The sequence below is a fragment of the Schistocerca gregaria genome, unplaced genomic scaffold, assembly GCF_023897955.1.
Source record: "Schistocerca gregaria isolate iqSchGreg1 unplaced genomic scaffold, iqSchGreg1.2 ptg000255l, whole genome shotgun sequence".
In the NCBI taxonomy this organism is placed as follows: domain Eukaryota; kingdom Metazoa; phylum Arthropoda; class Insecta; order Orthoptera; family Acrididae; genus Schistocerca; species Schistocerca gregaria.
In genome coordinates, this window is record NW_026061761.1 from 665,698 (window position 1) to 809,876 (window position 144,179).

Here is a 144,179-nt window from a genome sequence, read left to right on the forward strand (position 1 = left end):
ATTTCATGTCTGAAAGCTCTGTTGTTCTCCCTTGCCAACAGAAACTATACAAAAATCTGTTTTGTTTCTTATTAGTATTGATAACTATCGTGTGTTTTCCTTGTACAGATATATATAATTCATTAATGTTTCCAAATATATATGTCAAAAAGTAAGTACAAACAACGAAGACATCACTTAAACTGTCTTAATCTGAAAGAAATGACAAGTTATAAAATCTTGTAATTCAGCTCTCTGTATGAATAATCTCATTAAAGGCTTGCTCCAAGGTAACTATCTAATCCCTGTGTCAGCTTCCATAATCTTTACACAATAGTGAGGGCAACTGGAACTGAATAGGTCATTATTTAACACAATTTATTACTTTTACTGCTTCACCAAGTACCAATTTAGGATTTATCATCATCCATCATCATCATCATCGCTTGTCTATGCAGGATAGATTGGCTGGAACGGCAGTTTGGTGCTTTATTTTCTGTTCTTGATAAAACTCCTGCTATTTACCAATCATTGCCTTGGCCCCCAACTGCAGAAAAATTGATACAATCATTCAAATAGAGATGGTTTATTTCAAATAGTTGTTGGTCATGTTAAAAACTTCATCGTAGAGATAGAGTACACTGCTGTGTGGGTGCATAGTGATGAGTGTCAATCACAAAATACCTAATCATACAACCTAAATACTTTTGTTTGTAGTTTATTGTAGATGTATTGTACTGCTTGTCACCTCATTTTCAACTACTACACAGAGAAAGAGTAACTTTTGTAAACGGCTAGATTGACATTACATTATGGCACTCCAGCCAAAGATGCTACAGTGTGTTGTGTTCGCACAGGTCGTGTTTCCGCACGGTCTGCAACTTTACCTGTCTTCTTTATGGCACATAGCAATCTGTCTTTTCCTACATTGTTGATAGTCCTATCTTGAGCTTCCACTGTTTCATTACATTTATAAGAGTTGTTCTCACAGTGTGTGACATAACTATGTGCTCGACATGTTTTTGGCGAAGCCCTCGCAGTCTGAAAGCTCTGCCAAGAACACTTTGCATATTGTCAATTTACACTATCTGTCATTCAGCCTCAGAGCAGCAAAGAAAGGAGTAGATTGTACACATCTATATCGATAGATAATGTAAATCATAGTACCCTGCTGCAGTTTCTATTTGATTGAGACTAATCTCAGAAACTATTACACGGATTTTCATATGGCTTTCACTAATAAACAATCGTGAGGAATTCTTTGCTTATATTTTATCACCACTGATGACGAGCTTGTAGTACATGTGCTGTTATCTGATCCATATTTATTTTGTGTTTGGAATGACATCTCCTGGCAGCAGTAGCATGTAAAAGTTGCTCAGATACTGAGGAAGTGGTGTCTCTCAGCAAAAGCAACACACAGCTGATGTAACTGCAAATAGCAACCTAGCTCGACCACGCTTGGTGGGCTAACAGAGCATGGGCTCAGAAAGTGAAAAGTTGCGGGATTGACTGTGACTCTGAGCACAGACCTTTCAGTTTGCTTTGTAATCTCATATTCACACCTCAAATATTTTGATATTTGCCTGAAGCAGCAAACGGTTCAGATTCTGCTTTGAACTGTAGATCCCCTTTCCCAGTGGGATAGGTCAAGGACAAGGTCACAATGTGACACACAATAATTATTGCTAGAATCTATGCATTCATGTGTATCTTCTTCTTCTATATGTAATATAAATTAAAGTCCTGCATTGCACTTTTCTGTCTGTAAGTGAAGACAATACCTGTAACTATTGAATGAATTGTGATATGGTTTACACTAATAGATGGACACAACCATGTGGAAGGTTTGAGTATATAATTATTACTGCTATGTCAGACATGTCTTTAAGCTATAAATACATAGTGCAGTTGGGGTGGGTTTCTATTTCAGCTACAAAAATCTTTACTACATTTCTTAAATCACTATGCGGTCAGACATTGTAATTAATTTCAAACAGCAAATATTATTTCATATGCTTGACAACATTTATACCTTTGAAGAATTTCTGAATGATAATCAGATGAATTTTCTCTGGTGTTGTGACAGATATCAGCAGTTTCATTTTTTCAGTGTGAACATGGAGTCAACTGCAATAAATACTGCTGATCATGTCTTTCAAGAGACACACATGGTCTTCACGAAGCATACTTATGTTTACAATCAAAACGCTTTCTGAAACAGTATTTTAATTGCACGTGTCATTCTCATTTACTCTACAATGATACTCATTTTAGCAGTTCATATTGAGAAACACAGAATAACCAATACTCCTGCAGTGACTGCTACTGCAATGCACCAGTGCTGCTCAATCAGTACACTTGGGCAGTACTGTAACTGCTGAAGTAGTGGTTATTCTCTGTGTATCACTGTCCCCACTAATATATATATATCAATTAAAAGAATATCACACTAGACTAATTTGAGATGCTCTATAGAATAGGCTTCTAAATTTCCACTTCAAAAAAATTTTGTTTGACACTTTCCAACAACACTGAATGTTGCCCAAAAGATACAGTTTGTTTCCTTTTACAATCAGCATTATTTGTTTCAGCCACCTGCCGCTACACAGTGCAAAAAACAAACTGGAAACATGTGCTAAAACATGTATGACAACTCCTGGAATACAAAGTAGATGGAACAAATTCAAATTATTGCATGGGAGTAAAGATAGCTTAAGATAATTGACTAAAATTTCAAAATCATGCTGCCCATGGCAGTTACAGTTCACAGAAAATGCAAATAACTAGCAAACTCACGTAACCACATGCCAGCTGCACTGGATCTATGAATACAGAGCCAGGAAGATACAGTACGGAGCAGAGCAGAGCAGAGCAGAGAAGACCAGTGGAGTGCAGTATAGTATTGAACCCACCAAGGGGTGGTGCCGCACCAACATGTGAGCCCTGCGCAGTGCGCAAAGGCTCATGGCCCTCTGGCCTCTCACCTGGCACAATAGCAAAGGCCTCCCTGGGCGTGGACCCTTTGTCATAGAGTGCCTGGGGCCTATACAGCACTGCAGATGGAAAAGCTCGGTTAGTAATGGGACTCCACACTGTGTGACCAGTATTCTTAGGCTCATATTTATTTAGAAATAGGAGGATTTCTGGAGAAAAGAGGCAGTGCCATCAAGTAGCAGCTTCAAGCTATCTATCCATCTCTCATTCGCTCCAGCTGTCAGTTCTCCCATTATTTAAGAGATGGGGCTGACTGTCTCATTAATATGTTATTTGATTGAGAACAATTAACAATTCTGTGCTTTAAAAAATTTGTTTTGCCATGGTCTAATGCAACAGAGAGTTCGAGTGTAGAAATTGGCAACTACACCACAAGAGAGGAACTGGTGTGTCCTCCAGTTAGCAAAAAGGTAGTCAGTGACCACCATTCAGAATTTCACACACACATTCACTGAGAGCCACACTCCTGGTACCAATAGTTTTGAAGTCAGTCTTCCATGTCAGAGGAAAATGTCAATCACATTTGAGCCATATAGTGAAGTACACAGAAATTGACACATCTAGCAAGTTTTGATACATTTCATGAACAGCAGTGTCCAAAATACTGTGTAATGTGCACACTTTAAATCTTACAGATTGCAGCTGGTCTAGGTACTAATGCTGTGAGATTATGCTGCACGATATGACTCTTGCACTGAGATGTTAGCAAGCACAGACAACAATGACACTAAAGATATTTTTCTATTTTTTTGATGCAGTAATGTTTCACTCTAACAGTGGAGTCAATCTGCATAAGGTCTACTATTTGGGAACACCAAATCCCCATTTATCCGCCAAACAAGCAAGATTTGCAAAATTTCAAAGTTTCTGTAGTGTCAAGTGAAAAGATTTATGGCCCTTTCTTTTTCATGGAGAGAACTTCCATGGCCATACGTTACCACTATTTGATTCTTTTACTGATTCTGCCTCAATTGCAAGAAGAATCCAACTACTTCACCCCATAATTAGGTGGTGCAACTCCCCGCTTCCTCTCAGCTGCACATTTACGTGGGCAATCACTCTGCCACACTGGTGGTGGTGTTGGTTTGTGATGCACATGGCCATGATGGTTACCAGGCTGAATCACTTGTGTGGTTTTTTATGGTTTTATAGCGCAGTAAAGAGCTCTGAGAAAGGGTATTGGTTGCAAAATGTGGAATAGGTTTTTCACAAGAGGGGTAATACATAAAACATACCTGAAAAATAAGAGATATGTTTTGGAACTTCTTTCCTTGTGTGTTATCCACCATCTTGAAAACCCTACCAAGAAATGGCACTTAAATCAGTTTTTCCACAATAACTCTCTTCTAGTGTGTTTTAGGTAAAAGAATGCCATCATCAATTTTTAAGGTAATTAAATTTTCTACGAGTTTCATATACAACAAGTTGGAAAATTTCAGACAGCTACCAAGAGCTCTGAAAACTACTTCCAGGAATTCAAAATGTGAGATATGTCAGTAACTTAGTAACATTTTTTGGTGTTGTTTTGAGCTCCATGCTTAGTAACTGATGCTAAAGAAATGCAAATCCTCTATAATATTCATACACAATATTTGTCAGTACTCCCTACCTATCCAGAGAAATGTTGCATTAACAATTTTAGTGAAAATAAACTCTAAGCATCTTGAGTCAAAAAGATACCACTCATGGAATTAATGTTATTTCTGGAGAATACATATACTTACATTTCAACAAAATACAGTTAAAATACACATTAAGCTTTATTTTAATGATATACACTTTAAGTTAAAAATTCATCAACCTCTGTTTTCGCTCAGATCTAGTCCATTGTACTGGTTGAAGTAAAGATGTGTAAGAGTACAAAGTGAATTAGTGAACTCATCTTCTCCCATGTTGAATTCAACATCTGGTGCATATCCAGAATGAACACATACATTGCAGTTCTGCTTTTTGGCAATCGTATGTGTTGCCACAAGACTTATTGCATGGGCATGAAATTTCATGAATCTCATGAACTAGATGTATACACAGGGTGTTTCGAAAAGCGCTTTACAACTTTAAAAATTCATATAAATCTGTTGAAAGAAGCTATAGACATGGGTTTAGTGTTAGTTTGTAGGGGAATACATCAAGTTCTTTTACCTTAAACTGAAGATAATTTATGTGGCTTCCATTTGTTATGGCGCACACATCCCTTTGGAAGTCATTTTTTTCACAGACTCACTGTGGTAGTGCAGGTGTAACTTGCTCAGTGGTGGTGTAAATACTTGCTGTAAGTTCAGGTAGAAAAGCCAGCACTGGAGGTACAAACACAACTTTTTTATGAGGATTTATCAGGGAGATTGAGTGGCGTCAGGTCTGGGAAACGTGGGGCCCTGCAATTGGTACATCACAGCCAATCAATTGGTCTGAAAAGCAGTCACTGAGAAAATCCTAGACATCAGCCAGGTAGAAGCATGGTGCACCATCTTGCATGAAGTAAACATTTCATTCTTGGCCATCCTCATCGATTTGTGGTGTCAAAAATTGTTTTAACATATACAGGTACACTATTCCATTGATGGTTCTCTCATGGAAAAAAGGGGCTGTATGCTTTGATCTTACTCAATGCACAAAAAAACATTCTGTCTAGGACTATCACAAATATATTGCAATGTTTGATGTGGATTTTCACTTGCCCAAATCCCAATATCTAACTTTTTACCGTTTCTTGTAATTTTTTTGTAATTTTCACAGCCTCATATCTCAGTAGCTGTCCCAAATTTTCCGGAATGTTATGTATGACACTCTCAGGAAATTCAACACTCTCTGAAACTGATGTTTTTGCCAAAAATGCATGGGAAGCAAGTTTCTGAGGAAACACTGAAAATGTGCCATTTCTTAGTGACATCTGCAAGATGCAGATAAAATACAAGGGAGAATATTTAAAGGTTTTATTTATCAGAACATATAGCACATATAACAGACCTGAAAATCAAAACTACTCGACCTCTTGCAATCCCAAATGCTACATTTACTGGGTTATGTGAATAAAGGTATGTATCCCATCCCAGCCAAATTCTTCACAATTATGACACTGAACTGCAGCTGCAGTCGTGTGTCACCCCTGACATGTCACATTGGGAGAGAGACCCCAAAAGTCCTCAAGACATATGACCCGGTACATCATCCCAGATGGCGAGTGTTCATCTGAGATGAGGATACCTCTAGGATTGCCCCAGGTGAAGTGTAATATATGCATAGACAATCTGACGGAGGTTGCAGCAATCTGTGACCATTAGTTGTTCATGCTGTTGTATATTGGAAAGAATCATTTACTGCCTGCAGGAGGCACTGTTGTAAGTTCTATTTGATGTAATGCATAGCAGTTTGCTCTAAATGTGAAAAAAATGTAAGTTACTGCAGGTGAGCAGGAAAACAATTGTATAATATTTGAATTAATTATTAGTGGTATGCTGCTTGACTTGGTTATGTCAAACAAATATCTAGGCATAATGTTGCAAAGCAATACAAAATGGAACCAGCATGTAAGAAAGACTCCCCACCAGGGAAGAAGTTAAGTAATTCAGAAGTGCACTATTAGATTTGTTACCAGTAGGTCTAATCGACATTTGAGTATTGTATAAATGCTCCATGAACTCTAATGGGAATTCCTAGAGAGAAGACAGCATTCCTTTTGCTAAACACTGTGGAGACGTTTTAACAAACCAGCACTTGTAGCTGGCTGCAGGAAGATCCTGTCACCATCAATGTACATTTTGCATAGCGAGTGTGAAGACAACATAACAAATTGGGGCACATATGGAGGCATTTAGACAGTCTTACTCCTCTCACTCATTTTGTGAGTGGAACTGGAAAAGAAATGACTAGTAGTGGTACAAGGCACACACAGTCATGCATCATACAGTGGCTTGCAGAGTATGTAAGTAACTAAGTACAAATGTTTCCAAAGCAGAACAGAGAGGAGAGAGAATGGCTAACCATGTGTTTTCTCAATGTTATGTTCTATTTGTGTGTGCAATAAAAAGGACAAGTTTGTAAAAAGCACTTTGATCATTTCACAGCTTAAAACATTATGGCATAGAATTTCCATCTATTTTCACACATATCACAAATGAGAATTTTTCAGAGCCCCACAAATTAGTCATTAATAATTTGATGATAACGGTATTTGTACAACAAACAGATAATGTCCAGTGTCCACCACTGATGATGGGTTTTTGTTATTCATGCATAGTGGTCGTAGCTTCAATGTTGCAGTTAGTATTGGCTCATTCAAACAAAAGCATTGACAATTTTTGTCGCAACTTTCAAAACTTTGAAATATTATTTAGTTATATAGAATGCATTATTCAAGTCACAGTTACACAGGAGAGAGGCTACAGGTTTGGTAATACAGATCCAAAATTAAACACTTTTCTAAAATTACTTATTAATGTGATGTGACATGTCCATATCGATTCTGCTCTATTTGCCACTGTTACCTTGTAGACGTTCAGTGTGGCACCCCAGGCCTGCACAGGCTCCAACTCAAGCAGTTTTCAAATAGCATCACATGAGTTGTGAATGAGATGCTAGTGTCCAAGATATAATGGGGACAGGCAGATAGTGTGCAACAAGAGTTGTGGATCCTGGCATTGTGTGCCTGTATTGGGTGCTTGTGATGAGGAAGGCCCTGTGGTGTGACAAGTAAGATTCCTGCAATGTGTGAACAGGTATTTTGCCAATCTGTATCAGGATTGTGATAGCCACATCAAACACAACATTTGGCTGGCCTTCCCTACTGATAAACTTTTGATGAGCTTGCTCTTTGCTGTTTAATGTTAAAAGTGAGGAGTGCTTGTTTTTGATCCTGCCGGTCATTCCCAAGTAAAAGCTGGCACTAGTAGTACAAGTTTCAAGCTCCAGATTAGAGCTGTGTTTAATGACATAAACTTACGTATTAAAGACATGTCAAGGCACATGCAGGAGCTATATATAGAGCTTTGTAAAACTTAGCAATTAAAAAAAAATGAGACTGCTGTGCCACAGTCTGTGCTGCTAAGTGATTTGTTAAATAATACTGTATGCATTAATACCACACTTTTCTCCTGTTTTAGAACTGTCTCAGATATGATTTAAATTTGGTTTGTCAGGTATGCCTAAGACATCATCATTTTTTTGTGCACAGCAGTGAGTACTGTCAGCTCTGACAGACCAAAACAAGAGCCCAGGTCAGATACACATTAGTATTATTGTAATCGTGCTTTCCTGTTAAATTCACTTACTCTGATGCTCAGCAGTGTAAACCTTAAGATTATTTTCAGTTTGAATGTATATAACAGTCTTTTATATTGCTTTGTGAATAATTCAAATTAACTGTTTGTCCATGCTATGATAAAATTCAATATTTCGTGTACTTCTCTAATTTGCATTGGATCTGAATGCAGACAGTTGCCTCTGCTCTGTCTTTAAGGCTTAATATTAAAATCAGAATTTCTAAAATCATTAGGGGAAGTGGCAACAAAACGACTATTCACGTTGGTGTGTAGAATATATGAGTCTGACGACATACCATCTGACTTACGGAAAAGCATCATCCACACAATTCCGAAAACGGCAAGAGCTGACAAGTGCGAGAATTATCGCACAATCAGCTTAACAGTTCATGCATCGAAGCTGCTTACAAGAATAATATCCAGAAGAATGGAAAAGAAAATTGAGAATGCGCTAGGTGACGATCAGTTTGGCTTTAGGAAAAGTAAAGGCACAATAGAGGCAACTCTGACGTTACTGCTAATAATGGAAGCAAGGCTAAAGAAAAATCAAGACACGTTCATAGGATTTGTCGACCTGGAAAAAGCGCTCGACAATATAAAATAGTGCAAGCTGTTCAAGATTCTGAAAAAAGTTCGGGTAAGCTATAGGGAGAGACGGGTCATATACAATATGTACAACAACCAAGAGGGAATAATAAGAGTGGACGATCAAGAACGAAGTGCTCGTATTAAGAAGGGAGTAAGACAAGGCTGTAGCCTTTCGCCCCCTACTCTTCAATCTGTACATCGAGGAAGCAATGATGGAAATAAAAGAAAGGTTCAGGAGTGGAATTAAAATACAAGGTGAAAGGATATCAATGATTCGATTCGCTGATGACATTGCTATCCTGAGTGAAAGTAAAGAAGAATTAAATGATCTGCTGAACGGAATGAACAGTCTAATGAGTACACAGTATGGTTTGAGAGTAAATCGGAGAAAGACGAAGGTAATGAGAAGTAGTAGAAATGAGAACAGCGAGAAACTTAACATCAGGATTGATGGTCACGAAGTCTATGAAGTTAAGGAATTCTGCTACCTAGGCAGTAAAATAACCAATGACGGACGGAGCAAGGAGGACATCAAAAGCAGACTCGCTATGGCAAAAAAAGGCATTTCTGGCCAAGAGAAGTCTACTAATATCAAATACCGGCCTTAATTTGAGGAAGAAATTTCTGAGGATATACGTCTGGAGTACAGCATTGTATGGTAGTGAAAAATGGACTGTGGGAAAACCGGAACAGAAGAGAATAGAAGCATTTGAGATGTGGTGCTATAGACGAATGTTGAAAATTAGGTGGACTGATAAGGTAAGGAATGAGGAGGTTCAAAACACTAATAAGGAGAAGGGACAGGATGATAAGACATCTGCTAAGACATGAGGGTATGACTTCCATGGTACTAGAGGGAGCTGTAGAGGGCAAAAACTGTAGAGGAAGACAGAGATTGGAATATGTCAAGCAAATAATTGAGGATGTAGGTTGCAAGTGCTACTCTGAGATGAAGAGGTTAGCACAGGAAAGGAATTCGTGGCGGGCCACATCAAATCAGTCAGTAGACTGATGACCAAAAAAAAAAAAAAAAAAAATTAAAATCAACTAGTTGTTTTTAGTCTGCGAGTCAACATTTGTGTAAATGTCTTCCTTAAAATTGCAGCTCATTTCAGTTCACAGAATAGAACTGTGTTTATTTTTTAATATATTTGCTGTTTAATTACGTACAACTATATTTTCTGTACCTCTAATTTTTTCAACTAATAATTCTAATGTAGTTCTGAGTGTAAAAACTCAAGTTTATTTCTTTGTATGTAATAAAAATAACGATTTCTTAACATTTTTGTTTAGTTTAACTCCTGTTGTGAGGAGCAAATTTGTTTTAATAAGTAAATGGTATTTACTGAGGTAGTTATAAGATTGATTACTCCTGTCAGTGGGTGCCAGGTGGGAGTAATTCTGTATACAGGGCCTGCACATGTGGATAGTTTATGGTCTACTTACACAAAAAAAACATTTGTTTAACTGTGGTCTACCTTCTTGTATCTTGTAATATATTTTGTGCCAGCTTTCGTTAAACTATTGTTAAAGTACCAATGTTGAAATTGTCCTCATCATTTAATAGATCGTTTGACCTTTGTGTGGTAAGCTACTGAGTGAAGATTAAATACCCAAGTCCAATCCACTCAAATGTTTTCCCATTCTCTATCCTGAACTTCCACACCCCAATGCAGTGATTCTGGCAAATGTTTTGGAAGACAAATTCATACTTCAGTATATTTGTCAGTGGTATACAAATAAAACTCGTTTGTTGAAATTACCAACTATTATATCAATAAGACTGAATAGTGGGACTATATTAAATATAAGATTTTAGCATCCCACCCAAGATCCACACTGCATAATTTATTTAAAACTCAAATATGGGAAAATCTCTGCTGCTCAGAATAGGCAATGTTAGCTCTATATGTATAGCAGCGGAAGTAACAATCCTACTTGTATAGATATGCTTACATTACCAAACCAGTTTTTATGCCTTCCATGTTACCTTAGGCCAATAATAATAATAATAATAATAATATTGATGATGATGATGATGATATCCACAAAAACAATCACTGTCTCTAACAGTCATTTGTCATCCACTCCTGGATGTAGATCTCTTTCGAACTTGTAAGATGATTAGTACATAGCAACTCAAAGAAAAACTGAACAGGTGAGGAGGGTCTCTTACCATATAAACACACCTATGCCCTATATAGGGATGCCAACTTCTACAACAGCTCATTACAGGATACAACCTTCTGAGTCTCTCCTTAAAGTATGCCCAGCCAATTTGTTCATGGCAATCCAGCCCACTATTTATAGTTGTACCATTATTTTATCTAGCAGCAAATGGCCATATTCCAAATTTTGTGCTTTTTCCATTATGCTAAACTCACCCTCACTGAATGTCAGCTACACACTTCCGTTCACATTAATCCTACTAACAAAGAACAGCACTCACATTTTGATAGTTACTGTCCAATTTCTGTCAAATATTCCCTTCCATACAGCCTCATCATTTGAGACAAAGTTACTTGTATTGGTGTGAAGTATCTGCATCTGAAAACACCATTTTCAGCCCAGCCTTCACTGTACATAATCTCTCAGCAGTCTAGTTTACATGCAGATTTCCTGCATCATCATATCCAATCCTGTTACTGCTGGTTTCTCCTCGAAATAATTAGATACATTTCCTAAAATCATGCACTGAAATGAGATCCATTCTGTCTACTATTTTTCCCACCCCATCTAGACTAATTTTTTGTCAGGCACCATGCTCCTTCTGCACCAATGTCCCTAGCCTATGGCTCCTAACCCTGTGACAGTCCCACTACAACCTCCTACTAAACATGTGCCACCTTTAACTGGCAAAACACACACTAACAAAGAGAGATCCATCTATGGAACAACATGTCATGGGAAGATTGTTCAGCTTACTGCACTGGTACGATTACAACCTAATCATCTGTTAGGATGAATTGGCATAGACAGATGTGTATTGGCAACATGCACCATTCTGTTACAAATCTTACTCTGCAATGTGACAGTCGTGAGCTCAGTGCCTGTTTCACCACTTCTCTGCCATCTGGATTCTCACTCCAGAAACGAATTTCTCAAAATTCAGTAGGTGAGAACAACCTTCATAGCATGTACTCTAGTCTCCATCCACCTGACCTAAAATTTGCATTTACTTTCACTGTCTCAGCATTTTATTTTAGTAACCATCCCTTTTCTTCACTCCATTTTATTTTCTGACATGTCAGTTTCCTCCCTCCATCCCACACTCCCTTACCACATATAATGTACTTTTGATTCCAATCATTTTAATTTCATCATGATGTTCATCTCACTTATCACAATAAATTCCATCTTTTAAGTTATGAAGTTTTCTAATTTCATCCGGTGAAATTGCCAAAAGCAATTCTTTCCTTCTCATCCCACCCTGTCTCCCCCAACCCAGCATATTGGACTACATTTGCATAGCTCTTCGAATTTCCTGGACCTCACCTGCCCTTTCCCTTCATCCCTCTTTGTTTACCTTCATCCCTTCTGTAAGAAGAATGAGCCACCCACTCCCATAGTGCTCAGAGCCACTTGAGCCACCCACTCCTGAAGTTCACACATCTCCACCTTTATTGCATTTTCTCCTGCCGCTACCTGACGAGTAATTTTTTTAATTTTTTTATCCATATCAGACTATTTTACTTGGGTCTTTTTCATGTGCTGCACTAAATACATTGTATCCTTTTGTTATTTTATGTAAAATCTTTCCCTACCAAATGTAATCCTTAACATCATTAACTCCCAGTTGTGTAAGGGCTTTTAAAAAACCTCGCTATCCCTACCTTTTTAGCTTTCATCTGACAAACCTTCGTAATGACATCGAGTTGGAAAGACAAGTTGTAATTGTCTTCAACAATGTCACAGTTCCACATAACTGAACCACTCACTACTGATGTGTCAGCATTCCCATGCACTAATTATACATCGGTTTTGGATACCTGCTGACACCACTGTTGCTACACGAGTTGCATCCAGAATACTGCCAACACTGTGAAATTGTCGTTTCATTTGTGCAAATTTTATCTGAGTCTCCTACCAGTAAGGTTTAATGTATATGGAAAAAGCAGCAAGTGACAATTTGTACCAAGGCCAGGAATCTTACCGGGGTCTCCTACTCATGAGGGAGGTGCATTAGGCATTACGTCACCTTGTCACAGCAGTTAGCACAACTGCACAGATTTTCCTGACATGTCTCCCTCCTCCACCCAAATTCTCACAGCCGCCCTAGTCTACCTTACATTCCCCTTATGCACAAACAGTTGTGCCAGCCACTGTTCCAAGTTGGCATAGTGGCTAATGCACCTGCCTAGTAAGCATGAGACCCAGGTTTGATGGCTGGCCTTGGTAAAAATTGTCACTCGCTGCTTCAGTGTATATAAATAAAACTTTTGTAATTAATACCAGACTTTATTGGCAGATTTCCACCATTTACATTTCCTCATTATAATCAAGGTGTCGAAGTTGTCAGCCTTGGGCAGTTATACAGAGCCTCTGAATTTCATTTTCCATTTCATTTCTCTTTATTTATTTATGGGTATAGGTAAGTGTCCAGTTTTGTGGTTCATATCATCTCAATAATTAACATTTCGTTCTACTGACATCATTAACCATTAGAGTGCCAATGATGGAGAAGTCAACCTCCAGACTTCTCCAGCCATTCCAGCCTTCAGTTACACACTTCCCTGTCTCTGCAGCACATCTCTTGACATCGCCTACCCCATCCCCAACTCCAGTCTGTGTCTTTCCCTGTCCCACTTCTCTATGGGAATCAGCAGAGGACCTTCTTGGCCCATCTTCCACACATCGTCCAGGTCGCATTTCGTGCCCACCTAATTCCCTTTCAGACTCCCACTGCAGTCTCCTCCCCGACACATATGCATATTTCTCTACCACTCCTTGTAATTTCCAGTACACATTTATGCTACTAGCTAAGCAATCCTCAGCCTTTTTATTGCCTCATGCATTATAATCTAGTCTCCATCTGCTCTGAGACTAAACTCACATTATTGGAGAATATATATAAAGGTAGTTTGAAAAGTTCTTGGAATCACCATGAGAGGTCAGCCTTCGTGCAGCGAGTCGTTCATGTGATATTCATTGGGCTGTTGCCAGTAAACATATGCCACATCAGTGTTATTGGAAGGGAGCTGTGGCAGTGATGTGGCTCTGTTGTTCCTGTGTAGTGATTTGTGAAGATTGAAAAAAAGAATCACTGCTTGAATCTCTTAATCTCTCTCCCTTTTTTCTGTAAAGAAAGGTATTAAAGCAAAGGACATTCATGCTGATTTCCAGATTACACTGGGAGACGCTAATGCTTAACATTCAACTGTTGCCAAGTGGTCAAATGAATTTAAATTTGGTTTGGAGAGCTTAGATGATGGTCTGCGCAGTGGTTGGCCAAGATGTGTTACTACTCCAGAAATCATTGCAAAATTGCACAAAATGATGACAGAGGATCTCCAGTTGAAAGTGTGTGTAATTGACCAATCTAGCCGGATGTCACCTGAAAGGGTATATCACATTTTAACTGAAGAATTAGAAATAAAAACTTATCTGTGAGATGGGTGCCACGACTATTGATGCTGGATCAAAAATGCATGAGAATGGACATATTGGATCAATGTTTGGCCCATTTTAGGAGAAACAAATAAGATATTTGTACCAGTTTGTGATGACAGATTAAAAATTATGTGCACTACTATACCCCAGAGATGAAACAACCTTAAAGCAGTGGAAACATGTTGCTTATCCACCACCAAAGAAAGCAAAGACAATTCCTTCAGCAGTAAAGCCATGGCATCAGTCTTCTGGGATGGGGCAAACAATTGCTGGATAATGCTATGCTAACCTTCTGGGAAAAAAACAAAAACAAAACATGAATAAAGGCCAGGTTTAGCACGGAAGAAAGTCATCTTCTATCAAGACAATGTGCGCCCACATACATCTGCATCACCATGGCCAAATTACACAAACTAAGGTATGAATTGTTACGACACCCACCTTTTTCACCTGATATGGCTCCATCATACTTCCATCTCTGTCGAAAACTGATAATTTTTCTTGGTGGACAAAGATTCAATTCAAAGAAAGAATTGATAGCAGCAGTGGACAAGTATTTTGCAGACCTGGAGGAAACTCATTTTCGAAATGGGATCAAGGCACTGGGACATCGTTTTCTATTCCATTCTGAGAGTTTCTAAAACCACTCTCGTATGATAAAATACATCACAATTTGTGAAGTTTAATTCATTTTAATCTGGGAGAATGACTATGAGATCACAGTAATTGTGTAAGTTCCTGAGGGAAAAGATCTGAAGACCCTTAAGGAAGATGGAATTGACCACTATACCTCAAGAGAGGTGGGGTCCAGCAGCATAAAAGAAGGTGGGCCGTATTGTATTATAAGGAGAGAAGCAGCAACAGCAGAATGTATCGATCGGTGAGCTCTGTGACATCGGGCGTGGACTATTCACTCTATGTGACACAAGCAGCAAATACGTGGGGCACATTTCGACCTTTCTAAAGCTGTCAGTGTCAGCTGTCTGTGGTGTGGCAGTGAAGTGGAATTATGAAGGAATGATCACAGATATACGAAGAGTAGACAGATCAGAACAAAATATAAATTAAATATTTCCAGGGCTGCTCTCTTTCCAAAGGAAAACTGACTGCTGAGATAAACACAAATATTATAATCTACACAGAGAACATATAGAAGGATTTTTGTTAATGGTCCAGAAGCTGAGGTGTCTGAGGCTATACAAACATGTGCTGTTTAGAATCAAGTTTTCAGAATGAGCATACGGTGGTCCGTTTTGCACCCAACAGCAACCCCCACTCCACCCACCACCCACTCCCCCACTCCACCTGTTACATTCTGTACTTGCCCACTTCACTTTTCTACTCAGTAACCGATACTAAAATGTTAAAGAAAAAACACTGGGATGTGGTATTGAATTTAAGTACTCAGTACTAACCTCTATTAACCACACCATTAAAAAGTGTTAATTGTGTCCACTAGAATAATTTTTTTAGAAAGTAGACTCCGGAGACGGTTGTAAAAGAAACCTTAGAAGTCTAACAATGCACATTTAATATGCATAATGCGTAAAAAGGACAGTGTGTAATAGAAACATGTTGGTTTTGAGGAACTGCTAAGCTATTGCCATCACTCAGCCAAACACTAGCTTTTGGAAACAGTGGCACCAATGGACAGTGGGTGATTGGGAAGAAGTGTTCCACAGTGAGCAATTCTGCCATACATTTTGGCCATGCGACGGAAGTGTTTTGTGTTGGGCAAATGTCTGGGTTTTATTACCTATCATGCCAACAGTTAAATATCAAGGGGGCTGCGTGCAAGGTATGCAAATGTTATTCACTGTTAGGGAATGGTCCCCTCAGTGCACTTTAGATAACACTCAATGTGGAAGTATACAAATGTATCTGATAGCATCGTGTATTGCATACAGTAGTGAAATAGTTCAGACAAAAGAAGATTTTACCAGCATTACAAAGCATAAAGTAGCTTTAGTGAGGCAATCGTTTGCAGACAATAAAACACCTTAAGTGAATTTGTCTGCCCCGAGTTGTCCTAAAGGTGTTCCATTACATTCAAGTCATGAGCTACAAAGAGGACTTCACTCAAGATCTGATATCACCACCTTCTTCGGTTTCAGCTCTTGAGAAAGAACAGGCTTAGATTCCTCAGACAGACACCTCAAGTAAAGTGTCCCTAGAGTGGTTCAAGCCATCATAAAGTTGAGGGGTGAATATGCCCCCATATAATGTCCAAAAATAAGTGTCCAGGTACTTTAGATCCAATAGTGTATATAATAGAAGCACAAGGCTCATGCTTTAGGTTTCCATTGCTACTCACTTGACACCCCTGAAACATATCCATGCCCAGTGCATCATCATCCTTCTGCCCTGTGATCATATCTACTGGGCTGACAACGTTGTTACCGGCCATTATCCACAGGCACAGGTCGCAAACAGATTGGAAAAGTATTTAGAATTTTGTAACAAAATAGAGTGTAAAAATGTACAGGATGAAAGAATTACCAGCACAGCTCCATTAGGGTACTGAAATAATTTGAAGTTGACAAGTGAATGGGTTGGGTGTGAAGAGTGCGCGAAAAGGCAAAGCAAATTCCCAAATTGTTGCTCACTCCTTAAATAGTGACCTCCCATCCACCGTCTTCATCAATTGCAGAATTTGGCACGATTCCGTCGAGAGATCAAATCCACACAGAAGATACAGGGTGACATTTCTTTAACTATATAGAAATAAAATTAGTTACAAACTATGGTGTGCACACACTTTATTCAATATGTAAACATCACTACAGATATTCAGATGTATGTTATGACATGTTCGGTATGCCTGTCATCATTGGAAATAATGTCGCGCTGATGAATAGCAAAATTCAGCATTACCAGTTGAAGTGTCTGAATATTGATGCTGAATGAATGTTTTCAGCTCAGCAATGGTTTTGAGGTTATTGCTGTTTAGTTTGTCTTTAATGTAGCCCCACAGAAAGGAGTTGCATATGTTCACATCTGGAGAATATGGCAGCTAATTGAGGCTTGTGCCAGTGGCCTCTGGGTACCCAACTGGTAGAATGTTTCCCCCAAAGTGCTCCTACAGGACGTTAAACACTCTCCTGCTTCAATGGGTTCGAGCTCCATCTTCTGTGAACCACATGACATTGAAATCAGTGTCACTTTGGATCAAGAAGATCCTTTTCCAAAACCTTAATGTACCAATTGGTAGCCACCGTGCCATTCAGGCATTTGGTTGGTTGGTTGGAACCAAACTGAGGTCATTGTTCCCTTGTTCTCAATAAAACAGTGCCACAAGTTTGAGAAGAAAATGTACGAAACATATAACACAACGGAAAGAAAGGAAAAGCCACAAGAACGAAGGGAAGGCAACAAACACTAAAAGGAAGAAAAGAGGACAAGAAAACAGAGAGACACTAGAAACAGAAGAGTAAAACATGAAAGCAGATTACAGCAGCCACTGAGCAATGCATTAAAACCTCCACCCTAAATGCACAAGGGTGGAAGACACAGAGGGACAAAGGACATATACTAAAACCGGCTCTCACAGATAAAACGTAAAACAAAAGCTGCGGTGGAGGCATTGTCGCTTAACACCGAAGGCAGGGTGCCGGGAAAGTTAAAAGCAGAGTGGCTAAAAGTGGGCAGTCCAGCAAGAGATGGACGACTGTTGTTTGGGAGCCACAGCGACACTGTGGTGGGTCCTCACGACGGAGTAGGTAACCGTGCGCTAGCCACGTATAGCCAATGCGGAGTCGGCAGAGGACAACTGATGCCCTGCGAGAGGCCTGCACGGAAGACATCCACACATTCATAGCGTCCTTAACGACACACAGTTCGTTGTGCGTGCTGTTATGCCATTCCGTTTCCCAAAGCCGGAAAACCCTGTGGTGTAAGACAAAATGCAGGTCAGCTTCGGAGACTCCTATTTCCAGAAGCAGTTTCCGCGTCTCCTGTTTCGTCGGAATCCCTGGCAACGAGCTCGACTACAGGCTGTCCAGTCCTGGGGCCCACACGAGCACCACGGAGCGACGGGACTGTTCCAGGGCATAGATGGACTCCTGAATGGACGCTACCAGAGGGTGGCGAGGGTGGCACTGGTCGATAGTTTGCGTAGGCTGCTCAGTGAGTCAGTACACAGGAAAAATGACTCACCAGGGCACGAGCGGATGTACTCAAGAGCACGAGATATGGCTGCCAGCGCTGTAGTGACACTGCAGCCAACTCGCAAGGAGTGCTACTCAATATGTCCTCCATAATCATATGGAAGCCTACGTGACCATCAGCCATTGATCCGTTGGTGTAAACCACTTCAGAGCACCGGAACACGTCAAGAATCGAAAGGAAGTGACAGCGGAGAGCGGTGGGGTAACTGAGTCTTTAGAGCCATGCAAAAGGTCCAGGCGAAGCTGCGGCCAAGGCAAACACCGTGGAGGCGTATGTGAACGGGCCGCAAGCAAAGATGGTAAAGGGAAGGACTCCAGTTCGGAGAGAAGGGACAGTACGCGAACGGCAATTGTTATCCCCAATCTGGGCCGCCAATGCGGGGACATGGACTGCCATGGGTGGGAAAAGGAGACGGTTATTCGGATGCTCAGGGGAACTATGAATCTGTGCTGCATTAATGGCGAGCAGGTGCGCACGTCTGTTCTGGAGTGGAGGGACACCAGCCTCCACCAGTACGATCTATTGACACGTAATCAGCATGGCTTCAGAAAACATTGCTCTTGTGCAACGCAGCTAGCTCTTTATTCGCACGAAGTAATGGCCGCTATCGACAGGGGATCTCAAGTTGATTCCGTATTTCTAGATTTCCGGAAAGCTTTTGACACCGTTCCTCACAAGCGACTTCTAATCAAGCTGCGGAGCTATGGGGTATCGTCTCAGTTGTGCGACTGGATTCGTGATTTCCTGTCAGGAAGGTCGCAGTTCGTAGTAATAGACGGCAAATTATCGAGTAAAACTGAAGTGATATCAGGTATTCCCCAGGGAAGCGTCCTGGGACCTCTACTGTTCCTGATCTATATAAATGACCTGGGTGACAATCTGAGCAGTTCTCTTACGTTGTTCGCAGATGATGCTGTAATTTACCGTCTAGTAAGGTCATCCGAAGACCAGTATCAGCTGCAAAGCGATTTAGAAAAGATTGCTGTATGGTGTGTCAGGTGGCAGTTGACGCTAAATAACGAAAAGTGTGAGATGATCCACATGAGTTCCAAAAGAAATCCGTTGGAATTTGATTACTCGATAAATAGTACAATTCTCAAGGCTGTCAATTCAACTAAGTACCTGGGTGTTAAAATTACGAACAACTTCAGTTGGAAGGACTACATAGATAATATTGTCGGGAAGGCGAGCCAAAGGTTGCGTTTCATTGGCAGGACACTTAGAAGATGCAACAAGTCCACTAAAGAGACAGCTTACACTACACTCGTTCGTCATCTGTTAGAATATTGCTGCGCGGTGTGGGATCCTTACCAGGTGGGATTGACGGAGGACATCGAGACGGTGCAAAGAAGGGCAGCTCGTTTTGTATTATCGCGTTATAGGGGAGAGAGTGTGGCAGATATGATACACGAGTTGGGATGGAAGTCATTACAGCATAGACGTTTTTCGTCGCGGCGAGAGCTTTTTACGAAATTTCAGTCACCAACTTTCTCTTCCGAATGCGAAAATATTTTGTTGAGCCCAACCTACATAGGTAGGAATGATCATCAAAATAAAATAAGAGAAATCAGAGCTCGAACAGAAAGGTTTAGGTGTTCGTTTTTCCCGCTCGCTGTTCGGGAGTGGAATAGTAGAGAGATAGTATGATTGTGGTTCGATGAACCCTCTGCCAAGCACTTAAATGTGAATTGCAGAGTAGTCATGTAGATGTAGATGGTCACCAGACCCGTCCTAAAAGCTCCTATCGCTAATCGAACCCCACAGTGGTGCACACGGTCGAGTAAATTCAATGCTGATGGTGCTGCAGAACCACAAACCACACTCCCACAGTAAATTCGGAATTGGAGAAGGGCTCTGTAGAGCTGCTGCAGCGTGCAGCGATCCGCACCCCAATTGGTGTTGCTCAGGCAACAAAGGGCATTGAGGTGCCGCCAGCACTTCTGCTTAAGCTGATAAAGATGAGGGAGCCAAGTCAATCGAGTGTCGAAAACCAGTCCTAGGAATTTACATGTCTCCACTACAGAGAGTGGATCGTCATTAAGGTAAAGTGCGGGTTTCGGATGAACGGTACGACGCCGACAGAAGTGCATGACACATGACTTTGTGGCTGAAAACTGGAAGGAGTGGGCTAGAGCCCATGACTACGCCTTGTTGATGGCTCCCTGGAGGTGCCGCTCAGCAAAAACAGTACTGGAGCAGCAGTATGAAGTGCAAAAGCTATCTGCATACAGAGAAGGTGAGACAGAGGGCTCGACAACTGCTGCTAGACCGTTAATGTCCACTAAAAACACACACACAAACTCAATACAGAGCCCTGTGGGACTCCATTTTCCTGGATATGGATGGAACAAGCCACTTGGACACGGGAAGTACGGAGCGACAGGAAGTTTTGGATAAAAATCGAGAGTGGTCCCTGGAGACCCCACTCATACTAATGAAGCAAGGATATGATGTTGCCAAGTCGTGTCGTGTGCTTTATGTAAGTCAAAAAAGACGGCAATGAGGTGTTGCCTTCTGGAAAAAGGTGTTCGGATGGCAGACTTGATGGTCACAAGATTATCAGTGGTAGAGCGATCCTGGAGGAATCCGCCCTGACATGGAGCCAGCAAGCCACATAACTCCATGACCCAACGCAACTGTCGACATACCATACGTTCCAGCAGTTTACAAAGAACGTTGGTGAGGCTGATGGCTCGATAGCTATCCACATCAAGCGGGTTTTTACCTGGTATGAGCACCGGAATGATGGTGCTCTCCCGCCATTGCGATCAACACATGCCATCACACTAGATCCGGTTGAAGATGACGAGATGTTGCTTGTAGTCAGATGAGAGAGGTTTAATCATGTGGCTGTGGATGCGATCAGGCCCAGGAGCTGTGTCGAGGCAATGTGCAAGGGCACTGCGAAGCTGCCACTCTATAAATGGGGCGTTATAGGATTCACTGCAGCGTTTAGTGAATGAGAGAACGTTCAGTTCCAGCCGCGGTTTGAATGAGTGAAAGGCTGGGTGGTAATTCTCCGACGCAGAGGCTCGAGCAGAGTGCTCATTAAAGTGCTCGGCAATCGTGTTTGCGTCAGTACTCTCTATTTATGGTAACACCATGGGCAGCTGTGGCCTGGTACCCGAAAAGACGTTTGAATTTTGCCCAGACTTGGGAAAGGTACGTCTGCACCATTGGGTGCCACACGGCACCTTCCCAACACCCCTCCTTCCGTTGTTTGAGAAGGTAGCGAGCACAGGCACAGAGCCGTTTAAAGGCTGTGAGGTGCTCCAGGGGAGGGTGCCGCTTATGCCACTGTAGAGCTCGCCGACGCTCCTTAATTGCTTCAGGAACTTCCAGCGACCACCAAGGGACTGCCTTACACCTTGGGCACCCTAAAGAGAGAGGGATTGCATTATCTGCAGCAGAAACAATTGTGCTAGTCACCTGCTTAACCATCACATCAGTGTTACCATGTGGGGGAGGATTCAGCGGTGACAGCAGAGGTGAAAGTTCCCCAGTCCACCTTGTTCAAAGCCCATCTGCGCAGGCGTTCGTGTGCCTGACGCTGGGGCAGTGACAGGAAGATGGGGAAGTGGTCACTACCACACAGGTCGTCATGTGCTCTCCAGTGGATAAATGGGGGAAGTCCTGGGCTGCAAATTGATAAATTAATGGCCGAGTAACTACCATGAGCCGCACTGAAATGTGTGGCGGCTCCAGTATTTAAGAGTCAGAGGTCGAATTGCGTCAATAAAGTTTCGACATCTCTGCCTTGGCCAGTAAGCATGGTACCACCCCACAAGGGGTTTTGGGCATTAAAATCGCCCAGAAGTAGAAGAGGTTTAGGGAGTTGATCAATCAGTGCAGCTAATACATTCAGGTGTACTGCACCATCTGGAGGAAGATATACATTGCAGACAAACTACATTCTCTGTCTTGTAACAACTCTCGCATTCTATGTTGGAGGATCAATACGTCTTATCCTGGTAGCAACACACCAAGAAAGACAATAATGTCTTGGAAATTCTGGAAGAAAAAGTTCTGCATTGACTCAGTTTCTTCGTTAAGGATTTTTTGGGCTGATTTTAGCTTGCGAATGTACATCTCTTTATTTAATATGTTATCTGCACTTGAAAAGTTTTTTCTTGCAACGCAATGCATGTTTGGCTAAAGACTGTCATATCTATTGTATACATATTCTTTGTATCTACATCCTGTGTTTACATTCTGTGAGTAATAATTGTGACACCAAATGCAGCTAAATACTGTGTATATTTGTGTGTACACATAAATGCACATTACGGGAACGGATTTGCTATGGCTACCATGATGGGGTGCACTGCAAGTACCCAAAACATAACAACATTTCATTTGATACACATTTCGTTACCGATAACTAAATTTCCGTCATTTTCGCTAGCCCCATCACCACAGCGTTTAACTACACTTGGTCCCCGATATAATATTCCTGTAACACCTCCATCTCATGAAGATGCTGCAGTGGCTCGAAAACTAGTGAACAGTACAATATATCTTATGAAAAATTAAAAAAGCGACTGGTTGCATATCTATATCCAGATAACTCGTCAACTCATTACTTAAATTTCTTGAGTAAAAGGTGCCTTAACAAAAGGAGAGAAACAAGTAATAAGTATCAATGAAAGATCTGAAAGGATAGAACAAAGTGTAAAATCGATGGTACGGAATACATTACAGGATCTCTATTAGTTAATAAAGACCGAAATAACGGACGCAACGAAAGTTAATTTCATGTCACTCCAGAGATACTACCGCGAAAGTACAAACCGGTTTCACGCAAGTACAAAGTAGTGAAGGTGATGTGCCTACATAAATTCGTAATGAAATAGTCAATATGGACAAAACTGCAAAATAAAGCAAGTGCGGTTGCGCGAAAATCAGAGCTATTGAGCAAAGAGGAGAAATGCAATGTTCGCCGTCGCAAAAATGTCAGAGAATCATGAACAGACTACCATCAATGTCTACTGCGAGGGCTACTTCAAGAGAATAGAGTATTCAAAAGATAGCCGCGCAGAGTCGGAGGTAGTGTGGGAGCTACTGAAGAAACTGCCAGATGATTCGAAATCATACTACGTTGGTAGAAATCATAAAACGATCGATGGGTTCTTGGACAAGGTCGAAGAGTATGATCGGTGGCGTAAAACATTCAACCAAAGAAGTTTCGGGAACCAAAATGTACGTGAAAGAGGAGGTCGAAATGGGGACCAGATAAATATGATGAGAAAACTTGTGAGAGGAAAGTCTGCCAGCCGTGGTAGATGTAATTTCAATAATTGTAGAGGGCAGAGAGCCGAGGAAAACAAACGTCCATGCAGATTTCGGGGCTGTCGGACGCGCAAACTAGTAACTGCCACAAGAAAAGGCGACAGAAAATCCTATAATAGCGAGGATAAGGGCAGAAAGGTAGAGCATGGTCGAGCTGAATCAAGTTCCATATTAGAGGCAATAAAACGGTAACACTGGGTACAAACATATGGCATTAGATAAGAAAAGGTCGTTACCCTGATAGATGAAACTGAAAATGATCAAATTAAATGAAATGGAATGGGATATAACCACAGGAAGAGAAATATGTATCATAATCAGAACGAAGGCTTTCCAGAAGTGAAATAGATTTTGATGACATAGTCCTGTTCTCCGTACACAAACGACAGTTAGCGAACACTGTCAAAAAGAAGGTAATTGTCAAAGGTAAAAATGAAGATGATCCGAGAATAAAAATGATAGACACTCAACTGAATTTTGATGTGTACTTACTGGAAGCAGAAGTCCGCTCATAATGCAAGCTATTCCAAAAATAGTAGTGACGTCATAAGATGTTTGCCGATGCAATGATAGTACATGAGAACGACAGTGTTTTGGCTGAAGTCGTTTAAAACCTTGAAGATGCAACGTCAACGCAGGATGAAGAGGGAGAATACAAGTATGATCCAGGCTTCCTAAACGAGTATGAAAAACACAATGTGAAAAACAGAATATCTAAGTGCAGAAAATAAAACAGAGTTACACCTGGAGAATGATGCAGCTGAGACCAGTAGCGATGACTTTTTCATCTTTCCTCTGGGAGAAATAAGTAATGGAAAGAATTAGTGACCTTGGTGAAGCCAACAATAAAACAATAGAGTTGTTGAAAGAAACCAAAAATGAAGTTACTGGAATACAACGTGACTCAGAAACAACACTAAATGAAGAGAGTGAAGAGGATCAAGAAGATATGCAACATGTAGAAAGTAGTCAAGAATATAGAAGAGGAGGAAAAAGTCCTCCAGATAAACAATTGGCGGTAAGAATAGGACAACTTTTTTTGGCAAGATGTGGCTCTTGAAAAGGATTTGTTATGGAAGAACAAGGAACCCAAATACCAGTAGAGCGCGGAAAACAGTCAATAGGACACAAAAACCCAAATACCAGTAGATATTTACAGTCATGGTCTGCATGTTTCGTAAGATACAAGGCCGAAGATCAGTGTCATTTCCAATGCCGTCTTTGAGATGATCAACGAACAGCCAGGTGTGGAATATGCGCACGTGCAAGATGTAAAGGCAATATGAGCCACTGAGAAAGTGATAAAACCGATTAAATATCAAATATTGTTTGCTTTTAAAATACAAACGCAATCCTTTACAAACTTATTCTTAGTGGTGCACGACTTGGGTACGGAAATACTTTTAGGCATTGATTGGCTAATTAAGCAGCAAGTTTTAATTGACTGTGAACAGGAAAACTCTGCGGATTCCTTTTGAAACTGGCAACAGATTAGACCGATGTCACTCAACTCGACTGCAGGTAAATCACTTAGGAGTGAATGATGGGCTAGGAGATGGTGTCGAAACTATCATGTTCGAACTATGGTCGAGAATAACAACAAAGAATTTTAAGCTGCTATTAGTCTTAACTGATAGGATTTAATCAGAACAAAGAGATGCACACATTTAAAATGCTGATGCCGAATGGACAGTTATTTTCAAATACACGTGGAAGGGTAGTAGGTTATGGACGTCACGTGAACGTGGCAGAACATAAACTATTTTTCAGGCGACCTTATGTCAGTCATACATCCACGAAAGCTGAAATTCGAAAGGAAATAGATAAAGCCGCTTTCTACGTTTTGGACCCATTACTCTGGACCTCTGATAACTTTAGATACATATCAATAGTTGTAGAGCATTTTTCTAAATTTATAAAGCTATTAGCATTTAGGAAACCAATGTTGTTGTTGTTGTCTTCAGTCCTGAGACTGGTTTGATGTAGCTCTCCATGCTACTCTATCCTGTGCAAGCTTCTTCATTTCCCAGTACTTACTGCAACCTACATCCTTCTGAATCTGCTTAGTGTATTCATCTCTTGGTCTCCCTCTACGATTTTTACCCTCCACAATGCCCTCCAATGCTAAACTTGTGATCCCTTGAAGCCTCAGAAAATGTCCTACCAATCGTTCCCTTCTTCTTGTCAAGTTGTGCCACAAACTCCTCTTCTCCCCAGTTCTATTCAATACCTCCTCTTTAGTTATGTGATCTACCCATCTACTCTTCAGCATTCTTCTGTAGCACCACATTTCGAAAGCTTCTATTCTCTTCTTGTCCAAACTATTTATCGTCCATGTTTCACTTCCATACATGGCTACACTCCATACAAATACTTCCTGATACTTAAATCTATACTTGATGTTAACAAATTTCTCTTCTTCAGAACCGCTTTTCTTCCCATTGCCAGTCTACATTTTATATCTCTAATTCGACCATCATCAGTTATTTTACTCCCCAAATAGCAAAACTCCTTTACTACTAAGTGTCTCATTTCCTCAGCATCACCCGACTTAATTCGACTACATTCCATTGTCCTCGTTTTGCTTTTGTTGATGTTCATCTTATATCCTCCTTTCAAGACACTGTCCATTCCGTTCAACTACTCTTCCAAGTTCTTTGCTGTCTCTGACAGAATTACAATGTCATCGCCGAACCTCAAAGTTTTTATTTCTTCTCCATGGATATTAATACCTACTCCGAATTTTTCTTTTGTTTCCTTTACTGCTTGCTCAATATACAGATTGAATAACATCCGGGAGAGGCTACAACCCTGTCTCACTCCCTTCCCAACCGCTGCTTCTCTTTCATGCCCCTCGACTCTGATAACTCCCATCTGGTTTCTGTACAAATTGTAAATAGCCTTTCGCTCCCTGTATTTTACCCCTGCCACCTTTACAGTTTGAAAGAGAGTATTCCAGTCAACATTGTCGAAAGCTTTCTCTAAGTCTACAAATGCTAGAAACATAGATTTGCCTGTCCTTAATCTATTTTCCAAGATAAGTCGTAGGGGCAGTATTGCCCCACGTGTTCCAGCATTTCTATGGAATCCAGACTTATCTTCCCTGAGGTCGGCTTCTACCAGTTTTTACATTCGTCCTTAAAGAATTCGTGTTAGTATTTTGCAGTTGTGACTTATTAAACTGATAGTTCTGTAATTTTCACACCTGTCAACACCTGCTTTCTTTGGGATTGGAATTATTATATTCTTCTTGAAGTCTGAGGGAATTTCGCCCGTCTCATACATCTTGTTCACCAGATGGTAGAGTTTTGTCAGGACTGGCTCTCCCAAGGCTGTCAGTAGTTATAATAGAATGTTGTCTACTCCCGGAGCCTTGTTTCGACTTAGGTCTTTCAGTGCTCTGTCAAACTCTTCACGCAATATGATATCTCCGATTTCATCTTCATCTACATCCTCTTCAATTTCCATAATGTTGTCCTCAAGTACATCACCCTTGTATAGACCCTCTATATACTCCTTCCACCTTTCTGCTTTCCCTTCTTTGCTTAGAACTGGGTTTCCATTTGAGCTCTTGATATTCATACAAGTGTCTCTCTTTTCTCCAAAGGTCTCTTTAATTTTCCTGTAGGCAGTATCTATCTTACCCATAGTGAGATAAGCCTCTACATCCTTACATTAGCCTTCTAGCCATCCCTGCTTAGCCATTTTGCACTTCCTGTCACTCATTTTTGAGACGCGTGTATTCCTTTTCGCCTGCTTCATTTACCGCGTTTTTATATTTTCTCCTTTCATCAATTAAATCCAATATTTCTTCTGTTACCCAAGGATTTCTACTAGTCCTTGTCCTTTTACTTACTTGATCCTCTGCCACCTTCGCTACTTCATCTCTCAGAGCTACCCATTCTTCTACTACTGTATTTATTTCCCCCATTCCTGTCAATTGTTCCCTTATACTCTCCCTGAAACTCTATACAACCTCTGGTTTAGTCAGTTTATCCAGGTCCCATCTCCTTAAATTCCCACCTTTTTGCAGTTTCTTCAGTTTTATTCTACAGTTCATAACCAATAGATTGTGTTCAGAGTCCACAACTGCCCCGGAAATATCTTACAATTTAAAACCTGATCCCTAATCTGTTTTATCATTATATAATCTATCTGATATCTTCTAGTATCTCGAGGCTTCTTCCATGTATTCAACCTTCTTTTATGATTCCTGAACCAAGTGTTAGCTATGATTAGGTTATGCTCTGTACAAAATTCTATTTCATTTCTCTCCCCAATCCATATTCACCCACTATGTTTCCTTCTCTCCCTTTTTCTACTGCCGAATTCCAGTAGCCCATGACTATTAAACTTTCGTCTCCCTTCGCTACCTGAATAGTTTGTTTTATCTCATCATGGCGCTGATGACCTCGATGTTGAGCGCCCATAAGCCCCAACACACACTTATCTCATCATACATTACAGCAATTTCTTCATCATCTGCAGAGCTAGTTGGCATATAAACTTGGACTACTGTAGTGTGCATGGGCTTCGTGTCGATCTTGGTCACAATAATGCGTTCACTATGCTGTTCGTAGTAGCTTACCTGCACTCCTATTTTTTTATTCATTATTATGTAAGTTGGATGTTTAGGTTTTTTTTATTGGTAACGCCGCAGCCACGTAGCGCTCTGTATGAAAATCACTGGTTGTGCTGTGTGCAGTCTGTGGCTTGTTTACATTGTTGTCTGCCATTGTAGTGTTGGGCAGCGACAGCTGGCTGTTAGCGGCGCGTAGCGTTGCGCAGTTGGAGGTGAGCCGCCAGCAGTGGTGGACATGGGGAGAGGGAAGGCGGAGTTTTGAAATTTGTAAGACTGGATGTCATGAATTGCTATATATATTGTGACTTTTGATGACTATTAAGGTAAATACATTGTTTGTTCTCTATTAAAATCTTTCATTTGCTAACTATGCCTATCAGTACTTAGTGCCTTCAGTAGTTTGAATCTTTTATTTAGCTGGCAGTAGTGGCGCTCGCTGTATTGCAGTAGTTTGAGTAACGAAGATTTTCGTGAGGTAAGTGATTTGTGAAACGTATAGGTTAGTTTAGTCAGGGCCATTCTCTTGTAGCGATTATTGAAAGTCAGATTGCGTTGTGCAAAAAATATTGTGTGTCAGTTTAAGCACAGTCGTGAATAATTTTTCTAAGGGGACGTTTCAATTAAACCTACTCCTGCATTACCCCTATTTAATTTTGTATTTATAACCTTGTATTTGCCTGACCAAAAGTCTTGTTCCTCCTGCCACCGAACTTCACTAATTCCCACTATATCTAACTTTAACCTATCCATTTCCCTTTTTAAATTTTCTAACCTACCTGCCCGATTAAGGGATTTGACATTCCATGCTCCAATCCATAGAACGCCAGTTTCCTTTCTCCTGATAACGACATCCTCTTGGGTTGTCCCCGCCCGAAGATCCAAATGGGGGACTATTTTACCTCCGGAATATTTTACCCAAGAGGACGCCATCATCATTTAATCATACAGTAAAGCTGCATGCCCTCAGGAAAAATTACGGCTGTAGTTTCCCCTTGCTTTCAGCCATTCGCAGTACCAGCACAGCAAGGCCGTTTTGGTTAATGTTACAAGGCCAGATCAGTCAATCATCCAGACTGTTGCCCCTGAAACTACTGAAAAGGCTGCTGCCCCTCTTCAGGAATCACACGTTTGTCTGGCCTCTCAACAGATACCCCTCCGTTGTGGTTGCACCTAGGGTACAGCCATCTGTATCACTGAGGCACGCAAGCCTCCCCACCAACGACAAGGTCCATGGTTCATGGGGGTAGGAGGAAAACAATATATAACAAAATTTCCCTGGATCATTTTGTGACCATAGGTAAACCACAGTGTTATCTGATCAAGGCACTCAGTTTTGCTCAAAGCTATGGAGAGACTATAAGGAAGATAACTAAAAAGAGTTTGTGCATGTATCTACCTGCCCCCATCATGTTTGTGAGAGAGATTGGGCCATTATTGCCTCAAAATCAACAGATCTTGGTATAAGTATGTGACAGCATTGAAACAACAAAGTATGGGTTTTACACCTGAAGAAATATTAAAGATGGAGAAATCAGAAAGTCTAGTGGAAGATTTACTAGATTTTCTCCTTCTACGAAAATTACTATAGATGAGAAGGTACAACTACTTCAGATCAAGATATCAAAACAAGATAAGTTATGATTTGTCAGTATGATGAGAATAAGAAATCTCCAGAGTTCAAAATAGTTAATTTAGTCCTCATAAGGTCCATGAAAAATTAAGTGCTGTTAATCATGAGATTAGCAAATTCAGATTAATTTGCAACAGTTTTTACAAAATTGTAAATAGACCTCACGCTAATGCTTACTTTTTGGAATATCCAGAATCAAGGAAGTGTCAAGGTACTGCTAACGAGGAGTGAAGATTAGTAATGCAAAGACCTATAAGATAATCTGAAATATATGCGTTTTCAAACTGTGCTACATGAACCAGTTAAACGAGGAATCATGGACTTGTAACCAAACAAACTAAGTTCCAATGTAATTTCAAACAACCACAAAGATCCCTGCGGCTCACTTTGACTATTTGCAGCATATCTTGCTATTTTTAAGTTTTTTTAATTTTTAAGGTATTCTCTGACTTCAAATAAAATTAAGTTATCCGTTGGCTCAGTGTGGATATTATTGATGCAAAACTGGTGTATCAAGTACGACCTCATAGTACTAGTTGATGAGTTTCGCACTGCAGGCAGCAGAAAACATTGATTCAATTATCAATGAAACAAATGAATAGTTAAGTATAGCCCACATTGTTTTTGGCATATTAGGTAGAGTTTTAAAGAGTTTATTAGGATGAGTATGAAAAGTAAATGCTGGTGGTTACTGTGTTTTACCAGTTTTGAATCATGCTATTAAAGTACAGAGCTAAGCTCAGTGAGAAGAGGACAGAGACAAGCTCGTAACTATAAAACGACAAGACAGTAACAAGAAAGATAAGATTTCAAACAATAATAGAGGAGGTATTTACACAGTGATGAAAATAGAGTTGGATGTTATGTGTAGCATTGCAAATGGATGGTGAAGCTAGGAAGTTCTTTGCTGAATTCAAAGAGTTAAGAAACCACTGAGATGTCGATCTAATTGAAACTGCATATATTTTTCATTAGGAAACAAGAAGAATCTATGTTGACACTACCATAATTTAATATGAAATATGTTGAATTTTCATTCATATCTTCTACTTCACTCACAGGTTTTATAATGCTCTCAAAACATTCTATCAAGGTCTCACTTTTCTGCATGGACACGTTTCACATTTTTTGCATCTACCTTAAAACAGGTACTATATTCTTCAGAATACCTGAAGTATGAGGTACCACAAAGAGATACCACCACCACCTCATTCAGTAAATGATGTGATATTTAATTGCTGGGACTTTTATTAACACAGGTCTTAGAAGTGACCATCATTTTCACATTTGCAGGTCAGTGGAGGGCATAATATTTTTTTTTCTTCAGTAGGGATTCATAAGTGTGATCCAAATTCTGTAGGAATTCTTATCTGTATTGAAACTCTTTCCAGTTACCTTATATAAAATCAGCTTTACTCTCAAAGCAGTTAATATTCTAAAGAGGAATAATGAATTTTATCAAATTATTTCAGTTAATATAGAAAACGTAAATTGACTATTATGATTAATGAGTTATTCTGAATATGAATTTCTGTAGCTAATGACCAAAAAATCACACTATCTCTTTGTTACGTATTCAGCAATTTATTAATGTGCTGGTGATGATTCGTATGATATACAACTGTAAGTTATATGTAAAGTGTGAATTATTTCTTGGGATCTGTAAGTGAATTTTTCACAGTGTTATCATACTGGATAACACAGAGAAAAGAAAGTTGACACAGATCAGTTCCACTGGATTGGTCCTCCAAAGCCAACAAAAAATCCACAAACCAAATCTTCCTGTGAGGCCAATACTGGATTTCAGAAAATCCCCCACTTACAAACTTGCAGGATACATGTTAAAATTACTGTCTGACAATTCAAAGTACAAGAAGACAGAACCATTAAAATACTACACAGCTAATACAACAAAGAAAATATATAAAAATCCTAGAAACAGCAATACTCCTCTCATTTGATACAGAAAACATGTATTCCAACATACCAGTACCAGAAACAATAGAAATTATAGATAAATCGTAGTTTAACTATATCTTTTACACTAATTACATTAATAAAATACGTACTGATATGCAGCGATAGCATTTTTATTTAATGTCTATGAAAATAAAAAAGGATCGTAAGAGACGCGATTGTACGGCCGAGGAGGAAGGATGTATTTTGTGATAGACACGCCGTTTTGTTTCGCTATACGGAAGGGAGCCATTGAGCGGCTACCAATATTTTACGTAAGTTATTCGTATTTGTTGCTAAAATAAACTTCTTATTATTATTAAAAAATGAATCTCTTTGTAATGATTGTCACCTCAAATGCTCTCAGTGACTAATTATTTTTAACAAGCATTTTTTCAGTAATTTGCGTTGCGAGAAGCTCACCTTCCGATGCAGGCTTTGGGCGGCCATTACGCGCCGAAGTATTAATTTATTTTCCAGTGTAAACAGTAACTGCAGATGCGAGAGATTTCGTTATAAGAACCTTTAAAAATTGCAACAGATAATTAATTTAGGTTAAAGTTCATGTTTTTAAATTATACAGATACCATGAGTTCAGTAAGTTTTATCTTGGCCGCTCGACGGCAACAATCGAAATTCTCTCAAGCCTTGCTTTGCAATCAATAAACAGAAATTAACAAAATTACATTCAATTCAGTTAACGGCAACTATATCTTCGTCATCATGTTCAAAATCTAAAGTTGGTATATGAATAACTGAGGCCCTTCAAGAAACCGTTTCATATTCACTTATGCACGTAAGTAAAAGCGATAAAAAAGACAATATCCCTCAGAGAAAGAAGCATGCTGATAAATTAAAATGTATAAAATATATATATGTAATAATTTTTTGTATACGAAGTCACGAATTACAACGGACGTCACATGTGAGGGCCCGAAATTTTATGTACCAATATTAAGTACACAGAAATGGTTGTCCGTCTAGAAAACTATATTTAAAAGAAAATTTTATGTATGTAATTATATGTATGTGAAATTAGTGCCATATATGTAACCTATTTCCATGTACCAAAAATACAAAACTTGTACGAGATCCAACCCTTGAAGATAAATGGACATGAAGCTGACTAGATGCGTACCATTGTCTTGACTGAGATAAAGACAGCACCAAGCAACAATAGCTAATAAAGGTAAGGGTGTACATGCATGCGGTTCTGGGCTGGAAATTAAAGGAAGAAAGGATCCGGGGGCCATGCACTGTGTTTAACTTCTTGAGTTAAAACAAATTGCAGAAACACTTTTGAAAATTTTAACGTCAGTGGATAATGAAACAGATTCATTTACTGCTACTGAACAAAGTCAGTGTTAGAATTCTGAGACAGTGAGTAGTGTTCTGGATTTGAGGTCACACAGTCAGCTGTCTGAATCAAATAAATGCTAGTGCACTTGATTGCCAAAGTAATATTTTTTGCAGAAGTAAAATTTTTCACAGTGCAACGGAAATATAACGAGTACAAAAGTGTAACTGTTAGTTTCAGTAGTAGTAATAGGAGGTAGCTTCTTTGCTTTACTTGATTTCAGTGTTTTGTATGTGCTTTGTGTAGTTAGTATATTTTGTGTGTGTGTCATTTTGGGGGGAAAATAGATTTTGTGTACTCGTGTCTTACCAGTCAGGATTAATACTAGTCGAAATGGTGAAGACACGCAAGGACAAACGGTTAGAGGGGGGAAGATCTGTCAGGCTATGACACAGACAACAATGCACAAGAGTTTCCAGTGAGGAACCCACATCAAAGACAGGTTCTCAACTTCAAAAACCGGAAGCTGAGCAACCTGAAACGGACACAATATTTAGCACTGATCAGGATTGAGCAAAGAAATCCATTCGATTACTGGAACAAGGAAGGAGGATGCTACTGCGTCGACAGCGAATGTTGTGCAAGTACCTGTACCAACGACGGATTTTCTAACGGTGCTGATGGCACAATTAGGCATGAGAGACAAACAACGGGAGCAGGCATTAATTAACCAAGGTAAGGACGTTTTAGCGGAAGAACGTCTCGAACGCGAGGAAAAGGAAAGTCAGGAACGCCTTGAACGCGAACGCAGGTAACAGGAGCTTGATGCTCAGTTCCTGGCTAAAATGAATGAAATCTTTGAACAACGTGACAGGGCGCAGGTGTCGTATTTGTCACAAGAGATCAACGTGGTAAAACGGCAAGTGGCTGAGTTGGCAGACCAGAACAAAGACATTCTACAAAAGGTCACGCAATTGGACAAACGCGTAGATCAGTTTGACAAGGCACAGTGCGTCTTACAAAATGAAGTGAAAGATATTGTAAAACCTGTTGGTGAAACTTCCAACTCGCTCGAGGACTGCGTATCACAGGCTGCAGCTCGCTTAGAGCGGGCCGAGGAGTCATCGACCCCCGCGCCATTTAACAACATACAGTACGGAAATGTGCCGATAAATGTATGCCGAGTGGAACTAACGATGAGCAGTGTCAACGGGCAGGGCCAGCAAATTGGCAGGCACATCAAAACACGCCGTCAGGTCACGTGCCTGTTAATCACATCAGTGTCATCCCGATGCCACCGCCTCCACCTCAGCCTCCGAACAATCAATCACACGTGTACGCACCGCAGTGCACGTCACAAATTGTGACTGATAATGTTCCAATAACCGATGTGTCTGATCACGAGTCGGCAGGGTGCGACAGGCCGTCAAACTCTGGCCGACCTCTGTAGGCGATTCCCAGACGGTCGGGAAGATGAAAGAGGGGGCCAGACAGAATGTGGGGGTGAATATGCTCCGCTACAATGACGGATGCGAGATGAAAGATGCACTGACAGTTGATCCGCGACCTGCGGACCAACATGAAATACAACATGTGCAGGCTGCCTTTGTGGCAAAGATAAATGGGGTCGAAGTAATAATACACTCCTGGAAATTGAAATAAGAACACCGTGAATTCATTGTCCCAGGAAGGGGAAACTTTATTGACGCATTCCTGGGGTCAGATACATCACATGATCACACTGACAGAACCACAGGCACATAGACACAGGCAACAGAGCATGCACAATGTCGGCACTAGTACAGTGTATATCCACCTTTCGCAGCAATGCAGGCTGCTATTCTCCCATGGAGACGATCGTAGAGATGCTGGATGTAGTCCTGTGGAACGGCTTGCCATGCCATTTCCACCTGGCGCCTCAGTTGGACCAGCGTTCGTGCTGGACGTGCAGACCGCGTGAGACGACGCTTCATCCAGTCCCAAACATGCTCAATGGGGGACAGATCCGGAGATCTTGCTGGCCAGGGTAGTTGACTTACACCTTCTAGAGCACGTTGGGTGGCACGGGATACATGCGGACGTGCATTGTCCTGTTGGAACAGCAAGTTCCCTTGCCGGTCTAGGAATGGTAGAACGATGGGTTCGATGACGATTTGGATGTACTGTGCACTATTCAGTGTCCCCTCGATCACCAGAGGTGTACGGCCAGTGTAGGAGATCGCTCCCCACACCATGATGCCGGGTGTTGGCCCTGTGTGCCTCGGTCGTATGCAGTCCTGATTGTGGCGCTCACCTGCACGGCGCCAAACACGCATACGACCATCATTGGCACCAAGGCAGAAGCGACTCTCATCGCTGAAGACGACACGTCTCCATTCGTCCCTCCATTCACGCCTGTCGCGATACCACTGGAGGCGGGCTGCACGATGTTGGGGCGTGAGCGGAAGACGGCCTAACGGTGTGCGGGACCGTAGCCCAGCTTCATGGAGACGGTTGCGAATGGTCCTCGCCGATACCCCAGGAGCAACAGTGTCCCTAATTTGCTGGGAAGTGGCGGTGCGGTCCCCTACGGCACTGCGTAGGATCCTACGGTCTTGGCGTGCATCCGTGCGTCGCTGCGGTCCGGTCCCAGGTCGACGGGCACGTGCACCTTCCGCCGACCACTGGCGACAACATCGATGTACTGTGGAGACCTCACGCCCCACGTGTTGAGCAATTCGGCGGTACGTCCACCCGGCCTCCCGCATGCCCACTATACGCCCTCGCTCAAAGTCCGTCAACTGCACATACGGTTCACGTCCACGCTGTCGCGGCATGCTACCAGTGTTAAAGACTGCGATGGAGCTCCGTATGCCACGGCAAACTGGCTGACATTGACGGCGGCGGTGCACAAATGCTGCGCAGCTAGCGCCATTCGACGGCCAACACCGCGGTCCCTGGTGTGTCCGCTGTGCCGTGCATGTGATTATTGCTTGTACAGCCCTCTCGCAGTGTCCGGAGCAAGTATGGTGGGTCTGACACACCGGTGTCAATGTGTTATTTTTTCCATTTCCAGGAGTGTAATATTGGATACAGGGGCGAGTGCTTCTTGTAATGATGAGCAGTTATTCAAGTGCGTGGATCGTGTGAAAAAGTTACCGAACCTGCCAGTAGAAAATTGTAGGATAGTAGGTGCCCTACGGGGCAGGGTGCAGTTAATAAAGAATCAGATGCAGGCAGAGATTGCCCTGGAAAACAAAGCCATACTGTGCTCATTCCTGGTGGTCAAAAGTCTCACAGTACCTTGCATCCTGGACCTTGATGCGCTTAGGGAATTGAAGGCAAAAATTGACCTCTCCAAAGCCAGATGCACCTTAACCTATCTAAACCGACAAACTGATCTGGCATTAATGAGGACTCCGGACGCGTATGTGAACTACTGCCGGAACGTCCATGTAACTTTACAGGATCCTGACGCGTTGAATCACAACTGTGTTGTGAACCAAGACAGCACCGAACCGGAACCCGGTTGCGAACGGCAAAATGCTATTATTAAGCAACATATTGCATCAAAAGTACCCGAATCTTCGTACCTCAGCCTGTCACAGCAATCTGATTTGAGTCAAGTGCAGAAGCAATTTGTACAAGTGTTTTCAGAAAAACCGGGGATAATAAGAGTATGAGTTCTACATGCAAGTAAAACCTCATCAAACTTTCTGCCGTGCCTCCTATTCAATACCGTGGTCGAAAAGACAAACCGTGGGGAGAGAAATTCAGAGAAATAATAGAACCGTCAACATCACCATATAGTAGCCCGCTGATAGCGGTTACAAAAACAGACGGCAGCGTTCGGCTGGTGCTGGACGCGCAGGATATTAATAATATAATAATATAATAATACCTGTTCGGACCCGGCCGGAAAATGTAGAGGAACAAATTCAGAAATTTCAAGATGTTAAGTACTTATCAAGCCTGGATTTAAAAAGTTCGTACTGGCAGGTGCCGTTAACGCCAAATTCAAGAAAATATAACGCGTTTATATTCGCCGGTAGAAGCTATCAATTTCGAGTTCTGCCGTTTGGACTGAATATAAGTGCGGGCGTGTTCATTGCAGCTCTGGACGCCGTGTTAGGACTTGACCTTCTTGAAAGGGTAACGGTGCATGTCGATGACATTCTCATCGCCACAGAAATCTGGTCTGACCACATCGAGATTTTGTACCTTGTGCTAAGATTTGCAGCCGTCGGGGTTACTGCCAACCTCGAAAGGTCAAAATTTGGCCGGCAAGAAATAAAGTTCTTAGGACATATTATCTCTCCGGTGGGGATTCTACCTAACCCAAATAGGCTGAAAGCGACAGAGGAGATGCCGTACCCCAAGACGAAAAAGCAATTGAAAGCATTCCTTGGTATGGCCTCCTTAGGCGGTTTTTACCGGCGCAGTTGCTAAACAGTGAGGACTTATTAGGTCTGCTTAGAAAGAATCGGCCATGAAATTTTACGGAAGAATGCAAGAGAGCCTACGACCAAATTAAAGCGGTATTAGTGAATGCTGAAATCCTACACCATCCTGTCATGTCACGAGATTTCTATCTAGGAACAGATGCATCCTTTTGCGAGCTGGGATGTTCTTTATTCCAAGTAGACAACAATGGCCAACAAACAGAAGTAATAGGATTTGCCAGTCGAGTGTTAAATTCATGTGAACGGTCCTATTCTGCAACTGAATTAGAGGCGCTTGCAGTAATTTGGGCCTTCAAGAAATTTCACTACTATGTATATGGCAAAAGAGTAATAATCTTTTGCGACCACCAGGCGCTCAGCTATGTGCTTACGTGCCGTTTGTTGCACAATCGACTCACAATGTGGATTTTAGCTCTACAGGAGTATGCTTTTCAAATTAGGCATGTGAAAGAGTCGGACAATGTTTTGGCAGACGCGTTGTCTAGATTACCCCGAGCATTACCAGAATTTGCAGGGCTTGTAGAACAATCAACATAATTCAAAATCTTGGTACTGGGAGATTCCATCCGGCGGAATATATATGTGCGTATGTGTCGAGAGATCGCACACGTGCAGCATGATGATCCGTTGTGGCGTAGAATAATGGATTCTCTAAGCAATGATCCGTATGGGGAACTTGCCGAATTATATATGACACATAATGATATTTTGTACCACCGAAGGGCTAAAACATATGAAAACTGGTGTGTGTGTGTGTGTGTGTGTGTGTGTGTGTGTGTGTATACCCAACATAGTCAGTAGATAATTTAATATGATACAAACACGATTCTTGGGGACACTTTGGCGGAAAGAAATGCGCAGACTTATTGTCAAGGTACTGCTACTTCCCAAACTTACATCTAAAGGTGAAGGCTCTAGTGAGAACTTGCCTTATTTTTCAAAAGACAAAACCGTGCACTCGTAGCGCGAGACACGAGCTACACCCAATAGTGCCGACAGCACCAGCACAGATTATTGCTGTGACAGGACCCTTGCCGATAGCAAGAGGCGGGTTGAAGTATGTTGTAGCAGCATTGGATATTTTTCCAAAACATTTGAAGTTGTATCCTACAAAAATGTCTATGACAAAAGCAATAGTCAGGAAAATGGTATCAGATTACATACCGAACGTCGGAAAGCCGATGACTTTTTTTAAAAATAAGTAGCATTGTCAGTTAATATTCACGACTGGAAAGTGTTTGTTTGGGAACATAACATGAAGCATGTTTGTGTGTCATTGTATAAGCCGAGCGCGAACCCTGGAACCCTGTCGAACGTTGGTTCCGCGACTTCAACAGGTTTGTCCGCACATATGCCGCAAATCATCAAACGAAGTGGATTGAGTTAGTACCTCAATTCGGGAAAATACATAATAATATGCTCCATGAATCCACTGGGTGCATACCCAATGAACTCATGACACAGGATTTACCCGACGAGGAGTGGTTAAAGCCTTTGCCACGAATTCCACGACTTCTAAACAGAGAGCAGAAGCTACAGGAAGCCCTGCTCGCAATGAAACATATTGCAACCATTAGGAAGAAGTAGTACGATCGCAATCTGCACGTACAACAAAGGAGATCTGGTGATGCTCAAGAGTCATCCCAAGTCAGCTAGTATGAAAAAAGTCAACAGAAAGTGGCAACTCTTGTGTACAGGACCACATAGGATTTTAGAGATACCACATGATGGGTGTTATCTGTTGGCACACCCGGACACAGGAAAGATAAGAGGGTTATTTCCACACAAGGACTTAAAACCGTTGATATCCAGGGATACTTAAACCCTTAAGTCTAAAATGTGTAGTGTGTAAAGGTAGATGTAACTTGTATGCCTAGTTAGTACAAATTATTTTATATTTATTTGATTTTGTACTTGTGCTTCTTAGATATAGAGTAGTTCCTAAGTGTATGTATGAGTGAGTTGTGGCAGAAGGAGAATACTGCACTTAAACAAGCGCCACGCCCACCGAGAGCAGCTGATCGCGCCTACGTCACCGCTTGGGCCAACGAACCGGCGCCGGCTGCTACAAGCGGTCACATACGCTATCGTTTACGCCAGCAGCGACACACCGCCAGACTAACAACAAACCGTCGTTGGTAACGTTTACTTCGATCAGATCCAAAAATGTTGTAGTCGACGACGAACTGATATACCATATAAATTTGTAACAGTCAAAAACACAAAGACTAATACAACTATCTGTACAGAAAAAAAGGACTGTTGCACGTTATGTAATTTCATGTTTTAGTGATGATTTTTTGTAATGTAAATGTATACGTATATATTTGTCTGTTAACTGGTGTGCAGGTGCTACACATTCAATGTAAATCAAAATTAACTGTAATAACAATCCGAAGGCTCTGGGTGGGGTTTTTTTGGCCCGTTTTTTTCCCTTACGCCTGTAACCCGAATGGGGGAGCGTAAGTCAAAGTGCCTCGGGTTTGCAAGATGCCGGATTGTACCTATTCATAATCAAACAGAAAGACAGATGGGACTGACAGACGTACTCACATGTAATTGTGAATTATGTATGACAACCATAATTGTGTAATTAACAGAGTATTGAACAATGAATTGAAATACGAGGGCCAAACATAAACTTTTGGCCGTCCACAAAACTGAATTAAATATAAAACCGTAGTGAGTCTGTAAATAAACAGTTTACTTTATTACGTACACCCTCACTAGGGGTCCCATGTGACGGTACGTCACATAAATATTGACATTTTTAGCGGTTGTAAATCGTAGTTTATGTATTTTATGAATATAATTAGTGTAAAAGATATAGTTGATGTTCTTGAAACAACTGATATGCAGCGGTAGCATCTTTATTTAATGTCTATGAAAATAAAAAAGGATCGAGAGAGACGCGATTGTACGGCCGAGGAGGATGGACGTATTTTGTGGTACACACAATGTTTTGTTTCGCTATACGGAAGACAGCCATTGAGCGGCTACCAATATTTTATGTAAGTTATTCGTATTTCTGCTAAAATAAAATTGTTATTATTATTCCAAAATGAATTTCTTTGTAACGTCACCTCAAATGCTCGCAGTGGCTAATTATTTTTAATAAGCATTTTTTCAGTAATTGCGCTGCTAGAAGCTCATCTTCCGATGCAGGCTCTGGGCGGCCATTACGCGCCGAAGTATTAATTTATTTTCCAGTGTAAACATTAACTGCAAATGCGACAGATTTCGTTATAAGAACCTTTTAAAATTGCAACAGACGATTAATTTATGTTAAAGTTCATGTTTTTAAATTATACAGATTCCATGAGTGCAGTAAGTTTTATCTTGGCCGCTCCACGGCAACAATCGATATTCTCTCAAGCCTTGCTTTGCAATCAATAAATAGAAATTAAGAAAATTACATTCAATTCAGTTAACGGCAACTATATTTTAGTCATCATGTTCAAAATCTAAAGTTGGTATATGAATAACTGAGGCCCTTCAAGAACCCGTTTCATATTTACTTGTGCACGTAAGTAAAAGTGATAAAAAAGAAAATATCCCTGAGAGGAAGAAGCATGCTGATAAATTAAAAATAAGAAATATATATGTAGTAATTTTTTGTATACGACGTCACGAATCCCAACGGACGTCACACTGGGTACCTATACACGTCCATCCACTAGATAGAGTTTGAAACGAGACTCCTCCGACCAGGCGACATGTTTCCTGTTATCAACAGTCCAGTGTCGGTGTTGATGGGCTTAGGCGAGGCGTAAAGCTTTGTATCGCCCAGTCATCGAGAGTACACAAGTAGGCCTTCGCCACCGAAAGCCCTAATCATCGACGTTTCGTTGAATGGTTCGCACGCTGACTCTGTGCTGCAGGCTTCAATGCTGGGCCGTCAACAATTTCCGGAAGCGTTGTAATTCTGTCACGTTGTACGATTCTCTTCAGTCCTCGTTGGTTCCGTTCTTGGAGCATTTTTTTTCTGGCCGCAGCGATGGCGGAGATTTTATATTTTACAGGATTCCTCATATTCACAGTACACTCGTGAAATTGTCGTTCGGGAAAGTCTCCACTTCATCGCTACCTCGCAGATGCTGTTCCATCGCTCGTGCACCGACTGTAAGCACTTTCAAACTTACTGAAATCATTATAACCTGCCGTTGTAGCAGCAGTTACCGATCTGATAACTGCGCCAGACACTTGTTGTCTTACATATCCGTTGCTGACCGCAGTGCTGTATTCTGACTGTTTACATATCTCTGTATTTGAATATGCATGCCTATACCAGTTTCTTTGGCGCTTCAGTGTAATTTCCTATCTCTGTTATACTTTAATAACTCCGTTAGTACTCACTAATTAAAACCTGTATTATGACTAAGAAACAACTATTAAAATAATTTGCTAAAAACATTTCAGCAGGAGTGGTGTCAAAGTCAGTGAAGCAGCCATTGCTCAGATTTCGAAGAATCTGTGTGAATGCTAACAGGACTAACGCTGGCCGCATTTGCAGACAGTGTTAGAAGCAGAGACAAAGTTGCAAGTGTTCGATGTGGAGAATGGACGTTAAGTGATGGAGCTGAAAGAGTTATTGGAGACTGTTCTGCAAACGGCGTTTTAAGCTCAGCAAGGTATTGTGATTAGGTAACTGAAAATATTTGTGTGCACAGCACAAAGTGTGTAAAAAAGATTGTAGCAGAACACTACTTGTGTCCAAAATTACAAGTTACAGGTTGGTAAAGAATAGCCTATTGCCAATAATGGTCGTTACAAAAGGCATTACGTCACATCGCCTGCAACTCGTCGCAAACTAAGATCAAGCCTGTCATCTTTTTAGTCATGTACACGGCTTGTTGGCCTAGTAGTTTCAGTATTTTGAACATTATAGTATTTTTTAGTTGAACTGTTAATATTGTGATTATCCCAATTAATTAATCATCGCTACAGTCCCATCCTTTCATAATTATTACTGAGAGAGTCGTAACTGAAAGAGATAAGGTTAATTATGTGAAGAGAAGTTAATTACATTTGCAGTTAACATAAATCAAGTAGTTAATGAAACTAGATGCCGTAGTAACCGAAGATCATTGTGCAGTTTTACTCACAACAACATCCAATGAAGCTTACATACGAACGGAGTACGGGGTAAAAGTAATTTCAAACAAGTGAAAAAGGAAAGTGCTTATGCCACTTTCACTAAAAAAAGTCTTTTATCATTTTACTCACGTATTTGTAAATATTTCACCTAACTTTAACTTTCGTAATTGTAATACCACAGCCACTTTTGCCAAGTCGGCACGAGTGGCCATGGAAGAGGAAGGGGCCGGAATCGCTGGGGCGAGCCTCCGAGAAGAGGGACACTGTGAACGACCTGTCTGACAACCACAACGAGAAGCGTGCGTGCCGAGAGCTGGCGGGCACCTGCAGCCATCAGGACGGAAAGCGTCTGAGTTCTGGCCTGGCGGCAGTCGTTTTACCTGCCTCGGGAAGCAGGATTGTGTCGTCTATTTCCAGCACCCCGACGGCAAAGTGAGGAGCGTACAAAAAGCGCGGGGAATTGGAGCAGGGAGGCGTGTGAAAGAAGACGTTTTTCTCCACAGTGAGGACATTCCTTGTAAATGACGGACGCCGGCAGATTTTGAGATGGAGCCGAGCGAGGTGGCGCAGTGGTTAGCACACTGGACTCGCATTCGGGAGGACGACGGTTCAATCCCGTCTCCAGCCATCCTGATTTAGGTTTTCCGTGATTTCCCTAAATCGCTCCAGGCAAATGCCGGGATGGTTCCTTTGAAAGGGCACGGCCGATTTCCTCCCCCATCCTTCCCTAACCCGAGCTTGCGCTCCGCCTCTAATGACCTCGTTGTCGACTGGACGTTAAACACTAAATCTCCTCCTCCTCCTCCCAAACATGAGTCTGTCCAGGGCTCACGCAGAGAGCTGTTATAAAGGTGTGGAGTAGCCAATCTCCCAACAGCCTCGAATACAGGAAAATATCTGAAGACTGTGAAATTGTGAGGAAGATGACGATTCACGAGCCACACGCCAGCCCACGCCAGACAGAAAATTTCCACCTCGCACGGAGAGGCGTGGCAATGAAACGGCGATCTGTCATCGGGCTACGTTGAAAATCACGTCTGCCAATGATAACGCCGAAAGGAAGAATATTTCGATAAGGAGCTGAGAGATGGAGAAAAAGGCGAGGAGGGAGTCGTGGAGACACCGTAGAAACGAGAGGACACGGGCGCTCCACCACCCATCGCCTACGTCCGCCTTCCGACGCCGTGAGAGCAGAGCTTCGGCCACGCCACCGACAACGGGCAGACAACACGGCGATCGTAGCCGCGGTAGCCGATGAGGGCAGCCAACCCGCGCAGCACAGCTCCGACGCGACTCGCCGCACTGACTCAGCGCCTGCCGCCGATAGCAGTACAGACGAACGGTAATGAAGAATGGTCAGACAATTCGTATCCTCTTCCTTCCCCTTACTAACTGAGTCGTGTCCACGCCCAGTCAAATCGACCCTGAGACTTATAATTTTGTTTTGTCTAAACAAAACGAAAATAAATACATTTCTTTCGTGTTTTGTTCATATAAGCAATCTTTTACATTTACAAATGAACTCCATAATTTTGTACCCTTTGTGTTTGATTTTATTTAATTATTGATATCAGTTACTTGTTGGTTCCTGACGTGGGGCAATCTCAGTCATCTGCTCATCATTTCACGTCCGACAGCAGAGACAAGAATTCACAGTTCACTACATTTCTGGCGCCCAACATCGGGCGCCCTTATTGATAATTTTCATGGTATCTGATGTTACTAAAGAATCTCTCGAGTTCACTGCATAGTATTAGCGTCTCAAATCGGTCTGCTATTAGTTCATGAAGTCATTGGGAGGTTTTCTGGAGTAACATCTATAACGAAACCGTGATGTGTCCTTTACTTCATAAAACCCGACAACGCATTACACTGACGGATGTCATTCAGTATATCTCGTGTGATGTATTGCTACTAATTAACAATTACCGGTTTTTCCTCAATTGAAGGTAATTTCTACGCATTTACAATTAATTTGAAATCATTTTGTCATATGTGGCTTTTACGTCCAAGCCCGTGCGTTAGCATTTTTGTACCGCTGCTGCCTTCCTATACACTTGTAATTAATACATAGTTTCAGCCCAGTCACCAACAATCGTTAACTTTTGTTCTGTGATACGCTGGCGACCGTAATTAACTAATCTGTAATCCAAATCTCATATTATTTCAATTGTTGTTGTTGTTGTTGTTGTTGTTGTTGTGGTATTCAGTCAAAAGACTGGTTTGATACAGGTCTCCATGCTACTCTATTCCGTGCAATCCTCTTCATCTCCGCGTAACTTCTATAACCTACATCCTTCTGAACCTGCTTAGTGTATTCATCTCTTGGTCTCCCTCTACGATTTTTGCCCTCCACTCTTCCTCCAGTACTAAAGTGGTGATCTCTTGATGCCTCAGAACGTGTCCTACCAACCGATCCTTTCAAGTTGTGCCACAAATTCCTCTTCATATAAATATTTTCCGAAAAGACTTCCAGACACTTAAATCTACACTCGATGTTACCACATGTCTCTTCTTCAGAAATACACTGTCCGTTCCGTTCAACTGTTCTTCCAAGTCTTTTTCTGTCTCTGACAGGATTACAATGTCATCGGCAAACCTCAAGGTTTTTATTTCTTTTCCATGGATTTCAATTCCTACTCTAAATTTTTCTTTGGTTTCCATTACTGCTTGTTCAATGTACAGATTGAATAACATCGGGGGTTAGACTACAATCCTGTCTCCCTCCCCCCCCCCCCCCCCACCCCTCTCTCAATCATTACTTCCCTTTCATGCCCCTCGACTCTTAAAACTGCTTTCTGGTTTCTGTACAAATTGTAAATAGCCTTTCGCTCCCTGTATTTTTGCCCTACCACCTTCAGAATTTGAAAGGGAAAGTCTTTGACAAAGTTCACTAGAATATTCCAATTCTACAAATACTAGAAACGTGGAATTGCCTTTCCTTAATCTAGCTTCTAAGATAAGTCGTAGGGTCAGTATTGCCTCGCGTGTTCCTGCATTTCTATGGAATCCAAACTGATATTCCCCAAGATCGGCTTCTACCGGTTTTTCCATCTGCCTGTATAAATTTCGTGTTAGTATTTTGCAGCCGTAACTTACTAAACTGATAGTTCAGTAATTCTCACAACTATTAGCACTTAGTTTCTTTGGAATTGGAATTATTATATTCTTCTTGGTCTGAGGTTATTTCGCCTGTCTCATACATCTTGCCCACCAGATGGGAGAGCTTTGTCATGGCTGGCTCTCCGGAGGCAAACAGCAGCTCTAACGGAATGTTGTCTACTCCCAGGGCCTTGTTTCTTCTTCATCTTCCAATGCCCTATTAAGTTCTTGACCGCAGTCTCCCATCTCATCTTCCATTTCCATAACAATGCCCTCAAATACATCACCCTCGTATAGATCCTCTATGTACTCCTTCCACCTTTCGGCATTCCATTCTTTGCTTAGCGCTGGTTTACCATCTGACCTCTTTATTTTCATACAAGTGGTCCTCTGTTCTTCAAAGCTCTGTTAAATTCTTTTGTAGGCGGCATCTATCTTATCCCTAGCGGTATATGCTTCTACATTCTTACGTTTGTCCTCTAGCCATTCCCGTTTAGTCGTTTTGCACTTCCTGTTAACCTCATTCTTGAGACGTTTGTATTCCTTTTCGCCTGCTTCATTTACTGCATTTTTATATTTTCTCCTTTCATCAATTAAATTCAATTGTGGTACCCAAGAGTTTCGTCATTTTATCTACTCGATGCTCTGCTGCCTTCACTATTTCATCTCTCAAAGCTACCCATTCTTCGTCTACTGTATTCTTTTCCTCTCTTCTTGTCAAACGTTTCCCAATGCACTCCCTGAAACTCTCTAGAATCTCTACTTCTTTCATTTTATCCAGGTCCCATTTCCTTAAACTCCTACCTTTCCGCAGGTTGTTCAGTTTTAACCTACATTTCATGACCAATAAACTGTGGTCAAAATCCACATCTGCCCTGGGAAATGTCGTACAATTTAAAACCTGGTTCCTAAACCTCTGTCTTACCATTTTATAATCAATCTGAAAATTCCAGATGTCTCCAGGAATCTTCCACATACACAATCTTCTTTCATGATTTTTAAACCAAGTCCATGTCTCTTCCTTTTTCTACTGCCGAATTCCAGGAAAGTAAGTTTAGCAGCCGGAAATAAGTGATGGCGACAGATGCCATCGATCCATTTCAAAAGATGTCGACTTACCCAGATGTCAACAAACAGTCACAAACATGGGAAGCACAAATGCGAATCACGAGAATGACATGTCATTAGTTTTCCCTGCTCATCTGAAACAACTTGCAGCAAGCAATCCATTCAGTAGACCTCCCACACAGGTGTAGCGATTTCGGCAGATATTTTAAGCACCAGCACGCAGCTTCGCATGGAAAGATGTTATTAGTGGTAGATGTGCCAAGAGACCTGTCGATCTCAGGCAGCATGCTTTGTCGTACACTACAGATAGGCCAGCAAATGCGGCAACCCACCAATGTCATACATTTATCATCATACACAGACAAATGTGTGCTTTCATTTTACCTGCACAACAGAAAGATTTATCACAAACCTCGACTCTGTGTGGCATCTGAACTGAGTACAGTATTGCATTCTTTCTGATCGGCAGCTGAAGTGAAAGAATCTAAGCTTTGAGGGTAGGTTGTGAGTTGGTCCCGGAGAGTCAATTCCAGTAAAGTATTTTCGTCAATAGCAAGTCTCTGCCTCTGAGTCTGGCACGCTCTTCTTGCTTTTCGCAAGCTTCTACAATAATCCCTACAGTATATACACTTCAACACGTTGTAAAGACACAACGTTTCATGAAAGGTTTCTTACATATATGACATTTGTGAGTTCTCCCTCGATGACAAGCAAGTGAATGCACCCTCCAACTGCAAAAGCTTTGAAACACACATCACATTTCTATGGCTTCTCGCCAGTCCGCACTTGGGTATGCCTCGTGAGACTGGTTGATTGCATGAAAGGCATACCGCAGGTGCGATGGGTATGTGTGTCCTCCCCAGTATGTAGCAGCGATTGCCACCTGAGATGGCAGACTTCACATATCTTCTCTCTCTAGTGTGTGCTACTACACCACTATGGTGAAAGTTTTGAAACACGCATTCTAACTGAATGGCCTCTGTCCTCCGTGTACCACCTCATGTCTTTTCAGACCGCCCAACGTAACGAATATTGGGCAGGTTTCAAGTAACGGACTATACTGTGACTACTGCTGTAGGCTGTCACACGTCTTTACTAAAGATCCTGCAGTAACTTCCTGTCTGAGCTGCATGTGGGAGCAAGAAGATAACTTTGGTTACCTCTGCTGTTTTAGGAATACAGGACAACATGAGTGTACAAATGAGAAATGGCAGCATTGGTGGGAAAACTAAGTATGTAAGGCAGTGCAAACTGTTCTTATATGGTGATACAGCGAAATCAGGCTTTCTAAATGAATGAACTTTTCATTTTCTGAACAAAGTTTAGAAAACAGTGTCTATGTTTACAAATAAAACACACGTTACTGAAACATACTGAAAGTGAACTTCAGCAGAATATAATAAACGAGAGAGAGAGATTCAACATCTGGTAATTCATTCTGCTCTTTTTTAGTTTTCAATTTTCTTTTTTTCATCAAATTAGAAATTTTTGAAAGCTTACGAAGCTATAATAATGAATGTACTTGAGAATCCAAAAAGAGTTTTATTTCATGAACAGTTTATCTGGTATTTCAATTGACCTCTACAGCTTTTTGTGTGGATGTTACTATTTGCAAAGAATGCTAAGATAATCTTTTTCGTAATTAATAACTATTAACGCAAATTTCTCATAATCTTCTGAGAAATGAATGTTTGCTAAACATAGTGTGTCAGAATACCTACTGTGTTAACTAAAATTTACAAATTCTTTGATACTTTCTGCATAAAATCGATCACTCCCTCATTTTTACTCAAAAATTCGTGGATATTCCAATATTTAAGGCTAACGCAATTTTGACACGATTTTCATAACTGACGCACTGAAAACCATAATGGCGTAAGGCACAGCACAAAATTTTGAGACAAATAGCTGTTTGTCAACATAAAACCAGTGTCATAGGTCTGATTCATTTTTCATAAAGTACCAACATCCTGTATTTCAGCCGGGCAGTGTGGCCGTGCGGATCTAGACGCTTCAGTCTGGAACCGCGTGACCGCTACGGTTGCAGGTTAGAATCCTGCCTCGGGCATGGATGTGTGTGATGTCCTTATGTTAGTTAGGTTTAATTAGTTCTAAGTTCTAGGCGACTAATGACCGCAGAAGTTAAGTCTTCAGTGCTCAGAGCCATTTGAACCTGTATTTCATAATAAAAAAATGTGCCCATTTAATGAAATATTAATTAACAATAAATACAAACCAATATGTTAATGTTAATTCGCAAATTATTTATTTACAGTCTAGCGGCGATAGTGTTTTTTGACAATTGTAAAGTTTGTAATTAATGTGAGACTAGAATCAGAATAAAAAGAAGATACTACACTGAAGAGCCAGAAAGCCTGGTACACCTGATTAATATCGTGCAGGGCGCTCGTGAGCCCGCAGGAGTGCTGCAACGCGACATGGCATGGACTCTACTAACATCTGAAGCAGTGCTGCGGGCAACTGACGCCATGAATCCGGCAGTGCTGTCCATAAATCCGTAAGAGTACGAGGCGGTGGAGATCTCTTCTGAACTTCCAAGGCATCAAAGATAAGCTCAATTATGTTCATATCTAGGGAGTTTGGAGGCCAGCGGAAGTGTTTAAACACAGGAGTGTTCATGGAGCCACTCTGTAGCAGTTACGGACTATGAAGTTATCTTGTTGGAATTCCCCAAGTACGTCGAAATGCACAATGGACCTGAATGGATGCAGGTGATCAGACAGGACACTTCCGCACGTGTCACCTGTCAGAGTCGTATCCAGACGTATCAGGGGTCCTATATCACTCCAGCTGCACACACCCCATACCATTACAGAACCTGCACCACCTTGAACAGTCCCCTGCTGACATGCAGGGTCCATGGATTCATGAGGCTGTCTCCATGCCCGTACACGCCCATCCTCACGATACAGTTTGAAACGAGACTCATCCGATCAGGTAAAATGTTTCCAATCATCATCAGCCTAGGCGAGGTGTAAAGCTTTGTATCATGCAGTCATCAAGGATACACGAGTGAGCCTTCAGCTCCAAAAGCTGATATCGACGATATTTCGTTGAATAGTTCCGACACTGACACTAGATGGCCCAGCACTGAAATCTGCAGCAATTTGCGGAAGGGTTGCACTTCTGTCACGTTGAACGCTTCTCTTCAGTATCCGTTGGTCCCGTTCTTGCAAGATTCCGGCCGCAGCGATGTCGAAAATTTAATGTTTTACGGGATACCTGATATTGATACACTCGTGAAATGGTGATAGGGGAAAATACCCATTTCATCGCTACCTCGGAGATGCTGTGTCCCATCGCTCGTGCGCCGATTATAACATCACGTTCAAACTGGGTTAAATCGTAATAACGTGCCGTTGTAGCAGTAGTAACCGATCTATTGACTGCGCCACAAACGTGTTGTCTTATATAGGCACAGCCGACCGCTGCGCCTTATTCTAAATGTTTACATTTCTCTGTATTTGAATGTGCATATCCGTAGGAGTTTCTTTGGCGCTTCGATGTAAATGTACGATACACAGAATTATGAGCTATTCCAATATTTCATGATCCTCCTTATAACTTTAATTTAGCGTATTTTGTGGCTTGAGGTTCGGATAATACCGCCGCTATACTTCTGACTGTGAAGAACTGCTATCACTTACATGATATACGCACTAAATTATGTTGGCAATCCTGGACATCAATTGAGCAATTCAGAGGAACATAATTATGCTTTGTGCTTTGAGCCCCTATGGAAATGAATGTCCGAGTAGTCGATGAGATAGCTTTCACGGATGTTCATATACACAATATGAGCCTACAGATAAAGATAAAGCTTGTTCACCATAAGATCAAGAAATCTCAGGAGTATGCATATACAATACGGTATCAAAATTGTTGATGGTGTGCTTTAGGCCCTTATGGTCTCAGCGCCTGAGCTGTTTTGTCAGTCTATTCTGTGTTAGTCCTCAATACTATGTACATAGCACTCTGCTGTAATGTTAGCTGCGATGATATAAGCATTTCAGTTTAGATGTAATGTCGTCTGAGCAGGTGGGAAAATTATATTTATACCGATGCTGTGATGACTTGTTTCATCAAACATGCGACTGCTTTCAGATAACTAAGGGTAGTTGATTTTTTCGTAATAGTAGGAAAGTGATAACCTAGTGGAAACATACTACTTTTTCTGCACAACTGTGTTTCCACATTCACACCTGTGTTTTCTCAAGGCTAAAATACACAGAGCGAAGGAATTATGAACAATTTGTACAAAAATCAATGTGCATTTATAAGCATTGTTGACAGGGCAGTGGTCCCCGTGTCGATTTGTCGGTACACTGAAGGTAACCGAGGAGACATCTGTAAGAGGAAATGATATTCGAGGAGAAGCAATAAAGCTGCTGAGGTTGACTAAAGATTGTAATTATGTCAGAGACAGGAAAGATCATCTTAACGTAACAGATAATGAGATGAAAAGAAGTTATAAGATAAAAATGCACAAAGATAAACGAAGGATAACGGACTGTATCCTAATTCAGGCGGTGGTGGGGGAATGAGACAGGGAAACGGTACACTAAACGAAGGAAGTGAGTTTTGTCGTCCGGGCAGCTGTTGCTGCCCGCTCGGAGGCGCCGCGGCCGCTGTCCAGCGTCAGGCTGGAGCCCCCTGCGGCCGTCGTACGAGACCGCCTGCCTGCCCAGAAGAATAAAACTCGGATGCCCCTCCGAGGGGGTAGCGTCAGCTCGAGGTACGAAACGCTGTGCTCACCTCGGTGTCTAGGATGAGACTGCTGCTAGATCAGCCGCGGGTGTGAACTGTGAACTGTGAAAAGGGACCGATGCGCCGCGGATGTGTACTGGAGGCTGTGCTCGACCTGGCACCGAGTCAGCGCAGGCGGCAACAGCTGTGAGTCAGGGAACTCGCTACTGTGGTGCTCGACGTGCACTGCTGACGCACGGACAGGAGTGGGTAAATGAGCAGCGGTCGGTGTTGAGAGTGCAAGTGAGTTTATTAGGAAAATCTGCGGTACAGAGAGGGCGGAGTGCGGCGCGCCGCCCTACTGCGACTTGCGGAAGTGCGCGGCGAGCGGCCCGTCGTCCGGGTAGCCGGCCACCTCCTGCGGGATGACGGCCGACTCCTCGACGCCGGTGCACGGCCGGCACATGCACTCCAGCGGCGCCTTCGTCGACACCTGCGGGCCAAGAAAGGGCGGGCGTCAGGCGCCGTCGTCACGGCTCACATCGTGAGGGGCGGGGGGCTCTGGGGCTGTACGACACGGGAGTGTTGCCACCGACACCAGGGCTGACACGGGTCTTGCTACCAATACCAATTGTACCCACAACTCGGATATAGGAACAAAGATATGGGTACATAATATTTGGTATCGAATCAATAGCTAAAATTGTGTCGATACCTTAGGAATGGAAAAAATGTAGGTTCTGATAAGTTATTCGTATCACCTCTCACAGTAGTGTAAATAATAGTATTTCAACAGAGGTATCAGTAATGATGCGGTATCACATATCGACATCTAAAGGTCTCGATAATATCAGTAAAAGAATAGTGATACCAGTGCAACATTTGGGATGAATGTCAACATCATAAATTGTAAAATACTTCAGTAATGTCATAAAAGTGCTCATATTTATCTTAGACATTGATGCCATTATTGTCTCAATGCAAGGATTTCAATGGAATAGAATATTTTGTACTGACACAAACATGTTCAATCATATGATTCCTTGATATCGTCTGAAAACACATCAATACTATCTAAAATTGTAGGACACATTGATGAAACGGAAACAGATATTGATACCGATGCAGTATGACACACAAACACCTGAAATTGTACAAAACGTCAACAGTCTCTCAAAAATTTCAACAGATACAATATTTGATATTAATGTTAACGTCTAAAATACTACTGCTACATCGATCGTAATGGAAAGAAACATTAATGACACTGATACAATATTACGTATAGAAACCAACCGCTAGAATTGTAATTCTTCAAGTTTTCCCGGTGAATACTGCTTTCCACCATCATTTGGAGATGCATCTGTGGCAGCAGTATAAAAGAAGGAGCCCTCAGTGCTGCAATTTTCAAACCGACAGTGATCCGAAGTTAAATCGATGACAATTCATATTTTGGTCGCACAGTACGGATAAATTATTGACGAACAACTTAGCTCTTCTCTCGAAAATATCACAGAGTAGGAAATGAATGATTGCCTATTGGTTTTGGACGTATTAATTTGACCTAAGGTGGGTGGATTTTTAAAGCAGTGCGTGAACCACAATCCGACACGCAGCAATTTACACTCGCAGGCGTCGAGCTACCACTGTGCTTCGCAGACTACAACTGTACGGGAAAGTTTAGAGCGTTCAGCCCGTGCAGTGTGGATGTAAAGTCTATGGCCTTTCTCCTGTGTGTAAGAAATTTTTCTTTTCAAATTGGCAGAATAATGAGGAGGCGCAGAGTGGATGTGATCTTCGTCCCAGCAACCGAGACGACAGTTGTTCTGGGGTCTGTGACAGGTGATATGCTTTTGCAAAAGCCAGGTGTTTGAGATTCCTCGCGCCCACACAGAGGCGGACGGCGGCTGGCGGCCGACACACGTGCAACAAGTCGAGAGCTCCGCCGTGGCAGGCGTCAGGCGTTCTCACACGAGTCAGCCTGCGCTCCGGCCGAGTTTTACGTACGCTGTTGTAAATTAAATTATACTTTTACCATACACCAGAGCAATAAAACTTTACAGTGTTTTTTGTGGTGTTAATTTCAGCCTCATGCCGATACCATTAAACACAGAATTCAGAGTTCGAATGTACACGGACGAGAAAAAAATAAATCGCGAAACCAAAAAGTAATTAGTGTAATGCGATTGTCGAAATACTTTTGACTAGGTAATATTTAGCTGATTAAGGATGCAAAATCAGAGGTTAGTGTAAGTTTGAGACAAGTCATTGCAAATGTGTATGCTGTCACATTACCAACCCGTGTAAACGCCAGAATGTTGAATGCAAGCATGCAGACGTGTATACACTGTGTCGTACAGGTGCCGGATCTCGGTTTGTGAGATGTATGTCTGTTGCACTCGGTCGGTCAATGCAGGCACGGTTAATGCCGGTTATGGCTGATGTTGGAGTTGTCGTCCGATGATTTCCCATTGTGCTCAATTGGAGACAGTTCTGGCGATGGAACGAGCCGTGGCAACATATGACACGCTGTAAAGCATGTCGGGTACAACAGCGTTGTGTGGGAGACATTGTCCGGTTGGAGAACAGCCTGGAATGCTGTTCACCAACGGCTGCACAACGGATTTGCAACCGTGGTGTGTGGCATAACAAGGAGAGCGCCCCTGCTGGCACCACGGAGCGCTGCCTGGCTGGCTGCTGGCCCTGCACCTGCCTCCACCGGCACCGGACGGAGCCGGCTACTTTTATCAGGAAATAAAGGCAGACCCAGCGCTGAAGTCGCAAACGGCGGCGGTTTGGGGTCAGTGGAGTGCACCCTACAGGGCGTGTGTCTCAGAGCTGTCCTAGAATTAACCGACTTGTGAGAGTTGGTCGTGTCAGTGTGGTGCCGGCTGCTGCTGCAGATGCAGTGCGACGCGCCACAGCCGCACGCCGCACACGGTGGTCTTCCCCCTGGGTAGCGACGAGTGGCCGTCCAGGGCGCCGCCTCCTCACGACAGCAGCCTGCGTCCCCGTGGCCACCGCTGCCTGCGGTCGTGTACACTGCCTGCATACCTGCCAATTCACTCTACACTGTGGCGCAAGGAACACCCGGCTCCCTGTAGCCCTATTACACGGCCACGTTCAAACTCAGCGAGATGCTGATAATGACCTCTTTGTCACATCTGAATGTGACTCGACTAACATCAAGTCACCGTGTTCAATCTCGACGACCGCTACAGTGTACATCTCAAACAAACCTGATTTGCGTCCTCGCAATAGTTCGTGCCACCGGCACGAAATTTGAACATACGTCACCCTGCGTATGACGCAACATGCACAGCAACTCCGGTCAATGTCGCACAACTGCTTCTCGGTGTTGCGTTCGTTTTTCCCTCATTGTATTCGGTAAACGTCAATGAGGAAGTTTAACGATGTGTCTAGCCCTTCGAATTGTTTTCTGTAGATCCATTTATTTTACGTAATAATTTTGAGATTTACAGAAATTATGATTAATATTAAATAATGAGTTTCATTTTTTTATTGTCTGAATGAGGGAAGGACTAAATGTGACATGCGTGTTGCCTGTCAGTCTTTCTGATTCCACGAGTAAGTAAGTCAGCACGCAAGAGCTTGATAATGTGCGTGGGTCTTGCATCTGACGGTCACAGGCATCGGGGAAATGGTGAATTATAAGAAGTCAATTTACGATAGTTTTAAATTATGAAATGTACTTCAGTAGTTCAGGCGATTAAGGATGGAACTAATTTACTTTCATTTCCTTATCTGAAACATATCATTTAATAATTGTGTCTATAGTGTTTTGGAAATGTGATCGGTTCGAGAGAGAGAACGTGAAACGGTGTTGATACAACCTTGGGATTCAGCCAATCGGGAGTGAACGATCTTTGCGCACAGTAGGCTTGTGAGTGCGTCAGAGATGTGGAGTCGGAAGGATAAGTGCCGAGCTCTAGTTATCGGACATCAACTGTGCAAAACTGTACTACTAATGAGTAATTGTAAGATTTTAGGAGATTAAAACAACAAATGACGATTCGGCAAATTCGAGATGTGACTTTGTTTCGAATAATTAAAATTCCGTGTGGCGTACTGTGGAAATTTAAACGAGAACTTATAGTTCGAAATGAACATTAGTAGACATTGTACTAGAGTTCTAACTATAGAAATCCGTGTGTCTGTTCAGTATCAAGTTAGGGTGAAAACCTTAAACTGGTTGCTAGAGACTGAAAGTGTTGGACGTGCGGAAGTCATAGGGCTCGACAGCGTATGTTTGTACATCGAAGTAATAACGTATCGGTCTTTTCGTTCAGTGACTGTTACTCTTTTGGTAGTTAGTCAGACTTGAAACGTGAAATCATTTTTGCTCCCTGTCGGCACGTATAGTGCAACTACGGTATTTTTTCTTAGAGTTGACACATAGAGTCAAGAATCCACCGACAGGTGGGTGAACTTTATTCCACAGCGCAACAAACTGCGCTGTCACAGGATGGAGCATCGGACATCTCAGACGTGCAGGGGCCGACGGAGAGGTCAAAGAGGTCGTTGGAGGGTGACTGGCAGAGGACGCGACCAGCCGGGACGAGCTTCCTCAGCTGCAGTTAACCCTTTCCAGCCCAGTGATGCCAAAATCAAACAAGGTTTTTCAATTATTGAACCTGAGGAATATCATTCAGTGGATGAATTAATCATTCCTTTCAAACGTCATTCATCCCTGAAACAGTATGTAAAAAGCAAACCACACAAGTGGGGTATAAAAGCTTTTGCCCATGCTGGTTCTAGTGGAATTGTGTACGATTCTGAAATATACCGACGGAAAGGAACTGTACATAATGATACTGGTCTTGGTATAAGTGATGATATTGTGATAAGGCTTGTGGAAGGACTGCCAAAATATAAAAATTTTAAAGTGTTTACAGACAAGTGGTTCACCTCTTACAATCTTATTTCTGCCCTGAAAAACTATGGCGTTTTGGATGTAGGAACTGTTAGACCCACAAGACTTCAAGGCTGCAATCTAAAAGCAGACAGTGAGCTGAAAAAGCAGGGACGAGGATCATACGAGTACCGAACTGAAACAGAAAGAAACATCAGAGCGCTGAAGTGATATGATAACAAGTCTGTCGTTCTTGCATCATCATTCAAAGAAGTAAGTCCAGTAGAACCAGTGAAACGTTGGTCAGTGGGGGAACGAAAATATATTGATGTTCCAAGGCCAGACATTGTTAGAGTATATAACCGTTCGATGGGAGGAGTTAATCTGCACGACATGCCGGTTGCCTTGTATAGGAGTAGTATTGGTGTGAAAAGATTTTATCTAAGGATCGTATTCCACCCCCTTGACATGTGTGTTGTGAATGCGTGGCTCCTAAACTGCCGATATTGCAGACAAAGAGGAATGTTGATTTTTCGGTCTGATGTAGCTCATGGACTACTAAAAGCAGGAGACATTTTGGTAAGAAGGCGAGGACGGCCATCACATGACAGTCCATCGCGTACAGTTGTGAAGAAACAAGCCCCATTGGTTCCCAGCCCGGTTGATGATGTAAGGTGTGACAACATTGAACACTGGCCACAGCATGTAGAAAACAAACAGACATGTAAATTGTGCATTACAGCATATTTTCGAACGAAATGCATCAAATGTAATAAACCTCTTTGCTTTACCAAAGACAGGAACAGTTTCTTAAATTTTCGTGTAAAGTAACAATCATGATGTCAAAACAAATTTTCATGTAAAGTAACAATCATGATGTAAAAAACATAAAATTGTCCTGAAATGCGAGTTGCATTATTGTATGTACTATTTTTTCTTCAATAAACTGCATCAAATTGTGTAATTAAAATACTCATTCAAGTTCCATTACCAAGCACTGTGACATCCCAACCACCTGACTGAAGGAAACAAATCCTGCCCAATGTTGGCATATGGAGTCATCCCAAATTTCCCTCCAAAAACAAAAAAATAGCAAAATTTCTTATAAATATATATTTTTCCAATCATTATGTAGGGAAATACGCGAAAAAATGTTTTTTTTCCCACAAGTAAATAAAAGTTAGGCTGGAAAGGTACCGGCAGAAGTAAGATTGTGAGTCGTGCTTCAGTAGCTCAGTTGGCAGAGCACTTGCCCGCGAAAGGCAAAGGTCCCGAGTTCGAGTCTCGGTCGGGCACAGCATTTTAATCTGCCAGGAAGTTTCATATCAGCGCCCACTCCGCTGCAGAGTGAAAATCTCATTAAGGACATTAGTCGTTTCACGTACATACTCTGTCTTATCTGCTTGGCGCTTCAACAGGTGAGTTATAATCATTGTGAATTTACTGGATCGGCATTTACTTCGATCCTGCTGTGCTGACTCTCTTGTCACCGAGTCGCCTTGTAGTCGGCTGTACGGCTAAGAACTGACAGATTGGAAGATTAAATATTTCTGTCCCAGGGGCACAGGAGAAAGGTATTATCATGGTGTCGATACCTCGATGGTAGTGGAACTCATATTGTTATTTGATATCGACATCTAGAGCTAGAGTCCGACAACATCTAGAGAGTATGATAAAATTGTGTCAGTATCATAATCTTTGTCATACGAGTAGTGACACCAAAAATTGTGTCATTAACTTGGGTAATAATGGAACAAGGGTGTTGATACCGATACGGTAGGCTGTTTGATATTAACTTCATCATGTTAACTTGTACGACACCTAAGTAATATCAGAAAAATAATACAATAATTCTAATTGATTGCAACACTTAAAATAGTACTGGTGTCTCACTCATATCAGAAAAGGATTAGCACTAACATAATATTTGGTGTAAAATCCCTTAAACTGACTAATCTTTTTGATATTAATAAAAGCTATCACTGGTGTCTTACGTATTGTGGGTGGATAACAGTGGAAAAAAGTATACATACTGAATGAGTGAATGTGGAATAATATTCAGAAAAAAAGAGTCGGTACAAATAAAATATTGGGTATTAGTGCAGCACCTAAAACTGAGTCAATATCTCGACAATATGAGAATAAAATTATCAGTACCTATAGCTCAGCAAGGTATTGATTACTGTGTGTGTGTTTTTTGCTCGACAAAAAAGGATTAATTGAAATACAAGGCAAAAGATAGAAATTGGTGTTTCTTGGTCATACCAAATTGAATATGAAATGAAACACCGCATAAACATCAAAGGACAAATATTCCAGAGACAAACTGAAATGGAGACTCAATATGTAGTGAAACTGAAAAACTGTACAAAAGCAGTGTTCTACAGAACCAAGGTTCTCTGCTTATTGCAGACAGCCACCTTAACCAACAACTTATCCGAGCATAGTTGCAGGCCCTACTGAGGCTTTCCACGGTGTCTGTTTCCACCTCTGATTTCGAAACAGAAGTGTCACAAGTTGTTCCAAGGTAGCCATTGTGAAAAGTTGTGGGGTGACGGGCGAGTAGTGGCGCCCTGAAAACACGGAGCTGGCGTGGCCGCACAGACCGCTTGGCAAGCCGCCGCTGGTCAGCAGCCGCGTGGAGCCGGACTGTCAGCTGGAGGAAGAGGGGCAGCAAACAGCGCGTGGGCGGGCCGACCGCGTGGCTGGGGATAGACGGCGGACTTTGTGAAACCATAATGGCAGGTATTTCACAGTTAATGTAGAAATTAATAATAGCCAGAGGAATCACCGTACCTTAAAAAGAAACAGCAACATTACCATCATTTACACGACGATTCTGTCGGTGTAATCAGATTTTCAATATATTTATTAGTTTAAAGTTTAGTACCTGACTGTAAACTATACAAGGAACACCCAGAAACGAATTTCCAAAATCTAAACGGTTGATCCGATTTTGTCGATCGACATGTCTTTAGAAAGCTATTAGTCTAACCCTAAATTGGTATGAATTACACGCCTATGTAACTTGAATAGTAGATTAGTAATTTTCCACTTTGACCTCCAATAACTCTTGATGGCGTCAGGAGATACGTACGCCACAGTTACACGAAGAAACGGTAGCAGCATGCTTATAAATATATTTTCTCGTCTATGTCTTTGTTTATATTCGATGTATACTATTCATGAAGAAATTGGTCAAATTTTTACTGTGTTTTAGAAAGCACAGAGACATTAGACTACTGGCCTACTTTTGTTTCTGTTCCTTTGATATACGTTAATTTGATTTGTTTATGTATTTAATAATGCGTGTTAGAGCGTGTTTATGGTGCAGCCGTAGGAATATTTATTTAATTTCTAGTTATTTAAATGTAAATCCAGTACTTCTTATGTGTTTCAAGAAGTTTGTGAGTGTGCGTTGACTTGGAGACGTGGAGGAAGCGCTCTGGTCAATCACAGCGCTCGTTACTACGGTAAGCGGTTGCCGAGGTCAACTGAGAGACTGTACGGAAGTGGGGGAGGAGCATCGTGTCGCACAGGACACGGGAAGGCGCGACGGACGGTCGCGGGAAACACTTGGAGAGAGTTGCGCGTGGTTGCGGGGATAGAGATATTTCGTAGTGACGACTTGTGTACTTGTGAGATTTCCGTGGCTTCTGCAGTGAAGATGTAGTATGCGTTTAAAAGTGAATATCCCACGAGCTACGTTGTTGCTCATAACTAATTACGTCAAGTAGGAATCTACTGTTTGCTTGTTATTCAACTTATAGTTTATTCAATTGGTGGACCATCGAGACCAATAAGTGCTTTACAGTAATAAATGGCATTCTTAAAGGTACGTCTGCTATCGTATTCATCATTTAAAGACGTTAAAATAGTACCTGCAGATTTTATTTAACTACTATCTTTCATTTATAAATTTCTATGTTACATTCAAAATTCGCAATTGTTGAGTGATGGGAACCGACGACCATTCGATTCATGTGTGTTTTCGTATTGCATACTGTAGAGTCAGCAGTATTTGACACGTAACGCGGCAACTGTGTATCCCAGCACCTAGACTACGAAATCAGCCAAAACTTTTAACGTTTCAACTCTGAGTCTGAGGGTACGTAGTTGAGGGCCACCTTTAATTTTTTTGAAAGCCCACAAGCTACGCTCGGCAGTGAAGACAGCTGAGGACGCCAGTTGTCTCGACTCTGGGACACGGCCCCCGGCAACTCGATGGTCCGGCATTCCTGCCGTGACGCCCGACCACCACAAGTTATGTATGTGTACCACCTGCAAAACACGTAAAAACACCTTCTCGTTCCCCAGGAGGATTACAGTTCTGCTGAATGTGGAAGATGGCCTTCCACCGCACTGTGCTCGCAATTGACCCCAGCACGAGAGATGAGACAAGTGGTGTCTACCTTGCACAACTTGGAAAGTAATGTCTTCCTCCTTTTCCACCTCGTCCTCAGCACCATCACCAGCCGGCTACGTACCTTGCGGAACTTGCGCTCGCCGGGCTTGGCCTTGGGGCAGAAGAGCGAGACGCTGGCCTCGCGCTCGCCGCTCTCCTGGCAGCACATGCACGACCGCTCCATCTGCCAGATCTTGGACCCCGACACCTGCGGGCACACGAGCCGGCTGTCAGCACCGCACTCAGTCGACACAGCTTATAAGAATCGTCGTGCTTTTATGCAATATTTCTCGATTTTAATCAGAACCACACCGAAGCCCATTGACAATGGTACCACTTAATCGAGCGGAATTCTCGATTGGACTGACAATTTCGTAGCGGAAGGACACACGACTTTTTCTCAGATGGAGTTATCGAATGAGGTGGGGGCAACCTCACACGATCACGTAGGCTCAGCTTCAGGTACGGCAGGTGGCGGGACACGGGGGAAAAGCAATCAATCTACAAATAAGAACGCTTGCAAAGGAGTCATACCGTCCTCGAATATTGTTCATTGCCCGTACTAAATAGAACAGCCAATACTGTTTACAATTTTTTATCGACCAAGGACACAAACTCGTAGCTGCTCGAAGACAGACACGAAATATACCTGAAAACCTACGCTGGCGTGTATAACTTAAGGAGGAAAGTAACTTTTGCGTAATGCGTCACTGCCGACTATCGTAGCTCCACGAATGTACCTGTGTGCAATGTGTGTTCGCACCTCTCGCCATATGAGGCTATGTGATGCACCCGGGAGCACTGTAATTGTGCCGTGGCGGCGGTATTTCCGATCGATTCTCGATCGTTGGGCCTCACAGTGGTGTTTCTTTCTCCGTTGCGGGGCGCCTCCTGGTGGCGGGTGCGCGGGTTTTGTGTGTTTGTCCGGGGTTTTTGCTGGCCTGTGCCCTATGACCTCCCGTTTCCTCGCCCGGGCTCGTACGTGAAGTTTAAGGTGAGTTAATTTTGGTAGTTCCCGTCCTGTGGCTCGGTGGGTCCCGGGACTAATTGTTTTTTTTTTTTTTTTACACCCTGCCTGCCCTATCTCCCTGTGTGCTCATCTGTGCCCGTGCGCGAGTGTGTATATGGGTGACGGTGATCGTTTCCTGACTTATTTACCGTTTCTTGCCGACTTCCAAATCTGTAATTTGGTCTATGCCATGTTACAGTTGCGTCAAGTTGGTTCGCACATTCACCTCGGTAATGACATCTGCGCACCTATGAGATTGAATTATGTTTCAACTATTGAAAGCTGGCGGTTGTCGCCGTGTGTGGTAAATTTTAACTTGTATTTGAGCTTTGGTGTAAATGTATTTCGTTGACTGAGTTAATTTTATCTTGCCTACTGCTGCGATGTCAGAAATGTTAAAATCTTGGGCTCCTTGTGAGTTTTTATGTTGATAACTGATACAGCATTTTAGTTTAATGATTTATCTTTTACGTTTTGGGGAAATTTTATCTTGACAAATCCTTGGGGTTAGACACAAGTTGCACAATTTATGATCTATGGAAATGTTAGGGTGGATTGGACTTTCTAGTTAGGCCTATCATTTATTGTTTTACTAAAGGCATTAAGGGATATTTGTTCAAAGCTTTTTAAAAACAATTAACTATCATAAATTTAATCTTGCTTGTGAAGCCATATTTGTGGAGAGTTGTTATTTAAATTTCATTGTCTACTGCTCACTCCAATAAAGCCACCCTGCTAAAGAAAAAATTTTGGTGCTACTATTTGTGTCCCCCTTGTTCCCCTACAACGGCTCAGGAATCGTTTCGGTGTTCGAGGTGTTACGGTGTGAGGAGCGTGATGTTGCACGGCCGTACTGGCCTCCGAGACTCTGCACACGCTGACTAGCAAGTGTACCGTCATTCCGAGACTGGACTCCTTCCCCGTGTGGCTTTCTTCGGGGATGCATTCTGCTCTGACTTCACTTTTACAGACGACAGTACGAGATCTCACTGAACAGCCCAGGAGTAAGAGTTCTCAGAACGCAGAGGTATTCGACTCACAATGAGCTCGCCCCCATCGAGCACTTACTACAGCGTGCAGCAGCTGTGAGCAGCGCCGCACCGCAGCCACTTGCGGCCAGCTTCGCGGTCAGCCCGTCGCAGGGCGTGCAGCGCCTCCCGCGGTGGTGACACTCTCTGGTGAGAACCGAGTCCTACCTTGCCAATGTTCAGCTAATCATCACAACTCGCCTTGACCTCAGTGTACGAACTGTCTTTGAATACCAATCGCCTTCCTGCTCGTTTCATTGCGCATTTCTTTCAGTTACCTGTCTGCTGTACTGCACTGTACTACAATGTAGTAGCGCTTTCTATGTACGATCCAAGTTTCGCGGAGCTGCGTGACTTAGCGGAGACACATTATGCAAAAGTGACTCTCGTCCGTAAGTTATGCACACCACTGTAGTGCCGAGAACTGGTATTACATGGGGAATGTAGAAGTACAGTACAACCCCCTGCATCCTGCTCCCAGAGTGAGCACACAGACTCTACCACACACGGAGACCTTTACACAATAATTCTTCCATCCCTCCAGACGTGAAGGGTTTCGGAAGGAGACCTACTATTTGGTACAATGGGCAGTACCCTTTGCCATGCACTTCACAGTTGTTTGCTCAGTATGGGTGTACGTTGATGTAACTGTAGACTTAACAGATCTGGATGATGTGTCTGTGCTAAAAACTATGGCCCTCGGATAGAGTATTAAGTGAAAAAAAGTTTAGCCTTCTTTGGCATTTGTTACATGTGATCAGTATTCTTTGGGTAGACTAACCCACCAAAGACCAACAATGGGCAGTATATTACGGAGATATGAAGCATAAAATACTGGAGGTATCATCTACTTGTTAAAGCAGTATTGTCTCTTAGGCATGAACCATCAGGCGTTGCAAATGTGATTAATTATTACAGATTTTAAATTATTTCTTTTTATCAGTCAATTAATAATTTTATATAGTAATAGTCATCTGATAATTTAAAAATAATAAATGGTTCAAATGGCTCCGAGCACTATCGGACTTAACATCTGTGGTCATCAGTTCTCTAGAACTTAGAACTACTTAAACCTAACTAACCTAAGGACATCACACACATCCATGCCCGAGGCAGGATTCGAACCTGCGACCGTAGCAGTTGCGCGGTTCCGGACTGAGCGCCTAGAACCGCGAGACCACCGCGGCCGGCTAAAAAGAATAAAAAGAAACCTTGGGTACAACTATCCGCTGGCACCGTCGCCACATTTGCACGTCAGCAGGATGTGTCCCATACGGCTACAGCCCACTTACCATTACTTTTCCTCGAAGAAACAAAAACAACGATAAGAAAATATTTTTTAGATGCTAACATTTGTAGTTCAGAAAAAAAGTGTCAAAGCTGAAATTTTATCATTTGTGTCCTATTAAAGAAGTAGATATTGTGAAGAATAAAGGAAGCTATGTGTAAAGTAAAAATCGGAATCTGTTTTCTTTTTAGTCTTTCATACCAGGAAGTGTTTGTAGAATTATGTGCTCACAGTAACTAGCTTCGTCCCTATCTTCTATTAGGTGTGGGTGTCCGCCGCCGTTAGCTGAGTGCTCAGCGCGACAGAATGTCAATCCCAACGGCACGGCTTCGATTCCCGCCTGGGTCGGAGATTTTTCTCCGGTCAGGGACTGGGTGTTGTGTTGTCCTAATAATCATTTCATCGCCATCGACGCGCAAGTCGCCCAAGTGCCGTCAAATCGAAACACTCGCACCCGGCGAACGGGTCACGCGAAGGAGGCCCGCCACACGCCATTTATTTCTTTATTAGGTGTCGGTCAGGAAAATGAAGGCAATCGAAGAAATATAGTTTCCATCGCGACACAGTTTTGAAATACACAAAGACTAAACAAACAGACCTCCCCACATTGCACAGGTTTAGCAAAGATTGCATTTAAGTCTAAGGTAACTGACTGAAACTACGAAGGATAAACACATGTAATGTACAGGATTACGCACAAGTACCTCCAGGGTTTCATAAGACGACTGTGGGAAACACCACGGTAAACAGAAAAACGACAAGTATCAGTGCACAGACCACCTCTCCAAATTTTTAAATCAAATTACAGGTGGTCGTTACGGGCATAGTTTGTGACGCGGTAAATGTCAGTACGGAGGTCAGAATCTTGCGGTACGTGTTCCGACGCGTCAGTTCGATATTAACTGTACCTCCTTGCAACTATTTCAAAGTAAATGGCAGTGTACGCACGAGCGCACGGTCTTTGACGGAGTCCCGGGGGTGGCTACGGAGGAGGAGCGCAGAGTCGCGTCCAGCATGACCCGCGCGCCCTGTGGTCTCTCGAACGGGACGCGGTGCGGACGGCGTCAGCTGTGTTCCACAGTCTCGTGCGGATTCTCTGTGTCCCAAACACGCGCTTTATGACGATTCGGACACACGAAACGTGGCTTCGTCACTGAAGCCCGCCTTCGCTTCTCGCTGCAACAGCCGTCGCAGGTCCCTTCCAGAGTGAGAACAGCTGAGCGTCGCGACAGAACGGGCCAAGTTGCCGAGGGGCGCGCCAAAGAGTCGACTGCGGCAGCTGCCTGCCGACTGGCTGCTCCGCACAGCGTTGGCAGCCGGTCGCGCGAAGTGTGTTACACCAGCTCGTCTGCTGGAGCTTTTACCTGATATTCGATGCGGAACTGTCGCTCGACACTAACGCATTTAGTGAATTCAAGAAACAAAACCCACGCACCACTCGGTCACGCGCCACGTTTTCACGCGCCTGACGACTACTGTTGCCGGCCGCGGTGGTCTCGCGCTTCTAGACGCTTCAGTCCGGAACCGCGCGACTGCTACGGTCGCAGGTTCGAATCCTGCCTCGGGCATGGATGTGTTTAGTGTCCTTAGGTTTAATTAGTTCTAAGTTCTAGGCGACTAATGACCACAGATGTTAAGTCGCATAGTGCTCAGAGCCAGCCATTTGAACGACTACTCTTGCACTCCGCAACTGCGCGACACTGAGTGTTACTTATCGAAACCTGCAGAGGGGCTCTGTCCACCTTTATGTCTCACTTTTCGATACGTTTTGAGCTTTTCCCAAAATGGCCTTCTGAACCCCACAGGTACTTTTCATTAACCGTGTATATATTTTTAAATAATATTTGTTCGAGAACAAATACTCTGATTTATTTTATACTACCGAGTGTTGTGTAGAGACAAATTTCAAATCAGTGTGGCCCAGTGCCACTAGTAACGTAAAGTCCGTACAGTTGTAAAAGAAATAAGAGCCCAGTTAAGTAATGGCTCATTTGTCAACTGGTAAACGAGACTTACTCGTTTACTAACACTATACACTGTCGAGTCGGTCACTACAACCGGCACGTGCAGACAGCTTTCGGTTATCCACGCTGTTCTGTAGCTCGTCACCGTGGCAACCAGTTAGCTAATACTAAATCGGCACAGCACTCTACAAGTTATTCGAACGGATTCCGGCCATTTATTATAACCCACCTCACTGTGTAAAATGTTAACTACCACACTCATGGGTATACTACGACCCGTGTCGAAACTTCTGTGCGGTGATCGACGAAAATTGTTAACAGATTTACCAAATCACAAAGCACGACCACGTATTAGAGGCTCGGAGCGATATCTGACTCGTACCGTTCACTGCGAATCGTCGGTAGGGGGACGAGGGCAGTGCTACCCCACATTCCGTTGTTGCCAGATGTATCCGAGATGGCGGCTATGACGTCATCGAAGATGGCGGCGTGTAGACTTGGCAACAGCAATGACGACATCCGAGATTGCGGCCATGACGTCGTTCCAGATGGTGGATTTTGGCGGGAAATTTGAATTTTGGTGGGAACAAGGTCAATTGGGCTACCTCCACTAACCTGACTCCCCACTTTTTCTGGGGCAGAGGAGGGGAGGAGAGGGAAGTTCGAATTCGAACAGCACAATGCATCACACCACCTTTATCTCCATTAACCTTAGAAAATAGAGTGAAAATATGTCACTTGCATTACACGTACTAACCAAATCATCCGGCCGCCACCTCTTCCTAGGAACTGGCACCAAGTTTGATTTTTGGTGGTAAAGAAAGATCAATTTGCATATCTCTACTAAGCTAAGAAAATGGTGTGAAAGAAAGGACACTCAGACTACCTCCACTTACCTAAGTCATCCGACCACTACCTCATCCTAGGAATTGGCACCAAGTTTGAATTTTGGCAGGAACATAGGTCAACTCGCCTACCTCTACTACCCTAAGAAAATGGCGTGAAACAAAGAACACTTTGACTACCTCCACTAATCTAAGTCACACCACCGCCACCTCCTCCTAGGGATTCGTAGGAGAAGCACTAAGCCTGTACTGGACTGGTGCAGAGAGGAAGGAGTGTACTTTATTTATTTTGGAACAATTTAATTAGGGATGGAGTATATTTATTACACTGATAACAAATCACATGCTCTGACATGCTTGTGGTCACGTCACACAGCCTACAGACATGTGAACCACTAAAAGACTCTGCAAACATGCTTGCTAATTGTCAACTGTCGAAATCATACACCAGTCTTTATTTAAACAATTTGAGCCATTACCACGATCCGGTGTGTTCGCCACGAGGTCCAGAGCCCAACTGACCTAGTGCACAGCACCACCACCAGAGTGTGCTATCATCCCTCTCATCTCTTTGACCGCTTTCTATCGCTGTTCTAATGGGACGCCTCTGACTCGCTGATACCGAAGTCACAGACCGTATTGTTCCACTGTTTGTGAAGTGTGTATGATGGCCATACTGATGTTACAGATCATGCTGTTCGACTGCTCGTGCCATGTGTGTGTACGTGATGTGAATACGGACATGACAGATTGTTCTATACAAAAATTGTTCCACCACTCCTAAATAATTCAGTACACTGATGTGCCGACACAAAATCAACTCTTTTTTTTTTGTCATCAGTCTACTGACTGGTTTGATGCAGCCCGCCACGAATCCCTTTCCTGTGCTAACCTCTTCATCTCAGAGTAGCACTTGCAACCTACATCCTCAATTATTTGCTTGACGTATTCCAATCTCTGTCTTCCTCTACCGTTTTTGCCCTCTACAGCTCCCTCTAGTACCATGGAAGTCATTCCCTCATGTCTTAGCAGATGTCCTATCATCCTGTCCCTTCTCCTTATCAGTGTTTTCCACATATTCCTTTCCTCTCCAATTCTGCGTAGAACCTCCTCATTCCTTATCTTTTCAGTCCACCTAATTTTCAACGTTCGTCTATAGCACCACATCTCAAATGCTTCTATTCTCTTCTGTTCTGGTTTTCCCACAGTCCACGTTTCGCTACCATACAATGCTGTACTCCAGACATACATCCTCAGAAATTTCTTCCTCAAATTAAAGCCGGTAGTTGATATTAGTAGACTTCTCTTGGCCAGAAATGCCTTTTTTTCCATAGCGAGTCTGCTTTTGATGTCCTCCCTGCTCCGTCCGTCATTGGTTATTTTACTGCCTAGGTAGCAGAATTCCTTAACTTCATTGACTTCGTGACCATCAATCCTGATGTTAAGTTTCTCGCTGTTCTCATTTCTATTCCTTCTCATTACCTTCGTCTTTTTCCGATTTACTCTCAAACCATACTGTGTACTCATTAGACTGTTCATTCCGTTCAGCAGATCATTTAATTATTCTTCATTTTCACTCAGGATAGCAACGTCGTCAGAGAATCGTATCATTGATATCCTTTCACCTTGTATTGTAATTCCACTCCTGAACCTTTCTTTTATTTCCACCATTGCTTCCTCGATGTACAGATTGAAGAGTAGGCGCGCAAGGCTACAGTCTTGTCCTACACTCTTCTTAATACGAGCACATCGTTCTTGATCGTCCACTCTTATTATTCCCTCTTGGTTGTTGTACATATTGTATATGACCCGTCTCCCCCTATAGCTTACCCCTACTTTTTTCAGAATCTCGAACAGCTTGCACCAATTTATATTGTCGAACGCTTTTTCCAGATCGACAAACCCTATGAACGTGTCTTGATTTTTCTTGAGCCTTGCTTCCATTATTAGCCGTAACGTCAGTGTTGCCTCTCTCGTGCCTTTACTTTTCCTAAAGCCAAACTGATCGTCACCTAGCGCATTCTCAATTTTCTTTTCCATTCTTCTGTATATTATTCTTGTAAGCAGCTTCGATGCATGAGCTGTTCAGCTGATTGTGCGGTAATTTTCGCACTTGTCAGCTCTTGCCGTCTTCGCAATTGTGTGGATGATGCTTTTCCGAAAGTCAGTTGGTATGTCGCCAGACTCATATATTTTACACACCAACGTGAATAGTCGTTTTGTTGCCACTTCCCCCAATGATTTTAGAAATTCTGATAGAATGTTATCTATCCCTTCTGCCTTATTTGACCGCAAGTCCTCCAAAGCTCTTTTAAATGCCGATTCTAATACTGGATCCCCTATCTCTTCTAAAACGACTCCTGTTTCTTCTTCTATCACATCAGACAAATCTTCACCCTCATAGAGGCTTTCAATGTATTCTTTCCACCTATCTGCTCTCTCCTCTGCATTTAACAGTGGAATTCCCGTTGCGCTCTTAATATTACCACGGTTGCTTTTAATGTCACCAAAGGTTGTTTTGACTTTCCTGTATGCTGAGTCTGTCCTTCCGACAATCATATCTTTTTCGATGTCTTCACATTTTTTCCTGCAGCCATTTCGTCTTACCTTCCCTGCACTTCCTATTTATTTCTTTCCTCAGCGACTTGTATTTCTGTATTCCTGATTTTCCTGGAACATGTTTGTACTTCCTCCTTTCTTCAATCAACTGAAGTATTTCTTCTGTTACCCACGGTTCCTTCACAGCTACCTTCTTTGTACCTAAATTTTCCTTCCCAACTTCTGTGATGACCCGTTTTAGAGATGTCCATTCCTCTTCAACTGTAATGCCTACTGCGCTATTCCTTACTGCTGTATCTATAGCGTTAGAGAATTTCAAGCGTATCTCGTCATTTCTAGTACTTCCGTATCCCACTTCTTTGCGTATTGATTCTTCCTGACTAATGTCTTGAACTTCAGCCTACTCTTCATCACTACTATATTGTGATCTGAGTCTATATCTGCTCCTGGGTACGCCTTACAATCCAGTATCTGATTTCGGAATCTCTGTCTGACCATGATGTAATCTAATTGAAATCTTCCCGTATCTCCCGGCCTTTTCCAAGTATACGTCCTCCTCTTGTGATTCTTGAACAGGGCATTCTCTATTACTAGCTGAAACTTGTTACAGAACTCAATTAGTCTTTCTCCTCTTTCATTCCCTGTCCCAAGCCCATATTCTCCTGTAACCTTTTCTTCTACTCCTTCCCCTACAACTGCATTTCAGTCGCCCATAACTACTAGATTTTCGTCCCCCTTTACATACTGCATTACCCTTTCAATATCCTCATACACTTTCTCTATCTGTTCATCTTCAGCTTGCGACGTCGGCATGTATACCTGAACTATCGTTGTCGGTGTTGGTCTGCTGTCGATTCTGATTAGAACAACCCGGTCACTGAACTGTTCACAGTAACACACCCTCTGCCCTACCTTCCTATTCATAACGAATCCTGCACTTGTTATACCATTTTCTGCTGCTGTTGATGTTACCCGATACTCATCTGACCAGAAATCCTTGTCTTCCTGCCACTTCACTTCACTGACCCCTACTATATCTAGATTGAGCCTTTGCATTTCCCTTTTCAGATTTTCTAGTTTCCCTGCCACGTTCAAGCTTCTGACATTCCACGCCCCGACTCGTAGAACGTTATCCTTTCGTTGATTATTCAATCTTTTTCTCATGGTAACCTCCCCCTTGGCAATCCCCTCCTGGAGATCCGAATGGGGGACTATTCCGGAATCTTTTGCCAATGGAGAGATCATCATGACACTTCTTCAATTACAGGCCACATGTCCTGTGGATACACGTTACGTGTCTTTAATGCAGTGGTTTCCATTGCCTTCTGCCTGCTCATGTCGTTGATCATTGCTGATTCTTCCGCCTTTAGGGGCAATTTCCCACCCCTAGGACAAGAGAGTGCCCTGAACCTCTATCCGCTCCTCAACTCGTAAACTGTCCAAATAACACACAGAACGGCATACAGACCTGTTTGCAAAATAATCCAACAGACACACGCAAGCACCGCCTGCAGACCCCTGCCCACTGCACCGCACTGGAGGCCACCAGTGAAGTGACACGGCCGTCAGCTGCAAAGTCATGCACAGCTGCCCGCGGCCATGAAGCAGCGACATCCCATTCGTACTCCGGACCTCAGAAATTCAAAATATGTGTTTAACTGGACACAGTTGTTGACGCGACCGGGTGAGAGTGAACATTTCTTTTTTCGGAGCGCACTGGACCGCGCTCTCATGTATTTTTTAACATTGATGGCGTGTTCACACTATACCTGCTGTATGGGTCCAGTGGGAACACCGTTCACGATTGTTTTCTGCAGAGGAGGCTTACAGCGCTAAAATTATTTTCCACAGACCGCTAAATTGCACTCAAAGTTAAACCCACAAAACCTGTCTACTGATCATCAAATACATACATACTAGACTCACAAGAATATCGGAAGCCAGGAACATATTTACCAATCTAACTACAATTAAATATTATTATGATTACAGTCTGACACCGATCTATGTGCACGTAATTTCTGCTCTTGACATTTGTGATTCGGGAACGAATATTCATATCTATAACACATAATTTTCCTCGTAAAAAATCTCTCTAATACGCTCGTGGTTATCTATGTGCTGAATCAATACATCCCACACTCATCTTCTCTAGTCTGGCTATAACATAAGCCACAGCAACTTAACAATATAATATATAGACATTTTACATAAACAGTGTAGTTATCTTTTATACCTGTACAGCACCCAAAAAAATTAGGGTGTGCCTACACTCACACCGGCTATATGTCATGATGCTACTGAGCCCTGGGGAAGCATCGTCAACGTTTTCTTTCTTTCTATAAACGTGACATTCAGTGGCAATAAACTGTTTTACACTTATCACCATATTGCACCTCCAACTAAACCTCACAACGTGCCATACATATCGTCAAATGCGTAAAGACTCTTACTCAATTACACTGCTTGGCAACTGAGGACAGAAGCATGAATATTAGAGCATGAAACCGATCTCCATCCCACCAGTCTATCACCGCGTACCATGCCGGTCTAGTAAACATACAATTCATATTCTCCACTATACAAAATAATCCCTTTTACATCAGGGCACCCTCAGCGGACCGAAGTCACACTCAGAACTGATCTACAAATTCGGGATTGTCATCCCTCAGCACAAATGCGTTACTGTTTCTGATCCGAACCTGCTTCCTTGGTTGCTCGTTTTTCTACGCACATCTCCAGACTGGGAGATTACAAGAACACATGTATTGTCACATCGTTTGCCATACTATTATACCATTTTTGGGGTACTTCCCGATATCAAGCTCTAGGCACCATCCTACCGACCGCTAGCGCAAAATAATTCCCAAGATATAGACTGGAAATATACTTCTCTACAAACCCCAAACTTTATTGAGGTGAAGCACGCTGTAAACCACTGACTAAGTAGAAAAAAAATAGAGGAAACTAATATTTCCGCTCTCCAATACCGATGTTGGTGATGTAGTGGATTCCAAATCATCCCTATAATTTACAAACCAACTAAGATGTTTCCCATGTCTAGAGTACAGACAAACATGTCTTCCACATGCTATATGCACAAACCACAATCGATCGCCTCTCAACTAAATAAAGGCGCGAAATGTGCAGAAGCAGTCTACAGAACAATTTACATGGGAGTCAATAACGCTCCGGCGCAATCGCACCTCCATACACAATCTTCCCAAATTTCCACCTGACCACAAAAGCCGCCCAACACACAGTATTAGTTCACTATTCGCTTGTCTAAATGGCGGAAAAGTTAGATGCATTCCTACACTCCAACAGACCTCTGCATTCAGATGGCTGCTGCCATTGACGGGAAACGTGAATCATTAGCACCACAGGCCATGCATGCATGGAATCATTGTAGAAAACCGGTCATATACATGTTTTATCATTATACTTACAATTAAATGTTATGATCGTGGTCTCAACTGAACGTCATTGGACAATGAGCGATGTACTGGAAATACACCCTGCTGAAAACTGTGTCCAGTTGTAAGGAAGATACAGATATTTCCATTTCCAGAGCCAGTCTTCAGCAGGGTGTATTTCCGATACTTCACTCATTGGCAAATGCTGTTCAGTCTAGACCACGATTGTAACATTTAATTGTCAGTATAATGATAAACATATATTTGACTAGTTATCTAGAATGATTCTGTGTATGCATGGCCTGTGGTGGGAATGATTCACATTTCCCGACAATGGCAGCAGCCGTTCGAATGCAGAGGCCTGTTGGAGTGTAGGAATGTATCTGAGTTAACTTTGCCGTCGTCTAGACAACCGAATGGTGAACTAATACTCGGTATGTGTTGAGCGGCTTTCGTGATCATGTGGAAGTTTGAGAAGACTGTGTATGGAAGTGCGATTGCGCTGGAGCGTTATTGACTCCCATGTAAATTGTTTGGATTACTGCTTCTGCACATTTCACGCCTTTATTTAGTTGAGAGAAGATCGATTGTGGTTTGTGCATGTAGCACGTGGAAGACATGTTTGCCTGTTCTCTAGACAAGAGAAAACCTTAGTTGGCTTGTAAATTATAGGGATTATTTGGAATCTGCTACATCACCGACATCAGTATTCGAGAGTAGAAACAAATAGAGGAAACCTCATATTTCCAGTTACTCAGTGGTTTACAGCACGCTGTGTTCACTCTCGTCCGGTCACATCAGCAACTGTGTCCAGGTGAACACGTATTTTGAGAGGAATTCTGAGGTGCGGAGTATGAATAGGATGTCACTGCCTCACGATTGCGGGCAGCTGTGCGTGACTTTGCAGTTGACAGTTGCGTCACTTGGCTGGTAGCCTCCAGTGCGGTGTAGTGGACAGGGTGTCTTTTGGATTATTTTGCGAACAGGTCTGTAGGCCATGCTATGTGTTATTTGGACAGTTTACAAGTTGATTTCGTGCCTGCACATCAGTGTACTGAATTATTTATTTTTGTATAGCATGATCTGTGACATCCGTAGTGGAACAATTTTTATATAACATGATCTGTGGCGTCCGTATTCGCTTCATTACAGATTGTGCTATTCCACTGCTCGTCACTTGTGTATGAGTGTCAGTATGGGTATCACACACACATCACGAACGGTGGAACAATACGATCTGTGACGTCGGTATCTGCACGTCAGAGGTGTCGCGTTAGAATGGCAATAGAAAGCGGCCGAACAGATGAGAGGGCTGATAGCACACTCTGGTGGTAGTGCTGTGCTCAAGGGCGGTTGTGCTCTGGACCTTGAGATGAACACAGTGGGTGGCGGCAGTCGCTCTAATTGTTTAAGTAAAGACTGCAAACATGTTTGCTAATTGTCAACTGTTTAAATCGTGCACCAGTCTTTTAGTGGTTCACATGTCTGTAGGCTGTGTGATAAGACCCCAAGCATGTCAGAGCGTATGTTTTGTATCAGTGTAATAAATATACTCCATCCCTAAATAAATTGTTCCAAAATAATTAAAGTACACTCCTTCCTCTCCCCACCAGCCCAGTGCAGGCTGAATCCTCCTCCCCCGACTCCCTAGCTTAGTGCAAGTAGTCCAAGTGTCCTTTCTTTCGAGCCATTTTCTCAGGGTATCAGAGGTAGCCCAATTGACCTATCTTCTCTCCAAAATTCAAACTTGGCACTAGTTCGTAGGAAGAGGGGGTGGTCAGATGACTTATGTCACTTGGGCTACTCCTGCTAACCTGTTTTCCCTCGCTTTTCTTAGGTTAGTAGAGATAACCTCGGTGTGATGCATTATGCTGTCCTGGAATTTGAACCTCCCGCCATTTTTCTGGGGGTTGGGAGGGGAGGGCGTTTGGTTGGTGGAGGTAGCCCAGTTAACCTTCTTCCCACCAAAATTCAAACTTCCCACCAGAATCCACCATCTTGAATAACCTCATGGCCGCCATATTGGACGACACCATTCGCTGTTGCGAAGTCTACACTCCGCCATCTCGGATGACCTCATCACCATCATCTTGGATACATCTGGCAACAATGTAATGTGGGGTAGCACCCCTCTTGTCCTCCTACTAACATCACTGTAAGCAGCATTGGTTTAGGATGGGAAAACGTGTAACGCGACAGAAGCTAAATTCAAACACCAAGGGGAAAAAAGTTTTTGCTCTTTTTCAGTCTGCATAAAAGTAGGTACAACTTACCGAAATGGTTGCTTCGTAGAAACTAACATATGACTCAGTGTTATACACTGCCAGAAAAGAATTAGTACACCCTTTTAGAGGTTTCCAATCCACTCGTGTTATTGATCTGTAATCATTTCATATACTCCACATACACCGTAGCAGCAATAAATCTCAAGCAAGTCTGAGGTACCAGATATCGACCACATTAGTACATGCTGTCACCTCCACAGGCAGCAACGCAGATGCTGATTCTCACATCCAATCATTCACGAAGAAGGCAGGTACTACCCTGGGATACGCTGGGATACGTTGTGTCACGCCTACTCGACCTGTTCACCAAGTTCTCTAAGAGTTGCCCGTTGGCAAGTCGCACAAGCCACTTTTTGTCAGATTGTAACGTTGTATCCCACAACTGTGGAGATCGTGCTGGACAGAGAAGTTGGTGCACGTCTTGCAGAACACATCGGATTTCACGGGTAGTGTGTCCCTATTGGAACAACACGTGGCCTTTCTGTTGTACGAATGGCAAAGTATGGTTCTAACAACATTCCGCATATATCGAGAGCTAGTTAGCTTCCCCTACAGAAACACCAAAGACGAATGAGCGTCGCAGCTTATCACATCCCAGACCACAAACCAAATTTGTCTCTCTCTATGTGACTGTGTCCACTAGGTCCACGTCTTAGCCACAAACGACCGTCACTTCGGTGGTAGCTGAATCTGCTTTCATGGCTGAAGACTACATTGCGCTGTCCCATCTTCCGAGTGACCCTTTGATGGCACCAGTTGAGCTGTGGCGCGGGTGGCAGACGGGCTAGAGGTGTGCGTGCCCTTAGTCCCACTGCTACCAACCGGTCTGTAACAGTTCGTGTTGTATCTGGGCTCACAAGCACTCGTGTCTGAATTATGGTACCTGTACCATCTTCCACTGCTGCCATTACGACGGCTCTGGCGGGCGTCTGTGTTCCCTGGACGTCCAGAACATCGTCTACAAGTGTGAGAATCGTCGCGTGACCACTGATACCAGCACCGTTGCACAACTGATGCAGCACCTCCAACTTGTGTTGAAATTCTCCCAGAGGACCATCACGCCACTCAGAAGGCCACAGCTGGGCCATTCGTGAGGATGACAGTTCAAACCCTTTTGTGACCATCCTGATTTAGGCTTTCCGTCATTTCTCTAAATCGCTTTGGGCAAATGGTTCCTTTGAAAGGGCACGGCTGACTTCCCTTTTCATCCTTCCCTAATCCGAGCTTGTGCTCCATCTCTAATTACCTCGTTGACGACGGCACGATAACACTAATCTCCTCCTCCTCCTCACAATCTGACTTTTTTCAAACTCCCTGAGCTGGCTGCAGGAAGCGCGAGTGTCTCTTTGTGGCACGGTTGCCTACTAGCTTCACACATTTGCACCCCGCTGAGCTTTCTGGCTCTGGGCATTCTCTATTCAAGGGAGATTGACTGCTTAAGTGCCTCTGTATACTCTTTAACTAATCTAATCCTGCTTACGCGACACATAAGGCGTTGTAGTATATCCCTGCATTCCTCACATAATACTAATTTATGAATTCTGTACATAGGCCTTCATGGATTAGATGACATCTATCTTCAGAAGTCTGCAAGTTCAGTTTTTCCAGGATTTCCATGACGCTCTGCCATTGGTCAAGTCACGTTTGTGACCATTCACGCTTTCTTTCTTTGTACACGTTGTAGTGCTACAACGTTGAAAATTAATATTACGACGATGTCAAACCTTATTTTCATGATTTAAAGAAGTATTTATGATATTAAAAATGTAATTATATTTTATTATTTTCATTTTTGTGCTCAGTGTATCAAAGACTTTCTAGTGCACGGAATAAATTAGCATTGTTTGCACTACGAAACTATATATGGTTGTTAAGGGTTAAGCATGTAATAATTCGATGTAAGACATTTTGTTGAGTCTGAATTTTGTTCTCGTACTGGTCGGTAGAGAAGGAAAAGTTCCTTAATCGATGTAAAAAGGAGAGAGAGAGAAGGTAAATACAAGTTATTCAAAACAAATATCTCCCAAGTGTAACGTCTTGTCATTTCCTATAACTAAAAATTGCAAGGTCTAATCTGAGCCTGTCCTGAATAACAGCGAAGAACATTTATGTTATCATATATTTTCTTCGTTTGATTACGGTTGTGATTCGCATGTTTCTTTTTGTTACGCGACGTGTTATGAATATTTTCATTATACGCACAAAAGTGCACACCGCTTTAATCGAACCTGCGTTCTGCCTACCTAATTTTCAAACCAGCCAAAAAATTATCGATTGCGCTTTCGGTAAGAAGTGTTGGGGCGGCACCGACTAATGCTTTTCTGGAAGACATGAGTTATTGCATGCACCTGTCTTCCTTTATACACGTCTCTCAGGATATCGTGTGAAGAACGCTTAACTTACGTTCTGAATGACTGATGCTTACAAAATCCAGTTGGGTTGACCGAGAAGAGGTTATTCTCGTTTCGTGTAGCTCATTAAGTTAAAACATACAACAGCTGACTCTGAATTACACAAAAAAAGTTAGACATATAACATGTCGACATCAGTACAGAAAACAACAGTGAGGGTTTCGTAAGGGAGGAACACAATAAGGGGATGAATAATAACAGAGAAGGAAACCACAGGATTTCAGTTTTTAGTGATTGTGGTAACACACAGAGGAGATGGACATTAAAAACACACAACTGAGAATTTGTGTTACCTAACGGTACAACTGGAAGATTAATTTCTGTTCTACATTTTTTAATCTTAAATTTTATAAATTTATGCCAGTACCACATTTGCTGCGTGGGTGTGAATTTTGGTTAGTGAAACAAAAAGATAAAGGAAACTTATGAGCCAACACAGTGAAACTTCCTCAAAAACACAACAGTATTCACAAAATGAGTTAATGAAAGAAGAACAAGTATTACGAAGGAATTGAAAATATTTTATGTAAACGAATAGGCTGAAGAAAAGTGGCGAAAACGGATATTCAATCTGTTGCAAGTGGAAGATTTAAGACTACCACTAGATTTTTGGCAATATGTTCAGCAAGGTAAAAGATGCATGGGAAGAGATGGAAGGACCGAACATAGCTGCAATGGGCCAGAAGAAGAAAACCATTATGTTGTAAGATTTCACAACAGACACTGGACGGCAGTTTCCTTCTAGTAGACCAGAGTGCTGCAGCCAGCTACACGAGGCGAGGCGCCGCGCAGCTGGCGCTCAGCCGAGGGTAGGTGGGCAGGCAGGGCTGCTGGACAAGCTGGCGGGCAGTCCGCGTGTGGTGACAGCGCTGTCCTGGAACACCCTGCCGCTCCCGCACCGTCTCCTACCGCGGGGCACACTTACTGGCTGCTCGATTTTATGAGAGTACTTTTCGAACTGACTGCGTAGCGTACGTACCTGCAAGTAGCTGGAGCAGCGGCCGGTGCAGGCGAAGCTGGGGATGGGCTTGGGCACGCAGCCGGGGTACTGCAGCACGTGGATGACGGGCGTCAGCTGGCACTCGTCCGCGGGGCTGCGCTCCGGCGCCTGCGACGCCTCCGAGGCGTCGGGACGCACGACGGCGGGCGCCGGCGTCGGCGCCGCCAGCAGCGCGGCGGCCACGGCCAGCCACCAGCGCGGCGCCGCCGCCCCCGCCCCTGCACACGCCGCCTCTGAAACTGGGCTGCAGCAGCCTCTACCGCCAACTGGGAGACCGGGCCTCCACCACCACCCTGGAAGTGGGCTGGCGGAGTTCTCACCCTAACACTGTCAGGCATCAGCCCTGGGACGGGGGTGACACCTCGACTGGGAAACTCGACCGCACTCCGAGAGCTGTCCAGATTTACATTTTCTGTGATGTTCCAAAACGACTCGACCTTTGTGGTCTGAACAGTGCCGATTCACGTTCTCGAGCCTTAAAATTGCAATATCGGGAAGAACGGCAAATAAAATTTTACTTATTGCGCACACACGGTATAGAAGAAAGAACATATCATCAACTTGTAGGTGATTTGGGAGAATAAGGAGTGTCACCTCTCGCAACAGCAACAGCTCCGACCCGCTTGGCATTGCGCCACACTCACCTCGAGAAACAGATGGGAGTGCATAGTTCTGCGGCGCTCCGACTCCGTGCCAAATCACTAATCTTAGTGCCTGGAAAGGAGTGGTGTGGCAGTCTCTCGGCAACCTGTGACCAGCAGGTTCAACACCTCAAAGATCTGGAGGACGTGCTGGCCAGTGCAACCCCTGTACCGACATAGTTAAGGACAGAATGGGCTATCTCTGTTCTTATGTCATCTTGTTGAAACATTTCTTCACAGAGACGTCAAAGATAGGGCAAAAGGCGAAAATAGAATGGCTGCTGTCCAGATTACTGGTTATGTGAACCAGAGGTGACTGCATCGTGACCCCATTGGTACCCTATAGTGTAATGAGAGGTGACGGGCTCGTACGATGGTAATGAATGTAATATCGCAATGTTCCTTCCCCTCGGACCCTCAGTAGGTGGATATCCCTGTGACGATTCTGTAGGCAGAACAGGAGCTCTTCTGAAAACACAGTATGGTGCACACTGTTGTCGTCAGGCAAACCATCAGCAGTGCCTCTGCGTCTAAATTTTTAAACAACATAGTTGTGTGGAGATAGCAGCGATTGATTTACTTATAATCAATTATTCAAAGTTACAGCCACAATCGCAGCCGGTTACCGGCAAAATAAATAATGCGATTGTGACTGTCGATTTCTATAATTGGCTCCTGTGAATCAACGCAAACAGGAGCCACTGTCACCGTGCCGCCATCTGTGGTGCTCCAAATATGATCGCACTGTCCCTGTGGATACCTGTTTTCCTGCAGACAATCCTATTTCCTTACTCGAGCTGCGCCACGTCGTATTGGCAGGCTGTGCTACCGTCTACGGCGCTAGTCACGTGGGGTTGGCGAGACCCAGCACGGAGCAGAACGCAGAACGGCACACTTCTGAACGCGCCGCTTCCGCACGGGCGTGACAACCGTGGCATCCCGACTCACGTGGGCGGCAGTACCACGGAACGGTAAACCGCACTCTCTGTAGGCCACAACTGTACCGTTGTCGAATTCTGACACCAGTTCACAGACGTTTCTTTGTCCCCCAGAAGGCATAGCGCAATATCTCTCAATTGCACAACAATAAAAAGCTATTACTCCATAAGGAGAGCGGTGTGTAACCTTTCCTTACGTACAGTATGTAGATGGCGTTATTCGTACCTGATTTCAGCAGTTTCGCTGAAATACCAGATCTAGACATGTAATACATTCGATACGAATTTAACGTTTGTTGCGGTGGTGTCTTCCCGGTACTGCGAATTTAATAGCCAAAAGTGCAGTATTTCTCAGAATCTATTTGTCAAACGATCCATGGGGGCTAAACGCTACAGCGTCCTGCTACCCTGTTCTGGACCAGTATACAGCATAAGCACTCAACTGCTGTGCTCCCGTACAACGTAGCAGTGATCCCCCATCCAGCTACAGTCCCACCCTAGTGCAATAGCGCATACAGTCACGCACTGTCTGCAAACCTATTAGCTTCTAACACTGAGCAGCAAGTGTTTTTACACAAGTATGTGAAGGTACTGAACAACCCTGAGCTTCCCATTAGCCAACGTAGCCCTTACAATACATCTGACAGGCTAAACTCCAGATGACTGGCAGTAAAAACAGCTGTTAAAGTTCTTTTTGAATATTTTTATGTACGGTACTCCAAAAATAGGAACCAGTGTGGATCCAGTGTTCACCACCAGGAGTACAAACCGAGCTAAACACGTAAACTGAACGGGAAAGCCTCGATTTGCCCAGCAAGCGTGTTAAGGTGCACAATTTGCACGACCTGTAGACTGTGGAGGCACTTTCTCTGCTAATGAGAACAACTGCCCAAGCCGTGCGGCGACACTCCCGAGACCAACTAGCGCATCGTGCAAGAGTGCACTTTATAGCATCGTGTCGAAACAAAACGAGAGACTTTGTCAAACTCCTATGGGTTTTTTACTGAATTGAGAAATTTAAATTAATGTTCTAACCGTTTTTCATTAAACGTCTGCACCGTACATGTACACCCTTGCACTCTACATTTGTTTAATATCTGCAGATTTATGTTTAATGACATCTTGTGTTCCATCATTAGCTAAGCTGATCAGCTCTGCACTGCTTGGGACTTGAGCTGCAGCAGACTACACGGCTTTGCCTGTACCTCTTCATTTCTCTTCGTGGCATAGCCATCCTGTGGCCATCAGTTGTCAGGTTTTGCATAGTTTCCCCATAAGGCTGAAGGTAAATGCACGGATGATTCCTTTGTTAAGGTCCTGGCTATTTTACGTCTCCATCATTCCACTGTCCTGGAAAGTTTCCAGCGGCAGATCCATCCACATTACGTCCAGCGTAGTGCTCGGAGTTTGATCCACTGGTGTTAAGTCCAGGGTAGGCTCACCCACGTTACATGCGAAGTACCTTTCAGAAGTGGATCCACCTGCATTCCACTTCTATCAAACATCACCATATTCCTCTCTGTGCAATTCAAACATGCGTAATTTGTAATGGGAGCCATCAAACCAACGTTCTGGACAGTGAAAATTAATATGTCCTGTCGTACCACTCGTGCTCGCAGTCTGCCAGTTTGACATCTTGTCCCATTTAAAAAAACTCACAATTAATACTGATTGGAATTATCTGTGACTGTAAATTTTCTTAAAAATTTCTGTCAGTCTTTACTGCCTGTTAGCAAGTACCTTTCACTTTCCTGTGATATAAAATTAAATTTAGGAAACATTAGACCAGTAAACACAAGACATAAGGAAGACAGTACACATTTCATCACCTCCTAGGTCCCAGCGTTTTTCTCTCTCTGATCTTCTACAGCTTTACACGGTGTGAGTAGTAGAGCAACCTGCAAATCACCCCGCTCTCCATTGTTGCCAAATGTATTCAAGATGGCGGATCCAAGATGGAGGTGATAGATATGTAAATGTCGCAATGAAGTCATGGCGGGAAGTTCAAATTTTGGCGAGAAGATAGGTCAATTGGGCTACCTTCATTAACATAATCCCATCCCTCTCCCCCTCCCCTCCGCTCCCCTCCCCTCCCCAGAAAATTATGGCAAACTCAAATTCCACCAACACATCATGGCTACCTCCACTAACTGAAGAAAGTAGCGGGAAAATAGGTCACTTGGGCTACCTCCACTAACCTAAGTCATCCGACTGCCACCTCTTCCTAGGAATTGATGGGAAAAACACTTTGCTGGATAGGACATAAGTCTTTATTTAAATAGTCTTTATATAAACAATTTGAGGCAGTACCTCCATCCAGTGTATTCACCCTGGGGTCTGGAGTCCTACTGACCTAGTACACAGTACTGCAACGAAAGGGTGCTGTCATCCCTCCCTCCAAGATGGCGGTCTGGAGGGGAAAATGACCGGAAAAGGACTCAGAATACACTTTAACAGACCTGCAAACTAGTTGTAAATCGCCAAAATAATGCAGTACACTGACGTGCAGACACCCAAACAACTTCTAAATTGTAAAAATAATGCATGTAAAATGCTCTCCAAACATGCTTGCTAATCATCAGCTGTCGAAATCAGGCATTGAACACCCTGCACACCTGTTCGAAAATAATGCAACTGACACACAAACAACTCGCAAATTGTCAAAGAATAACTCATGTGTGACACTATTCAAACACACTCACAATGCTTAAACACCCAAAAATAATGTAGTGCACAAACAGTCACTGCACGCAAAAAACACAAGGTATCAGCGAACTGTTCCAACACTCACATGCACTTTACAGAGCCAGCTGGGCTCAAGCCAGCGCCAGAGTGCAAGCCATTGCTATCGCGCCACTGCCGATGGCAGGTGAAAGTTACGCCTATTTTCGGGTATATAGTTAGAGTTCATTGAGTGTTATACTGGCGTCACATGTCTATGTAAATAAGCTCCAAGTAACTCTCTGGACTCCATGCACATATTCACCATTGCTGGCGCAATCAATCTCTCTACCTGCGTCCAGCAAAGACATAATAGCCTAGCAACTCACTGTCACAGATGCTCGAGAAATCCATTCCACTACTCCCCACAATAGCACAGGCTGCATTGTTCTTAGTGATCCTAACGGGACACACAAGCTGCGTCTAGCCGTGCACGTGTTTACCAGCCAAGTGTAGCTGATGTATTGTTACGAAATGCTCCTGTAACTATACACTGTCATAAATGCATCTAAAAGGTTCTCAATGCTACACTGATGTCACATGGCTATGTACAATAAGAACCAAGTCGACCTCTCAGAAGTTGTATAGTGTTCCAGTAATAGTTAACTGTCACTTTTGTAGAAGCTTTGGTGATGTCTCAGCTTGTCTGCATGGAAATACTTGCCCTAACAGAACCTGTTTACGAAAATAGCGCAGGCTACTCCTGATAGTCCAAAGGTGGCACACTGTCCATCACATGTTACCCTTCCTGGAAATCGTGAAGACAGGCTTTCAACAAACATCTCCAAAACGCAAACACTATATAGAGGATCCTACGTCCTAGCATAAAGGATGACTTGGGACTGAATGGAGCATTATGATAGGCTCTTATTGAATTTACCTGCTGAATTATTGATGGTGGTGGTTAGTGTTTAACGTCCCGTCGACAAAGAGGTCATTAGAGACGGAGCGCAAGCTCGGGTTAGGGAAGGATTGGGAAGGAAATCGGCCGTGCCCTTTCAAAGGAACCATCCCGGCATTTGCCTGAAACGATTTAGGGAAATCACGGAAAACCTAAATCAGGATGGCTGGAGACGGGATTGAACCGTCGTCCTCCTGAATGCGAGTCCAGTGTGCTTACCACTGCGCCACCTCGCTCGGTGAATTATTGATGCTGCCGATGTGGAAGCACCTTTTTTTTTCATTCAGCAGACGAGACTTTCAGCGGCAAAAATCTACACTCCTGGAAATTGAAATAAGAACACCGTGAATTCATTGTCCCAGGAAGGGGAAACTTTATTGGCATATTCCTGGGGTCAGATACATCACATGATCACACTGACAGAACCACAGGCACATAGACACAGGCAACAGAGCATGCACAATGTCGGCACTAGTACAGTGTATATCCACCTTTCGCAGCAATGCAGGCTGCTATTCTCCCATGGAGACGATCGTAGAGATGCTGGATGTAGTCCTATGGAACGGCTTGCCATGCCATTTCCACCTGGCGCCTCAGTTGGACCAGCGTTCGTGCTGGACGTGCAGACCGCGTGAGATGACGCTTCATCCAGTCCCAAACATGCTCAATGGGGGACAGACCTGGAGATCTTGCTGGCCAGGGTAGTTGACTTAAACCTTCTAGAGCACGTTGGGTAGCACGGGATACATGCGGACGTGCATTGTCCTGTTGGAACAGCAAGTTCCCATGCCGGTCTAGGAATGGTAGAACGATGGGTTCGATGACGGTTTGGATGTACCGTGCACTATTCAGTGTCCCCTCGACGATCACCAGAAGTGTACGGCCAGTGTAGGAGATCGCTCCCCACACCATGATGCCGGGTGTTGGCCCTGTGTGCCTCGGTCGTATGCAGTCCTGATTGTGGCGCTCACCTGCACGGCGCCAAACACGCATACGACCATCATTGGCACCAAGGCAGAAGCGACTCTCATCGCTGAAGACGACACGTTTCCATTCGTCCCTCCATTCACGCCTGTTGCGACACCACTGGAGGCGGGCTGCACGATGTTGGGGCGTGAGCGGAAGACGGCCTAACGGTGTGCGGGACCGTAGCCCAGCTTCATGGAGACGGTTGCGAATGGTCATCTCCTATACCCCAGGAGCAACAGTGTCCCTAATTTGCTGGGAAGTGGCGGTGCGGTCCCGTACGGCACTGCGTAGGATCCTACGGTCTTGGCGTGCATCCGTGCGTCGCTGCGGTCCGGTCCCAGGTCGACGGGCACGTGCACCTTCCGGCGACCACTGGCGACAACATCGATGTACTGTGGAGACCTCACGCCCCACGTGTTGAGCAATTCGGCGGTACGTCCACCCGGCCTCCCGCATGCCCACTATACGCCCTCGCTCAAAGTCCGTCAACTGCACATATGGTTCACGTCCACGCTGTCGCGGCATGCTACCAGTGTTAAAGACTGCGATGGAGCTCCGTATGCCACGGCAAACTGGCTGACACTGACGCCAGCGGTGCACAAATGCTGCGCAGATAGCGCCATTCGACGGCCAACACCGCGGTTCCTGGTGTGTCCGCTGTGCCGTGCGTGTGATCATTGCTTGTACAGCCCTCTCGCAGTGTCCGGAGCAAGTATGGTGGGTCTGACACACCGGTGTCAATGTGTTCTTTTTTCCATTTCCAGGAGTGTATTTTGTACAGATCACCACTGAGGGCGGAAGCTTGAATATTAGAGTGTGAAACAGATCTCCAACGCGGCAATGTATCACCGCGTACCATGTCGATGTATTAAACATACAATTCATATCCTGACCCATACAAAATCGCCCCTTTTACGTCATTCCTACAGCTATCGACCGCCAGACACTCGTACATATACTGCAAAGAAAGACAGCATAAGCACATGCACCGTAGGTACACCAATAGCTGCACTAGATATTTCCCGCGAGGTCAGGCAGTCATCCACCCATGACATGTGACCAGAGCGCCCTCAGTGGACCGAAGTCACTCTCAGAACTATTCTACAAATTCGGGGTTGGCTCTCCAGGCACCAGCGCGTTACTGTTTCTGGTTCCGACCTGCTTGCTTGCTTTCTTTGCTACACCCATCTCCAGACTCTGGGAGTGCAAGAATATATGTAATTCCTCTTGGTTTGCCAGAATATCATACCATTTTCACGATCATTCTCGATATCAAGCACATAGCAGTATCACTTGCATAGTAGTATCAGTCGGGCAACATAATTCTGAAGATATGGACTGGAAATTATTTCTCTACAAACCCGAAACTTTTGCGAGGTGGAGCATGCTGTAAACCATTCAGTAACTAGAAACTTATCCTGTCTGCGAAGACCCTTACGAGAAAACTTGAAAAAATGGAGGAAACTGATATATCACCGACATCGGCATTTGCGAGTGGAAATAATATTCCAAATCATCCTTATAATTTACATTGTCAACTATGGTGTTTCTCATGTCTGGAAAACCAGCAAACGTGTCCTCCACCCAGCTTTCACCTCCTACCACACCTGCAGTCTGGGATTTGGAATCAACTCTCACCATTCTACCACATACCTCTGTTGGATCCTATAGAGAAGTCCTTTAATGGTTACAGCCACTAGTGAATCATATTTCTGGCATTCTCATATCTCGAAACAACTCACCTTTCTCGAAACTATTTGCTACAGTAAAATGCCAACCTCGTTTTAGGTAGTCCCTATGCATCTTGCAACTGCTGCCATATCTGCAGCTTTATGCACGTTATCGTTCCAATTTATATCGGAACTGAGTAGAAGTCGGTGAAAGCTAGATCTACCACCTTCTGCAACCCATGTAGGGACAGGCTAACCTGAGTGTGACAGGACTGTGTTTTGACCATTCGATGGAAATGGGAACATATGTTGTAGTTGCACCAACTGTACGCGATGTGTAAGGTCAGCGCCAAACGAAGCCTGCTCCTGCAAGATGAAGTAGTATAAAAGACAGTGTGGGTACTGGCAGAAGGACGAGGATTTTGCTACAGCATTGTGGTGCATCTGCAAACTACATACAAGTGCCACGCAGGATTAGCCGAGCGGTCTAAGGCGCTGCAGTCATGGACTGTGCGGCTGTTCCCAGTGGAGGTTCGAGTTCTCCCTCAGGAATGGGTGTGTGTGTCTGTCCTTAGGATAATTTAGGTTAAGTAGTGTGTAAGCTTAGGGACTGATGACCTTAGCAGTTAGGTCCCATAAGATTTCACACACACACACACACACACACACACACACACACACACACACACAAGTACAGCTGTCCGAAGCAGATCTGCATCCCACAGGACCCATTAACGTCTATCACCCCAACATGCTATCTTCGTTTTCTGTACCAGCCAACAGAGAAAAATTACAAACTATAAAAGCTCCACTAACTTCATAAGAGTTTTACCACATCTATCTCCTCCCATATATCGAAAATAAATACCGTCTACATGCTGGCATCGAGCAGACGTGATGATAGTATTAAATATACAGCTAAAGATCCATTGCACAGACCAATGTAAAGGTGCATCGCCTGTACTGTAGCAGGATGACCGTATCTAACAAACTATAGTATGATTCGAAGAGAACCTCCCTATGACCCTTCGTCGTTGTTTGAATTATTGTTTCTTTCTGCTGTAACACGTTTCGTACACTGCCATACATATTGTTTTCCCCCCCACTACTTCAAGGTCTGTCTCAGGTTCTAAACTGACATTAACACGTTCTTATCCATTGCTTCTCACAGAAAACTAGACTTTGCACAGTATAAGTCATGTTGTTACTGCTGCTGCTATAACACACCACACACACTGGATCATTTTAAATGGAGGATAGTTACAACATAAGGAAACTAGAAGAGGTTGGAGGCGTTGTGGGGAGTTTCCAAACTGTTTTCTGAAGGTGACTGACGACCTCTACATTTAAACCCATCTGTCATAGTGATGGAATAGCTGATGACTCTATGTTCCATTTCGACTGATTCCTCATATTGGAGTCATGTACGTGATCTCTGTTTCGGTGCTAGCCATCCCCAGACGCTGTTGACCCTCCACCAAAACTCTTTCTCCAACTCAAACAAGTGATGTCAGTCAATAATTATGTGATAGCCAACAACGTACCAGAGGACAGATGGGATGGAAAAGACACCGTCTATTTACTGAACTAATAAGCATCACAGTCGATAGTGTTAACAATTTTAGCAATTTTACAGTAAATTCAACAATGACCAATGATCCGACACCCTGTTTCCCAACTTCAGTATCATAGCTAAACCGTCCCTTCCCTACTTTGCGAGAATCACTGTAAATGATGATAGATGACTGTGCAGTGCGTCCATTCATGATTTACTCTCAAACACATACATCATCAAAGTATACCACACAGCGCTCTACATATTTCTAGCTCCAGAGTGCTTAATGTACGCTCTATCTCTATGTGGATGGGAGTCACAGTGCATTCTCGCCATGTTACGATAAGATTAGAGATTGAAAGACCCCCTCGCACTGTCTTTGACCAACCCACACTGCAGCCCCATTACCGATTTAATCTGCAGCCGGCGAGAAGTAGACAGTAACATGATAAAAATTCTTCCTTAGAATATCAATTTTGTATGATACATGCACAATTTAGCTTTCCAGAGATGTATAGCATCCACTATTCACATCTGATCACAGTTCAGAAATTATACTATGCTCAAATTGGACCTATATAAAATGATCGTTAGTAATGGAGGATACCTGTTACATGAAACTGAAGTCTCGATTTTATACCCAAGATGCGACATGGGAATGGAGTACACTGCATAAATCTTCGTTCGTTTAGAGGAATATGTCAAAACAGAAAGGTCATGTTTCATCACACATGAGATGGATGTCCTCTGATGGCAGAGAGGTCTGCTATTAACGATCGCAATTAGACAGTGCTCTAAGTGAAATACACAACACATGGTAGTATACGAGTCAAATGCAGGCTATGTCAGGCGACTGATGCATCCTGACAGAAGTGTGCAAAAACTGGTCAAATGACCTGCGCCAACATCTCCCTCCCTCTCTAGAATGCATCCTCAGTCTGCCATTAAATCGTACCTCGTTATAGCTCCATCTCAATCGATCACTCCATCCACTCTCTGTTATCCTTTACCGCAGATGCATGTACATTTAGAGGCACGCTTCCTCGACGAAAATAGTAACTTTTTCCCTTCGGTACCATGTCGATGTTTTCTCGGATTCCTCTTGCTGTCGCATACTTGTTTTCATGTACAAGGACTGTTCTGCGCCAATCAGAAGACCTGACACTTAAATCTATACCCGATGTTAACAAATTTCTCTTCTTCAGAAACGCTTTCCTTGCCTTTGCCAGTCTACATTTTATATTCTCTCTACTTCGACCATCATCAGTTATTTTGCTCCCCAAATAGCAAACCTCCTTTACTACTTTAAGGATCTCATTTGCTAATCTAATTCCCTCAGCATCACCCTATTTAATTCGACTACACTCCATTATCCTTGTTTCGCTTTTGTTGATGTTCATCTTATACCCTACTTTCAAGACACTGTCCATTCCTTTCAACTGCTCTTCCAAGTCCTTTGCCGTCTCTGACAGAATTACAGTGTTATCGGCGAACCTGAAAGTTTTTATTTCTTCTCCATGGATTTTAATAACTACTCCAAAATTTTCTTTTGTTTCCTTTACTGCTTGCTCAATATACAGATTGAATAACATTGTGGAGAGACTACAACCCTGTCTCACTCCCTTCCCAACCACTGCTTCCCTTTCATGCCCCTCGACTCTTATAACTGCCATCTGGTTTCTGTACAAATTGTAAATAGCCTTTCGCTCCCTGTATTTTACCCCCGCCACCTTTAAAATTTGAAAGAGTCTATTCCAGTCAACGTTGTCAAAAGCTTTCTCTAAGTCTACAAATGCTAGAAACGTAGGTTTGCCTTCCCTTAATCGTTCTTCTAAGATAAGTCGTAGGGTCAGTATTGCCTCACATGTCCCAACATTTCTACGGAATCCACACTGATCTTACCCGAGGTCGGATTCTATCAGTTTTTCCATTCATCTGTAAAGAATTTGCGTTAGTATTTTGCAGCTGTGACTTATTAAACTGATAGTTCGGTAATTTTCACATCTGTCAACACCTGCTTTCTTTGTGATTGGGATCAATATATTGTTCTTGAAGTCTGAGGGTATTTCGCCTGTCTCACACATCTTGCTCACCAGATGGTAGAGTTTTGTCATGACTGGCTCTCCCAAGGTTGTCAGTAGTTCTAATGGAATGTTGTCTACTCCGGGGGCCTTGTTTCGACTCAGGTCTTTCAGTGCTCTGTCAAACTCTTCACACAATATCATATCTCCCATTTCATCTTCATCTACATCCTCTTCCATTTCCATAATATTGTCCTCAAGTACATCGCCCTTGTATAGGCCCTCTATATACTCCTTCCACTTTTCAGCTTTCCCTTCTTTGCTTAGAACTGGGTTTCCATCAAAGCTCTTGATATTCATGCAAGTAATTCTCCTTTCTCCAAAGGTCTCTTTAATTTTTTTGTAGGCAGTATCTATCTTACCCCTAGTGCGATAAGCCACTACATCCTTACATTTGTCCTCTAGCCATCTGCTTAGCCATTTTGCACTTCATGTCGATATTATTTTTGAGACGTTTGTATTCCTTTTTGCCTGCTTCATGTACTTCATTTTTATATTTTCTCCTTTCATCAATTAAATTCAATATTTCTTCTGTTACCCAAGGGTTTCTACTAGCCCTCGTCTTTTTACCTATTTGATCCTCTGCTGCCTTCACTATTTCATCCCTCAAAGCTACCCATTCTTGTTCTACTGTATTTGTTTCCCCCATCACTGTCAATTGTCCCCTTATGCTCTCCCTGAAACTCTGTACAATCTCTGGTTTAGTCAGTTTATCCAGGTCCCATCTCCTTAAATTCCAACCTTTTTGCACTGTCCTCAGTTTTAAAGGGAGCCGGAGGTGCCTATGCTGCCCATGTTAAAATCACTACATTTGAGGAACATTTATGAATAAACTACCAAATAGAAAAATTTGAATTTTTTTACATATAGAGTGGTTTAGTATTGCAGGATTTTGGAGTATCTTTTCTAGTTTCCTTCCAATTATATTTTTTATTAATGACCCAATTTTTTTACAAATAATTGCTTTATAATTAAACTGATTTGAAACTACTGAACATATTGCCAAATGGCTGTGTTACAATGTAAGTTTGACCACTAGGAGTGCTGTATAAAAATATCATCCCTCTAGCTTGAGTGGATTTTGAGAAAATGTTCCTTATATTCGAAAAATTCTAATTTACGGGAAATGGCTATCAAAGTTTCTCAATACATTCCTGCACTATAGGATGGATTATCAGGGTCTTCTTCTTCATCCTCCAAAAGCTTGCTCTTCTGTCTTCTTTTCTGGCCTGTTGTTCCATCATACTTCATATGCCTTTCTCTTCTTTCTGGTTGTCTTATCCTTTCTCTGTGCTCGTACAGTGTTCACCCCAGCTGTAAATCATAATGCCTTCAGAACTTCACACTGTGCCCTTGGTTGTAGGTTGCTATTGCATCATAAATGCCAAAGTGCAGTGTTTTTATGCTTACAAACACCCTTTTAGGAATCACTTTCCCAATCAAATTGTTTACGCTCTCATTAGGATTCTACATCTTTTCGTGTAGACATTTGTGTAACAATTCTGGCTGTGCTAAGTCATGAAAAATTGGTTTTATTGCATTTATCACAGCTGCTGGCAAACCATGTTTGTCATCATAGTCCTTTTTTGCATTATATTTGCACCAGGAATCTTTTGGGCACAGGTTGTGTTGAGGGTATTCATTGGAAGAGGCAGTATGAAGGAACAATGCTCACATTGCTTTTCGCATGTCACTAACATTACTAGTATTTTGCCTTATAGCATACCCATAGTATCTCTGTAGACATTCAATCACCTCATCAGTAAGTCTGCCTCTCCCTCCTATTGTCTTTCCATCACTGAGCTTACTTGAACCCAAAGTTCGTTTGAGCCTTCGAAGCCGTGCACCTATACGCTTTTGCACATGCCCAATGCATTCCAACTTTTCAACTACAAATTCATTTCCATATGGTTTCAGTTCCTCTATAGTCTTGAAACCTTTGGAGTCACTATCCCCAAGGTAGTATTTGTACCTAACATTGTATCTGGGAACTGCACATTCAAAAAATTTTTTCACTCCATCCACTTCCATTGCTCCACTTGATCCACTAAAATTTGCCTCACAGGTTCCACTGTGCTCTTTTGATTTTATTTTTGCAACTACAATGTTTTGATAATATTGCAACATCTATCACTTTTGCACTATCATCACAATTAGCAGTTACAACCCCATTCAGGGACTTATGACCCCTCTTTTGCCAAGAACCATCTAATGCCACTACCAAATCCCTAGAACCACTGTTCATTTCTACAGATTCCTTCACTGCTTCCTTCATGGTTTTCAAAGGCACATCTTCAACAAAGGATCCTACCAGTTCACAGTAGTACCCAAATTTGCTTGGAGGCGATGGCAAGTTCATAATACCACAAAACAGTTTACCAGCAGCAGACCCTCTTGCAATGGATCGAAGACCATACACAAGTCGAACATTCACATCAAACCCTCTAGATCGTCGATTTTCACCAAAGAGACTGGCATGTGAATTGTAGAAAGTCACTTGATACTTGCAACATGCACAGATTATCTTCATCTCACAAGCTAAACCAAAGTGCTTTGTTATCTCTAGTCCCACTCCTACACTTGAACACATTTTGCACAGAACACTTTGAAACTTCCTGGCAGATTAAAACTGTACCGGGTGTGAGACGTGCTTTGGTAGCTCAGATGTTAGAGCACTTGCCCACGAAAAGACAAAGGTCCCGAGTTCGAGTCTCGAGCGGACACACAGTTTTAATCTGCCAGGAAGTTTCATATCAGTGCACACTCCGCTGCAGAGTGAAAACCTCATTCTGGAAACAGAACACTTTCTTTCAGCACAGAAGATAATAATCCAATATTCAGTACTTCGTTAATATCATCACTGTCACTAACATATTCACGAAATCTGTCACTTCCACCAGTCAGCTTCTTGCTCGAATATGTCACAGGGCTATGACCGGCCATGTGTTGCTTAGCACAAGAACGCACTGTTTCAGTAATTGTAGTATCGCAACTTGGTATTAGTGTTAATTTTCTTTTCCCTACGTTCTTCCTCTTCTTATATACACGGTTACTAAAACGTGGCATCGTATCCAGAACAACGCTTGACACAAGCAGTATAATACTACCAACAACAGGCGCAACACTGAACTAATTCGAAATGGTAAACAGCAAACAGACGATGTTCCGCGCTCTTAGCGCTTCATTTGTCACAGAAAACAATGTAGCCAACCCTTGCACACTCGCTGTATGCTTAACATAAGGCGCTGTGTGTGTAACAGGCCGAGAAAATCACAAGCAGTTCGCCAGGAAGTCACGAGAGGGTGTTAGATGCATTCAGCGGCCGCCCATTTCCTCTGCAGGCGTGGGGGAAAATGGTAATAACTCCACTTCTAGGGCGAGTAGAACAATAATTCAAAGTTTACATTAAAAAGGAATGTTCCAATCAATTTTCGGTAGCAAAAAAGAAATCATAATTTTTTGGATTTGACCACCTCCGGCTCCCCTTAATCTACAGTTCATAACAAATAGATTGTGGTCAGAGTCCATATCTGCCCCTGGAAATGTCTTACAATTTAAAACCTGGTTCTTAAATCTCTGTCTTACCATTATATAATCTATCTGATACCTTTTAGTATGATTCTTAAACCAAGTATTAGCTATGATTAAGTTATGCCCTGCGCAAAATTGTACCAAACGCCTTCCTCTTTTATTCCTTAGCCCCAATCCATATTCACCTACTATGTTTCCTTCTCTCCCTTTTCCTACTGACAAATTCCAATCAGTAGGAAATTTTCGTCTCCCTTCACTACCTGAATAATTTCTTTTATCTCACCATATATTTCTTCCATTTCTTCGTCATCTGCAGAGCTAGTTGGCATATAAACTCGTACTACTGTAGTAGGTGTGGACTTTGTGTCTATCTTGGCCACAATAATACGTTCAGTATGCTGTTTGTAGTAGCTTACCCATACACCTATTTTTTAGTCATTATTAAACCTCCTATTTCCAGTCTATATCCGATAATTATGGTGTGCGAGTGATATTGCCATGCAAGCGATATTACTATGTGCTTGATGTCGAGAAGGATCGAGAAAATGGTATGATATTCTGACAAATCATGAGGAATTACATATGTTCTTGCACTCCCAGAGTCTGGAGATGGCTGTAGCAAAGCAAGCAACCAACCAACCAACCAGGTCGGAACCAGAAACAGTAACGTGTTTGTGCTGAGGAGAGCCGATCCCGAATTTGTAGAATAGTTCTGAGAGTGACTTCGGTCCACTGAGGGCGCTCTGGTCACATGTCAGGGGTGGATGACTGCCCGACCTCACGGGAAATATCCTAAGCAGCGATTGGTGTACCTACGGTGCATGTGCTTATGCTGTCTTTCTTTGCAGTATGTGTACGAGTGTCTGGCGGTCGATAGCTGTACGAATGGTGTAAAAGGGGTGATTTTGTATGGGTCATGATACGAACTGTGTGTTTACTACATTGACATGGTACGCGGTGATATATTCCCGAGTTGGGAATTGGTTTCACAATCTAATATTCAAGCTCCTGCCCTCAGTAGCAGAGTAGTGTAATTGAGTCTTTCCATATCTGTCGATCAGTATGCCACTTTGTCGGGTTTGATAGTCGGTGCAATATGGGGATCTGTACAAAATAGATTTTTGCTGCTGAAAGTCTCATCTGCAGAGCATCAGTAATTTGGTACGTAAATTCAATAAGACCTAATAATAATGCTCCATTCATTCACAAGACAGCTTTTGTGCCACGATGTAGGTGAGCGCGTTACTGATTCAGAGATGTTTGTTGAAAGCAGGACTTAACGATTTCCAGGAAGGCTAACATGTGATGGATGGGTGCCACGTTAGGACCATCGGCAGAAAGGCATTCAGCGTTATTTTGAGCTATTTTCGTAAACAGGTTCTGTTACGTCAAGAATGTCCATGCAGACAAGCTAATACATCACGAAGGCTTCTACAAAAATGACCATTAACTATCTCTGGGACAAAATACTATTTCCGAGAGGTCGACTAGGCTCTTATTTTAAATAGCCATGTGACATCATTATAACATTGAGAATCTTTCAGGTACACTTAAATGGTATAATTATAGCTGTATGAGCATTTTGCAGCAATGCATCAGCCACAGTAAACACAGTTCTTATGTGTCGTTAGGATCGCTAGTAACAATTCACCCTGTGGTATTCAGGGAAACACTGGACTAGAATTCTATAGCGCTACCTGTGACGTCAGTATCCACAGGTGGAGAGGTTTCGAGCCAGCAATGGTAAACATGCACTCGAGGCCCAAAGTGTGACTTGGCACTTATTTACATAGACATATGATGTCAGTAGAATACTCGAAGACCTCTAACTGTGTACCCAAAAAGAGTTGCGACTTTCACCTGCCGTTGGCAGTGGCGTGACAGCAATGGCTCGCGCTCTGGCATTGGCTTGCGTCCGACTGGCCTTGCAAAGTGCGTGCTTGCATTGCAATACTTTGCTGATACGACGCGTTTTTTTACATCCACTGAGTGTTTGTGCAGTGCATTATTTCGACAGTTTATAGTTAGCAAGTGTGTCTGCACAGCTGTTTTACATCCATTATTTTGACACTTTATGAGTTGTTACATGTGTGCACATCAGTGTACTGCATTATTTACCAGTAATTTGCTTTTTCTGTTGACTATTTACTGTGACTTCAAGCATGTCAGAGTGAGTGTTTTGTATTAGTGTAATAAATATAGTATGTCAAATCCATCACTAAATAAATAGTTCCAAAAATAAGTACAGTACACTCCTTCCTCTCTCCAGTAGCCCATCGCAGGCTGAGGCCTTTTCCCGCCATTTTTCCCCTCCAGACCACCATCTTGGATTATGTCACAGAAGGGACGAGGCGCCCTCTTGCGGCAGTAGTGTGTACTAGGTCAGTTGGTCTCCAGACTTCATGGTGATCACACTGGATGGAGATACTGCCTCAGATTGTTTAAAGAAAGATTTACGTCCATCCTATCCAGCACAGGCTGAGTCTTTTTCCCGCCAATTCCTAGGAAGATGTGGCGGTCAGATGAATTAGCTTAGTGGAGGTATCCCAAGTGACCTATTATCCCGCCATTTTCTTAGGTTAGTGGAGGTAGCCATGGTGTGTTGCACTATCCTGCTGGAATTTGAGCTTCCCGCCATTTTCTTGGGGAAGGGTGGGAAGGGCGGAGGGGAGGGGATTACGTTAGTGGAGGTAGCCCAGTTGCCCTATCTTCCCGCCAAAATTTGACCTTCTCGCCATGACGTCATTGCGATGTTTCCATATCTATCGCCGCCATCTTGGATCCGCCATCTTGAATAAATTTGGCAGCAATGGAGAGAGGGGTGATGCACAGTTTGTTCTACTACTGGTGTGCTTTCCTATCTGTGAAAGAATCGATTACTTCATCCAAGTTTGTCAAACATATGGCTACATGAAAAATCAAATTGTCATTGTCTAATACTGTAAATGCTTCTAAGACGAATAGTACCCAATATTGGTGTTCACATGGTTGAAATGGCTCTGAGCACTATGGGACTTCTGAGGTCATCAGTTCCCTAGAACTTAGAACTACTTAAACCTAACTAACCTAAGGACATACGACACACACCCATGCTCGAGGCAGTATTCGAATCTGCGACCATAGGGGTTGCACGGTTACAGCCAATATTGGTGTGGTTTCTCGATTCGATCATGTCTATTTTGTCAGTGTCTGCAAGAGAAAACGAAATAGCCCTTTCTAGTCTCAGCAGTTGTAACACATGGTAAATAAGCGAGTGTGTTTTGGCACAAATGATCATTTATTTGTACCTCATTTACATAAGTAACACGACTGAATATAATGCATGAAGTACCAGTATCAAATGCGTATTAGGCCTACTACAAGAAAAAGCATTAAGTTAGTAAACAGTTTCACATTTGATTCGTATGGTCCAGCTTCTCAAGCATGAGATAGAAAATGTCAGATAGAAAATAAATTTGGAATCGTCATTTTCTTCCATACTATTTGTGTCTTGTCCCCGTTTCTTCTCCTTCCTCGTACTCCCAAACACTCCTGTCATTACCAATTATGTAACTATTCCTGCCATTGTCAAAACTTATTCTCCAGTTAACTTCGGTAACCCTGCCACAATCAGCAGTTCAGTTATCTCACATCTGGTTAGGCATTATTACATGTTCGTACAACGTGTTTTTAGCGCTTTTCCGACTTATTCAGGAAATAGAAGCGGTTACTAACCGAGGCTCTTAATAGCATAGCCTTCTGCAAAAATTTTCTGTCAAATTTTCACTTTTTCAGATACGCCTAGAAGATAATTGTAATCTTAAGTACCTGTTATTCTTGTTAGTGGTTTATTTCCACTTCGGTAGTCTGAATTTATGGATTTCGCTAATAATTACAACAAAGCTGCTCATTCGCACACCCAGTCAACCACATAAACCAACAGCGATTGGTATTTATCTGGTCGGGTGTATTTGGCTCAGTTCATATAGCCCCATCCCCTTTAATCTCTGGGAAAGTTTTTTATTTCTAGATGCAACGGGGATTCCCCTCGCAGAAACATCATGTAAGCTACGCAAGCGTTGAAAAATGACCTTATTATTCGTTCAGAAATCAACTAAGAATTTGTTCAAAAATATTCAAAAACAAACTGGGATGCTGTTCAGAACCATATGAATAATCCGTAGACCAACGTGTGCTGGATGCTAGGTCTTCGTGAAACAAGATTTTTTTCTTGAAGAATATGATTTGGCGCCCCCTGAAACTGCCGCCCGGGGCAGATACCACGGTTTGTCACCCCCCCCCCCCCCCCCTCCCGTCACCAGCCCTAGATACGGACCTGCGTGATGACAAGATTGTTTAAACGTCTCTGTGCCGGCATCCTTCCAGAGGGGGCAACATTCCGAAATATACATTTCTTTTTACCTAACTAATGCGGTGATTCACTAAATGCGTTGTGCGCCAGGAATTAAATTTGACATGACATACACAAAATTAATTATACTTGAAACGATTGATAGTTATCTAATTAGTGTTCTCGAGGCAGAATGCTTCAATATCTCAACGATAAGCATAATCGGCTGTACATATAAAGAGCTTTTTATGTTATTAATGTGAATATGTATGCCACTGTTTTCGTTCAACGATCTAAAATTTCATGCTCATGAAAAAATGTGTATACAGGGTGGTCGATTGATCGTGACCGGGCCAAATATCTCACGAAATAAGCGTCAAACAAAAAAACTACAAAGAACGAAATTTATCTAGCTTGAAGGGGGAAACCAGATGGCGCTATGGTTAGCCCGCTAGATGGCGTTGCCAAAGATCAAACGGATATCAACTGCGTTTTTTTAAAAAGGAACCCCCATTTTTAATTACACTTTTGTGTAGTACGTAAAGAAATACGAATGTTTTAGTTGGACCACTTTTTTCGCTTTATGATAGATGGCGCTGTAATAGCCACAAACATATGGCTCACAATTTTAGACGAACAGTTGGTAACAGATAAGTTCACAAAGGTACATGTATCATATTGGAAGAACCGAAATCAAAAGTTCAAACGTACCTACGTTCTGAATTTTAATTTAAAGAACCTATCATTTATGAGCACGCATGTTGTTACAGCATGATTACCTGTAAATACCACATTAATGCAATAAATGCTCAACATGATGTCCGTCAACCTCAATGCATTTGGCAATACGTGTGACGACATTCCTCTCAACAGCGAGTAATTCGTCTTCCGTAATGTTCGCACATGGATTGACAATGTGCTGACGCATGTTGTCAGGTGTTGTTGGTGGATCACGATAGCAAATATCATTCGACATTCCCCACAGAAAAAAATCCTGGGACGTCAGATCCGGTGAACATGCAGGTGCTTCGACGACCAGTCCACCTGTCATGAAATATGCTATTCAATACCGCTTCAACCGCACGCGAGCTATGTGCCTGACATCCATCATGTTGGAAGTACATCGCCATTTTGTCATGCACTGAAACATCTGGTAGTAACATTGGTAGAGCGCTACGTAGGAAATCAGCATACATTGCACCATTTAGATTTCCATCGAAAAAAATGGGGACCAATTATCCTTCCTCCCATAATGCCGCACCATACATTAACCCGCCAAAGTCGCTGATGTTCCACTTGCCATCGTGGATTTTCTGTTGTCCAATAGTGCATATTATGCTGGTTTTTTACGCTGTTGGTGAATGACGCTTCGTCGCTAAACAGAACGCGTGCAAAAAATCTGTCATCGTCCCGTAATTTCTCTTGTGCCCACCGGCAGAACAGTGCAAGACCTTCAAAGTCGTCAGGCAATTCCTAGTACATAGAAATATGGTACGGGTGCAATCGATGTTGATGCAGCATTCTCAACACCGACGTTGTTGAGATTCCCGATTCTCGTGCAATTTGTCTGCTACTGATGTGCGGATTAGCCCCGACAGCAGCTAAAACACCTACTTGGGCATCATCATTTGTTGCAGGTCGTGGTCGACGTTTCACATGTGGCTGAACACGTCCTGTTTCCTTAAATAACGTAACTATCCGGCGAACGGTCCGGACATTGGATGTTGTCGTCCAGGATACCGACCAACATACATAGCACACGCCCGTTGAGCATTTTGATCACAATAGCCATACATCAATACGATATCGACCTTTTCCGCAATTGGTGAACGGTCCATTTTAACACCGGTAATGTATCACGAAGTAAATACCGTCCATACTGGCGGAATGTTACGTGATACCATGTACTTATACGTTTGTGATTATTACAGCGCCGTCTATCAAAAAGCGAAAAAAGTGGTCCAACTAAAACATTCATATTTATTTACGTACTACACCAATATGTAATTTAAAAAATGGGGGTTGATATCCGTTTGACCTATGGCAGCGCCATCTAGTGGGCCAACCATAGCGCCATCTGGTTTCCCCCTTCAAGCTAGACAAGTTTCGTTCTTTGTAGTTTTTTCATTTGATGCTTATTTCGTGAGATATTTGGCCCGGTCACTATCAATGGACCACCCTGTATAGGTCCATAATGCGGCACGGAACGAAAATTAAAAATCTGAAACAGAAAAACTGAGGATGACTGAGGAGTATTATGGCTTGTTGCTTTTGTTGATGATCAACAGGATTTTCTCAAAGTGGAGGAACGTGCTGCAAACTTTGAAAAAAGGTTTGTTAGATGTGATATCATCTATAAAACTTTCTTTAATTGAAAACACATCACGTTAATGGCTGTATTTCGTGACTTTCGTGCTTTCTATTTTTTGATACTGACTGGTATAACAAAAAATGAAAAAACGATCACATTCCGACCTGGTTGTGTTTTCTAGATTCTGTTGCAATAGCACTGCCATGTAATACTGGGTGCGGAATTTACGAGCCGTCGTGTGTCTTGTTTGTCCACAGAGGAACAGTAAACCTCTAGTGATATGCCGTTGTGCAGCAAGGGGACGCATTTTTCAGGATATTTGGGAAGAATGGCAGATACGTGCGCTGTAGCACAGGAGTCAGCGCTGCAGGGTGCCTTTCTGCAGTGCCTTCCTGCATCTCCTAAAAAGATGTACGAGGAAGAGACAGGGGAAAGTCTGTTGTGGAGTAAGGCTCCGCATCCACACTGACTGCAGAACGGTGCCGAGGCTGCCGCCAAACCAGGAGAGGCGCTGCAGGCGATACCGCGCTGTTAGCAAAGGCACAGCCGTTGGCCATCTGCTGCCAGCGCCCGTAACATCTGTTACACCACTTACACGTTGTGTCCACAATACTGCCGCCATGTATAAGTGTCCATGTCGCTGCCCCAAGACTTTTGTTACCTCAGTGTAAAATAGATTACTGCTCTAGACCTGAACGTGATCAGTTTAGATTATATTAGATTCAGTATTCGTTCTGTAGATCCAAAAATGAGATGATTCTCGTGGGTGTGGAACATGTTAGAAAGTGTAAGATGAAAAACGTAAAGCATCTAAATAGACGGTGAACATATGTGAATACACACTGGAACTAGTAATATTTGCAGATTTAATACACTGTCATAATGAAGCATAGTTATGCACTTTTAATAAATTTATCGTGCACAGAATACCTGTCTCGACTGGAATTGCCTATCAAAAAGTCTTTCAAGCTCTGTTTAAACTGTACTTTATCTGAAACCAAAGTTTTAAGTCTCATTCCGTCAGACATTGCAAGATATACTGTGGACGTGTGGTAAGTGGCTCCAATCAGTTCAGTCTGCTCTACGAGCAATTTGTGAATGGAAGAGATTTATACAGCATTAATCTTGTAAGAAGTGTAGTAACTTTCTGGTTATTCATTGCATCACCAGCAAGGGACCACAACATGGTTACACGGCTTTACAAGACACTGACAACGACAGATAGGAGTCCAACCCCTCTCAAACCAGCACTACACCAGTCAGTACCAACAACACAGCAATTAAACACTTCTCAGTCATTCTTTATAGGAACGTATTTCGCAGAAAGCTCACTTGTTGTTGTTGTTGTTGTGATCTACAGTCCAAAGAACTCCTTTCATGCAGCTCTCCATGTTACTCTATCTTGTGGAAGCCTCTTCACCTATTGCAACCTACATCCTTCTGAATCCGAGTAATGTACTCATCTCTTGATCTCTCTCTACGATCTTTACCTTGCCATTGACAGTCTACATTTTATATCCTTTCTACTTTGACCACCATCAATTATTTTGCTCCCCAAATAGCAAAACTCATGTACTACTTTAAGTGTCTCATTTCCTAATCTAATTCCCTCAGCATCACCTGATTTCATTCGACTAGATTCAATTGTCCTCGTTTCGCTTTTGTTGATGTTCATCTTATATCCTCCTTTCAAGACACTGTCCATTCCGTTCAATTGCTATTCGAGGTCCTTTGCTGTCTCTGACAGATTTACATTGTCATCGGCAAACATCAACATTTTTACTTCTCTACATCAAATTTTTCTTTTGTTTCCTTTACTGCTTGCTGAATATACAGATTGAATAACATCGAGGACAGGTTTCCGTGCCCCTCGACTCTTATAACTGCCATCTGGCTCCTGTACAAATTTTAAACAGCTTTTCGCTCCATGTATTTGACCCTGAATTTGAAAGAGTCTATTCCAGTCAACGTTGTCCAAAGCTTTTTCTAGGTCTACAAGTGCTAGAAACGTAGGTTTGCCTTTCCTCAATCTGTCTTCTAAGATAAATCGTAGGGTCAGTATAGCATCACGTGTTCAACATTTCTACGGAATCCAAACTGATCTTCCTCGAGTTCGGCTTTTACCAGTTTTTCCTTTCATCTATAAAGAATTTGTGTTAGTATTTTACAGCTGTGATTCATTAAACTGATACTTCAGTAATTTTCACACCTATCGGCACCTGCTTTCGTTGGTATTATTATATTCTTCTTGAAGTCTAAGGGCATTTCTCCTGTCTCATACATCGTGCTCACCAGGTGAAAGAATTTTGTCACAGCTCGCTCTTCCAAGGCTATCAATAGCTCTAATGGAATGTTGTCTACTTCCGAGGCCTTGTTTCGACTTAGGTCTTGCAGTGCTCTGTCAGATTCTTCACCCAGTATCATATCTCCCTTCTCATCTACATCTACGTCCTCTTCCATTTCCATGATACTGCTCTCAAGTACACGTCCCTTCTATAGATCCCGTATACACTACTTCCACCTTTCTGCTTTAATTTCTTTGTTTAAGACTGGTTTTCCATCTGAGCTATTGATATCCATACAGGTGGTTCTCTTTTCTCCAAAGGTCTTTTTAATTTTTGTGTAGGCGGTATCTATCTTACCTATAGTGATATATGCTTTTGCATCCTTATATTTGTCGTGTAGCCATTCCTGCTTAGCCATTTTGCACTTCCTGACTATCTCATCTTTTAAACATTTATATTCCCTTCACCCGCTTAACTTTTTTGCATTTTTATATTTTCTACTTTCAACTATTAAGTTCAATATCTCTTATGTTACCCAAGTATATCTACTAGCCCTCGTCTTTTTACCTACTTGATCCTCTGCTGCCATTATAATTTCATCTCTCAAAGCAACTCATTCTTCTTCTACTATATTCCTTTCCCCTGTATTTGTCAATCGTTCCCTAATGCTCCATCTGAAAATCTCTTACATCCTCTGGTTCTTTCAGTCTATTCAGGTCCCATTTCCTTATACTTCTGCCTTCTGGCATTTTTTTAGTTTTAGCCTACGGTTCATAACAAATAAACTGTGATCAGTGTCCACATTGTCACCTGGAAGTGCCCTACAATTTAAAACCGAGTTACGAAATCTCTGTCTTACCATTATATATTCTATCTGAAACGCTCCGGTGTCTCTGGGTCTCTTCACTTATACAAACTTCTTTCATGATTCTTAAGCCAAGTGTTGCCTATGACTAAATTATGCTCTGCACAAAATTCTACAGGCGGCTTCCTTTTTCATTCCTTTCGCCCACTCCTGATACTTTTCCTTCTCTTTATTTTTCTACTATTGGGTTCCAGCGACTCTTACATTTTCGTCTCCCTTAACTATCTGAATAATTCCTATTATCGCATCGCACATTTCTTTAATTTCATCTGCGTAGCTAGTTGGCCCATATACTTGTATTACTGTGTTGAGTGTGGGGTTCGTGTTTATCTTGGCTACATTTGGCTGCATTTATAACCCTGTATTCACCTGACCAGAAGTCCTGTTCCTCCTGCCACCGAAGTTCACTAATTTCCATTATATCTAACTCGAACCTATCCATTTCTCTTTTTAAATTTTCTAATTTACCTGCCCGATTAAGGGATCTGACATTCCACACTACGATCTGTAGAGCGCCGATTTTCTTTCTCCTAATAACGACGTCCTCCTGAATTGTGCACGTCTGGAGATCCGAATGGTGGACTGTTTTACCTCCAGAATATTTTACCCAAGAGGATTCCATCATCATTTAACCTTTAAGTAGAGCTCCATGCCCTCTGGAAATATTACGACTGTAATTTCCTTTTGCTTTCAGCCGTTCGCCGTAGCAGCATAGTAAGACCAGATAAGTCAATCATCCAGACTGTTGCCCCTGCAACTACTGAAAAGGCTGCTGCCCGTCTTCAGGAATCACAGGTTTGTCTGGCCTCCCAACAGATACCTTTCCATTGTGGTTGCGCCTACAGTATGGCTATCTGTATCACTGAGGCACACAAAGCTTCCCCACCAGTGGGAAGGGTCGCGGTTCATGGGGTGGGGGGAGTTGGCGAGGAGGGGAAAGCTCACTTAACTGCTGGAAATAAGTACTCACTTAATAAACAAAAAATAACTGAACTAGTTGACCATGAGGTCAGTTGAGTTACTGTGTCTAATCATATGAGAGAACTGGACAGGAAATGCTGGACAGGTATAGTGTGTCTCTAAACTGAAAACCAAGCAGCGCCTTCCCCCCAGGAGAAGGAAGTTACAACTGCCACATATGATCACTGACATGAGGATCAGTTTCCCCTGCAGCAGTGTAGAACAGAGAGCACAGATTTATGTAGAATCTGTCCATGTGCTTTTCTGACGTTTGTATTATTAGTAAATCATACACAATGTAGTGTTAATCCACTAGTGGAAAATAAACATAACCCCTCCCCCTCGCTCATCTTGCAGACCAACGAAGGATGAAAGTGCATGACCACAATCTGACGACCTATGTTTCCTCATGCTTCTACCCTACATCCCCACCTCTCCACCCTGTTACACGCCCCAGAACACACATTATCTATTAATGATACAGGGTACTTTTCTGGCTCAATATTATGTAAAACTCAACACCTATTTCTTTCAGGCACTCTTTATTATGTATATGTTTTACAGATTTTTTGCTGATATCTGGTAATTCAGCACACTTTCTAAACAAATTGGAAGCGTTTTAAATATTTTTGAACCTGCTTATGATTATTAAAAAAATACAAAGAAATCGATGCAATTTTATCCAAAATGCTTACTCAAATGGAGGTACCATTTACTCCAATGTTATGCATATCTGGTAAAAATTTGGTCTCCCTCAAATGTATGACATGATGGCTCTGGTACTAAACCTATTTAATTTCACCTGTTATGTATACTATAAGGGTAAAAAAATATCACATCTTACATTTTAATTTTTATAATTTTTCCTTATAAAAACGTTTTTTTCTATAATTTAGTTGATTCTGTAATAAAGCTTAGGTCTACTACATAAGTATGGACTATTGCAAGTTACAGAAAAAAATTATATCAATGCTTTTCAAACTTTAGAAAATATTTATACCTGAATTCTGAAAAGTACAACTTGCGGGAAATTGCGAATGAAGATATGAGTCCAATTAACTCTGCCTCAGAACATTCCTGAAGCATAATCTTCATCCTGTAGCATTTGTTGCCTTCAGGCTTCGTCTTCGCATTCATTTTAACACTTCTTACTTCTTTGATAACTTGAAGAGCGAATCTTTCAGCTTCATGCAGCCATTGTCTGTCACATGCATGCAATTGATCTTCCATATTAGATCCACATTTTATGCCTAAATTTCTCATGACTTCCAACCTTCCCATCACTCCATCATTGAAACATATCACTGTATCTAGTACACCAACTTTTAATGTGTTTAGTCCTACAAAAACATTCTTAGATAATCTTTCCCATATGCAAAGGTTGAAACTTTCATTTGTCTGCCCCCATGAAGACATTTACTAAGCAAAACAGGGACACAAAGGTCTTTAAAAATTGCTTTTATGTCATACACCAGAGGCTCAGGAAGAGAATGCTTATGATGGTATATTTGCCCTAAAGGAGCAGATTCTCTGCGTGGTTACCAAAAAGAAAAAGAAAGTGGCCAAAGTCCATGAACAGGGCGGTCATCTGTAAATAACATATGAAAGTAAGTTGCCCATACAGCTCTTCTCATTGCTTAAACAGCATTCAGAGGAGCATTTCGTCAAATGGCCAGTCCGTAATAACTCGACAGAAACTGAAATAGACCTTCTTCAATCTGCCTTGGCCAGACAGAGATTTTCCATCAGACAACTTTCCTTTCATTTCTCTTCGTAGCTTCCTCAATCTAGCATACATCTTCTTTTGCACATATCCACAGCACTCCAGTTTTGTTACCATGATATCACTATAAACATTGAACTCATTACTTTTATTGAAAGCTTTAGAGTCCAGATCGCCTAGGTACTTCGCATGTCTGACGCTATAAACTGGCAACGACCTTTGAAATATTTCTAGAGCTTCATCACACTCCATACCTCCACTGTAACCATCATAATTCTTAGACTACTGATGTTCAATATGCCGTTCAGTGTTACCATGGAAGGTGAGGCAGTACTTACATAAGCACTCAACACGAACAACTTTTCCATTCTCCAGAGAAGTAGCACATACAACACCGTTCAAGGAATGATGTCCTCGACGTTGCCATGTCTCATCAAGTGCAACAGCAATGTCCCTGGTTCCACTAATATTTACAGTTTCTTCTGCTGCACGTTTCACTTATGCTTGAGATACAACCGTCAAGGCACCTAAAAGTATTTTTATGTAAACGCTGAATCTACTGGGAGGAGGAAAAAGGTCTATCAAACCACAAAACGTTTGAGCAGCCTTTTGTCCTGTACTTATTGCACGGATTCCATACACTAACTTCAAATTCACATAATATGAATTATGCACAATTTTCGAAGTCATTTTCGAGGTAGATTTGTTGCAGGATCTACACAGAACAACTAATTTCCTATTTTGTTCAGTTACTTCCAGACAGCTTCCACCATCACACTGTTTACATTTCGCCACTTCATTTATCAAAGAATGTGAGGTGCTCACATCAATAACAATAAATACACTACAAACAGCGTCATTGTTAACGCAAAAATTTCAGTCAGCAGGAAGCGAGTCATGTGGGAGTTTCTTCCCTGAAGAACTGATGCATAGGTTGCTTTCAACAGCGTGGCTTGCTTTGTTTGTGAACTTGTTACCACGGAATTTCCTTTTATTGAATTTCTTGATGCGTGGCATAGTTTGTATTTATTGCACACTAAAGGATATGTACTTCCACAAATATATGTAGCACTTGGGCCACAATCTTCCAGTAACACGTGAACAAACTGCTTCCTCAAAACGAAAGTAAATACTAGCAAAGCTGATTATTTACAGACACTAGACATCTGCACTGCTACCAAAATATACAATGTATCATTATTTCGAAAAGAACTATGAACTTTCTATTTCCAGCGATTATACGTAACAGAAATAAAGGGGGCCTGGCGGATACATGATTGTAGCATTAAAATTTGGTATATATGTCATTTTTCATTTGAATCCCTATAATGTATATATCAATGTAATCAAGAAAGACTATAGAATTAAATAAAGTTATAAAAATATCGATTTCTCCGACGTTCATAAGTACCCTGTGTCTTTAATATGCTTTACAATTAAAACTACTGTCGAAGCTTTCACATTCGAAATTACATGTTTGCAGAGCGATTATGCTAGCTTCACCATAGAAATTGTGAAGTGCACTGTCCACAAATTGCAGGTAATTCTCTGTAATCACTCTCACCCAACAAACTGGAGATCGTGCGTGGAATGTTGCTAGACAAGTTGAATATACACTGAAGCGCCAAAGAAACTGCTATAGGCATGCATATTGAAACACAGAGATATGTAAACAGGCAGAATACGTCGCTGCAGTCGGAATCGCCTATATAAGAAAACAGGTGTCTGGTGCAGTTGTTAGATCGGTTACTACTGCTACAATGGCATGTTATCAACTTTTAAATGAGTTTGGACGTGGCGTTATAGTCGGTTCACGAGTGATGGGACACAGCATCACCGAGGGAGCGATGAAGTGGGGATTTTCCCGTACGACCACTTCACGAGTGTACCACGAATATCAGGAATCCGGTAAAATATCAAATCTTACACATCGCTCGGCTGGAAAAAGATCCTGTAAGAACGGAACTAACGACGACAAAAGTGCAACCCTTCCGCAAATCACTGCAGATTTCAGTGCTAGACGATCAACAAGTGTCAGCCTGCGAACCATTCCACGGAACATCATCGATACGGGCTTTTGGGAGCCGGAGGCCCACTCGTGTTATCTTGATGATAGCACGACAGATAACTTTACAGCTCGCCTGGGCCCGTCAACACCGACACTGGACTGTTGATGACTGAAAACATGTTGCCTCGGCGGACGAGTCTCGTTTCAAATTGTTTAGATCGGATGGACGTGTACGGGTAAGGAGACGAAGCCTGAATCCGGTGGTGGCTCCGTAATGGTGCGGGGAGTGTGCAGTTGGAGTGATGCGGGACTCTTCGTATGTCCACATACGATTCTGACAGGTAACACGTACGTAAGCATCCCGTCCGGTCATTTGTATCCATTAATGCCCATTGTGAATTCCGACGGACTTAGGCAATTCCAGCACGACAATGCCACAGCCCACATGTCCAGAATTGCCAGAGAATGGCTCCAGAAACACTCAACTGAGTTTAAACACTTCCGCTTACCACCAAACTCCCCAGAGATGCTGAGCGTATCTGGGACGCGTTGCAACATGTTCAGAAGGGATCTCCACGCCCTCGTACTCTTACGGATTTAGGGACAGCCCTGTAGGATTCCAAGTGCCAATTGCCTCCACCAATACTTCAGACATTAGTCTAGTCCATGCCACGTCACGTTGTGGCACTTCTGCTTGATGGGAGGGCATACACGGTATTATGCAGGCGTACCTGTTTCTTCGGCTCTTCAGTGTAATATTCGGGGAATGTGTAAGAAACTTGGAGTAGTTAACAATGATTAATGTTATTATGGTTGTGACTTTCCAAGAGGACGACTTAAAAAATAGAGGGATTCGGTGTATTAAGTTGAATTATCTGAATATATTGGCATATTAGACGGTAAAAAAAGTACATCTCTCTTTAAATTTTTTGTGTAAGATCACTTTTACTACTACAAGCACAACTGTGAGCGTAAGATTTTATTACAGCTTAACTTTTCTCTGAGTTACTTCAACATGTTTTATATTGTGAGTAACAGCAATGAATAAACGCTTCTTCTTATTCCATTTTTATTCGGTAGAAATGTCAAGAAACATGTTCTTTTTTGTGGCATAAAAATGTGATAACTGCGACGGTTTCATGACTTTTCTAGTACAAATACATGCTACACAGTGGTTTATCTTTTTTGAAAGACTTTGTTCTTTCCCCTTGCCAGAGACAGGCACTAATCGCATTTTACTACGGTTTTGCAGTTCTCATGCCGACATGTTGGCTTCCATCCTCTGCGCGCCGCTGACCGCGCCCGTCACATCTCGTGCCCAGACCTGGTTTTGGATGAGGGGTGTGTAGCTTTTTGCCTTTTCTGGGGAGCCTAACTTGTCTACTAAGACTGCCCCACATTGTTCAGCCCCCTCTTTCTGTCTGGACAAGCCCACAAAACCGTGGCAGGAGACATCCTAAATTTCAGAACGTACGTAACGCCTTTTCTCTGTTTGGTAGAGCTCTCCGGCAGCTGACAACTGAAAGATCCAACAGCTGGCGAATAGCCATCCAAATGAGAAGCCTGTAACAGGCAACTAACCTGATTTTATGTTATAACTGCACGCAACAAAGCTGATGTGCACCAGACCTTCCCCACTAACAGATGTATCACACAAAAAGCTGTGGCGGCGCGGGCTCACCGCCGCGTCCGTCCGAGGCCAAAGTTGTGCGGGAGAAATCCAGCCCGCACTGTCATGCCAGTGGAAATTCAACGCACAGTTACTACGTATGTACGTGGGGCCGCAAGTGATTCTAGATAGTGCAACTTTAAACACTCCTCTGAAAACGACGATGCGCAGGAAGCGGCGGAGCAGCTCAGATTGCAGAAGTCGCGAGGCGTCCTCGTCCTCAACAGAGCCGAGGTGTGCTGCGCAGAGCGTCCCCTCCGTCATAGACAGCAGGCGACGCGCGACAGCAAAGCACAGGAAAGTAAAGGAGAGGAAAGGAGAGGAAAGGAAAGGAAACCTGACCGGCACGATCGTGTAGCTGCGTGTGCAAAGCGATGTAGGAAGGTTAATAATCTCTTAAAAAGTAATAGGATAACAAAAGTGTTGTACTTTCGTTCATTATGGAAGATTCTGGAGAGTTGTATTCGTTTCTAAATATCCACAGAACGTTCCCTTCGAGTAGACTTGGAGATAAACGTCATCAGACACAGGACCAGAACCCCCGAGCCGCGATACGCTAGTCGCCACTACTAGGCACACGCTATCGAAACAAGACTTGCGATTACTGTGGACTAAAGTACAGACGAAGTATCGATACCTTAAAGTATCGACACTTACATTTGGAGCCTATGCCGAGTAACTAATCATTCATCAATCTCCCCATGTCGACGATAAATAAAGCAGTGTGTTTATTTTGCACAGAGACTAGCTGAATGAAGAAACACACTTCTCTTGCTCTTTGTTCTCTGAGAACATCCTTGATCACTTGATATCTAAAAAACGAACTTCAAAATCGTAATAAATGTTAGTGTATCACGCTCAAAAATACTCTAGGTTGCTCAGAAATACTCTCAAGACCACTGACGTATTCAACAGCACCCTACTGTAAAATAAACGACTGTGATTGATTGTGATTTCTGTCTAGAAATTCCGAACATTCGAAATCATTCGATGAGATTCAATGATTCAAAAATATTCCAGAATATTTTCTCCCTTCTTTGATTCGCTGTAATCGATTTCCAAAATAATACTGACATTCTGGAACATACTCGAACGTCCTGAGAATTTCTAGAACATTCTGGGACATTTAAGAACTTTCCGGAAGGGTCTAGAACAGTTTGCTATATTGTAGAACATATACGAGCCTTCTGAAAGATTCTATAATATTATGGGACATTCTGCAACATTCTATAACATTTTGGAACATTGTAGAAAGTCCTGCCCACTGTCGGCCACCTCGGCACACGATTTGCAGCTACTCTACCGACTTCTCGTTAGATGTTCACTGGCACGATGTCTTCGAACTCATCCCCTGCAACCGAAACCTTCTCCACGGGTGCGGCGGCGGCGAGACGGCTTGCGGGGGTGCAGCGTCCGCCTCGGACCTGCCACATTGACTGCTACCTGTACAAAGTTAAGACCTGATACCACGACAATACAGCACCAGGGAAACAACCGAATAGTAGCCAAGTTTATCTTTCCCGTAGGCTCCTTTCTCTGTGGTAATTCAATTATTCTTTCACATAAACTGCTTTAGACGACAATAAAAAAGACAAAGAAGTAATACGAATCGTTGAACAAGGAGATTTCAAGAGCACACACAGACAACTAACGAAATGCTGTCAACGTTGGCGAAGCGGCGCCAAAGTCTTGCACACTCTCTGTCTGACTGACGCGACTTGCACAAAGCTCGGCCTGTTCGTTCTCGTGCAGACACACTGTTTCAAGTGTTGCAGCTGAGTAATGTGAGTAATCTGGTAAATAATTAAAATATAATAAATCACTAGTACGATACGTGCTATCTGTGTTAGCATATAAGGTAAAACGCTATCCCGGAACCCGGTACGAATTACAGTGTAGGGGCGACAAAAATTCGCTTGTCAGCATTTGCCGTAGTTATCGACAGAATTTATGAAACTGAAATACTGTAGTAATCTACTCATTAAGAGGTATAATCCTGTGCGACACAGTGAGACGCGTACGAGACTCAGAAATTGTGAGCCGGCTCAACTCGCGGATCTCATTTCATTCAGTTGTCAGAGAACGAGAGCATTAGCTACTTCCAACAACCTTCAAACGTAATTCCAAAAGTCGGCGGAACTCCTCCTCGCTGACAACCACCAAAAAATGATGGAAGGAGAAAAGTTTATCAAGTACTACATTTTCGCTCTTCGCCCGAAAACTGTGTTGCGTATACAGTTACTAGTAAACGAGCCGTGCGTGCGCCTGAAGTTTTATAGGACAGTGTCCGCGAATACCACTGAATGGGCCTTATGTCACCGTACGACTTAGCGTTCAGGAGATATCAAGTCATAAATACTGATATGCGTGGAAACATAGCTTTTCTTAGAAGATGCTGTTTCTTTTTGTACACGGGAGTACCGTTGTTTAAAAATTCGCGGTTGGTGGACGTTAACTGGTAGTTACCGAATGATGGAAAACTGCGGTCTTTATTTTTTGTGTCCTGACTTTCAGTGCCTACAGACGGCGATGTTTCAAAGCAGCAGTCTCCCCCCAAGTGGAGATGTTCTGCAAAGTGCCCCTGTCAGTACTGCTACACCGCCAGTCGTCTGACTCTGAGGATTTGCGACACTCCTGTCACTACTACGTGTGCATTACAGTTTACATTTTAGATAACCCTTTGAGACTCTGTTAAATAATCACACGAAATATCTTGAAATATTACTTTGATTTGTTAAGTTTGCTTCAGTAAATCGCCAATTAAACCTAAAGTGCGCCATCTTACACACGTTTACTATACACTTCGCCAACTACCGTACTGGCGGATTCAGATTTTCCTAAAGCGTTTACGATGTAACTCTGTTTTACCCAACCGAATTGTGAGGAACTCCGCACTAAGCGACCTAAGCAAATTTGTACAACTATTCTTGATTATACAATCTCTTTTTCAGATGAAATTACCGTAATTTGTGCTGCTAATGACGTATTTCTAAAAAGACGAATTCAGCGGCGTTCCACTCTGCGAAATTCGATTGCTAGTTTCAGAATAACTACAAATTTCGAACACTAGAAGACATACACGGACTTTTAAGGAAATGTTTATGAGTACGTTGATTTGTGATTTTCTTTTTACTGCTGTTTCTGCTGTAATTATGCAGTGCCAGTGTCTATTTTGACATTGAACTGGTGAAGTGAAGTTATTATTTAACACTCATTACATGACAATACTCTTACAAATCCGTTTAGTGTTTGACGTCCCCATTTGTTAATCCACACAATGTTCCACAATCATTTTTGTTTCGAGGTTTGTGCAGAAATAATGGCTGAACTGTTACAGTACTTAGTTGGTGAATCCCCCTTTGTATGTCAAGCGCTTTGCCTTCCAGTTGGTGTGTTGGTCCAACCACATGAGATAAGTGTGGTCAGTATCAGCTTTACATTAAACCACTTCTTTTCTGTTTCACTTGACAGAGTTGAGTCCTGTTGGAGAACTCCATCGGTCCGACGAGACACTTCCGTACAACAACAACCTCTGTATAATACAGCATTTCGTTTCATACTCTAAGTTCATACGTTAAGTTCTAAATACTTAATTACTCCAGAACTAATGGTAGTGTTTTGAACAATGAAACGCCGTTGAATCCGTCTCTTTTATAACTACGGTACTGGCACCATAAACTACTATAGTTCCATTTGATAAAACGAAGTAGATACCAATATCTCTGTAGGAAGTGGTATGAGCACGAAATTCGATAGTACGCAAGACGAATGGTCGAGTTGAGTTTATTCGCAGAATTCTAGGAAAGTGTGATCCACATGTAAAGGAGACCTCGAATAAAACCCACCCTGAGTGCTGCTGGAGTGTTTCGGGTCTCCAGCACGTCAGATAAAACAGAGATACGGAAGCAAAGCTGCCTTTGCTGCCAGAGTGTTGGAACGACGCTCGAATGTTACGCAGATGCTTTGTGAACTCAAAAGAGAATCCGTGGATGGACGTCCAAGTTCTTTTCGCGAAACACTGTTGAGAAAGACAGGAAATGTATTCCCAGTTGCTAATGTGAACCACGTTCGGCTACATATTAAAATGACGGCAAAGAAAAGTTGTGCCGGACCGGGAGTCGGAGCCAGAGTTTCCGCTTTACGACAGCGGTGCTCTCCGTGCACGAATCACGGCCAGATCTAAACTTCCATATCAAGTCGTTCTTTGTCTCACAACATGTGCTCGAGCGTTACGTATTTTCCCGTCCATTAAGGAAGCGGCTATTCACAGTCAAATGCCCGGTTCTTGCGAATTCGTAACTATTGAGAAAATTTAGGGAATTGGCATCACACTACAGAACGATACTGCTACCGCTAATATACATTTTCGCGTAATATTTAGTGAGATCTTTTTCTGAATTCGTTTCTGTGAAAACAGAATTATGTTAATTTAAATAGTTCTGGAATAACTATTTAACTCGACTGCCCTGTGCTTGTGGATGTAGAAGGATTACGATTCCTGGAACGAACTCTCTCGGAATTTCAACAGTTAACATTTCTACAATGCACCATGCCTCTCTTGTTGCGCAGACCAGACTATCTCGTCGAGTGAAGTCGTTCTAACTTACCTGAGGCGTCTCGTATGCTACGGTGAACCATTGCGAGTGTGTGGGTGTGTTGGTGTGAGCTGCGGCCCGCAGAAGACGTCGAGTCGATGTGGTGTGTCCCACCCGTGCGGGGTGACGTTTTTATAGCAGCGGAGGAGAGGCTTCTCCCTTCCCCTCCCCTCCCCACCAGCTGGGCTGCTTCCCCCCCCCCCCCCCGGCCCCAGCGACGATCGCGTTTGGTGGAACTGACAGTGGAAGTGGGGGAGGTGAGGGACAAGTGGCACAGCAGAGAGAGAGAGAGAGAGAGAGAGGTAAAGTCAATATTATCCTCACTTCATGGAATTTCCTTCAACTCAATAATCACCAAGTGTGGCAGTTATTCAGGATTTATAAGAAATGTGTCACATATTCTTGCACGAAGTACTATTCGCCAAAACTACAAGAAACGTCACTATAATTAGACGACGGGCGATCAATAACTGTTCAGGCAAGAGCCGTTGAAAATCCGTATTTCACAGCCTGCATTATGTTTACAGCCCAGCAAACTCACGACTGAAGCTCACACGAATTTAGAAGTGAGCAAAGCCACGGGATAGTTAATCTAAGGCCACACGTTCAACTCAGAGGTCGATTAAAGGAACTGAAGTCGTACATTCTTTCATCTATCTCGGGCCAACCACCTGCTACTAGCGGAAGCTGTGAAGATGAGATGAGAAGCGTCCATGGCCCTTTAGATCTGCCAGAACAGACCAATGACGAACGCCACAAAGAAAAGACTTGTTGAAACATTAGCATTTTCTGTCTTATTTTGTTGTTGTTGTTTTATTCAGTGAGAAGACTGGTTTGATTCAGCTCTCCGTGCTACTCTATCCCATTCGAGCCTCTTCATCTTCGAATGTCCGCCCTGATAGCTAAGTAGTCAGCTTGACGGATTGCCGTCCTACGGGCCCGGGTTCGATTCCCGCCTGGGACGGAGATTTTCTCCGCTCAGGTACTGGGTAGTGTGTTGTCTTCATCATCATTTCATCCCAATCCAGAGCGCAGGTCGCCCAATGTGGCGTCGAATGTAATAAGACCTTCATCAAGGTGGCCAGACCTGCCATGCAAGGGGCCTCCCAGCCAATAAAGCCAAACGCTCAGGTCATTTCCATCTTCGAATAAGTCCTGCGACCTGCATGCTACTGAATCTGCTTATTGTATTCATCTCTTGGTTTCCTCTACGATTTTCACTCCCCACCATTCCCTCCAGTACCAAATTGGTGATCCCTTGATTTTCCATAATGTGTCCCTTCTAGTCATGTTGTGCAAAAAATTTCTTTTTTCCCCAATTCTATTCAGTACCTTCTGACTATTTACACGATCAAACCATCTAATGTTCAGCATTCTTCTGTAAGACCAAAATGCAAAAGCCCCTATTCTCTTCTTGTCTAACATATTTATCGTCTATGTTTCACTTCCATACATGACCTCTCTGCATACAAATACTTTCAGAAATCAGTTATTTTGCTGCCCCAATCTTCTACATTAAGTGTCTAATTTCCTAATCTAGTTCTCTTAACATCACCTGATAGAATTCGACTACAATCTATTGAAGTTGTTTTGCTTTTGCTCTTCTTATAACCTCTTTAAAGACACTGTTCATTCCATGCAGCTGCTCTTCCAAGTCCTTTGCTGTCTCTGACAGAATTAAAATGTCGTTGTCAAACCTAAAAGTTTTTATTTCTTCTCCCTGAACTGCAATACCCACATCAAATTTATCTTTGCTTACCTTTACTGCTTGTTCAGTGTACAGATTGAACAACACTTGGGATAGTCTACTACCCTTTCTCACTCCCTTCTCAACCACTGCTTCCCTTTCTGCTAGTCGACTCATAACTGCCGTCCTGTTTCTGTTCAAGTTATAAATAGCCTTTTTGTCCCTGCATTTTATCCCTGCTACCTTCAGATTTTAAAGGAACTGTCACAATCAACATTATCAAAAGCATTGTCTAAGACTAAAACCTGTCTTCTAAAATAAGTCAGTATTGCCTCGCATGTTCCTACATTTCTCGTTAATACCAACTGATCTTTTCTGAGGTCGGCTTCTACCAGTTTTTTCCATTCTTCTGTAAAGAAATTGTTTTATCATTACGCAGCCATGACTTATTAAATTGATAGTTCAATAATATTCACACTTGCCTTCACCTGCTTTATTTGGAATTGGAATTATTGCATTCTTCTGGCAGTCTGAGGGTATTTGGCCTCTCTCATACATCTTTGCATAGCAAGAGTTTTTTGATGGCTGGCTCTCTAAAAGCTGTTAGTAGTTCTGACAGAGCGTCATCTACTCCCAGGGCCTTGTTTCGACTTAACATTTTCAGTGCGTCAAGTTCTTCTCACACTATCATATCTCCCATCTCATCTTCATCTATTTTCTCTACCCTTTTATAATGTTGTCTTCAAGTTAATCTGCCTTCTAGAGACCTCTACATGGATACTCTACAAATCACATTCAAATGCCTCTCAGAGGGTTCGACCCTCCCGTAGTTGGATGTAGTCAGTTACAATCATTGGAAAAGGAATGGACAAGGTACAGGGACACAGTACAAGAAGTGGCTAAAGAATGTCTTGGAACAGTAGTGTGTAAAAGTAGGATGAAGCAAACAGCTTGGTGGAATGACACAGTGAAGGCAGCCTGTAAAAGGAAAAAGAAGGCGTATCGAAAATGGGTACATACTAGAGCTCAGGTAGACAGAGAAAGTTATGTTGAAGAAAGAAACAAAGCCAGACAGATAATTACAGCATCCAAGAAGAAATCTTGGGAAGACTTTGGAAACAGGTTGGAGACTATGGGTCAAGCTACTGGAAAACCATTCTGGAGTGTAATTAGCAATCTTCGAAAGGGAGGTAAGAAGGAAATGACAAGTATTTTGGACAGGTCAGGAAAACTGCTGGTGAATCCTGTGGATTCGTTGGGCAGATGGAGGGAATATTTTGAAGAGTTGCTCAATGTAGGTGAAAATACGATCAGTAATGTTTCAGATTTCGAGGTAGAATGGGATAGGAATCATGATGGAAATAGGATCACATTTGAGGAAGTGGAGAAAATGGTCAATAGATTGCAGTGCAATAAAGCAGCTGGGGTGGATGAAATTAAGTCGGAACTCATCAAATACAGTGGAATGTCAGGTCTTAAGTGGCTACACAGGATAATTGAAATGGCCTGGGAGTCGGGACAGGTTCCATCAGACTGGACAAAAGCAGTAATCACACCAATCTTTAAACATGGAAACAGAAAAGATTGTAACAACTACAGAGGTATCTCTTTAATCAGAATTGTAGGTAACATCTTCTCAGGTATTGTTGAAAAGAAAGTGCGAGTATTAGTTGAGGACCAATTGGATGAAAATCAGCCTCTTAGAGGTTGTCAGGACCAGATCTTTAGCTTACGGCAAATAATGGAGAAGTGTTATGAGTGGAACAGGGAAATGTATCTATAGATCTAGAAAAGTCATATGACCAGGTTCCTAGGAGGAAGCTATTGTCTGTTCTACAAGATTGTGGAATAGGAGGCAAACTTTTGCAAGCAATTAAAGGTCTTTACATGGATAGTCAGGCAAATTCAGTTCATGGTTCAGAGTAGTTTCAGGGATAAGACAAGGCTGCAACCTGTCTCCACTGTTGTTCATATTATTTATGGATCATATATTGAAAACAATAGACTGGCTGGGTGAGGTTAAGATACGTGAACACAAAATAAGCAGTCTCGCATATGCGGATGACTTAGTTGTGACGGCAGATTCGATTGAAAGTTTGCAAAGTAATATTTCAGAGCTAGATCAGAAATGTAAGGCCTATGGTATGAAGATTAGCGTCTCCAAAACGAAAGTAATGTCAGTGGGAAAGAGATATAAACGGATTGAGTGCCAAATAGGAGGAACAAAGTTAGAACAATTGGACGGTTTCAAGTACTTAGGATGCATATTCTCACAGGATGGCAACATAGTGAAAGAACTGGAAGCGAGGCGTAGCAAAGCTAATGCAGTGAGCGCTCAGCTACGATCTACTCTCTTCTGCAAGAAGGAAGTCAGTACCAAGACTGAGTTATCTGTGCACCGTTCAATCTTTCGAACAACAATGTTGTATGGGACCGAAAGCTGGGTGGATTCAGATTACCTTATCAACAAGGTTGAGGTTACGGATATGAAAGTGTAAGGTGTCAGGCAAATCCAACACCTTACATGAAAACCCTGACATAATAAGCAAATCTACTAGTATGTCACATAGCTCCGAATAAATCGTGACATTAAATTAACCAAAGTAATACGAGTAACGAGTGAGCAAATGGAATACCACAGAGTAACACAAGAATGCCTAAATGCATGTCGTACCTTCCCACTGTGAGGCAGACGCAGTTCCGAGGGGAGAAACGAGGACAGAAGCCGAGAGCAGAACCGTGTTAAGCTAGAAGGCCCTACGATAACGGACGGAGTGGACACCCACGCCCCCTGACTACCTGTACGACTACACAACCCGCACATTTTAGCGTGAGGCTTTTTTCGCGTCTCAGGTACGTCGATGACAACCCCCAGCCCATGTTAAAAGCTAGAGCCCTCCAGAAAAGCAGTATAGATCTTACGATAACACAAAAAGGGTCACTACCACCCGCAAGTTTTAACGTGAGACTTTTTCGCGTGTCTGTTACATTAGGACAATCCTCCAGCCCATGTTAAAAGATAGAGCCCTCCAGAAGAACAGTATAGATCTCACGATAACGTTAAAAGGACTACACCAGCTGCAGGTTTTAGCGTTTGACTTTTTAGCGTCTCTGTTACGTTGCAAACTTTAAAAACATTGCCCCACCACGAAAAGTATAACGTTTCTCATTGGATAGACAGAATTTTTGTAGGCGGAGCTTAAGATTAACATTGAGACCCTGATTGGTCAGATGAAAACATAGCCAGATAGTTTTTTAAACTAACTTCGGTAAATTGTAGTAAGGAGAAGTTAGGAAGAGTTGGTTCCGAGACGGCGAGCTGGATGGCTGCTGCGCCGGCCGCTGCCGCCCTGACGCTGCTTAAACACCGACAAGGTAATGAACGCATGCGATGCCGCATTTTTGAGCGCATAAGGCTTCACTCAGAACTGCAGAAGTCTCATCTGTTACACCCTTTTTTTGCATAATACTAGTGTCGATCGTTAATTAAAACTCATGGTGTTCACATTTGCCACTTGAAGAAAAGATCTGAAACACGATGATTTTTCTTTTATATAGTTATTGTGAAGCCACATCAGCCACTGTAATTTACGACAAGTTAGTTAAGTAATTAAAGATAATTGAGGGTCACTGCAGACCATTTTGATAGTTTGCTCTTTTGTGAAACTTAATTTAAACCTAGATTATAGATGTGATATGGCATAGGTCATCCTTCGATCGATTGTAGAACTTGGAAACCCATTTAGGGAATATTCGTTCACATTTTTGTTGAACGCAGTTGGTTTTTACCATCCTGTATTAAAACATTTCCTTTTATCAATAGTGCAATTTATAAACGATGTTTTGTAAGTAGAATAAAATTTCCAATGGTAAACTTAACTGTTTTTTCGACGTTATTTTACCAGCTAACTAAAAATAAGAAAGCCTTGAACCCTTTCCACTAAATTTAGTTAGTATTAAGATTCTTTTACAGGGAGTGCAGTGGAGCTGACGCTGACATCATTTAGTATTTGGTTATATCATCGCTAGTCTCACTGAACTCTTCTGAATTCTACATGTCATGTGTGGTCTGGCGTCTCCTTACCAGCAACAGGTCCCAGGTTCAAACTAGTTAATTCCCTAAAAAACACGCTCAGAGCGTCGTTGCGCGAAAGTGGTAGGGAGACACGATATAGTACAAACAGACACCACCATGAATGTTTAGAAAAGTAGCTAGAATGATTGCTGGTACTAGTAGATGGGAACAATGGCAGGAGGGTGTCCACAATGAGGAAGTCAAAGAAAAACTGGAATGAACTCTATAGATGTAGCAGTCAGGGCGAACAGGCTTAGATGGTGGGGTCATGTTACACGCATGGGAGAAGCAAGGTTACCCAAGAGACTCATGGGTGCAGCAGTAGAGGGTAAGAGGAGTCGGGGCAGACCAAGGAGAAGGTACCTGGATTCGGTTAAGAATGATTTTGAAGTAACAGGTTTAACATCAGAAGAGGCACCAATGTTAGCACTGAATAGGGGATCATGGAGGAATTTTATAAGGGGACTATGCTCCAGACTGAACGCTGAAAGGCATAATCAGTCTTAAATGATGATAATGATGATGATGATGATGATGATGATGATCTTCTGCTGCCTTCACTATTTCATCTCTCACAGCTACCCTTTGGTCTTCTACTGTATTTTTTCCCAGTTCTAGTCAATCGATGCCTAATAGTCCCTCTGAAACTCTCAGTAACCTCTGGTTCTTCCAATTTTCACAGTCCTGACTGCTTAATTTCCTGCCTTGTTGCAATTTCTTTAGTTTTAATCTACAGTTCAAAACCACTAAACGGTGCTCAGAGTTCACATCTGCCCCTGGCAATTATTACAGTTCAAACTCTGATTCCGAAATCTCTCTCTTACCATCATATAATCTATCTTAAACCTTCCCGCAGTCCATATTCACCTACTATTTTGCCTCTCTTCCTTTTCCTACTATCGAATCCCAGTGTCCCAGCACAGTTAAATTTTCATCTCCCTTAAGTTCCTGAATAATTTCTTTTATCTCATCATTCATTTCTTCTATCACTTCATCATCTGTGAAGCAATTTGGCTTATAAACTTGTACTACTTTGGGGGATATGTTTCACGACTAACTTGGCTACGAAAATGCATTCACCTTGCTGTTCATAGTAACTTACCCGTGTTCCTATTATCTAATTCAGTATTTAACCAACATCTTCATTATCCTTCTTTGATTTGGCATTTATAACCTTATATTGACCTGAGTAGATGTCCTGTTCCTCCTGCCATCAACCTTCACTAATTCTCACTATATCTAAGTTTAACCTATACATTTCTTTTCTTACTTTCTTACTTAACTGCCTAATATTCCACCCTCCGACCCGTAGAACCGCAGTTTGTTTCTCCTGATGGTGACATTCTGCTGAATAGCCCTGCCCGGAAATTTAAACGTGAGACTATCTTACCTTCGGAATATTTTAGTCAAGAGGATTCTATCATCATTTAACCACACAGTAGAGCTGCATGCCCTCAGGACAAATTATGGCTGTAGTTACCCCTTGCTTGCAGGTATTCACAGTACCAACACAGTGAGACCATTTTTTTGATGTGACAAGGCCAGATCAGTGAATCATCCAGACTGTTGCCCCTGCACCCACTCTGAAGGCTGCTGCCCCTTTGCAGCAACCACACGTTTGTCTGGCCTCTCAACAGATACCACATCGTTGAGGCTGTACCTACGGCATTGCTATCTGTATCGCTGAGGCGCGCAAGCCTCTCCACCAACGGCAAGGTCCGTGGTTCTTATTTTATGTTAGCATAACGTGGACTCTTAATGGATGATGGTGCACATAAAATGTAACTCAGTATCTAAAGGCTCCTTTCTTGTCATGTCAACCGAAAAACTTATTTTTTAGAAGAGTTGGAGAAAATAGAGGAAAGATCGATGGCGTGAGGTAGATGAGAAGAGCAGCGAACAGGTGAATAGATCACATCAAGATGATCTCCTGCCTACTTCTTCAGGAGGCTCTAAGAGTATCTGGCAGCTGTCCGAGACAGAGATGGTTGGTTCATGGTGTCACAACGCTCAGTTATGAGGACAATGTCTTGTGACGAAAGCCCCAACGCTATAAAGGATAAAAGTCAACTTGTGATCATTTTGCAAAAGACTGAAAGTGTTAAATATTTGATATTACAGCATGTAAGAGAGAAAGAATCAGAAAAGGGTTGGAATTATGTTTAATATTTGTTGGAAGCCCCTAAATGTCCTCATTATGGGATCTGTTTTAAGCAAAATCCAGTTTTCCACGCAGCTCAATGTTTATGCCGTAATTTCTCCCGAAGTATGTGTCGTAAAATGCTATAATTATGCAGCTGTAGTATATATATATATATATATATATATATATATATATATATATATATATATATATATATATATATATATATATATGCGGTCAGCAAAATATGTTGCAGTTAGGATTCATAGTAAAGAAGTCATAAATTAAAACGTAATATAAAATTTATATAGCTTACAAGATCGCCGCTTCCCAAAAATGTTAGCCTACCTAAATTTTAAGTGTAGTTCCTGATGTTGAGGTTTTACTGCATGAACAACAAAAATATTATAACCGACGCATTTTTTTCCTTTCATCGTTTTTTCAACGAGGAAAAGTTTCGCAAGGATTTGAATCTATGTGTAAAGTTCGTTACATTTACTAAGTTCTCTCATTCTTAAATATTGAATTAACATAACCTGGATTTTTCCTGGTGCTAACTCATGCTTCAGCGAGACAAAACACACTGTTTCTAACTGTAGTACTGAAAGGTGGCTACACTGAGTCACAGCGCCAGAGATTGCGCCAAAGAGTATTATTCAGCCGCCTCCACTGGCAGTTGCCACTGAGAAGTTGGTGACAGTAGTAGTAGTTATGAGGTAGGCGTGATCTGTGCTTGTTGAGACGTCGATAGAGTACTAGTTGTTCTGTTAGGTAAGACAGCATTGTTATTCGATTGGGGATGTCGTAATGATCACAGTGTATTTTTCATCAATATATATGAAGGTAACGAATTTTTTTATTTTTATTTATTTCAAACTTCCTAACTAACAATGCCTCTTGCTCACAGGTTCAGTCAACAAGGCATCTGGCTTGTGTTCATCTATTAGAGTGTAATTCTGGTTTCCATGTGCAATCATAGTATTTCTGTTTTTTTTTTAAATTATTTCATTGTAAATGGCGTTTAAAGCATCTGATCGTATTGAGGAAGAACCGTGCCAGATGTGTATGTTGAATCACACTCCCACACACAGAACAGTTACACTTATACTTTGTTGTTTAGTAGCTTTTGTAGTTGCTGGGGACTTAACTAATTGTATTAACGAAAATTTCCTTTCATTCGTTGTTGTAATTCTGTGCAGTCAGATTGCGTACTAAAATTATTCAGGGCCAACCGGTTACGAGACTGAGTAACCGCACAAACAGCGACTAAAATTAATATTATTAGCATTATATTTAATTAAGCCCCCATGCACGTGGCGACCGCTGCTTCGGATAGTCCCTTGGAATTCTTTTGATAGCAAAAATAGCAGACAGTAGGATTGTTGTGGTAATTTGTAGTTTAGTAATTGTAGTCTATATTGCATGTGTAGATTTGGTAACTGAACATTTGTAGTTGTCTGTCTTTCTTCTAATGGTATTTTTGCAGAATTTAATTTTTGATGTCTTTTATACGGGTTTGACAATTTTGTGCAATTATGAACATTTCAATTGTTCGTTAATCGTGTTTGTCGGGAAGCATTTCGTGTGAATGGTATTGTTGATGATAGTGTTATATTCTGTGTAATTATCGTATTGTGACGAGTTTTGTATGGTTTGTAAATGATTACGCGATCGATGATAAAGGCAAAACTGATGGATAGTCAGAATGACGAAATTGTTAACATGGCGAACTCGCCAACACAGGAGAACAGTATGATGAATAATGAAGTAGAAAACAATTTAATGAGCAGGGAAAATAGTCCGGAACCAGTTCAAAATTTTCACAATCAAAAAATTTTCAGAATACTAGATTAATGACAGAAGATTCTGAAATAGTATCGAACACAGATAGCTTTACGGCTATGCCGAAGGAAGTTAGTTTTACGGGAAATGTTAAGGGCAAAAAGAATTTCGAACCAGTTAATATGGAGCAGTTGATGAGTGCAATATTAAATTTGGGATCACAGTTAGGATCTGAATTAAAAACAGAGATGGGAAGTTTGGCAACAAGGTTAGACTCACAAATAGGAACAATTAAAACTGATATGGGAACAATGGAAACACGGTTAGACTCACGAATAGCGACATGTTTCAAAAACATGGAAGATGAATTAAAGAAAGAAATTAGAGAAGAAGTACAACCGATTTTGAATGCTCACAATAATAGATTAATTTCAATAGAAATCAGACAAAAGGAACAGGATAGAGAACAGGAAGAAAGAGATCGCGTGATAGTACAAAAATTTTCAGAGTTAAATTTACAACTCGCACACGATAAAGAAGAAATATTTGAAAGAATCGAGGAATCCGTACCAAATGACAGAATAAATAATCTAACACAAAAGTATGAACAGTTAACTACTAAATGTGTTAATACTGAAACCCGAGTCGCGACACTTACGGAAGACGTAAATAAACAGAAAGAACAAATAGGTGACTTATCGGAAAGAGTTGAGGAGATTTCAGATAAATTGACAAGTCTTAGTTTAAATGGGGACAGATTCACAGCTCCATTGCCATTTGCAGAAACTGAAGAGTAACAGAACATAAATAAACATGTTGAAAATCAGGGAAAATTTAATGAACGCGTTAAAAGGGAATTTGAGGCGTTACGTAAGCAAGTCAAACAAATTGAAAGCGAAATCGTGGGAAGAGAAAAATGGTTCAAATGGCTCTGAGCACTATGGGACTCAACTGCTGTGGTCATTAGTCCCCTAGAACTTAGAACTACTTAAACCTTACTAACCTAAGGACATCACACACATCCATGCCCGAGGCAGGATTCGAACCTGCGAACGTAGCAGTCGCACGGTTCCGGACTGCGTGCCTAGAACCGCGAGACCACCGCGGCCGGCCGTGGGAAGAGACAGCAGAAGAAATTTAGAATCACAGATAGCAGAGTGTTTTGAAGAAAATAATTTATTTCATTTACGAGAAGCAACAAGAGAACGCCAGGCGCGTGAACTTGACAATAATCGACATTCGGACTGGGACAGACGCGGTAGGTCTTTGTCGCCACGAGGCGAAAACTTTGACTATAAACACTTTTCAACTGTTCGGAAATTTAAGATCTTGCGCAATCCTAAGAATGACATACATCCATGTTCATGGTTAGATCAATTTATGTACGCACTTCCACCAAATTGGCCACTAAGTCACAAACTGGAATTTATGTGCGGCTATTTATAGTCCTCAGGGGATTCGCTACACTAAGTGAATATGTGCCGTAGCGTGCACAGGGCCCCGAGCTGTAGTGGTGCTATTTCCCTTTTAGTTTTCTGTACCGCTGCCTACTCTTTTACTATTCTTTGTATCTATCAAAACAACTCTTCACCTATCAATCTATCTAGAGAGTCGGTAAAGAATAACCGGATATGACTATTTTACCCAAAAGTGATTTCGGAAATTACCGTTTGGACTTACTGTATCTTCAGCAGCATTCATTCGTAGTTTAAACGAAATTTTACCTGTTTATCTTCGTGACAATATTACTTCATATGTTGACGATATTCTTATTGCTAAACGTTCTTGGAGTGAGCATAACAAAAATTTTGGTGCCATTGTTACGTATTTTTGCAAGAGTTGGCATTACAGTGAACTTGGAAAAATCTGAATTTGGTCGTTCTCAGGTGAAATTTCTTGGTCATATTATTTCTACAGAGCGTATTCTTCCTGATCCAGAGGGACTAAACGCTATTCGTAATTATGCTGTTCCTACTACAAAACGTGATGTTCGTAGTTTCCTTGGTGTCTGTAATTTTCTTAGACGCTTAGTTCGCATGACATTCCTTTTAAACGAAAATCGGTCGACAACTCTGTTTGGTTAGTTTGCATTCCTGATGAGTGGGTTAATAAATTGATTTGGTATACACATTTCAGTTATGCACACTTTGGTCCCAGAAAATGCTTTCATAAATTACGAGAAAATTGCTCCTTCAGTAACATGGAAAAACGTATTCGATCTGTTCTTGCCAAATGCAAATTATGTCAAAAGGCTAAGCCGCCAACTATTTCTCACAGAGTACCGTTGTTTCCTATCATTCCAGCGAAATTAAAGGACACGGCTGCAGTCGATTTGTTCGGTCCAGTGGTTCGTTCTACTAATGGTTTTGCGTACATTTTGGTAGCAGTGGAATTGACATCAAAATATGTGTGTTTTACACCTTTACGCAAAGCAACAGCTCGTTCAGTATCTAATGCTTTCATCAAACATTTTCTTAAAGAAGTGGGTCATGTTGATAAGGTTATATCAGATAATGGATCACAGTTTCGCTCTATAATTTGGCTTCATACTCTACGGCGTTGTAAAATTACACCAATTTTCATTTAACTTTTTCACCCTCAATCTAACGCTTCAGAGAGATGGATGAAGGAAATCAACAAATTTTGTCGACTTTATTGTCATCAGAATCACAGAACGTGGGATCAGTATCTTCATATTTTTCAAAACGTTCTGAATGAACTCACTAATGATTCAACTTCTTTACAGCCTATATTGATATTAAAAAATAAAGCATCGACAAATCGCATTTCTGAAATCGTTTCTTTCCCGCCTTCACGGAAACTGCGGCATTCTGAAGTTGTCAATCTGGCTCTACAAAATATTGCATCTGCGGCTGCTAGAAGAGAAAAATCAGCTAAACGTCCTGGTCGTTTAAAAACCTTGTCAGTTGGTCAAAAGGTGTTAATTATGTCTCATCGTTTGTCTGACAAAGGAAAAGGATTGTGTCGCAAACTTTTTCTGCTTTATAACGGTCCATATAGAGTTCGCAAAATTATTCATGATAACACTGTCGAAGTAGAAACTCAAATCTCGGCGCTCTAAGGGAATACATCATATATCGAACGTTAAAATTTTTGTGGAATGACATACTTTTGAGAAACTAACAGTTATACGTAAACTCGGAGAGTACAAGGATACCGCGCCGTGTTCCGGCGGCGGCACATCCTCAAAGCAACAGTCAAGTCTGCGCGCCGCACAAGGCAGTCGTTGACCGCAGACAATTACTTCCTACGTCACGCGTACCTACAGCTGATCGAGCGCTCAGTGCGAATGCACTGACAGCCGTAAATAAAGACACAGTCTAATTTCTTTGATTGAATTCAGTATAAAGCTATAGTGACTTGATAAATTATGTTATTTACGTTCAGTATTTTTCAGGATACGGTTGTATAAAATATTTAAGAACTTCAGGTAAATTCTGTGTGTGTCTGACGTTAAGAGGACTTGTTATCGAGAAAATTTCAGGAAGAATGTCATTTCGAAGAAGAAAGTAATAAACTAAAAAGGTAACTATTAATTGGGTTTAATTTTTCAGGTAACCTATTTCTACTTAGGTATGTACTGTATATGTAATTAGCTGCTAGCGATTACGTGATTCATACTTCGTGTTAATTGATTTTGACAATGTTTTATTAATGAACAGGGTTGTTACTTATGTATATTATGCATCGCTTGGTTGCTATGCTTTTTCACTGATGTCATTTTTTTTACTGTGTGCCTGCTGTGCTTATTTATTTAAATTATAATTGTCACCTGATTAATTGTGCTGATATGGTTATGTATGTAAGTTATACTTTGTGATTTATCTGCTTGCGCCTTCATGTTTACTTATTAAGATTACATATGAACAGTTATTTGCTTATGCTGATAAGATGTTAATGACCTGTTTATTATGTAAGATATATACTTGCTGCTTTCCGTATGGATGGCTTATTTACACATTTCTGTTTTGTTGTCATAACTATTCTTTAATTTGGTATATAGAAATGCTGATGTACGGTGTACGAACTTGGAGTTTAGGCCACACTATGGCATTAATTATAAATTGTTCGCTTTGCAGAGGCTCGTTTTAGGGATTGTGCTACATCCTCCATTTGTTGACATTCTGTTCTCTACTGGTATATTTACTCACTATTGCATGTTTTGCTTACGCTCAGTGCCTTATATTTTAAGATAAGAAAATTAACTGCTATAATTCTACGAACGGCATTGGTACAAGAAACTTCATTGAAGTCACATAAGCTGGAGGTTTTATGGAAGCTGTATAAATTTATGTTATTAGGAAGAAAGCTATCGACAGGGGATCTCAAGTTGATTCCGTATTTCTAGATTTCCGGAAAGCTTTTGACACCGTTCCTCACAAGCGACTTCTAATCAAGCTGCGGAGCTATGGGGTATCGTCTCAGTTGTGCGACTGGATTCGTGATTTCCTGTCAGGAAGGTCGCAGTTCGTAGTAATAGACGGCAAATCATCGAGTAAAACTGAAGTGATATCAGGTGTTCCCTAGAGAAGCGTCCTGGGACCTCTACTGTTCCTGATCTATATAAATGACCTGGGTGACAATCTGAGCAGTTCTCTTAGACTGTTCGCAGATGATGCTGTAATTTACCGTCTAGTAAGGTCATCCGAAGACCAGTATCAGCTGCAAAGCGATTTAGAAAAGATTGCTGTACGGTGTGTCAGGTGGCAGTTGACGCTAAATAACGAAAAGTGTGAGATGATCCACATGAGTTCCAAAAGAACTCCGTTGGAATACGATTACTCGATAAATAGTACAATTCTCAAGGCTGTCAATTCAACTAAGTACCTGGGTGTTAAAATTACGAACAACTTCAGTTGGAAGGACCACATAGATAATATTGTCGGGAAGGCGAGCCAAAGGTTGCGTTTCATTGGCAGGACACTTAGAAGATGCAACAAGTCCACTAAAGAGACAGCTTACACTACACTCGTTCGTCCTCTGTTAGAATATTGCTGCGCGGTGTGGGATCCTTACCAGGTGGGATTGACGGAGGACATCGAGAGGGTGCAAAGAAGGGCAGCTCGTTTTGTATTATCGCGTTATAGAGGAGAGAGTGTGGCAGATATGATACACGAGTTGGGATGGAAGTCATTACAGCATAGACGTTTTTCGTCGCGGCGAGAGCTTTTTACGAAATTTCAGTCACCAACTTTCTCTTCCGAATGCGAAAATATTTTGTTGAGCCCAACCTACATAGGTAGGAATGATCATCAAAATAAAATAAGAGAAATCAGAGCTCGAACAGAAAGGTTTAGGTGTTCGTTTTTCCCGCTCGCTGTTCGGGAGTGGAATAGTAGAGAGATAGTATGATTGTGGTTCGATGAACCCTCTGCCAAGCACTTAAATGTGAATTGCAGAGTAGTCATGTAGATGTCATGTAGATGTAACGATGTGACATACTAACACTAGGTTTAGACCATTGACAGTTATTACACTGCATCTTCGTGAGCAATTGAAATAGCAAGTGACACTTAACACAAAAAATACTCCAAATGTTTGCTTCTGTTTTGCCTTGATTCTTGAAGTGGTGTACACACTGTGAAATATTACGATCATTCACAATCCGTACTCGTACTTACTTACTGAAAGTTATTCAACATAAATCCGAAGATACAGACTGGAAATTATTTCTCTACAAACCCGAAACTTTAGCGAGGTGGAGCATGCTGTAGACCACTGAGTAACTAGAAACTTACCCGTCTGCGAGGATCTTTACGTGAGAACTCGAAACAAACAGAGGAAACTGTAAATTATAAAGATGATTTGGAATCTGTTATATCACCGACATCAGTATTCACGAGTGAAAATATCAAAGTCAACTAACGTGTTTCTCATGTCTCGAGAACCAGCAAACGTGTCTTCCATGTGCTAGATTCACACACCACAATCGATGTTCCCTCAACTAAATAAAGGAGCGAAATGTGCAGAAGCACTCAGCCAAACAATTTAAATATGGAGGTGTGTTTACATGAGAGGGAATAACGGTTCAGTGCAATCTTCTCAATTTTCCACGCTATCACGAAAGCTATCCAGCACATACTAAGTAGTAGTTCGCTATTCGGTCGTCTAGAGGACAACACGATTAAGTCATCTACATTCCTACACTCCAAGAGTGGTTAACGGGAAACGTGTATCATTCCCATCACCCGCACTGCACGCCAAGCACACATAGGCAGAATCATCCTAGAAAACCGGTCACATATATGTTTTATCATTGTACTTAGAATTAAATGTTTTGATCACAGTCTCAACTGAACAACATTCGACAATGAGCGAAGTATCGGAAATACACCCTGCTGACGGCTGGAACTCTGGAATTAGAAATATTTGCACCATTCTTATGACTTGACATGCTCTTCCCTCTTATCTCCTTTCCACATGTCTGCCCACAAACACCCACTATATAAGTCTGATGCTCAAGCTGAACCTATCACACATCATTTACTGCTAATAAGTATAATACTTGGCAAATAAATGATTCCTGACGATACAAAATAATACTGAGAGAAAATCAGCGATGGGTGGACTTGTCTCATGAGTTTTTTCTTGCGTGTGGTACCACTTTGTCATAGAAAGATAGGCGTAATCGGCCAGATGTTAAAACACTTGATCACAAAAATTGCTGTATGTTACTGTCACAAGTGGTCTTCGTTCTACAGGTGCACACAAGTATCGCTGTTAAAACCTGTACTTGCTTTATAAATCTAGATACTACATTACTTCTGAGTGAGGGGGTTCTTCTGGACAAATACCAAGATGGTGATCGTAGGAGTGTATAAATTACCAGACCAGCAGTCCGGTTACACATAGCCCATGATGCAACATCGTGATAAAATCACTGAATATTGAATGTGATTCGGCTAAGGAACATGGTATGAAACCGCTATCTGCAACTCCCTCACGCCGCTAGATATTTCTCCAGTATGTGTAACGTATTCTGTGTAGATACCATGTCTGAGGTTCTGCGATATATACAACTAGTTACAGGCGATGACTGATTGAGAAGGATAACAAACAGTAGTAGATGGTATGCTGATTGAGGTCGTGAGAAATGTACACTAGCTTTTCAGATCCCTAGTGTTACGCTATCTGCTAGAAGTGATATCTATGATTTGGAATCCTGCCATTCAGTCACATACCTGTGTTGGATCACAGCCACTAGTGATTCATATTTCTGCCACTCTCATATGTCAAAACGAGCCAACTTTCTCGAACCAATCTGCTGCAGTAAAATTCCAACAAGGTTTTAGTCAGTCCCTAATCATCTTGCAACTGCTCCCATTTCTGCAGCTTTACACATGTGATCGTTCCAGTTTAAGTCGGAACTGAGCAGATATCGGAGAAAGCCACATCCACCACCTTCTACAACGTGTGTAGAAACAGAGCGACCTTATTTAATGTGACAGGACCATGTTTTGACCATTCGGTGGAAATAGGTAGGCAAGCCGCAGAATGTTGTTAAACACCACATAGCAGTTTTTCTGTAAGTTATTTGTTCGCTGACATCACATGGACGGGACTGAGACAGAGTACAGTGGGGAACATTGTACATACTGTTGTTAGAGTGTAAAACGCTTAAATGGTCTTGCGCAGGGTTGAATACACGGTCCATTGTGTAGCTGTATGTTGCAGCCTGCAGCCTGGCAATGCCATGCTCTTTAACCAAAGAAAACATAGTAGTTTCTTGTAGTCGCGTGTCTGCACACTTTATAAAATATGTAAGGTGGTTGTCAATTGCTTTGTTTTCTTTTTGACTTGTGATCTGACATACAATGTGTTATGTACCTTTAATCTACAATTGGAGCTCATCAACAATCCACATTGAACAGTCCATTCCAGCCGTCTTATAGTTGTCCACAATCACATTGCTGATTCCCTGGCAGTCTCCTCCAGTGTAGGAGTCGTGGGTTGGCTACACGCACATCTCGATTTTATTTAAAATTCCGGCAGTGTGACAGCAGGAGGAATATTGAACACAATCGCTAAGGAGGCACTGGAAAACATTTTGAAGAAATATAAAAATCCTGTGGCTATACCATATGAAGTAGAATTAGCTGACGTTGAACAGCATTATCTAACGGAAGGGTAACTCCCCACCCATCACTTATCTGGTTTTGGCGTGTGTTCACCCAAGGTCATTGACTAACAGATCAACAGAGAGTGCAAAACTGCCGCAATATCGGATAACGCAAAGAAAGTAGTAAGGCCCTGTGACTCCTGATTGAACTGCGGTGGCAGTGTTGACATTAATTGATTCAGAATTGATCCATTTTAATTAAAAATAACATTGATTTTATACTCAGCTCGTGAACACCAGATGCAAATCTTGAACATAAAATTAATTAAGAAAGTGACTTGGGATTTGAAGTACTTGATTGAAAACACATACAGTCGATTAGCTCAAATTTATTTTAACCCACGACATTCAGTCATCACATTACATGACTCTCCTATCAGGCAGTGGTAATAAATTGCGTTTGCGTGGAGTAAAGCGCGATAAGTCAAAAGTAATTCCTATCGACTGTCCTAGGCGTAATGCGATGTGCGAGAAGAATTCTACAATACACGGCCCATGAAACCCTCGTGGAAACTTTGCTGACGTGATCCAACAAATTAATCAGTGGCCGGAGTGGGCGCAATATCACCGAATTCAGCGTGGGGGGGGGGGGGGGCGTCGTTTTGTGGACGTCGGCCGACCTCGTGGTGCTGCAGGGCTATTCACTTCTAGCTATCTTGCTCAGTACATAGCTGAACGAAAACTTTCTATATCCAAGCTGAATCGTTCCATTTGCTACGTCCTAAACTGCAGAGGTGCTCACTCTCTCTCAGGCAAGGTGAGTAAAGAACGCCACATCCTCACTCTAGGCTAGCTGGAAACGGAAGACCACTACGGGGACTTCTCCCAGTCGGCTCTTCGCCTCGGTTTCCTCTCCAGCAAAATCACTTACGCCAATTGCAGCGCAAGTCGCGTTAGTTATGCGTCGCTTCCCAGTGCCGACCAATGCGTGCTCTGGGAAGTGAACAGTTTCCCACAAAATTTCCCTTCCTCTAAACTTCTTCTACTTAGCTCCTCCCAGGCCACCCATGAAGGTTAGCGTCTGCACAAAACACCAATGTTTCCGGAATTCTGCCTCCCAGGAGAGTACTTCAAATTCCGCAGTCCTACATTCCCACCGGAGTCCGGCGTATTTCATTCTGTCGCTCTTCACCTGATTTATTTCAGTCTCTGCGGACCGTGAATTCAGCGTGAAGTTGCTATAGTCACGAACACGCATATTTTGTCTCTGTTGACTGCTCCACCGTACCTTTGCGCGGCTTTGTCGCATGTTTCACTGAAAACTGGACGACGGACATTTATCAACAGGCGTACAAGTTCTCCATCTGTTTCCCGGTACACCAGCATGGGGTCAACCAACCACCCATTGTCACTCATCTTAAGGCAGCTGGCGGCTGCGCCCCATTACTGCTTTCTCAGAGCTCGAGCCGCCCTAAGCTGCCTATTGTCGCTTCCCTTCGCTGCTCCCAGCCGGCCTCGGTCAACTTTTGAACACTTCCCTGGGATAAACTAGCCTCCAGTAAATCGAAGCGTTACCACAAAGTTTTCATGTGGTGTGAATTACTTTAAAACCATCACCCGACATTAATTATTCCAATACGTCCATACTATACCCTCTACAAGATGCATTGTGCCTTGTCAGTCATTTTTGTTCAGCTCTACTGTTCGCTCAACATGAGTTAGGTGATCTTTAATGACTTCATGTAAGGGACATAGTTCTTGCCATCTTACAGAAGAGGTGCCTTTAACGTTGCAGCAGCTACTTGTAGACGATTATTACCTTTTAGATTTACATATAACGCAAGCTTTTCATTGAAATCTTCGTAGACAGACCAAATTTACATCTACATCGATATGCATACTTGGCAAGCCATCGTACGTTGCATGGCGGACAGTACCCTGCACCACCACTAGTCATTTCCTTACCTATTCCACTCGCAAATGGAGCGACGGAAGAAGGGCTATGTGTCTGCCTCCGTATAGCGCTAGCTTCTAGTGTCTTGTCTTCGTGTCACGTAGGCAAAATTATATTGGTGGCAGTAGGATCGTTCTGAGGCCAATATCAAATGTCTAAATTTTGTTCCTCGAGGACAACATCGTCTCATCTTCAGGGATTTCCATGTGATCTCTCGAAGCGTTCGCCCACTAATTTGGCAGGAGACAACAGGAATGCTTCTGCAGGTCTGCATGCCGGTGGCGGTGGCTTGGTTGGGGGGGGGGGGGGGGGGAGCATCGCGGCTGTGGGACGGGGTGCTGCGCATCCTGCTGCCCTGCTGCCCGGTAGGCTGGCGGCTCTCAGCGGAGCTGACGCACAGGGCGTGGACACCTTCAGTTTTTTGGCGACAGTTGCCACCGACTTTGCTATCCTAGCTTGTAGGAAGCCCTCAGAGACGTTACAGAAGGGTCTGTAAAAGTTACCTGGTGAGTGTAATCTGCAGGAAAAAATTGTGAAGCAAAGGACTCTCATGATCAATATAATTTATTAGTCAATCAATTTGATATCAATGACGTGCCACCAGCAGGGTAGATGTGAGGGCGAGAGTACCACGGGTATGATTCGTGAGTTGGAGCGGTAATCGAGGGTTTTTTCGTTGCGGCGAGATCGTTTAACGAGATTTCAAACTTCCGCCTACAGAGGGAGAAGTAACCATCGTAACAAAAAAAGAACAGCTATATTGCCGAATTTATAAAGTGGTATAGAGTAGCAGCCTGATATTTACAACTCGTCTGTGCTGCTACCTTAAGAGACTTTGTGGGTGACGAGCCATTTAGCTACTTTATGAGAGTTCGGAAGCGAGGAGGTGTCCTGTGACAGAGGTAGAGAATGCTGTTAGCACTTCATCGTGAGCCAAAAATGAGTCCAGCGATCCAGAGCGTAACATAGTTAAGCTGATGAGAACAGATCTTTTTTTTATATACCAGATGAGCGAATACTTACAGGAAATATACGAAATACACCCTATCCCAAACTGTTGTGCACGATTTTTACAAGAAGTAATGACACTTTAGTGATATGAAAATGCGTGTAACATCCTATTTCTTTTCTCTTTGAAAATAATTCGTATAAACGGGAGGAATGTACGTTTTGCGTGGGACATTCGAGCTGGATCGACAGTAACATCCCCATTTAAGATCGGTAAAATGGATTTAAAAAAATCCATACACTGTCTATTTTCAAAAACTAGGCAGTGTATGCCGGGCGTGGATCTGCAGCTAGAGCTACGTGTCCACTGCTCGACTCTCAGTGTGCCACGGCCAGCGGCAGGAGTGGGCACGAGCCTTTGGCCCACCAGAGACTGCAGGAGCAGCGGGCGCGAAGGACAATCCCACCTGGTGGTTCTCTGCCGTAGCCACGGGTGCGTGCGCCGGCGGCAGCGCTCGCGGCGCCAGCCGAGCAGCCGGTGCGCTGGCTGTGCAGCGGCAGCGGCGGACGTGTGTGTTGCACGAGAGGACTCATCGTGGCGAGTGTCTGCGCAGGACGATTATTCCGTCACCCCCCGCCCCCACGTAAATTGATCTGTTGACTTCTCGGTGGTCACCGTTACGGTTTCTCCGGGCTCTGAGTGTCTGGTCTGGCCAGCGTTTGGATACCTGGGGATGTTCACACGGCTGCTGGCGTAATCGATACACATACGGTTCTCTACTCCTCTCTCAGGCGGCACAGCCATGGCTCGCTTCGTGATTGTTAGTGTGTGCGACCCGAAGGCTTTTTTTTTCGCTCGGTGTGTTTAGTGTGAGGTGTAAGCGTTGTGGTGGAGGAGGGTGCTTCTCCTCTCAAATGTTGGTGCGTACGAGACCTCAGATATCTTTAGCGCTGTGGTATATTAGTGGCAGAAATTTTATTACTCGAGTCACAAAATGGTTGTATGTGATTCTCAAACAGTGAAAATATGTTTTATTACGAAGAAATATCATCGCAAGATGGTAGTGAGTGTTTTAAGTGATCTATTTGACTCCTGTAAACAATTAATTTGATAGAGTAGTGAAAATGGACTATTTCCTGAGATTTTTTATATCGCAATTGCCACAGCGCTCCCTTTGTCCCCAGCATTATCTAATAGGAACACAATATTCTGAGGAGGAATGGAAACCTCCATCCGCATGTTTGGACACGTTGGTTCACAAACAGGAAGTAACTCTAGACCGAGACAGACGGGAATTTCTCGATCGAAGGAGAGCCCCCACCTGTCTCTTTGTTTGGAGACCCAGGGGCGGTTACGCATCTCACTTGGTCTATGGGTGTTCCAACAGGAGGTAGCCACTTGAGAGAGTGGAGGTGATTTCCCTGCCTACGAATATGAAAGTACTCTGACTCGTGGTTCACATTCAGTAGTATTTAATCCCACAATCTGTAGTTAGGGCATGAGGGGGTTTACGACCTCTGTGGCATGCAGATGTGTGCGCTTATACAGGTACGTGGTGACCCAAAACTGTGGCTCATATACTGCACTTCATTCTATTCCTCAGAGCTTGCAGTTACTGCATCGTGGGAAGTCGAGGTGGGTGTGCAGACGTGAGCTCTACCTGCGTGGGGGAGCCCTGACTCCCACAGATTGACTGCCAATGACGTATTATTCAATACAGTTTGCATATTCTTTATTCATTGATTTGAATTTGGTGACACGAGACTTTTCCTCTCCAGGACAGACTGCGTCTTTTCCCCACGAATTTCCAGCTACGAGAGTGGAGGGGGGAAGTGAGGAAAGTGTGGGGAGGGCTGGGGGTTTTACCAGGAGAGGGAAAGGGTCTCAGAATTGGAAAAGGGTAACAAAAAAGTGCTCTATTCCCAGAGGGGTGGGGGATTAGGAGGAGGAGGATAGATGTTGGGAGGAGGGGTGTTCTCAGAAGCTGAGGGCATCATATATCGACCCCCCCCCCCATGGGATCATAGACCACTTAGTAGAACCGTAAGTTAAGGGGGAGGGGTAGTTGAATTGACCAATTTAATTAATTACGATATCAGTTTACTACCAAAAGTATACCATAACACCTTTTATTCTACTTTAACAAAGTGTGTGTGTAGACAATCTTCCTTCCACTTGAGTGTTCTAGTCTGCCATCTTCATCCTCTTTGTTCCATATAAACCAACAAAAAAATATATGCTCCTCACTCACTTTACCTCTTATCCCCCAAAACTCCCATAATCATCAGCGTCACATAATCTTAATACTTCAATAATACCTCTTACGTCGATACATATAAACCTCATCATCAATATCATTTACCTTACCTCTTATCCACCAAAACTCCAATAATCATCAACATTACACAATTCTCTAACTGGACTCGGAAACGGCTTTCTTCAAGTTGTGCCAACTTGTTGCCAAGTTTGCGTCACAAGACCACAGCATTGCAGGGCTTCGACAGTGATTTGGGCAGTGATATCGTGGTGACCGACGTTTGCTGCGGAAGGAACGCAAAGGCTGCTGCATAAGACGGCATTATTACCGAGTAATGGGTGATCAGGGCCGTCCCATGGTAAGATGTTTGTTCATCAAATGTGACACCGTGTTCCAAGAGGACGGTACCGCTGTTCACAGAACCTGCGTCGCCCAGGACTGGTTTTCTGTGCACGAGGATAAATTTTTGCATCTTTGCTGGCCGCCACAGGTCTTAATATTTTGGAGAGAACGGTGTGCGATCGTTACCCACCGCCATCACCCTTACCTGACCTTCCTGTACTTGGCTTGAAAACTGTGCAGAGTCTCCTGTACTCATCCGTTCTGAGGTCAATGCAAGCTATTTTCAATAACAAAGGTTATTGTGCGCCATATTAGGCTTGGTAATGTGTTCTGTTTGTGGCACATCCCCTGCATATTACTAAACGGGTATCGCGGTTGGCGGCTCGTGGGTGATGTTCGCAGTTGCAGGTTGCTTATCTAACGGCGTCCAGATTGAACAAAATTTTCATTTTTCAATAGGTCGTATAATTGTTCAGCAAGTACAAAATGCTGTCATAATCTACTCATAAAGAGGTTATACCCTTATGTTAAAGGTTTAACGCAATAAAACAAGTACTGCATGGGGGCTTAATTAATATTGAATGCAAATATTTTTGTTTTTGTCGCTGTTTGTCCAGTTACGCAGTCTCATAACCGGTTGGCCTTGAATAATATTAGTACGCAATCTGACGGCACAGAATTACAACAACGAATGAACGGAAATTTCCGTTAATACAATTAATTAATTAAGTCCCCAGCAACTATAAAAGCTACTAAACAACAAAGCATAAGTGTAACTGTTCTTTGTGTGGAAGTGTGATTCAACATACACATCTGGCACGGTTCTTCCTCAATACTATCGGATGCTTTAAACACCATTTACAATGAAATAATTTAAAAAAAAACAGAAATACTATTATTGCACATGGAAACCAGAATTACACTCTAATACATGAACACAAGCCAGATGCTTTGTTGACTGAACCTGTGAGCAAGAGGCATTGTTAGTTAGGAAGTTTGAAATAAATAAAAATAAAAAATTCGTTACCTTCATATATATTGATGAAAAATACACTCTGATCATTACAACATTCCCAATCGAATAACATATGGTGTCTTACCTAACAGAACAACTAGTACTCTATCGACGTCTCAACAAGCACAGATCACGCCTACCTCATAACTACTACTACTGTCACCAACTTCTCAGTGGCAACTGCCAGTGGAGGCGGCTGAATAATACTCTTTGGCGCAATCTCTGGCGCTGTGACTCAGTGTAGCCACCTTTCATATGCCCCTCCTCCACAGGCTAGAATTTGATGGTATTTTTGCCAGCATTGGTGGTGAAAATACCATCAAATACGTCCAAAAAAATACAGGCAAAAACAAAAGATAATATTAAATAAGTAAATACCATATAACTAAATAAATTTTGGTTTGCACTAACCCTTCAATAACTTAATATATAAAATTCAGTAAGGAATACAAATGCTTGCATACATATGATTTTACGTAATGGTTTACACAAGTATCATGTGGTTAAACAATTCAATCAATAGTGTCAGCAATGACGAATAGGTGCAGGTAAGAGTCTTATAACATTTCATAAACAGTAAATACACAAAAAATCAGTTTATACAAATATTCACATAAAATCCTTTCAATAGTTCAATAAACAATTAGGACTCCTCAGAGTAGTTCACATTTCCAGCAGTAGCAGTCAGCAATGTCAACAGGTGCAGACACCATCAAGTGACATCATTTCAGTAGACACAGTTCCATCAGTGGCACCCAGCAATGTTGAACAGGTGCAGACACCAAGTCACATCATTCCAGTAGAAGCAGTCCATCAGTGGCACCCAGTAATGTTGAACAGGTGCAGACACCAACAAGTGACATCATTCCAGTAGAAGCAGTCCATCAGTGGCGCCCAGCAATGTTGAGCAGGTGCAGACAGCAACAATTAACATTATCTCAGTAGAAGCAGTTCCATCAGTGGCACCCAGTAATGTTGAACAGGTGCAGACACCAACAAGTGACATCATTCCAGTAGAAGCAGTCCATCAGTGGCATCCAGCAATGTTGAACAGGTGCAGACACCAAGTGACATCATTTCAGTAGAAGCAGTCCATCAGTGGCACCCAGTAATGTTGAGCAGGTGCACACACCAACAAGTGACATCATTTCAGAAGAAGCAGTTCCACCAGTGGCACCCAGTAATGTTGAGCATGTGCAGGTAACAGTCCATAATATTCGCTATCACTAATTAGACAGTTCATCAGGGTTTTTCAGCAGAAATTAAACATTTCCAAGTGGCACCCACCAATGTTAATACGTGTAAGCACGAACAACAATTTGAATGCACACACAATTGCTTTTACAAAATCACTATCAATGCTCTTACACTAAACATACAAATTATGATAAATACACAAATGATATCAGATAATTGTCATTAACTTTTACAATACACAAATAACAGTAAACCTATAATATTTATAAGTGTCAGTGCAAGCCACAACAAACAAGTAAAATAATATTTAGGAGGTAGTTCGGTACCAATTATTTGGGATTAGGAAAGGAAAACACAAAACACACGCACTCATCTTTCATCCACATTAAGTACTACTGTGTAATTGAATAGTGTTAACTGTGTAAATGCAATTCTGTCAACATTTGATGCTCAATATGTGTATCAAGTAGTAGTGGTACAGTGTATAACAGTCAATAACAGTTAGTCAACGTCATAGTCATCATGTCAAGACCAATGTTTGCCAAGCCAACTTTTTCTGAACGACTGTCAGTGTGCCATGATATGCAAATACTTCCTTTCTCCAAAACGTATATACTGCTTATTGATGCGCGAGGGATCGGTAGGATAACGATGTGTGCCTGATATCGAGAAGAACCGCAAAAATAGCATAATATTTTTGCAAACCAAGCGAAAATACATGTGTTCCTGTTATCCTAGAATCTGGAGATGGATGCAGAAAAGCAAGCAAGCAAGGCGGTCCGGACCATAAACAGTAACGCGTCTTTGCCAAGGGGGAAACGAGCCCGAATTTGTAGAACAGTTCTGAGAGTGACTTCGATCCGCTGAGGGCGCTCTGGTCACGCGTTGGGAGCGGATGACTGCCGACCTCACAGGGAAGTATCTAGTGCTACGAGGAGTGTATATGGTGCTGTCTGTCTTTGTGGTATATGTACGAATGATGTTAAAGGGCTGATTTTGTATGGTGCAGCATACGAATTTTATGTGTACTACATCGACATGGTATGTGGTGATATACTGATGGGTTGGAGATCTGTTTCATACCCTAATATTCAAGCTCCTGTCCTCAATAGGAGAACAAAGTAATTGAGTAAGAGTCTTTTCATATTTCACAATATGTAAGGCACATTGCAAAGTTTAATTGTCAGTGTAAAATGGTGATCCATACAAAATACAATCATAATGCTCTATTCATTCACAAGACATCCTTTGTGCTGGGACGTAGGAGCGTCTACAAACTGATTAAAACAAGATGGAGGCGTGGTATGTACAGAAACTTCTGAGAGAGTGTTCAAAGACAAATTGAAGCAGACCCTCCATCTCTGATGGAGATGCAGTCACTCATCCACCACTGTGGCATTAAGACATCTCCAGACCTGTAGCTGTAGTGTAGCGCAAATTTGGGCCATTTTTCTTTTCTTTTCTGTAAGACAGCACTTCGAATTCTGTTTGAATAATTGTTCTGGTTTCCGCCCGCCTGTGCTTAGAGTGTGCTCTCTTTCCAAACAAGAGACTGCTTTTATGATTAATGGTGTTTTTGTCAGCACGGCAGGCCTCTGTGGTGAGAATGTTTAACGTTTCTGAGACGCATATTGACAGCGGGACGTCCATTTCGCACGATGCATCAGCCACGCTGAGTACGCGCACACGGGTAGTCGCTGCTCGCATGTCCTGCTAGGAACAATGCACCCTGTGCTATTCTGTGACGTCAGTATCGCGTCAGAAATGGTAAACACAAGTTCTGCCCAGAGGTATCTCGCATATGGGGCGGGTGTGAGCATACCTCGGGGTTCTGTGACATTAATGTGACACTCAGGAACTCTGACTGTACACCTGAAAACAGACGCAACGTTCACCTGCTCGCTGTAGGGAACAGCGGCGCGAGAGCGATGCTCGCACTGGCTCGTGTCCGCTGCAGGTGTCGATGCGCCTCGGAGCATCTAAACTCTGCAAATAGGTCTTCACTCCCAACTGGCTGCGTCAGCAACAATGCCTACGTGATCACGTACTTCGAGAGGAATTTCTCAGGTATCGAGTGCGAAAGGGATGCTACCACCTCATACTTATAAGGCCCGAATGGTCGTGCCTTAGCTGAGCCAGGATCGCCGGTGCACCCCGACTCTGGCGTCAGGTGTTGGGTGGCGGGATGTGGTTTTTACTAGCGATCTTTTATTTAAACTACATTCCATCTACATCTAAATATATACTCTGCTAGCCATCAAGCGGTGTGTGGTGGAGGGCATTATTCATATCATAGTCATATTTCACCCCCTCTTTTCTGCTCGCGAATTGTGCGAGGGATAAATGACTGTCTGAATGCCGCAGTACCTGCTCTGATTTCCCTTATCTTTGAATAGCGATCATTGTGCGATATGAAAGTTGGTGATAATAATATATGCTCTATAGCCTAGGTGAAGATAGGAATTTAGGGAGCAGCCCCTTCCGTTTAGCGCATCGTCTATCTGCAAGTGTGTCCCACTTCAAACTTTCAACGAGATTTGTAATGCTCTCACGATGGCTAAATGTACGAGTCACAAATCTTTTCATTCTTCTTTGAACCTTCTCATTCTCTTGAATTAAACCAAACTGGTAAGGGGCCCATACAGACAAACAATACTCTAAGACAGATACAATGCTATGAATTAAAAAAAAAGGTCCCTATACATGTGAAGAATATGGATTTAATTAATTTTCATAAATTTTTTGTATCAACATGGTGTTAGCGGTACAGTAGTTAACGGGAGGGTGTGTGTGAGTGGGTGACATGGAGCAGAACACTACGTTAATTTGAATAATTTTTATGTAAAACGCAGTATAATACTTTAAGGGGGTGGGTGACAGAGAAGGATGGGCCAGAAATGGCGTTCAAAAGCATGTGAAATTCGAAAAGTGTACCAGGGCGTTTATTGGAGGGGGAGAGGTTAATTAATTCATCAACTTAATTAAGCAATCAATATGATAGTAGTGGCAGGAGCTATTTTAATAACTCAAATTTGAAAGTGTACCTATAGCAGGGAGGGGGTGGGGTGGATTGGGGGGAGGGGTGGGGGAACAGTAGGTTAAGTGTGGTGACATGGAAAACCACTTAACAGAACAACAGGTTAGGGACCTGTCTATCAAAGGAGAACAATACGTTAAGTACCTGAGTATGTACCTGCTCCTGATGTAAGCAAGCCGCACTAACATAATGCACCAACACCTGCTTCCTTTCACACTGAAAATGTACCTAAGGACCTGTTGGGGGAGTGGGAGGGGTGACAATAGATAAAGTGAGGTGACATGGAAAACCACTTAACAGAACAATAGGTTAAATACATGTTATTCAAAGGAGAACAATGGTTAAGTAACTGACAATTGAAGAAGAACAATAGGTGTGTCCCACAGTGCATACCTTCCCCTGATGTAGGCAACCCGCACTAACAAAATGCACTAGCTCTCTCCTGGTCACACTACTGTAGGCTAATTGATTAAATTGATCAGTTAATTTGCCTATTGTTTCGCTGGGTGATGTATGACCCATGATGGGTGATTTATGACCCCCTGAATATAATTAGTCCTTCTGATGTAAGGAAATATTATTGTTATTATTATTATTATTATTATTATTACCATTAAGCATCAGATTGAGGAGGGGAAGCAACATATACTTGCGTGGCTCGTTTTCCCATTTAGAAAGTGCCGCATACCATTGTGGAACAGTGAGGCTTTGTGCCAGCGATGTGTGGTTGGAGATGTAAAGTTTACGAAGAAATTCACGGACGTCACTCGCACTGAAAATGTACCTAAAGGCCTGTTTAAAACTGAGTCTGAAGAATACTACAAGGGGGGAAATGTAAGTAGTATGTTTACGTCAGCCTCGACTGTTCTGTCTGAACAATGACATAGGACACGGTTGGTTCTGTAAAAAAACTTGGTACATAGCAAGTAAATGAATGAGCAAACACAAATTATAATATATTACGAACTTGGAATTGTTGTTGTTATGCTCTTCAGTCCTGAGACTGGTTTGATGTAGCTCTCCATGCTACTCTATCCTGTGCAAGCTCCTTCATTT

At 42.4% G+C, this 144,179-nt stretch overlaps 1 protein-coding gene across 1 annotated transcript; it reads right to left on the bottom strand.

Annotated features, from left to right (window-relative positions):
- Positions 1-52,060: 52,060 nt before the first annotated feature.
- On the bottom strand, positions 52,061-114,670 carry LOC126305107 (bursicon-like). The gene is made up of 4 exons (XM_049992016.1): positions 114,618-114,670; positions 78,832-79,070; positions 61,130-61,255; positions 52,061-52,262 (listed from the first exon to the last, which is right to left on the bottom strand). The coding sequence occupies exons 1-4, from the start codon at positions 114,646-114,648 to the stop codon at positions 52,128-52,130; spliced, it is 531 nt and encodes a 176-aa protein (XP_049847973.1). The 5' UTR covers positions 114,649-114,670; the 3' UTR covers positions 52,061-52,127.
- Positions 114,671-144,179: the final 29,509 nt, after the last annotated feature.

Bases quoted from the DNA above. Each gene is read 5' to 3' on its own strand.
- LOC126305107 (XM_049992016.1), bottom strand. From the start codon at position 114,648: ATGGTTCACCGTAGCATACGAGACGCCTCAG. The intron at 61,256-78,831 runs GTACGTACGCTA...GTGTGCCCGCAG, and splicing joins GCTGCTCCAGCTACTTGCAG to GTGTCGGGGTCCAAGATCTG. The intron at 52,263-61,129 runs GTACGTAGCCGG...CTTGGCCCGCAG, and splicing joins GCGAGCGCAAGTTCCGCAAG to GTGTCGACGAAGGCGCCGCT.